The following is a 114,266-nucleotide window of genomic DNA, read 5'->3' on the forward strand; positions in this document are numbered from 1 at the left end:
TTCATTAACAAATGAAATTATATTCTCACCATTCTTTGCCATTATCATCTTTAAATAAGCGGGACAATCTGCTTTGCGATGCCCCTTGTCAAAACAGTGGAAGCACTCATCTGGAGCTGGAGTGCGCTGTTGCTGACGCTGTTGCTGATACTTCTGTGGCATAGGGGCTTTGTCTTTAGCTTTAGATGAAGAAGCAGCTTGGAAAGGCCTTTTCTTGTTATTATGCACAAAATTGACAGACCCACCATTCTGTTTCTTGAGTCTATCTTCCTCTTGTGCACACATTGCAATTGCCTTTTCCATGTTCCACTTCTCTGGCTGTGAGTTATAGTTTACAACGAACGTTGCAAACTCTTTTGGCAGAGAGGCGAACACCAGGTGCACCATAAACTCTTCTTTGAGATCCAAGTCCATTGGTTTGAGCTTGGAGTTCAAAGCACACATCCCCATGATATGATCTCTTATCGTACCGGCATTGCCATAGTACCTTTTTGTGATCAACTGCTCTATGATCTGTGTAGCATAAGTCTTTGAAGAACCAGTAAACTGATTCTTTATCTTTGCAAGGTACTCAGCAGCTGAATCACATTCTCCAATTGAACCCAAAATGTTAGGATCAATTGTGTTCTTTATAACTGCCACACATTTCTTGTTGGCGTTATTCCACTTTGTCTTTTCGAGATCATAAGCCATCTTTAAGGGAGCATAGTCCCTTTGCTTTTTCTGCCACTCAGCATCAGTGTCAGATTCCCCTCTCACTGGAGCCGGTGGCTCAGTGGGCTTTGGAGTGGTGATGATCTCATCCACCTCTCCACAGACGAAAGCAAGATCAACCTTCTTGATCCATTCGCCATAGTTGTCTCCTTTTAAAGTCGGAATGTGACTGATGAATCCCATCAAGTTCATCCCCGCTGAAAATTTCAAAAAATAGTGAGAACATAATAACAATAATTGCATGTAAAATTCCAACGTTGGTCAAAATAGAACATACAACTGTTTATGCAATTAAATCTATATCACCGTTGGGCAGAAATAGAAATAAATGCACAAAAACTATGAAATTACAGTATTGTAATTAACAACGTTGGTCAGAAAATTAACAATACCATAATGCTCAAAAATAATCTTTTAACCATGCTCTTAAACTTTAATTGTCTCGTTGGTTCGAATTAAAGTAAAGAGCAACTGTAATGACTTTTGCAGCGGAAACAAGTAGAAAATTTCTATTTTCAGAAGCAATACTGTGAACTTTTAGCTTTAAACAATATACACGTTGGTGCAAAATTGAATAGAGATCAAATTATAAACAAATTCATGCAAAATACCATTGAAATTGCTTCTGGAAATAGAAAAAAAAAACGACAAAACAGTACACTGATAATTCGGCCCAGCGGCCCGCGGCCTGCTCGGCCGCCTCCTCGTGGGCCCGAGGCCCGACAGCCAACGGCCGGGCCGCCGAATTGGCCCGCCGCGGCTTCCCTCTCGGGCCGATTGTGGCCCATTCGTCGCTCGGCCACCGCCGGCCGTCGGATCAAATCCGACGGTCGTCCGGTCTTTTCGCCTGAACAAAACCGGCGACGCCGGCGTCGTCCCAGCAAACCCTATTCCATTCTTCCCTCTCCCTTCTCTCTCCACGCAACGGCGGCAGCCATGGAGCCAGGGAAAGAAGCGGCGGCGCCGCCGCCGGCCCCCTCGCCGGCGCGCGTGCTCCCCTGTGTGGGAGCACGCCGCCGTCGAGCGGCTTGGCGGTGGTGCCCTTTCGGAGCCCGCGCGTGGAGAAGCTACCCGAGTCCACGAGCGGCGCCTCCGATCTGTGCTGGCGAGCCGGCCTTCTGTTGAGCTCCCGCGCGGTCGGTGACCGGCGGTGGAGCCTGTGGTTAAACCCAGGTAAAGCCCCGCCCCCTTTTTCCTCTTAGGGTTAGGGTTAGGGTTAGGGTTTCGACTTTTCTTTTCTTTTTCGATTTGCATCGATTTGCTTTTTCTGTGTCTTGATTCTTTGATTCGTGACCGAATCTACACTTCCCATCTCGATCTACACTTAGTGTAGGCGTCTGATACCAATGTTAGAGTCTAGAAACAACACTGTGTACGGATCGAGCGGGATTTCTTTCTCTTTTCTATGATCTGAGTTCAAGATAAACCTAGAACTACAACAATAGCGTAGAGAAAAGAGATAGAGGAGCGGAGTAGAGGACCTTCAGAGCCTGCAGTAGAGTTAGATCCGGCCATCACGGGTTCGCTGATGCAGATCCGCTCAAAGGCGGCGACGATTGGAGCAGTGTAGTCGATGCCGGAGCGAACGGCGTCGTGGACGATGGCGGCGATGAAAGCGGCGGAGGTGGGGCTTCCCGCTGCTCCAGCACTCCCCCTAGATTGGCTAGGGTTTAGGATGTGGGAAAAGGGTACTGGCGGCGCGACGAACTTCGTTGTGCGTGCCCCGGCCCCTTCACCCCTTTTATTCTAGCGCTGTGCAGCGGGGGCCCACCAACCATTAAGGGTTGGGCGCCCCCGATCAGGGCGCGGATTAGGGGGCCTAATAGGCCGTTGGGTCTATTAGGAAAGAGATCACTCCAACAAGCGGCACACACGGCGCACACCGAAAAGGTTTGCGGCCGACCTGCAGATCACCGGCCTGGGTTCACCAACCAAAACCCCAGATCGGGTGCGCGGCACGGCACGCTTTGGGCGCCGACCTTTTGCGGTGGCCCAAGCCATGGTAGCCAGTGCAAAGGCATGGCCAGGCCCCCGCACCGGCCGGCGTGGTGCCGCGGTCATCTGCTTTCTGTGTGCCACGTCACAACTTTCTGATAACTTGCAGGGGACCAGCAAAGGATATCTCCCGGGAGTGAGCATAGGACGCTGTTACTGTTAAGCAAGAGCCAAAACTTAACTGACCTGTTGTTGGCTGCTTGCTCAGTTCGTCCTGGACAGAAACCCAGAGCTAGTAAAATGCCATGCCCTCCAAATATTACCACGCTCATCAAACTGTCGGCAACATAGGACCTTCTGAGCTCGAAAAAAGAGAGACTACGAGACTCTCACTGAATCTGTGTAAAATTCACGCCTTGCAAACACATTGTGCTTTCTAGCAAGTCAACAAAGTAAAGCCAAAAGAAGTCGCCAGCAAAGGAAGCCCTAGAACCTACACACGCTCCAACCGCGAGACGCACGCTGCACGCACACGGAGGACGGAGCTAGCCAGTTTAGCTAGCTAGTAGGGCACGGCCACACCCACCGGGATCGGCTCTGCTACCTGGCTAGCTAGCTAGCGATGCCAAAGGCCATCCACTTACGGATCGGCAATGGCGGAAATCATTGGCGGCATTGATGCTGTCCACGGGTTGCCTGCGCGTACGGGAGGGAGCCAGCCACCGGCACGGCGGCACCGGCACCCCTCCTGCCGGAGCTGCTGTCGCCCGACGCGACCGGCCCCGACCGAATCACTCCCCTGGCCTCCCCCTCCCCGGGCGTATCTCCGGAGGCCACGGAGCCGGCGGGGCGCGTTCCCGGGAAGAAGTCAGCGACGCCGCCCCCCATCCGAGCCAGCGTCTCGATCGGTGGTTTCCCATCGAGGAATAATTCCTTTGCCGGCCACCGCAGCAGCGCTAGTGACCTGAGCGGCGCGGGGTCGTGGTGGCTCTGCACCACGGCGACGGCGGCGTTGCTGGTTGCTCGGTGACTCGGTCCGAAAGGCGGTGGGCCGGCGTCGGCTGGCTGGCAGCATGGAATACAAAATCGCTCGATAATCGCGATTATCGGTGAAATTTACCATTACCGATGTTGACTGATATCGGTTTTCAATTGATTTTTCGATGGATTTCGATCCAAATTTCAAAAATTCAAAGAAATTTATAACTAGTGTGGAAAAAATTCTATAAAAAACTAGAGCCTCTCTATAGTCTAGAATGATGTCACATATTAAAAACAACCACTGTTTGCTTAGACAAAAAAATGTTTCCAATACTAAAGCCTGATAATTGATGCAAATCCATCGATAATCAATGCAAATCAGTTGATATTCAACAATTTTGGTTGATTTTCTATTTCCTTTCACCAACTTGACCAAATATGCATGGGGTATTTACTATATTGTTGTATATTATGCTACAAATGGATGGTTATACTAATAATTTGCAATGTAGATTAGTGTTAAATATTAGTGGTGGGAAGAAAGACTTCAATGTTGACTTGTTGTTAAATCAGTTAGGAACTTAGGATACAATAGGCTTCAATGTTGACTATAATATGTATGCTTATACTAAAAAAACTATGTCTAACTGGTTTACATAATTATTATAAAAAAGTGTCATTTATGAAAAATGGATGTTTTAAGTGCCTTTCTGTATGAATTATGGATGTGGTCATATGAGTCTGTTACCAATTTGCATAAAACTTGTGTCAATTTATGCTAATATGGGCAATGTGGTTTGTATGGACTATATACTTTTTTTGTATTTATGTGCAATTTCATTTGGTGTATGCCTATTTGTGTGGTTTGCATAATTATACATAACATGGATATATGTATCTATAGTTTATTCAATTTATGTCCAAAATATATGTACATGTTTATTTCTAATGCAATTCTATCGTAAGCTACGTATGTATGTATAATTTACCTTATAAAATACCATACTTTACAAACCAAATAAAAATACTATAAAAATTTCTATTTTCCATCTGCTAAATACATTTCTCAGCCGAATTTTCGATAAATCGACCGATTTGCATCGATTATCAATGATAAATCATTGATTATCGATATTTGAATTTGACCTTCCTTATCAGTCGATTTTAGCGATATTTCACCGATTTTCAATAGATTATCGATACCGGAGGGCACTGATAAACCATGTATCAGTGATAACGTAAACCCTGGCTGGCAGCTCATCCAGTGGAGACTGTGGAGCAGTGGACGCTGGACAGGACAGCGGGGCTGCCTGATCGTCTCGATACAGCTCCCTTTTCTTCTTGGGACCAAAGGACCAAGGGCTCACCAAGGAGGACCTTGCTTTCGTGGTGATTAGGGTAGGAGATCGAGGGGATCGCGTCACGGTCACGTTCATGTTCACTCCAGAGTCCAGACTCCAGCGAGACCGGCTTATTTCTGCGGTAGATAATGGCGACGCGTCGTCCAGGCCAGGCAGGTCAAAAAGGCCCACGAAGGTTGTTGCTTGTTGCTTCCGCAAGTGAGCGAGAGCTCAGTGGTAGGAGCATTAGCCCGTTTAGGATGGACCTAACCTAAGGAGAACAGCTATATCTCCACTCAGCTCAGCTCCAAAGAAAAGAAAATCGACTGTGTTTACAAAATTTTGGGATTAAAAGGATATCTGGAATTGCCGTGAATCTTGTAGAAATAGAAAGCCAAAGAGAAAAAAAAGGAAAAGAAAGTTTTTTTAGGGGTAAAGGAAAAGAAAGTTGGGCGAGGGAGGAGAAGTCTAAAATCAAATTCTAAAAGGGCTGTGCGGGGTACTTGGGCCGCCTACTTTGTTCTTGGGCTTAACAAGAAACTTCTGTGGCACCTTAGTTAACGGGTTGACTACTTTCAGGCCCAAAGATCGAAGATCAGTGCAGCCGCTGTACTCATTCAGAGTTCACGTACGCGCGGGTTATATGTCGCGCGTGCTACAAATTCAGAATCCATCGCTTGAAGATGGTAGATTCGTTAATGGGCTGATTGATTAATTTATTTGGCCCAATCGCTTGGCTCGGTGCGCCTCTAGTAACTAGTTATATGACACAACATACAAAGTGATTTGACTAGATCAAATAAATTTATAGCAACTCATTACACACGCACTACAAAGTAACTGTTGGAACGTCACGTGCTAGTTGCAGCAGCAATGAGTACTGCATTCATGCAAGGCTAGACTTCTTTTTTTTATTATTCTGATTTGTTACTCTTTTCTTTCCTTTTTTTCTCTTTCTATTTTCTTGATCTTTTATTTTTCTTTGTTTCTTTTTGTTTTCCTAGTCTCAACCTGAATACTGCATGTTGTTTTCTTACTCTTTTCTTTTCCCCTTGCTGTTTTCTTACTATTTTTCTTTTTTCTTTTTGTTTCTAATCTACAAAAGCAGCTGGTTCTTGGGCTTTTTTATCAATATTAACTCAGTTTTCTTTGTAGATTAAATTGTTCGCTCATAAAAACATGTTTTAACTATGTAGCTGTATTTTTTATTTATGTAAAATTATTTTTTTGCATGTAACTAATTTGTTCGTAGTGCCAAATTATTGTTCACTTTATAGATTAAATTGTTCCGTGACGTTAATCGATTTGTTCATCATATTCATTTTCCATTATTTATCCTATACAATCAAATGTTCGCGATGTTTAATATTTTGTTCGTAGTATATTATTATTTGTTCATCATGTTTACTATTTTGTTCATATGAAGTTATCATTTGTTCGTGTTGTTAAAATAATTGTTCCCAGTAGCCAAAACTAATTATTTAGTATTAAAAACTATCGTGCAAATATAGGCAAGTGTGATCTCATTTTGAAGATCTTGTCATAAAAAAAATAATGGTGCAATTGGAATTTAATTTGGATGCACGATTTAAAATTTATAGTTTTTTTTTACAAACTCCCTTTGCATGTGGGTGACATCATGAATTTTGTTCTCACTTCCATGCATGCATGTGGAAAGGAGAAACAGTCTGATAGAGTACCGGTCTAAAATCTCGGTCCAATAGAAAGTGCTCTCTCGAGAGAAAAATTAAACCCGCTTCAGGTGATGATTGGCGTTAATATCGCCTGAAGCGACGTCTAACCGCGCCCTCACGTACGAGTAGTCGGTACCGTCCACCAACTGCTTCCGAATGTGATGTAGATGAAGAAAATGGTGGTGCCTGGAAGAATAGAGTCTGATCGATAAGGACATCAATGGCCAATTTTACACCCTGACTTTCCAACATCCAGACAGGGCAGACGAATTCAACTTCAATCGCATGTGCAAGTAATTCTATGCATAGTCACGCTGTGAAATTTAGAGTTACCTGTGGGACCAGTCAGTACCGCTTGCAGTAACCAGCACCAGAGAGATGACTCTTGTCAAGGAACGTCACTATCCCGACCATTATTCGAACCGTCACCAACCATGAGAAAGAAACCGCTGACGAGTTGGCGACCATGAGTGGCCGAGCTGGGACTCTGCGTTTCTTGCAAAGAAAAAAAAATCGGCGATCGAATAATGGACCCTGCATTTTCCGTCTTGTCCGGTGGAGCGAAGCAAACTGTACAGACAGACTACTGGATTAGCATAGAACCGGTTCTGCTTCTGCTACTTCTCGTTGGGGAGGCCTTCTGAACTCTGAATCAGCTATTTCAGTCCTACAGTTTCTTGAAGGCAACGCGCAGCCCATCAAGCCATGAATGATGAATCTACCCCCTGCATTCTTCCTCCTCGTCACACTTGACTACCTCGTTTCTGCCATGGACGAGACGGTTTTCAGCATAGGAAAAGCATCACGATGAACAGATGTTTTTGCATTTGGGATGTTTCTGTTGGAGGTGGCATGTGGATGGACACCCCTGGAGCATGACCAGGTTGTGCTGCTAGATTGGGTGCTCGAGCACGAACAGAGGAGCAATTCTTGAGACGGTGGATCCACGGCTTTGTTGTGAGTACATTGCAGAGGAGGCGGGCTTGGTTTCTGAAGCTGAGGCTCTCCTATGCTCACAGCCGATGCCTAACTTCACGTGCTGCGGCACGGCAAAAAATGCGGCAAGTCCTGCAGTACCTTGATGGTACCGTGGCAGTCCCAGAGTTGGCAATGACCAATCTGGATTATAGCAGTCTGATGTTTGTGCAGAATGAAGGGTTTGACTCATACGTCATGTTGGATGCATCATCATTAGCGACAAGCATTGGTCCAGGATCTAACTACTACGGAGGACGATGATGTGATCTTGTTCCTGATTTCCTATTGGTTATCGGTTCTGGTCAGTGGAGTTTTCCATTTCTAACGCTTTCTGTATCAATAGGTTAATTTGGACTGAAACGTAATCCCATCCATTGCTTGATATCGTAACATGATTTTGATTCTGAAGCCAATATCTTCCACACTAATGGTAAAATCAGAGCTAATGGTAGAAGGGAAACAAACAGCAACTCTATCTTCATCCGATGAAATCTATTTGAGATGAAAATTGAAACTGACTGTAACATCTGATATTGCGTACTCAGACAGAATCTTAGACAATGATGCCTTGTGCTAATTTCAGTTATGCATTCATTTAGCATGCACCAAAAGCAACAGTATACGTACAAACAAGAACAACACGATGCCCATTGTCCATTGTGTAATGCTTATTGTTTCATCTCCTTGCTCTCTTGCTCAACCATGTAAGCTTTCTTCATTTCTTCCAGGACTGAATCATTCGTGCTGTCAGGCATACAAAACACAGAGTGACTATTAGTGTGAAATGTGGTGTATTTGTCATGCCAATGGTAGTTTAATCAAGGTATGAAATATGAAGCTTCTACAAGAAAATAAAGATAAAAAAGGTGAACATCTTCCAGGATATAGTGATTATTACACCCAGGCCTGGATACACCCCTCCAATTCGACAAAAAAGCAAAGCACATTCAACCCAAGAAATCATTTAATCAAAATCTTTAGTGTGTTCTGTAATTAGTTATGGTCACATGGTCATGGCAATAAGGAACTCAAATTCTGATCACAAACTCAAAATGATTAGCAGCGCAACTTATTTTAGATTCTTCCATTATCGGTCAGAAAATATTATTATGATCGTCAAACAGCAAATACACCATTTATATAGACAGGGATATCACCTACCAGCTACCATTGATCTTGCCTGGTGGTGTTAAATTAAAAGATGTTTAAGTACCAGTTAGCATGAGACCGTGATGTAACCAGTAACAGTATCCAGCAAGTGCCAGAATTCTTAACAGAACTTGCACTGAAGTTGGTTCTAACAAATTACTAGTTGTGGATGATAGAAAATGAATAATCATATCAAAATCCAATTGTGCCTGGCTCCTACTGTTAAGATAACATTTCAGTAACAAATAATAACAAACTAGCATGGTACCAGCTTTAAGTCAAATCAACGTCTTGAACTGCATCATATGAAAGACTACATAGAACATCTTGCAGATAACAACATAAATGTCTAGAATGAAAAACAGGAGAAACTTTTGAACTTGTAAACATTAAATGCGACTGCACTTTTACCTTACACGACAGAATCAAACAAGAACAGGGAAGCCACTTGGATGATTATTCCAAATACATATGGAATAAGTACTTACAACTGATGAAGGCATTCATTCAACTCTTTTGCTTGTTTACGGCATTGCCATACTACAGAAAATGTTCTTCCTCGAGCACACTCAGCATATTTTGAACAATAAAAATCACATTCCTTCAGGGCCTTTTGTTTCATTTTGCTGCGCAAAGCTGAAAACCCAAACGGATATATTTAACTGTTAGAAATGAACATAATGATCTTTACAGGACAATTTCCAAGAAAATAACACAGAACATTCCAGGCCACAATCTAGAAAGTAAAAAATAAAACAGTTAACACTAAAGAGCATCCCCAAGTGGGACATGTTAGTAGGCTACAGGACTTGCTATATCATTAGTTTGGTTAAATAACAGATAGAAGAGAGATATGGGAGGTTGAGTGCTTAATAGAAGCTAGCTAGCTTATACTGGTTTTAATGCAAATTCCAAGTCAGAAGATAGTACTGGTGGGTGGAAGGATAAAGGAAATAAGAATTACTGAATACTTGGTAGCTATAGTGTGCTTGCATTAGAGAGGTTGTATATTAAGTTGCCTATACTCTATAAACAAGACGGCACATACTACAAAAATGTCTTCTACTGGAGATTCCCTAAACAACAATAATTGATTGGACAGTGTCTGTGCGAGGCACATTCTGGCCATGGTGAACAGCAAGCCAATCGGTTAATCTTCATCTTTACACCTTAAAATTCGCTAACAGCTCACCAGTAGAAAATCAGTTAAGCCAATAAGTCGTTTCTTAAAAAACAGTTATCAGTCCATTGGATGTGGAATATGGTTACATACTTCAGAAAGCACGTATTATAAACTCTAGTAGATAAAGGTTTTCACAGTCTATAACACTGATGAGAACTCAAATGCAGTTCCAATCTGCTGTACTAGTAGTTACTAAATATACTGCTTAACAACGAGAGGTAATAGCACCAATTGAGGATCAAAAACCCTGCAAACCCCCGAGGCACGTACAGATACGAACAACTATAGCGTCAGTTCAAGGCAAGCGGCTAGCATAAGACGCTCGTTGCATCATTTCAAGGGTTTGGTTCGAATTTGAATAAGCTGAGCCAGCGGTCTTGATAATTCTAGGCAAATCCTCATCCGCCATGGAACTAATGAGAGCTCTGCGCGCACTTAAGAGGCGCCCAAATCAACAAATCGGAAGCTTAAGAAGCACGGATTGGATGATGCTGGACTCACCTTCCTCGACCTTCTTCTTGACGTGATTCTCCCTGGCCTCCTGGAGGTATCCCATGCCGCCGCCCCGACGGTACGGAATCGGACTGGGGCGGATAGATTGAGCAGTTTGGCGTTAAACCCTAGCGGGAACGCGGACATTGACGGCAACGTTCTCTCTCTCCTCTCCCCTTCTTCCACCGGTGGGTGAAGTTCCCGCACGTGGTGTTTGGGAAACGGGCTAATGGGCTATTGAGCCGCAGGTCGGCGGCCCAGGCAACCAATCAATAGGCCCGGGTGGCTGGATCTGCATGAACAGAATTAAGATCAGAGCCCTTTATTTAAAAAAATTAAGATCAGAGCCCGGCCTGTTGGACAAGGCCGAGCTGAGAAAACTGGAAATGGCCTCTCTCTTCCCAAAAGGAAAAAAAAAGGTTGTGCAGAGCATCACGAACACGTGCCTTGTGGTGATCATCAGGAAGGTCTGAAACTCTGCACTCGTCGTTGTCACGGGGCCTAGGGTGACCTCAGATTTCGGGATCGCTTGTGGCTCCACGCAATCACACGATATTTGTTGGATGGATTCTCACAAGCCACGCCCCGTGGATGAGGACAATTCCACCAATCCGCTCACCAGCAACGACCGGGCCGCGAACCAGTCCTGGCAGGTACGGCTAACCGACGGGCGCGTGCCGCCGCCGAGGCCGACGCTTTTGGCACCCGCCGGTCGTAGACACGTCAGACAAACGAACCGGCCACTGCCAGAGTAGCAAGACCGCTCCACGCGGAGGCGACACAGCATGCACGAAACGGAAAGACCAGGCGCGATCATGCGACCCGCGAGGTCGCGCTCGCGGCGCAGCAAACAGCAGCGTGATCTATCTTAATCATTAGCAGGCTACTACTACTAAAAAAGGATCATTATTAGAAAGGCTGGTGGATCCAAGGTGAAGCAGGGAACGATACCTGTCGCTACTCGCTAGAGCTGTTGAGTTTTTTTTTTCTCGAATGCGCAGGAGGAGTGCGCATCATTGCATTAAGAAAGGGAGAATCATGGAAAGTTGAAGTTTACAACCCGCGATCAACCTCGCGTACAAACACAACTCCGGGTCGGATTACTCGCCTAAGAGACTACCTAGACTCTTGGCGCCAGCTGCTACCCACATGTCGGCGTCGGTTTTAATCTTCCGAAGGAGCTGCTGATGATCCAGTGAGTCGCCGCGGAAGAGACGTGCATTCCGTTCTTTCCAGATGTGCCAAGCTACAGGTGCGAAGAGCTCCTTTCCGGGTGGTTGCCGGAAATTGGAGGCGCGTTTGCTTCCAATGTTCCTGAATACAGATGTCCCCGGATGGCGCAGGTGCGACCCCCGAGCCGATTCAGGATGATCCCCCAGACCTGCACGGTGAACGGACAGGAGACGAAGAGGTGGTGGACTGTTTCCTGTTGGAGATTACAGAGATGGCACGTTGCCGGAGCTGCAAGACCATGCCGTCGTCGTCTGTCTGCTGTCCAGAGGCGCTCCTTGAATGCGAGCCACAGAAAAAGCTTAACCTTTAATGGTGCCCAAGTTTTCCACACTAGGTCGGCACCAGCAAAGGTAGAGGATCCTTGATGCATCATCAAGTACGCTGATTTAAAAGTGAACTGACCATGATCAGTCCAGCGCCAAATGCAACGATCGGGCACGTCTGGCTGCAGGTAAGTGTTCTCCAAACGGTCCCAAATTAGAAGGTAGCTAGCAATGGCTGGGACTGCCGGTGATGTCCCTGGTCCAAGCTCGGTTTGGCATTGCCTGTGCTACGGTTTTGTTTTTTCTTGCCCTTGCCGACACTACGGTGAGGAGGTGAGGAGCAATATCATGAATGGACTGCCCATCCAACCATCGATCGGTCCAGAACTTTGTGCGCATCCCATCGCCAACGCTGATTGTGATGGATGCCCTGAAGAAAGCTTCCGCTTGCGGCTCAACCTGAATCGGTAGCTCTGACCATGCTCTACTCTCATCTGTACGCTGCAGCCAAAGCCATCTTGTTTGCATAGCCCAGGATGATAGCTTGAGGTTTATGACGCCAAGCCCTCCGAAGACAGCGGGTGTGGTGACCACCGGCCAGGCCACGGTGCACTTGCCCCGTATCGATTGCTCCTGACCAACCCATAGGAACTTCCTGCAAATGGCATCTATTTCTGTTCTCACCCATGGTGGCAGTTTATCAGCCATCACAGCATAAATCGATGCTGCCATTAGGGTGGATTTCACCAACACAAGACGACTGCTCTTGCCCATCAGCGACCCTTTCCAAGCGGAAAGTTTGGCCGCCACTTTCTCCACCAGAGGTTGCAAGTGGGCTTTGGGAATTGCCTTTGTACTCAGTGGCAGGCCGAGGTAGCGGATGGGGAAATGCATCACCTGACAGTCCAGGATATGTTGGATGACATCAAGTTCTTGGTCAGCCCCAAAGATTGGTGTGATGGAACACTTGGCCAGGTTGGTTCTCAAGCCGGATGCCTCTCCAAATAAATCCAGTATCTCTTTGATCGCCCATGCTTGCTGATGTGAGGGGTGCATGAATAGGATCACGTCATCGGCGTAGATGCTGCAATGGAATTTGATCGCCCGGTTGCCCAAGGGGGAAAGGACTTGGAGAAGCTGTGAACCAAGGTTATTGGCCGGTAGTCTTTGGCCGTTGCAGCTTCGGGTTTTTGGCAATGAGAACAATGAGGGCGCTTTTCAAACAGCCAAGATTGCTTCTGTTCAAGGTGAGGAAGGCATTAACCGCAAGCATCATGTCATTCTTGATTATCGGCCACGCGGTTTGGTAGAACTTGCCAGTAAATCCGTCTGGTCCTGGCGCCTTGTCCGGTGGGAGGTCCTTAACCACGTTCCAGACTTCTTCCTGTGTGAACGGCATGTCCAGCAGTTCTGAGTTAACGAGTGGGAGCCCCAGAGCTGCAATGTCGATCCCATTTGCTCTCTCCACCTGTGCGCCCATGAGATCACAGAAATAGTTGAACATGATCTGCTCCATGTCATTGTGAAGAATCGCCAGCCGTTCACCATCGATGATCGAGGAGATACGCTTCCGTCTGCACCGTCCTCTTGCAACTAGGTGGAAGTACCTGGTGTTGGCGTCGCCGTCATGCAGGTGGAGCACACGTGCACGTTGACGTGCAATAGTGCGCTCAAGGGAAGCAAGTCCCAAGCATTGTGCCTTGAGTGATTTGCGGATGTCTAGTTCATCGTCAGACAGAACTCTGTGTTCCTGCGCTTGGTCGAGTCGTAGGATGATTTCCCTTGCAGCAAGCAACTGAGTTTTGATGTTGCCAATGTGTTTGGCGGCCCAACTTTATAGCTCCCGGGACGTGCTTCGGAGCATGGCGTCAAGCCGCCTGAACGGGTCACGAACACTTGCAGAGGACACTGCCACCCGCGCTTGACGGCGTCGTCGTAGCCCGCGAACTTGGGCCAGAACACCTCGAAATGGAACCTTGGTTTTGGGCGCAGGGAAGCGTTGGATTGCAGGAAGATGGGGCAATGGTCGGACATCTCGGAAGAGAGCGCCTGAAGGAAGCAGGCAGGGTGTTGCTCTTCCCAGTCAAGCGACGCAAGCGCACGGTCGAGTTTAACGAGCGTCGGGCGATCTCGAGCTGTTGAGTTTGAGTGGCTGGCTTTCTTTATTTATTCCGGTGAAGGCTCTGCTTGTGTAAAGCGACGCGCCGAGCGCATGCATCTGCTCGTCATCTACCACGCCGGCGGCTGCCTGACGCGACGCGGACCCATCCATGCTCATCGTCGTCGTCGTCTTCCCCATCCACATCCGCGGTTCCTGCGGCTGCACCTGAAGGCGATTAGGAAGTTCATTCCTATCCCGCTGAAACCGGGATCCTTCGCAGGATTTTTTTTTTTTTGAAGTAAAGAATCCTTTGCAGGATAGGAAGAGCAATTCGGGCAGAACCAAGCAACTAACAGTACCCACCTGCTGGCGGTATGTAAATTTTTTGAAAGAGGATTTTTCTACATTTGAAGTACTAAATATAAATTAATTATAAAATTAATTACAAAACTCGTCTGTAAATCGCGAGATGAATCTAATGAGCCTAATTAATTCGTCATTGGAGGTGGTTGCTGTAGCATTACTGTAGCGATTTAGCGTCTAATCACGGCCTAATTAGATTCATCTCGCAATTTACAGGCAAATTGTGCAATGCGCAAGTGTTGGAATTTTTTTTTTGGAATTTTGAATTTTACAAACAAAGAGCTAGTGACACTGACACGGCACCACCGGCGCCAGTTTCCTCCAGCTCGGTCGTCTTTGGATCAGGGTTCACCAAACCGTCAGTAACCGGTCCGGTTTGACCGGGGTAACCGGTCCGGACCGGTTCCGGTTTGGTCCGGTATGAAACCGGTCCAAATTCAAAATTTAAATTTGAATTCAAAAAAATGAAAAATTCTAAAAAAATTCCTAAAAATACTTCAAGATGCGACAAATCTAATGGTGTCAAATTTTCTCAAAAATTCATTCATTTAGTATAGTTTGCGGGGATTTGAAGTTAAACAAAAAAAGCGTGCATACAAAAGTATACAAATACAATGTAAAAATAGTATAAAAAAGGGTTGGAAGGTTCATTTAGACTAAAATATGTTATACAAATATTTATTTAGTATACTTTGCGGGCATTTGAATTTAAACCAAAAAAGAAAAAAAAATTGAATTTGACTGTTTCCAGCCAAACCGGCCGGTATACCGGTACGAACCGGTTGAACTGGGAAGTTTGAATTTAAATTTGAATTTGTTCGGTTCCGACCGGTAACCAGCCAAACCAGACCGGTATATCGGAACCGGAGGCCGGCGGTTACCGGTCACCGGTCGGATTTTAAAACCCTGCTCTGGATCCGCAGTGACGGTTTAAGAGGGGCAATTGAATTGGTGCCACGGAAACTGTTCACGACTTCCCCGTCGTCCTTCCAAAATATCAGCTGTTTCCCGCGTAGAGCAGGTAAAGTCGTGCCACTTTTCATACTCCCTCCGTCCCGGTTTAAATGTATTTGGAGAATTTAAAAAATGTCCCAAATAAACGCACGATATGAGGTTCTGGATGTTGCAGCTGGTGGAGCAGGATAAACAGGCCCATTCCTTTTAGAAAACAACTCAGCACCACTCCTATCAATTAAAAAAATCACCGTTTCCTCTCCAATAGGTTCTGGCTTCTTCCGCAGTCTACCTATCAATTAAAAATATTTTTGGTCATTCATATAGAGGTAGAAACATCATTTCCTATCCATACTAAGATTGCACTTCAAATTTTTAGATTGCGCTTAAACTGGCACAGAGGGAGTAACTGTTATGGACTTATGGTCCATTCCCTCACAGAATCTTCGTATTTTTCTCCGTTTCATAAAATCCTCTGATAGGTGACGGGCCGGCTCCCGCGGTGAGCCCAGGCGGCGGCGACGTGTTCCGGACCGAGAAGGGCTCTCCTCGATTCTCGAAGAGTACTGTACGGCGCGCGCTCCTGTCCGCCGAACTCGCCGTGACCAACAAACAAGAGCGGTCTCTTCTCCCTCCCAGACCACCACGCTTGAGAAGATCTCAACCCGGCCGGCCACGAAACGCGACGCTAACACTTTACAGTGTCAAACAAAATCAATTTACCAAACTAACTTCAAAACTCCTGCATTAGGAACCCTCAAGATTCTAATGAAATTTTTGGCCGTGTGATTTGAGAATGATACTGTAGCACCACTATATCTAATCGTCAATTAATTACTATTATTAGATTCGTCACGAGAAATTACACCTATTTCACAAAAAAAAATGCAAATAAACTTCATTGGATAAACACCCATTAATTACTATAGCAGTACTGTAGCGAGGCGGAGCCGGAGCCGGTGGAGCCAGAAAAACGGGCTCCAGCAGCTTCACCTCCTTCGCAGTTCATTTTCGATCTTGAATAACAGTGCTAAATAATAACGCTACAATTTTAATCACTGTAGCATGGAGCTGAGCTGCCCTCGGCGGAGCCCGGCCAATCGGGGCCTGAATGACCGCAGGCGCTCACGGCCCATGATGGGTCATCGACTCATCGTCGTGTCGTCGATGCTTTTGATTGGCCGCGCCATGGCGATGATGTGCGGGGTGCGGCGCCACTCATGAGAAATGGAAACTGCATCCCTGAACCAACGAAAGGCGCTTCGTGATTCGTAAACTACTCCGGCCACGCCACCGTGCGGCCTGCACTCATCGTTGTCACGGGGCAACGGTGACCTCTGATTTCCGGATTGCTTGTAGCACCACTCGATCGATCACACGAGACTGCTGGATGCACTCTCGCAACTAGTGGATGAGGATAAGTCGCACGCCCTGCCTGCTCGACGCTTCCGGCGTTGGCGTGCCGGGGGCCATGCGGCATCAGCGCATGCATCAGAGAGAGACATGACGGTGTAATAGTGTTCTGCCGCTTGCCCACGGATCCCAGTTTGCTTCCAGCAGCAGCAGCAGCAGCAGAGCAGGCCAATCCAATTGGCAATTCCCATCAGAACTGGGATAAGGTTAAACCCTCCCCGATCGGCGATCGCCTTCAGCCGCAGGCAGCATGGACGAGGACGGGTCCCGGGCAAACGGAAGGCTCCGCGCGTCGCTTTTACTCAAGAACCATCACACAGAACAAAGAAACCGCACGATGGGAAGCCTTTTTCCCCGTAGTCTTTTCTGCTGCCCCAGCAACTCAGCCGAGCTCGTTTCAAAAAAAAAAAAAAAAAAAAAAACTCAGCCGAGCTGCGCTCCTCCAGTGACAGGTGTCCGCCCGGGCGTCGCCTTGGATCCATCCACCAGCCACGGTCCTTTTTCACCTGCTAATAATTTGAAAAGATCACGCTGCTGCTTGTCGCGCGACGAGGCCAAGAGCAACCTTGCGTTGCGCATGATCACGTCCCCACTTTTTTCGTCTGATGCTGTGTGTTGCCTTCCGTATGGAGGAGCGGTCTGATTAGCGGCCGGTTTGTTTGACGTTCATGCCTGCTTGGCCGATTTCAAAGCCGTTTTTCGGTGACGGGGACAGGGACGTGCCAGGATTTCTAGATGAGCTCCTGGTCCGTGGACTCGTCTGTACTGGCCTCCAAACCACAATCTGACTGACCGTGGATATGGTATTGAGCTCCCTGCTTCCGTACCGGTCTGCTAACTGTTTAGTTTTTTTTTGTTTGAAAAAAAGAACTGTTTAGATTGTTCACATTTCCCTTTCGATGAACTCGCCGGACAGCTGACGGGCGCCTCCCAATGAACCCAACGCGCGGCGACGTGTTCCAAGCAGAGAGGCCCTCGCGACGCCCTCGTTCTCGCTGTCCTCCCGAGCACTCCACGACCGCACCACAGCCACGCTGACAGCGGCATCAATGGTAAACAAAGAGGACTTCTCCTAATTGACTGACCCCCCCAATTGCAACTATATCAATGGTAAACAAAGAGGACATCTTCGAGAAACTAGAAAAAAAAAATCGAAGCCACTTGCAACTATATCTAAAAAATCGAAGCCACTTGCAACTATATCTCCTTCATCAGACAAATTCCATGAAAGGGAGTTACATTTTCCTTCCCTTCGATGAATTTTCGGTGTTCACTCTGAAAATTTTCATTTAAGTATATGTTCCCAAAGCATGGTTGTTATTCTGATCAGGCTGAGCTGGACCAGAAATCAACCTGTACAAAACTTGGAGCCTACCCAATTCCCAAAAGAAGCATCATTGGCTGCACAGCAGCGCAAGTACAATGTTTGCCCGTCCAGAGCAAACTCCGTCGTTTACAAGCAAGTCAGGTTTCTTCGCCACAGAGCACCGATCCCGCGACCAGTATAAAGAGCGGGGGAAGAAGAAACAGGGCATCACCACTTCGCCGCCACAGCACACCAACCGAACACCACCGTTCGCAGGCAGCAGCCATGGGCCTCTTCGGCAAGAGCACCTCCAAGCAGACCGCCAAGCTCAAGTCCCTGGTCAAGCTCGCCGCCGCGCGCCTCGCCGTCGTCCGCCGCCCGCGCCTCGGCCGCCGCTCCATCGCCCGCAGCGACGTCGGGCAGCTCCTCTCCATCGGCCACCTCGACCGCGCCCTCCTCCGGGTAAGCGCAGCGCGCGCCTCCCTGCTCGCGTGTCGAGTCGCGTGTGTCCTTCTCCTTCATTTCGCCGGTTTGCGGTGGTAGTGACGCGGAGTGTCGTGCGTTCTCGTCGCGCAGGCGGAGCAGGTGATCGAGGAGGACAACATGCTGGAGGCGCTGGACGTCATCGAGCTCTACTGCAAAATCCTCATCGACCAGGCCGCGCAGCTGGAAAAACCCAAGTGTGTGCAAAGTCTCTTCGTGTTCGTGTTCGTTGCTTCGATTCCCCCGTTTCTCGGGTTCCCCGTCTCACACGGAAAGATTGCTATTTTGGTGGAACCCAGGGAATGCAGCGAGGAGATCAAGGAGGCGGCGGCGGGGCTGATGTTCGCCTCCGCGAGGTGCGGCGAGCTGCCGGAGCTGCTGGACGCGCGCGCCATCCTGGGGGACAAGTTCGGCCGGGACTTCGCCGCGGCGGCCAAGGAGGGCGCCCTCGGCGTCGTCGACCCCACGGTAGCTTCAATTTCTTCCAACTACACTCGCTTGGTTTTCAGGTTGTCTCCCCAACTGCATGTGACGGAGTTGGAATTGAGGATTGGTTGTTGCCCTATTCGTTTGTTGCAGTTGGTGCGGAAGTTGTCCGGCGAGAGGGCGAGCTTGGAGCAGAAGAGGAGGTTGGCCAAGGAGATCGCCGCAGAGAACGACATTTTTCTGGAGTTCCCTGAGTACCCAGTAGAGACTCACCAAGTTGGTCGCGCAACCTCACAGACCAACGACCATAGAGAAAGAGAACAATCGAGGAATGCCCCAGCCAGAGAATTTGTCCAGGAGAGTGCGGTCAACAACACGGATCGTCGTGAGGTATGTGCCGTGATCACACTACAGGATCATCAGAAATTCAGTATCTTTATTACGGAATTTGTGATTTTATAAGAATCAATGAGTGACAGGTGCAGCGGACGCAGCAGTCTGTTGTTGATGGCAAGGTGAACCAGACCCTTGCTCAGCTGAGCGTGGATGAGAAGGTGTCGAGGGAATCCAAGAAGTATCTCGACGCCAGGATGGCGGCGGAGGCGGCCTTCGCGTCCGCGTCGTTCGCCGCGATGGCCGCGCGGGCTGCCGTCGAGCTGTCTCGGTCGGAGTCACAGGGGAAGGGATCGAAGGGCGGTGGCTACGACAAGGTGCCCCCGGTGCAGACCACGGCGGCAGCGAAGCAAGGGACGGCACCGCCGTCGTGGAGGCCGCAGAAGTCTCCGTCTCCGTCGCCCTCGTGGAGCGACAGGAGCACGGTGACCTCGGTCGGGTCGGACGCGGCGCATAAGGGGAAGGAGGTCGTGTTCGACCAGAGCAACGAGGAAGTGGAGGACGAAGTGGCGGAGGACGTCGTCTGGCCGCCGCCGCCGCTGCGCCGGCCATCCTACAGGAGGGCGGCCTCCACGGTGGGCACGGGCGTCAGCTCCGGCGCCGGCCCGTGGCACGGGAACGCCGGCGCACGGCCGTTCCAGGACGGCCCGCCCGAGAACAACCACCCACCGCACAGGAGGCGCGCCACGGAGTTCGCCGGCGGGAACGGTCACCTGCACGCTCCCCACGACGCCCTGGGCGGCCAGCGCGGGCAGTACGTGACCCCGCCGTACAGGAGGAACCCGGCGGCCAGCACTGGCAGGAACAGCGACGCCGCCGTCGCCGGCGCGTACGAGAGCTCGGCGTACGTGCACCAGCCGTACGCGAGGGTCGTGTCGGCGCTGGAGCGCAGCAACGAGCACATCGCGCGGCACGAGGAGGTGCGCCGGATCGGCACCGACGCGCGGGTGCTCCAGGAGCGGGTGTACGGCGCCGCGGCGCCGGGGCAGGGGCAGGGGCAGGGGCCGCTGAACCCGGACAGGAGGGCCACCTCGGTGCGCACGCGGAGGTGAGCGCGCTCTGCGGCTGCGGGCATTGCAGGTCGTGGCCGCCCACCCGGAGCTCGTTAGTTCAGAGTTGGGATGGGAGCAGAATTCCCGGCGCAGGAAATCGGGTCCGGTGCTTCGCCGGCAGAGCGGCGGTTTCAGCGGTTTGGTGCGGGATCCGTTGAGATTTCCTGCCTCTGGAAATGGAAACAGAAGTAGTTTTTTTGCTAGAAGTGAAGCATTGTTCAGGGAGCTGAATATGGATACGCATAGCAGGTGATTAGGTGGCCTTTTTGTACAGAGGAAGGATCGAGTGTTGAGTTGTGGTTAACTGAGATTTTTTTCTGTAGAAAGTAAGGGATTTTGTATCGCAGATGTTCTTAAGCTTCAACCTTTTTTGGCTTTTCAAAAAAAAAAGCTTTTCTGCTCCAGCATTGAGAATGGTTGACTGAGAATGCGCCTATGGCGAGGAGCAGGCCAAGGTGATGAGCAAGTCAGTTCAAGTCCGTCGCCCCCCCCCCCCCCCCCCCCCCCCCAGGTTTTGCGACTGGCGAGTGTCGACGCGTTTGCGCCCCCGGCCGTGCATTCAGGCAGCTCAACGCAGAGGCCAGCGCCGGGCGAGGGCCCTGACGTCGCTCGCTCACGCGCCCGCCTGCGTGCGCTTTGGTGCATTCAGTTACTCGCGTGCCCGGCACCACCGTCAAAGGCTCGCAGCGCAGGCCACCCTCCGCGCGCGCAGAGCGGTTCACGCGGTCCACCGCGCGCCGCCGCGCAATCGCCCGATCCCGTCGGATCCGCGCAGGCCGCCGCAACCACCTCACGTTCTGCAGCAATCGGGGTGAACTGGACGCTTGGCAAACGCAATTTACTATACACCCAATCGGGGCAGCCGCCTCGGCTCCTTGCCAAAGCTGGCTACGAGTGGTTGGCTGCGTGAGGTCCATCAGCATTCAGCGGAGACTGAAAAAACATATGTACAGGATACCCCAACGTGGACCACTGCTTTTGTTTATAAGTTTGGATACAACTTTATCTTATATTTTTGGATAAAACTTTGGTTAACTGATGCTATGCGGCACGACTACACAACTAATAGCAAGGAACCAAATGGCAGGGTATTTTGTTGTACAGGGCACACCAATGTGGCCCGCTACTTTTTCCCTTTACTAAAGCACGAAAAAAATCTGGATGGCCCTAGTTTAGTATTCTTCATTATAAAAAGGCATTGGTTTGGCTATTACTAAATGATATTTTTAGTATTCCATATATTTGTTCCTTGGATTAGAATGCTGCGGCAGAGTATCATGTTAAGTGCATATTGTTGGGCTAGAATAAAATATGAGATAGATAATGTGATTATGGGGGAGTTTTCTCATTCCTCTTTCCATATGAAATCATGTAATTGTTCTGTTATGTTGTAGGAAACCTCCTCATGGGGAGCCTTCAAATAACAAGTTTTATGTTGATGTTGACGACAACATGAAGTTAAGTGCATTATAGAATTTGATTAGAGTTCTGGACTCTTCTATGTTTTATGTTGCCATTAAAGATATTGATAAGAAGCCTAATAATGTCAAACGAGAGTTGTATGATCTGGTTGGAAACTCGCTCCTAGCAGTAGAAGATTTGAATTAGTCTCTCATGGTTAACAAGTCGTCAACTGAAGTTGATCCCAAAGGGTCTGTGATGATTGTGTTTGATGGATGGTGTCTAGAGAATGGCATCCCTAATGCAGATTTTGTGGTTTCCCTCTCAGTATATGAAAATAGGGAATCTCTTGTTAACATGGAGTTCTGTGAATTGAGTGCGTCTGTATATATCAAGTAGCATGGAGGTAAGAAACTTCCATTGTTTCATCACTTTGTTCCAAAAATCGCACTCCTATCACTGTAAGCTACAATTGACCATGGTGTGTGTTTTGTGTGTGCAGCATGCACACCCACGTAAGTGGCAATGATTGAAGCTGTAACAGCAGTGGTGGTGGCAGCGGTGGAGATGAAACGGTTGACGTGGCAATTTTGTCAGCTTTGTACATTATCAGTCCTACCCTGCCTCTGTTTCTCCATAGATACTGGGGAAGAAGGAAGATATACTATGCGTGCGTGTGAATGGCTTATTTCCCTCTTAATGTGAGATTAAGAGGTTACTTAGGTGAGGTTGCTTAGGTGAGTTGAAACCATGAATACTGTGGTATAATCCAAGTTAGGGACTTAGGGTCACTTATCTCGGACTCGATATGCCTCCTAGTTGCGTTGATTGGTTTACTGGTGTGACTTGGTTTATTGGTTCGTTTATTGACTTACCCCCTTGTGTGGCCACCTTGGTGTTGCACACGTTTCTAAGAAAACTTGCTTAGTGAATTCATGATGTAAAGAACAAAGCCTGTGTTTGAGATGCCTTTGTTGCTTGCATCAGATCGTGACGTCTGAACTCGAAGTTGAGTGATCGCTGCAACTTACCACAAGAAATGAAAAACCTTAAGCTTGTGTAGTAATTTCGGCATGAGTATACCCAATTGTCTACTGCTGATGGTTGGATTTGTGTCTGGTAAGGTAACCACATGAATTCAAGTGATGCAAGAGATGTGTCAGATTGTCTAGTTTCAGTCCATCACTTGCAATGTTTAGGCATCATTGTCATGTTCAAGAAACGGATGCACATGACAATCCTGCAAATTGCTAAAGCGCCGAATCCTCTAACTGCTAACCAATTATCACGTGACAGCAGAGCAACCAAATAAATGTTGTATATCACCGACACGCTAATGGGATGAATTGTTCATGGAGCTGAATGCCTGAATATGGATACGCATAGCAGGTGATTAGGTGCCCTTTTTGTACAGAGGAAGGGTCGAGTGTTGAGTTGTGGTTAACTGAGCCTTTTTTCTGTAAAAAGTAAGGGATTTTGTATCGCAGATGTTCCTAACGTTGTATTCGTTTGGCTGTGGCTAGTGGCTGGTGCTGATTTGTTATGAGAGAACAATACTGCTGACTGGCTGGTAGCCGGTGCTAATTTAGTATGAGAAAACATTACTTCTGGCTGGTTGGCTGACAAGCTAAACGAACAAATGGTAAGTTTCAACCTTTTTTGGCTTAAAAAAAACACTTTTCTGCTCCAGCTTTGAGAATGGCTGACTGAGAATGCGCCTATGGCGAGGAGTAGGCCAAGTTCATGAGCACGTCAGTTCAAGTCCGTCGCCCCCCAGGTTTTGCGACTGGCGAGTGTCGACGCGTCGCGCTGCCGGCCGCGCATTCAGGCAGCTCGACGCAGAGGCCGCGGCGCCGGGCGAGGACCGTGACGTCGCTCGCTCACGCGCGCGCCTGCGTGCGATTTGGCCCTTTCAGTTACTCGCGCGCGCGCCCGTCACCACCGTCGCAGCGCAGGCCACGTTCGCGCGCGCGCGCGGAGCGGTTCACGCGCTCTCCACCGCGCGCCGCCGCGCCATTGCTTCGCGCGCGATCCCGTCGGATCCGTGCAGGCCGCCCCAGCCACCTCACGTTCTGCAGTCAACTGTCGTCGGGTTTGATGGGATGTGCTCTCCGGTGAACTGGACGCCTGGACCACCCCACTCGGCCCGCCGAGCATCCTGCCGCGTTGGGTTGGTACTTGGGCTTCATCTTTCATATGATAGCCGCTGGGCGCTGGGTCTCTCTCTAGTCTCTACCTGGCACTCGTCAACGTTGCCTGGTTGTCCAACGGCTGCCTGTCTTTTTATGCCACCAAGCTCGCGCCCCAGACGGGCCAGGCACCAAATCGAGCGGACAGCCGAAGGCGGCTGCTGCAACTGCAACTTCCAACCGTCGCAGCGCCCATGAAGGAATCAACTCTGAATCAAAGATGCGCGTTCACCGCGACCCGCAAGTCTGCAACGAAGTGGCTCTCCGTCTCCGATCGGCTCGCCACTTCGTGTCATAGTGTCCCGGCGCTTCCGTTGCCTGGCAAACGCAACTTGCTACACACCCAATCGAGGCAGCAGATGGGTCGAGCACCCCTTAAGAGAGAGAGAGAGGAGATGGGTCGAGCAGCATTCAGCAGCGACTGAATGTAAAATTGCCGGTAGCTAAACTGAATCATAGCAGCAGAAAAATAGGATTATAGTTTAAAGGATAGAGAAAGGAAACATCAGTATTCTAGTACTTCACAGAAAAGGAATCCTATGTACCATACTAAAATTTTGCCGGAAACTTCGGTTACAGCAATTGGACAAAAGTTCTTTCAAAACCGGAGATGCAAATATCTGAAAATCCATTCAGCTAGCAGTAAAAATGAGATGGACAAAGGGACAGCTTGCACATAGCGGAACTACACTGTTTTATGACAGTAAATGTGAATGGACAGGGGTCACCGAACAGCCGAACACATCATACCAAGCTGCTTAGCAACTTTGTCGATTCACTGCCGCCCTAGATCAGCAATCCAGACAGTTTCCCACCTGTGAAATCTTGGCCAAATTCAGTAATAAGGAAATATATAATCTACTAGTTGTCTGGAGGATCGCACTTACTGCACAATCCAATAGCATACAATCAACTACTACATTTACATTCTAGTTAACAGGGTTGGCCAGCAATATTTACACATCGTCAGAGATAAAGGATGGATTGACTTAAATTACATTACATGGTATTACTATGCTATGCTTCCACTTTGACACACATACACACTGCATGCCTTGCCCAGGCAAATGTTGCAAAATCAATCCCCAAGGGACCGCATCCCCTGATAAATCGCGCCAGGACGGAGATCATCCAGGCTTTCAACATTCATATAGCCACCGTACTCCCTGAGGAGTGTCCAGCCACGCCGTGTGAGGAAATCTCGGAAGTCCTCTTCAGTGTAGAATGTCTTGTCTTCTGGGGTCTGCAAGCGGTTTGCATTGCAGAGTTTAATTGTCACCCCTGAAAAAAGAAGATCAAACAATAAATAGACCGCTAGACAGTGGTACTCTACTCAAACTTCACTAAGTGAAAATCCTCTGAAGTGATAAAGCTGTATAGAGCGTCCCATGTCTTTCCAAACACTACAAGTTGGAGAAACCCTGTGAATGACATTATCTTTTCTAACCTTATGTACAACTATGTGTTATAGTATCCATGTGGAGAAAGAGTTCCAAAACAGAACAAGATAAATACCTATATGTATTATGTAGTGATAGACTATTTGAACCTTGACTCATGGTTCAAATCAAATTTGCCACATTTCCCTTGACAAGGCATAAGAACATCACTACACCGATATATTGATCTAGCATGTTATTGAGAAAGTAATGAATCTTATTCTATAGCTGAGAACAGAATTTACAGTTACCATCATCAAGATGTAGTGTGTATGCTCCAATCGGCATATCCCTATCCAAGGTACGAACAACCTCATCTTCATCTTCAAGCCAGAAAGCTCGTCTTGTTCTTAGTCCAAATGCTGATTTGATGGCTTCCTTAATTGCTTCAGAAGTACCATCAATTCCTATTCTTTTAGTGTAATCACCCCAAAAAAGGGCGTACCCAGTGCCGTAGGCTTCCCGCACTGTGGTGTAATCACCCCACTTGACTAAAATGACTCTCCCACCAAAAGTGCCCTGATTATCTCCACCTGTATGGGTATATGCAGAATTCCAAAAAAATCAACAAATTAAATATTACAATCATACTGAACTAACCAATTTTACTTATATATTGAATGCTTTGCAAATTGTTGCTGGAATTCAGTTTTAGTAGAATTTAAGTAACACCTAGCAAATTTTAAGCAACCTGAAGGCTAGAGAATCTTAACATACAAATTAGAAAGATGTTTATCTCTCCAGGTGGTTGATTTATTTTACCCGATGTAACAAACTGTAGAATAGCAGTTAGTGAATAGAAAGGTTGAAGTTCCCACCACCAGACCTGCCAAGAACTAGGCAAGGCCAATGTTTATAGCTCAAACAGCAGCAAGATGGTGGCCAATAAAAGCTGTCCTTTGTTACTACTCTGTCTACAATGTTTATGGTAAAATATACAATTAATGTGGGCACCACTTTCTAATTAAAAAATAATCCAACTGTTGGGGGAATGGCCCAGCCCATATTGTAAATGGATCCCATGTGGCGGCCCAAGGGTCTATGTGTAAATCCTGAACTCATCAGGGGGCCGGGGGCAAATTGCCACCTCCCTCCCCTCCTATATATAGATGACCCAAGGGGTCAGGAGGGCGCTCTCTCCCTCATGAGCATTTTTCACTCACTCTCTTGTTCGCTCCTCTCCCAGCTGTCTTGGTGGAGTCGCTCCCCAACACCAACCACCCCAAACTCTCCCCGATCTCTCTCTACATGGTGCTACATCTTGCTTGCATCAAGCGCCGACGGCACTCGTCCGCAATTCGCACTGCTCGTCTTCTCCCCCAATCCCATGAAATTCATACTTACCGCCAGTCCGCCACTAGGTCTAGTAGTGTGCCAACCGGATCTTGCAAAATCAGGCACTCTCCTCTTCATAGACAGCTCCAGGAAGTGTCTGCTTCTTGCTAAACCCAGCCCCAGATTTGTGATGATAGCCGGTGACGAACTCCCCGCAGCCAAATCAGCTGGCGGTGGCAAGCCTTCACCAAGCGCACCTTCGTCAACTTGTGAAGTTGCTTCTTTGGTGAGGCCGCAGTGGTGGCGTCAGCATCAACCATTGTGTGTGTGTGGAGCGAGGCAGAGAGGAGATAAGGGAGAAGAGTAATTTTTTATTTCTTTTGGTCGCACCAGAAACTTGTGGTTGACCATAAAATTCCTTTTCCCCCACAATGGCTATTGCTCATGCATTTAGTGCTAAAACTCACCATTTTATCACATTGTGGCACCCTCTAGATTGTAGCCAAAACTACGATTTGAAGAACTAAGATTCGATCAAGTTCAGGATTTTTAAAAACTTCTACTTCCATAAGGTTTCTTAGAACAATAGGAAGTTAAATCAGGTTCAACTTGCACACCAAAAGTAAGATAGAAAAAATTACAAATTTCTCAGAAGTGAGAAGTTACAGGCCAGTCATTCAACGGTATTCAATTTAACTTGCAAGTGTGCAGAATAGTACCATTAGTTGAGGTGTCTCTCCAATTCCAAGGGTTCACACCGTTGGTTGCAACTGCATCAGCAGCTGTCAGGGGAAGTGAATGCCTGACATCCTCCAAACGATCATCGATGCTCAGTATCGATCTACCATTTGCTAGAAAACATAAAAGGGTATAGACAAAGTCAACACCAAATTTACATGGTCACTACATGAGATAAATAAATTAAGAGATGGATAGCAATTGTTGTACGTGCAGGATAGCTCAGTACCTTCAACAGGACCAAAGGGAATGTTAGCATCTTCAAAGCCTAGATTGAATGCAGAGGATATTAGACAATAAGGTAACAAAACATACTGCAACCAAAATATCAAATAAAGCAAAAGTCCAAATAGTCGCCTACTAAGCATGGTAAGGAACTGCTATTAACAAAACCAGAGGCTCAGACATTTGAACCACACACCATATAATCCCCAAAGCTAACACATGTAAGCACAAAGCACATCCTAACCCTGCTACACATACAAACATAAGCGAACTCCGAACTCGGAAACAAAATCAATTGCGTATTGCATAGCAGTATTAGTGTTACCAACTTACCACTACGTCTACGTCATATTTTCTCAAACAGCTCGATAGCTTGAGTGGTTTAACTGGCCTTACAATTTACACATCTGTACCGAACTACTAATGATCGGCCAATGAACTATGCAATAGTAATCTTAACTTTAAGAAATTGTACATTAAGGCCTTTGGACAGCTAAAGTTACAGGCGACTTAAGTTACAGAATTAACATTAATACTACTGAACACTAGTGACTGGCGTCACACATTAAAAAACCGTTGCAACAGCATGAATTCACACTGCTATATACCAAAATTATTGACTTGTAACCCCAATCCCAAAGTTCTGAATTGACGAAACCTCAGATGTGGAGTCCAAGACACATGTAGTCATTAATTCATCAAGCAAAGCATAACGCAGACGCGCACCGTTATCTGTCGTGAACTGTAGGTAAGACTCGATCTTGGAGTTGGATGTGGGGGTCTTCCCGGCGCCACTGCCACTGGCAACGCAGCCGCCGCTGCCACTCTCCTTCCCGCGGCGCTTGAGCAGGTCGTCGATCTCCTTGTAGTACGCCATCTTGGCGTTGCCGTTCCCTCCGGCGCCGGAGCCGCCGCCGCCGTTGTGCCTCGCGTGGCTGCGCGCCTTCTTGAACTCCTTCAGAAGGTTGCGCCACTTGTCTGTGCACATGGTAGGGGAGCGGTCGAACCCTTGGTCCCGCATCCGGGCGGAGATGGCCTCCCACAGGTGCTTGTTGGACTTCGAAGTGTTGAAGTGGTCGTCCATCTCGCGGCGCAGCGCGATCAAGCAGAGGGTCTCCTCCCGGACCCACGTCTCCGCGCGCCTCTTCGGCGCCGACCCCGCCGCCGCCGCCGCCGCGGCGCGGGAGGAGTCGTGGCCGCCGTCCTCGCCGCTGCTCTCCGGGAGGAGCAGCGGCGGGGTGGGCGCCGCCGGCGGGCCGGAGAGGAGCATGGCCGCAGCGGCGCGGGGAGGAGGGGGAGGGGGAGGCGCTTGGGGGGGTTTCGCCGGAGTGGCAGTGTGCTGCGAGAAGGTGAACGGTGGTGGGCTGGTGGCGAGGAGGACTGGGTGCAGGCTCGACCGCTCGAGGAGGACGGGCCCCCGACCTGGCAACACGGCCCTTAAGTGCAGGCCCAGTTTAGAATTTGCATCTCGAATTCTAATTACGGCATCTGGAGTTTGTAATTGTAGGTTAAAATAAAGTATCATGAGGATATCATTTTTGAGAGGGTTCTTATTTGCCATCAGAAAACAAATAGTAGTTCCTTATTTACTGCTATGATTTTAAGTTTTTTTAACCCGTTTCTAACTTTCAACATTTACATGTCACTATTGTCGATTCAGCTGGTCATTATCATTGTTTCTGCGTTTAGATATGTCAATTTTATAAGAAAAAATGGCTCGTAGGCGTAGCTGAAAAAATTATTGGGGAGCGCTCTACCAAATACTAAAACCCAAATGTTTGCTCGGGATTACCGTTTGATCGAAATATGTAAAAGTAGAATGATCCAAGCGACAGTAACGTTGAGCTAAGCGCTGAAACACCACACAGACAGCTAAACAACCACGTACCTGAGAAAATAGGATAACTGCTCCATGCCTCCATTGTTGCATGTTACATTTCGTTTCACTGGTACATCTCCTGCACGTTCAGTTTGCTTGACAACCATTAGCTTCGAGCTTGTTGCCCTTCTCCAGTCACGTGGTACAACAAGGACTCATTCTTGGAAACGCAAAATGAGTTTGGTCATACTGAACTGACAGCAAAGACACCAAAATTAGGCTTCCCAAGGCTAGTAGCATCTAGCATGGACATATAAAATCTCTGTCCCCCCAATTCAGATTTTCAGATCAACACAACAAGCAAGTCATCACCACCTTCTTTTCTATTCCCATTCCTGTTCATCAAGCAAAAGCCTGCCCGAAGGCAGCGGTGATCGACATCGACCAACCATGGGCTTCTTGCCTTCTTCCACAGGAAGACCTCAAAGCAGACCTCGAGGGTGAAGAAGCTCCTCAAGCTCGCCACTGCCAATTGCCCCCGCCTTGCTCGCAAGTCGATCTCCCGCGGTGATCGATGTCGGCCAGCTCCTCACGCTCGGCCACCTCCACCGTGCTCTCCTTTCGCGTACGGACCTGTTTAATTGGTGTGTAGGGAGGCAGCGAGGACATTAGGGAGGCGGCAGCAGGGATCATGTTCGCAGCCAGGTGGTGCGGCGACCTGCCAGAGCTGCTGCTCGCGCGCACCATCCTTGAGGCAGCGACTTCGCAGCGGCCGCGAAGGAGGGAACCGGAATCGTCGATCCCATGGTAAGTAATAGCTTCATATCTTGCACATCTCAATGATTTGGCATTGGAAAGATGGATTGCTGAAATTGGCATGGTTGGTTTGCTTTCTCGTTTCAGTTGGTGTGCAAGTTGTATGGTGATAGAACAAACATGGAGCTGAAGAAAAAGGTGACCAAAGAGATCGCCACCTAAAACGATATACTGGTGGATTTCTTGGAGCTCCAGGAAGGGGTGAAGCTAGACGGCAATGGCAATGGATCACACTGTTAAAAATCCCACCGCGAAACGATGTGACTAGAAGGCATGGATGAAAGCTCAAAAGGTTCAGACTTCAGAGCGAAGCTATGGGCCATGGCTATTTTTCCTCATGCAGGACGAGTGCCTTAGCCATTGGAGAGCAGCCAACAGAATTTATGTGACATCTTCTAGCTCTGGTGGACCTGAGCGATGGGCAGCAGAAACCAAACAAAGTGACAGCTTCAGTGTCCACAAGAAGATGAACTTCAGTGCGCCCAGCTCTTCAGAAGCTCAAATGCAACAATTTTTGTACCCGCAAAAAAAACAATTTTTGTGATAAATGAATGGACCGAGCAAGGAGTGATTGAGGATAGGCATAGGCGCATAGCTCGGTTCGGTTTTCGATCCGTATGTATAAAGAAAGGTGTGCAGGATTTTGTTGTGATCATCTCTGTAAAAAGGAAGAAATTTTGTAGGTGTCGTTGAGTTTCAAATATGTTTGTCATGCAAATCTTCAATAAACGAGACATTTGACTAATAATCAGTAGTCCCCAGCTCACACTGTTTTTTAGAAAGACAGGCTCCAAGGCCCTGCCCCATTTTCATTACGAAAACAAAGCAACATTTGCTTGCAGCATTACAGTACTGTGCCATATCCGGCAACGGCAGCTGTGGATGGATATCTATTGTCCAGCAGCAACAGATAGGGCCATACAGCGCAAAACAGGGTAAGCTCAAAACAGAGAGCTCGCACTGTTTATCGTCCTATGGCCGTGGATGCTATTGCCGCTGGTTTCAGGCAAGCACACCGGCAACAATGACGGCACTATCACAACAACCGCATCCCTGGACCCTGGCGAGGGGTCAGCTCGCATGTGATGCAGCTCTTGCTAACTGTAGTTGTCTTTGTCTCTGCTCCCTAGTTATGCAAGCAATGGCATGATGCAAAAAATGTCCATCATTGTAAGGACAAAATAAAAACAAATGGCCGTCATCAAGCTTGACTGGATTAGCGCAGGAGAGAAGGGGAAGATCCCGGGACACCTCTATCTCATTCGACAAAACCATCAAAAGGCATGTCCGGAGGGCAAGATCTAACATTTCCAAAACAAATACTCAAATATCAACGACTCAGATGTAGACAGATTTCCCTCAAAAAAAATGTAGACAGCTCAAATCCAACCGCCATTAGAGGCAAATGAATGAGTAGATTAACATTTGATTCCGGAAAAGACTATAAAAGTAGCAATCCCCCAATCAAGATAAACAATTTCTGTTACAAGATTTATTAGGTAACTTAATCTTGCTTTGTGTAGAGACTACGAGCCTGATTGGTTGGCTTCCAATTGTTGCCATGTCAAAATCAAGGCATACCAATAAAATTCGGCCACCACTTGGTTCATATCTAAAAATTGGCTTTCCGTGACCAAAACCATGGCAAGTTTCTAGAAACTTCTTAAACCTTACAATAGGAAAAGTATCAGTTGTCATATTTTGGCACTAACAAATGCGTACCTGATTCTTTACCCATACATTGGCATACTCTAATTTTGGCATGGTAAAAATTGGAAGCCAACCAATCATGGTCTACATAGCAAAACAATACACTCCTACTCCCTCTGTCCTGAAATGTAAGTCATTCTAGCATTTTACCAGATTCATTGAACATTCTCTGAATCTAGACAAACTGTATGTCCAAATTCATTGAACATTCTATGAATCTGGACACAGTAAAATAATTCCAGGATGACTTACATTTCAGAACGGAGGGAGTACTTCATAAACAAATTTAAGTGTAAATTGAACTATTCCTGAATGGATGCTGTGGAAAGGCCAGCAAATGTGAAACAGAGCATAGCTATGGTACACAGCTTCGGCTTGATTCCTTTTGATTTTGCACAATAAAATTTGTTCGCGTATTTTATTTCAGGCTGTAACCATTGTATCAAAATCAAAACCGATCCGTACCGCACAAATCTTGAAGCCAATGAAACAGACGATAGAGTCCAACTGAAGACAGCAAAACCGAGCTAGTAACAAAAACATCGGACAGTTTACAGATAGCAAGACCATTTCTTTACCTGTGTTCCATTTGTTTCTTTCTGGCAAATATATTGCACGCGTTATTTGCTGTCCCCTATTAACTTTTATTTTTCACGTTTACCTGATTACCTCAATTGCTTTCTTTAGGCATGTGGTGCCAGGAGGCTGTGAACTTGCAAGTGCAAAAGGAGTGCGTTTAAACCGAACCGACAGCCGATACATTAAAATTGGAGTTCCCAGCCAAGAAGAATGGCAGTATAAAACCTTTGCCCCTCCGGCAGATTTCCTCATCAGTCCACGGGCAAGTCATCTTCTTCTTCTTCCCCCGTCCTCTCAACCAAGCAAAGGACCAACAGGACAGCAAAGCTAGGCGTTCACATAGCATAATAACCAAGCCAACGCCCAGGAACAGCCTCCGAACTCCGGCAAGAATCAGTCCACAATGGGCTTCATCCACAGGACCTCCAAGCAGACCGGCAGGGTTAAGAACCTTCTTGGGCTCGCCTTGTCGCGCCTCGCCGTCGCTCGCCGTCCCCGTCTTGCTCGCAAGTCAATTTCTCGCAGCGATGTCGGCCAGCTCCTCGCCCTCGGCCATCTCGACTGCGCTCTCCACCGTGTAAGTTCCAGCCTATATATGAGACCTGATATTGTCACATGAATTGAAGCCCCATACTCTTCAAATCCAGACTCACCGATGCTTGCATTGCATCTCTCTCCGTTTAGGCAGAGCAGGTCATAGAGGAGGACAACATGCTGGAGGCCTTCAACATCATAGAGCAATACTGCAATCGCCTCATCGAGCACGCTAAGCAGTTAGACAAGCCAGAGTATGTACATTCTCTACACCCTAAAATCTGACTTGATCTTGTCCTCATGTTTGGCTCTATTGTTTCCCATCACATTATGGGGTTCATGACTGTTCAATTTGGTGTTTATAGTGAGTGTGGTGATGACATTGGGGAGGCAGCCGCCGGGATCATGTTTGCAGCCGGGTGGTGCGGCGACCTGCCGGAGCTGCTGTTTGCACGCACAATCCTGGCAAACAAGTTTGGAGGGGACTTTGCTATGATGGCAAAAGAGGGCACCGGAGTCGTCGACCCCATGGTAAGTAGAAAAAGATCCTATTCATTCATGGTCGCATCTTATTGGTTTGGAACTGGAAACAGGGATGCTATAGTTGTTTTACACGGTTGGTTTGTGCTGCCCTTGCAGTTGGTCTGGAAGTTGTCTGGCAACAAAAGAAACATGGAACTGAAGAAAAAGGTGGTGAAAGAAATCGCTGCTGAGAACAATATCCAGGTGGATTTTTCTGACTTCCCCGAAATGGTTGAGCAGAATGGCAGTGACAAGGTTCCGCATCAGTCCAACCAAGAAGCTATATTGGGCAGCGGAAACAGAAGATGACACCTTCATCAATGCGCGCAAGAAAATTAACTTTATGAGCATCCAGCTCAGATGCAACAATCTGGGATGAGGCGCTGCGACGTTTAGTTTCCAAACTTACCAAACTACAGATGCGCACATGTTAAATGTGTAAAGTATAAAGCAACTAACAATGTCCAATTAACTGAGCAAGACCTTCCATTTCTTCGGGAACAACAGCAGCCAGTAGCCACGGCCAGTTATATAATGTACATGATACTGCCCCTTTATTATTCTCAAATCCATCAAGTCTCTAAAGACATTGGTCACCTTGCTAATCCATGTTCTTGATTAGTGCCTGTGATAAAATGTGAAAGATCTCAAATTCATGTGTCATTTCGTGTTTCGAAATTCTTTGTGAATATTGTGAATTTCATTTCTTGTGATGTACATGCACTGGATGTCTGATATGAGTGTCCCAAAGAATATTGAGAGGTTCCTCATGCACAAAATCACAAGTGCAACGACAAAAAGAACCATTAATCTATGATACAACACTTCGATGAGATTAGACAGATTGCTACAGTGTGTTTTACAATCAAAGTTAGGAAGAAGAAAGGGAAGCAAAGACTAAAACTAGATCTAGCAAAACAAGTGCACCAGCTAGCAGGGAGGGCAGGCCATCACGGCATGCTTCTTTGCAGGACACAATAAGGCCCAGCAGCCTGTTGCCAGATCTGCAGAAGCTGAGAGACATGAACATGAAAGCCTCCAAGCAACCCAAGGCGGTAATATGGAATAACATGGGGCCTCCACAGCAATGGTTTTCCCCTGCCCAACACTCCTATTGCTCTTTCAAGAAACTAAGGAAGCATGATTACCAGCAACCAAGAGGCTTCTACTCGATACTTCGACAGTGGGCGCTACTTTGTTCAGGCAATCACCACATAACCTAACGCCAGGAACCCAGGACTCCAAAGTAAGGCAGTTGCTACATAGGTAAGGTAATCAAGTGTGACGAAAGAAATAAGTTATGTAGTCTGGTATTGATTTTGTAACTTAGTGTATCTGTTGGGAATTTCACCAAACAGCTGCTGAACACTGAGATTGGCCTCACCGCGATCTTGCCAATTTCACACCGTGCCAACAGTAGTTGCGACCAGTGTGCAAGCAAGGAATCACAGCCAAAGGCCCAAAGCCAGCGCCGGCACAAGAGTACAAGAAACACAACTTACAATCTCTGAAGCAGATTGCTTTGCAGACAATAGCATGCCAAACATATATATGAGATCATGGCAGTAAAATTTAGTAATTTATTGCACAGAAAGCAGCTGTATAATGACAGTCATCTAGCAAACGTGATAACAGGGCAGTTCCAGTTGCATCATCATCACATAAAAGGCACAAATCCGCAAAAGGGGGGACGACGAGGAAGAGAAGAAAAGGGCGCAACACCTCTCTCCCTCGTCCATCACTGCACCTTCAACTCCATCACGCTCTTGGACTTGGGGGTGTAGAGCGAGTACACCACCGCCTGCCGCTTCGCGACCTCGAGCTGCTTCTTCCCCTCCGCGAACGCCGCCGCCGCGGCCGCCGCGTCGGGGAGGGCGCGGTTCTCGCGGAAGGCGTCCGCGGCGCGGCGGCGCGTGTACTCCCGGATGTTGTAGTCGGAGAACTGCTTCGCCGTGCGGAGGAGGGACCGGAAGAGGGACAGCGCCTCTGCCCTCGTCGGGCCCGCCACCGCCGCCATACGTGCGTGCCGAAAGCTTCACGAGACGGGGAGGAGAGCAAGCGGCGGAGAGGCTGGTTGCGGCTGCGGATTGCTATCGGTATTTTTAGCGCATTCGCCCTTGCCTAGAAGTTTATTTAGTACGGGGCCCTTGCCGAGACCACAGGGTAAACGGGCTGGGCCCGTTTCCTGCTGTGGGTGAGGAATCGGTTAGTTTTGGAGTTGGGCCCTTTTAAGGAAGGGCCGGTTTGGGCTGCGTGGTAAAGAGGGTTCGGCCTTCTCTTGTCCAGGAAAGCTATCTATCTTCCAAAAGTTTTTTATCAACATACCTTCTAGTGTTTGAGATTCGTGCAAATAATAATATCCCTTGGATCTACCTCAAACCCTAACCTCTTTTCTCTCCCAACCTTCTCTCCCCACCGCCCGCATCGACGCGCGCCCCGTGTGGTGCCCCGCGCCCGCACCCCGCTCTGCTGCCGCCCACACCCGCCACGCCACCACGTGCAGGAAGCGTCGCCGCCGCCTGCCTCCGCGTGCTGCGCCACCACCGCTCGGGTCGCCGCCGCCGATGAAAAAGCTCCATGATGTTCGCCGTTCAACATTCCAAATTCAACATTTCAATATTTTATGCTTCTAGCTTCAACATTTTATCTGTACAATTTTAACATTTTGATGATTAAATGTTGAACTAGTTTAATAACATATTTAATTCTATTAAAATGTTGAACATATTTACAATAAATAATTAGACATAAATAAACTTTAAACATGAACGTCCTATCTATCTTCGACAACATACATAGCAGCCCCCTCTCTGTCGACGACGGTGGCGGCGGCTGTGCAGCGGCGGCGAGGCGGCGTTTCTGGCGGCGCCGGCCACAAAAGGCTCATCCACCGAGGGTATGATGGCTTCCGAATCGGACGAGGCGAGCGCATCATCTCTCCCTCCCCTTGTGGTATCCGTTTCCTTGGGCTTGGTAAACAATGAGCTTGGTATACCGCTACCTGCCTACCTGTAGGTGGCGCAGTCGGTGTTCGGTGCCGGCGGAGCAACGGAATCGCAAGCGAAGGGGAACCACCAGCCGGCGCCGGCAGAGGCGCTGCAAAACGTCGAGGACGGCGATGCCGGCGAGACGTTGGAAGGCGTCGCCTCCATCGCCTTGCTGCCGTCCGGCGCTATCTCCGGCCATTTCATCCGCCTCCCTGACTCCATCTGCTATGGCCTCCAAGGCACCCGTAATCCTCTATCCCATTCCCCTTACATCTGTTGTTGGTGCTCGAGTGGGATGGAGCAACGCCTTGCAGGAATAGCAGCAGGGGAGGGCGGCGGCTCGTCCGCCAGCAGGGGAGGGCGGCGGCGTCGTCGGCGGACGAGCCGATCCAAACCAGGACCCAGGGGTTCATTTGCAAATATTGGGGAGTTTTATGAAAATATGTGGGGTAATATGAACAATCGCGATACAAAATGAGGGGTGCATTTGAAAAACATCGGGGGCCATATGGAAATAACCAGGGGACTTCTCTTAAAAATTCGGCGCCGCCGACATCGTGGCCGGCGGCGCCACCACGCCGCCGCTGGTGACCTCAGCTTGCGACCTCGCACTTGTCCTGCGGAATCTTCCGGTGAATCCACGATTCCTGTTGGTGGCTCCGGAGGACCCCCTCGCGCCCCGCTGCTGCTCACGGTCACGGCCGTAGCTTCTGGAGATGCTGCAGGCTGTGAAGGCAGTGCTGTCGCGGGTGTGTCGGAGGCTCAGAGCGCGGGGGGGAGGGGGGAAGCAGCGACGGCTGTCCATCCATTGGCTGTGCTGCTCCCGCTTGCTTCTCGTGAGCTGAAGCCACCAAGCACGCTGTGGGGATGCACCTCTGCAGCTTGCATGGCCGGCTCGTCGCCTTGCAGGTCATGTCTGTTGGGGATTGGACCATCGGGAATGCGCCCGGAGGTTAATCCCAGCCTCGAAAACATCTCCTAACCTGTCTGCAGGGCTCCGGTGTTGGGTAACAGACGAAGGGTGCTCGGTGCCAACAAAGACACCGGGGACTGAGAAGCGCACCTTCGGGACCGAAGGTGAGGGCCGAACACCCAGGAGCACAAGCCTGAAGTCCGCAACCTGTGAAGCTTCGAAGGAGTCACCTTCGGGAGACCGAAGGAGACAGTCGGTCGCACCGTCGGCAGGCCGAAGGTGACAAGTGGCTGCTCAGAAGCACAAGCTTAAAGATCAAGACCTTCGCCGCCGATAAGCGAAGGATCACATCTTCGGGCGGCCGAAGGTGACGGCTGATCGCTTGAAGACGGAGCTTACAGGGGGCGACCTCCGAAGTACTCCAAAGGACTCGAAGCCCTTTGGCGGGTGTAGGCGTGCATGTAAAACGTGAATACGTGAGAAGGTCGGGTTTGTACACCTGAATACGTGAGAAGGTCGGAGTTGTGCACCTCTAACCTTGTAATTTTACCCCGAAACCGGTTGTAAGTGAGCTGTAAATGAGTTGGAATGGGGCAATTTAGGAAAACCCGGCCGAAGGCTAGGGGTATAAATAGCCCCCTCTCTCCACAGTGTAAAGGGTTGAATTTTTCTGGTTATTACTGGAGAATTACCTACTTTCATTGTCATTTTCATACTGTTCATGCTCCCTGTTTGGACATCTAAGAAGCTAAGATCCCAACACTGTCGAAAGGAAACACAATATGTTAAAATTTCTTGGTATAATATGGTGTGTTTCGTGGATTTGAGATAGTGTCCTCTTACTTTTACCAGTCGATTTGAGTTGATTGGATTGGAACTCTTTGTTCTTTGTATAAGTTCACCACCTGTGCCTTTGATATTTGCTATATGGAAAAGAAGACAAGTTTGAAGCACATTGTCATTCGAAGATTTAGCTGATTTTATTGTTTTTTCTTTCTCTATTATGTAAGCAATATCTTACGAGAGGGAGTGCAGCCGAGGAGAGGATTACCGCCTTTTAAAACTCACCATCATTGATTTTAAGGTGAGGCATGCCTTATGTATTTTCTCCTCCAAGCATTTTCTTGTACTAATCAACTATCTTTTTTTTCTTTAAAAATATCCCTTTTTATGTTTGGTCTGTCATAGTTGACGTAAAAATAAAATGAAGGAGAGTGTGCAGGAGGAATGGCTTGTCCTTTTTTGAAAGAGGAGAATATGGGATTTGAACCCATACCTCAACTACAAAACTTTTGTGCTCATAGAGTAGCACTAGGTTAAATATGTGCCCTCTCATGAAACTGTAAAGTCTGTGACAGAACCAAAAGAGGTTACCTTTTCTCATTTAACCATGTAGCTATTTCGATAGAGGTTATTTTTTCCTCATGAAACCGTCCATTTTCGTGACAGGTTAACTATGTCCTGAATGATATGATGTTTGTGTGGCTGAGGTTGGCTTTTCTCATAAATCTGTGATGATCATATGGCAGTGCAAGAGAGAGAAGGTGCTCGTGGTGGAATGCAGGGGCCATGATGCTGCTCGATTACAAAACATTGACCATCTGCATGGGTAAATCTTGATCTGATGTATGGATTTCATTAGAGTTCGCAGCTCAGTTTGGTGCTATTGAATTTACCTTTTATCTTTTTGTTGCTCCTACTTGAGGATTACATACATTTCTGTTGATATATAAAAATGGATAACCTATATGGTTTCTTGCCACATTGTCATTTAATGTTTGCTTCTAGAAATTGTTATCTTATTTTTTGTGCTTTATAGGAACATACAACAACTTTCTGGGAGGTACCATATCAATAACAGTTTCACTACATTACTTTTCCTGTCAGTTCTCTTGTAGTGTTTTCATGATGGGGTTACCAAAGGCATGTTTTACCAGACATTCAGAGCAATCTAATCTAGAAAAGAATGTATGTTGGATTGTTGTAAGTCTTCTAATAGACTCTTAGTTAACCTCCAGTATCCAAATCACATAACAAATTTACAGTAAACTCTGACATTGCTGCTGCTGGTGCATGCGGCCCGTTAGCATGTTGCTTGTTGCTACCATCTTTTATTCTTGATGGCAGCGAGGCATGAACAAGCAACTGGATTCTAATGGTCCTGAATTGGGACGCACCACCAGCAATGATATGCAACTTGGGTTGCAGGATATCAGGCATAGATGTCTGGTAGGATATGCACTTTGATAACCCCAGTGCATACACTTAAAGTACACCATGTAAAATGTAACTTGTTGTTAGTGATATTTTATTTAACTATTTCATTGTGACGTGCTATTCAAGCTGCCAAAGCGCTGACTGAAACAAATATCAGGTTTTGTTTTTACCGGTGCAATATCTTTATTTAATTATTTCATTCTGACGTAAGCTGCCAAAGAGCTATGACTGAAACAGAAATCAGGTTTTGTTTTAACTGGTGATAGTTGTGCTACTGCTATAACACTTTTGCACACTTTATAACCGCTCAAGATGGGTTCTCACAGCAATAAGGTTCCTTCTACATAGTGCCACATCAATCAAACATTGAAGCAAGCATCAGCTGCATAATAAACAGATGCTTAAGTCCTTTCTTGAGTTACTACACCTGAACATAGATAAACTCAAGCCCTTATTCTCTTTTCTAGAATCTAACTTGGCAATTTATGAGGTTTTAAGTAGAAAGACACTTCAAACATGTCCTTTCGTACAAGATAAAAATGTTTTTTTTACAACTCCAAACGGTTGCATGGTGATGATGCCTTAATAAAATTACAGTGTGAGCTCTGATGCTTCTGCTATGTTAGTAATCCCACAATTAGTGCTCTAATAATAATATGGTATGTGGTATGTGCCACTTCAACTTTTTACATGCATTTTGCTAAGGCTGATGCCCGTTGTGCTGTGATTGAGTCCTCACTGCTATCAAGATATATGTATCTAGCTGTTATGTGAGTTCCTATTTCCTACAATGATTTCAGTTTTCGTAATCCAAACAATGTACTGTGCAGGTGGGAAGATGACATTGTTGGTTTGGTTGAAAAGGAACATGGAAATCAGAAAGTCTTGCTTTCTTTTGAATGTGAGACGCTGAAGGCTGATAAAGACGCCGAAGATCATATTATCAAATATATGCCAAACCTACGTGGACTGGATGCAGTTGGTAAGCATTCTGACTAGAATTTCTGCATAAATAACTATAAACATTGAGCATGAATACATGAATTCGCCTAGATGTCGCGTGCATATGAGAAATCCGTTGGGATGAGCTGCATTTGTTTGCATGACTAATTAGTAATTCTGCATCACCTTCCCAGTAGCACAAGATTTTTGCTGCTATTGTGGGCTGACTCATGATGTATAGTATTCATTTATTTATTTCACTATTGCACTGCAGTAAATATAGGGAAAATGTGCATCAGCGGCATCAATCTCAAAGAGGACGACGAACCAAAAGGAGAAAACTGATAGCCGAGAGCCATTGTGTGCGAACGGTGTTCGGTGTTCTCCCTTCTAGTGTTGCTTTCCAGAGTCACGGATGAACTACTAGGCACCAGTTAACCCATCAAACGTTTCACACCGCACTGACGCTGGTAATCTGCCAAGTTCATGTCTGAATAGTGAATACCAATGCTCGTAATTTGAATGATGTGGCCGCGGGTCGGATTCAGAATCTTGTCACGCGACGTTGTCTGCTGCTGCCTCGTGTGCAAATCCCGAGGGACTGACTGTACCCTTTGGTTTGGCTGCTTGTGCTGCTGCTGCTGGGCGCATCTCTTGTCCCTGGCGCTACTATTTGTCACGCATTGTACGCATGCATAGCATTTCTTCATTGGCTTGTCTGTTTATGAGAGTGGCGCCATTGTTCCTCACTCCTGTTGCGACCGTGACCGGGGCCGTGAAGCCTCTTCACATTTTCACTGAAGAGGCCCCCCCGGGCTCGTCCTAGTCGCACATGGCTTTCTATGGGACAGCAGGTGCTAGTACTACTACTAGCATATCTGTTAGGATCAGTCACTGTCCTCTCGCCGTTGCGTTGCAGTCTCTGATGTGCAGAAATGTGGTAAAGATGCTTCGATCCTGGTCGTCCGATTGAACTTTCTGTGGTTCAGATCAGCCCGGGTAAAAGCGTTTCTGACGAAGCATGGTCGTGCACTCATCAAGCATTCATGCTCCTCATCGGGAGGGTTGCACGCACATTTGTGATGAGAATATGAGATCATGTGAGGATCCTAGATTGATCATTACCCAAAGAAACCACACGCAGATACTCGTACAGCGACAGTTGAGCAGAAGAAAAAGTGTGTCGTCCGTGGACCGGGGCCCACGCCTAGCCCTGGAACCATGTGGGCCCCGCAAGGGAGTGCATGCCCATGCCCACAGGCCAGCTCCGCTCTTCCGTCCGTCCGGACGTGCTTCCCACTCCGCCAGCACAAAAATGTCACCCGGGTTGCCCCCTGATCTTCCGTCACGTGTCCAGCGTCCCGGATCCAACGGCCCCGGTAGCTTGACCCCGTCCGCCCGCCCGCGTCTCGCTGTGGGAACGAACGGGGAGAGCGCGAGGCGAATCGGACCGTTGCTCTGGCACGTCGGGGCCCGGAGGCCGCGGGGCCCAGGGTGCAGTGAGGCGGGTCGTTAGGCTATGTTATTTCCGCTCGCCCCGTGCCACGGGAGGAATTTCCCCGGAGAAAGTGCGGGCGAGGAGGGACGAGCAAGCCCCATCGGCGAGAGAAAATAGAGCGGGGAGGCCGGGGCGGCAGCGGTGGAGGAGGGGGAGGGGATCGACGGAGGCGCGAGACCGGGGGAGAGGAGGTGCCGCGCGCGCCGACGTGAGAGCTCGGGGGTCGCGTCGAGGCCGCAGGTGAGCCGCATTGCCCGCCTCCGCCTCCGCTCTTCGATCGCTGCGTGCTGTGCATTTCCGGGGGACGGTATGCGACGGAATCCTTCGGTTGGGGGATCGAGGAGGAAATGAGGCAATGGTGTTGCCGCCCGTTGATTTCATCTGGGTTTGGCATGCATTCGTTTTTTGGGGGGCACGCCGCACGCATTTGAGCGCAGGAAGAGCTTTCTCCGCGGTGCTGCATCCGAGAGAGGGTAGCTCATTGCGCCGCTTCAATGATCTACTAGGTTAATTGATCTCGGGTGCAGTGCATGCAGAACGTTGTGGTGTGTAGCTGCGGATGATCCATGGGATTTTCCGTTAGCTCTTGGAATGACGAGATTTCGCTGTGATAATTCTGGCACCACGTACTGTGCCGTGTAAATTTGCTGACTCTTCTATGTTTTGGTGCAAAATTTCCCGGAGGAATTGGGTTCTCAAATCGTTCTAGATTTTAAGAGGAGGTTGATATTGCCTTTTTTTTTTGGGGGGGGGGGGGGGGGGGGGGTTGGAACTCTCTGTCCCGAAGCAAAATGATTTTAGCTGAATTTCAGTCAGCCTGTTGACGGAGGCGAGACATTGCAATGCTTATGAGCGGAATGCTGTTTCAACTTACTGTGCATTTAAAATTATTCTATGAGAAAGAGGGAATATAGACAATTATACAGTTGTTTTTGTGCATATAAGAATCATTTAAAACATCACTGTTTAGACAATTCTACAGTTTTTTTTTGTGCATATAAGAATCATGTAAAACATCACTGTTTTTTTCTCACCCAAACTACTACTATGCAGCCAGGTTCAGTTATTTGCGGGTTTCGTGATGTTGAAACTCCAACTCTTATTAGTCTATCCTTTTAGTATAGTTTTCGACTTTTAAATTCCCCCAAAAAGTAATATAAGTTACTTTAACAAGACTACGAGAGTTCCCATAGCTTGTTAAATATTACTTCCCTTTGTGACTATGCTTATGCTATGTGACACTCCAGGTCCAACTAATGGCTTAAAAACTTAAGCTGATACTTACTGTGGATGCTGAATCCAACTCAGTTAATCTGAAGCTGACCCATGACGACCTAAATAAGCTTTCTTGCTTCAGTTTCCTCTGGTAACCTCCCTATCCCTGTGAAAAACTAGCTTGGGTTCATTATATCACATCACATTTGCTCTTGCTTATCTGATAATTTATGTATTTATATGATATTACACATCCATAGGTTTGGTAGGTCAGGAATTGGGACAACTGGTAGTTCATGCACATATTTTCAATCACTGAGAATGATCATAACTTAGCTAACGTTGTCACTCAAAAGGTTTTCTCAATTTGAACATGAGGAATTGTAGTGTTTGTATGAGGACTCGAACTCCATGAATTTACAGAACTAATTCTAACTGAAAATAATTCCTAAGCATTTTGATTCAAATCCCCCAATCCAACCAGACTTTCCTATTGGAACCTGGTAATATGGCCATGCCAGTTTATTAATTTTCTATTATTCTTGTAGAGAACAAATCTCATGAAATCATCACTAGTAACACTGTAAGCGGCATCTATTTCTTGTTGAAGAACATCAATTCACCGGTGGGACAGAAACCCTGAAGTCTTCGCAAGTGAGCCACCTACAGCAGACAATGTCAGCTTCGGAATCCAGGATTTCTTATCAGCAAGTAAGAGGGCATATGTTTTACTTGCATTCTTAGTCTATTTTCTCTGTGTTCCTGATCATGTTAGTTCATCGATGCGAAGTTTTTATTGGACTTAAACATGTTATTTTTCAGCCACTTTAGTGAGGTTCATTTGGTTTTGTGTTTCGCTTAGAAAAGACGCCAAGGTATTTGCAATACAAGAGAGATGAAGAGCTCATTTTGGTTGATCAATGGGTAATATATGGATCAACTCGCTTGGGCAAAAGGCTATTGTCAGTACCCTGTAGTAGGGATACCCACTTCTACTGCAGCAAGGCAAGGCTCGCGTAGTCATCCATAACTACGCGGTAAAGGGCGGAGCAGCCGGGCCCCATAGGTCAGGCCCTTACCTCATCGGGCCAACGGCCCCGGACCCGCTCCCCGCTCAGGGACGGGTCCGGAGACGCTACGTGTCCCTGAGGAGGGAAGCTCCGAACCGACAGCCGAGGCCTCGGACCCGCCATAGGGGTCCGGGACCTCCCGCGTCCGTCCGGGATCTCCCGCGTCTATCCGGGCCCCTCACGCGCATAGAACCAACGTACCGCCGGGGGGGTCCGGAGCCGCCACATGTCCCGCAGGCGCGGGCGTGGGCATGAGTCTTCCACTGGAAGACTCGCCCTCCCACCGCATTCAATGCGGGTGGTTGAGGCGTGCTCTGCCGCCGCGGCACGCGGGGCAGACCTTGTCAGTCCTCACTGTAGACCGCGTATTACCGAGGTACACAGTGAGGCCGCCTGCGCCGCACCCGCGCAGAGCCCGTCTGCCGCGTTAATTGGATACGACGGCACGACGCTTTTCCATCATGCCGCCTACGCCGCAAGCTACACGATCCGTTTAGCTACGTGGCAGGCGACGCCGCATGCTACGCCAGGCGCCGTTTCGACAAGACAGCGCCTGGACTGGCTGAACGGGGGATTCTAGGAGCAGGCAAGGAAATCCAGGAGTGAGATCTCCCCCGCCTGCAAAGCCATAATGTATGAACAGAACGTTATCTTGTACTACATTGTTGGGCCCACCTGTCGGGGACCTAATGACCATGTACGCGTCTCCCGTGAGATATAAAAGGAAGGCGCTCGCTGTACAGGACAAGCTCTCGAGAGCACACTCAGACTCACACGCTGGACTCAGCTCCAAGCTTCTCCAGACTCAAGCAATACAACAGACAGTGGACATAAGGTATTACGCTCCGGCGGCCCGAACCACTCAAAACCGGCTGTCCATCGTGTTCTTGAGCGAGATCGAACTAATCGCTAGCTAACCCCCGAGTACTCACCCTCTAGGCTTAGCCGGGTGCATTCCGCCACCCGGCTGTGGTTTGCCACACCACGATAGCTATGTTGTTGTTGTTGTTGTAATGGGTAAAATGTCTGTTATGTTATCCTTTTTTTTGTACTGGAATGATACTAATGTTCTTTCTGAAAGGCCCACCAGACTTTTTTTTGTTAACAGTATTTACACATGTAACTACTTATGTAAAAACTTTCACTTTTCCTTATTTCGATCAAATTAAGTTCCAAAAGGTCTTGCATCGTTTGATTGTTGCATTTTCTGAGTATTCACCCTACTTGTTTCATACTCTGACGGGTATCATCTTCACAGCCCCATGAGAGTATAAGTCAGGTCAAGGCCTGCCGATGTGGCCCAGGAGACTCCAATTTTCAGAACACTAATAAATCTGAAGCTGGTGAAAATTCACCAACCACTTGTCCAAACTGTCAGGTTTGTTGTATTTTCATGCATTTTTTTAAAAAAGTTTTTTTAATGAAGCTGTGCTTGGTAGTACATAAAGAAAAGACGCCAAGGTATTCTCATAATGACCTTTACAATGTTCTAGCATGTCCTAGAGCAAGTGTCACACTGTAGCACTATGCATCACTTTTATTTCAGATAACTGTTCCTAGTCATAGTTGCATTTCAGCGAACATGTAATCAATATCGAACCTGTAAAACTGCAACTGCATAGTCACACTATCATCATTTCAAAATGAAGTTTGTGGAAAAGATATTAGTGTTATGAAATTTTCACAATCGAATTCACATATTCTTTTACCGCAGGTTCTTAAGAGTGGGAATTTACTGCTCTCGTCTAAAGGTATATTTTTCCTGATGATACTATCTCATAAATTCTGTTTTAGCATAGCTAGATTAACTTGTGATAAGGTTTTAATATGTCTATGCCATAGGAATGTTATCCATCCAATGAGCTAAATTGGATTAGCATAACATTCCTACTTCTTGATTTATCAATGGTTGAGCTTTCAAGCACAAAAGACAGAGAAACATGTATCGTGAAGTCAGAGCAATATCACAGTGTCATGTGGATCAGAACATTAATTGTGCAGATGAAACCATGGAAAACTATATATTTTTTTGAAATAAAAGGCAGGAGCACTGTCACATCATATAAGAAAAGGAAGCATTCGTACATAATGCGCCGAAACGAACACCACCACCACACAAACAACGCACGCAAACAACGCACCCAACAAAACACTACACCACAAACTGGGAGAGGAAGCGAAAGAAGCCGCCGCGAACTGCGCCGTCGTCGCCAACGCCGTGCCACGACAAGAGCCGCAGCCCGCTGCAAGCCCGAGCAACTACCCGAACTCCTCCACCATGGGACTATCACCCTCAAGCCGCACGAACACGATCGTCGATCCCTCTGCACCAGTGATGCGTCAGCAAAATACTCCCATCGCAGCAACAATGAACACCACTGATCCTGGCTACACTGCGTGGGGGCCTCGCCTCTCCCAACACCTCACACTCCTCTGCCAAGGACTCAGATATCTGAAGCCGCAAAGAGAGCACCACCTCCGCCCAGCTGTCACCGAGCTCACCACTGCACCTTGCCCGCAAGCTCAAGTCCTCCAGCACCCATGAGCCCTATGCACCTTCCTGCCAACACGGACCGTGCGCACATCCTGCAGCACACAGGCGAAACCACCAACCGAACCGCCACCACCACTACCACAAGCCGTTCCGGGTCTCCAGATGCGGCGCCTCCAACAAGGGCACGACGCCAAGGCGCCGCCGTCGCACATCCATAGATGGACAGGGTTTTCACCCTGAGAGCCCCGCACTGCAGAGAACATGGTGCCTCACCATGGTGCCCCAAGCAGGGAAACGACGCTCCAAAGGCGCCGCCACCATGTCCACCGACAACACGTCAGTGAAGGCTTTCGCCCGACTCAGCACCATGCCTGCCGCAACCACATGGCCATGGCAGTAGCCTGCTCCCCGCCGCTTCCACACCGCCTGTACCGGAAGAAGCCCGGCGCAGCCCGAAAGCACCACCTCGGCGCCACCAGCAAGCACCAGCCAGCCCCCCAGCCCCACCACCAAGGTGGCGCCGGACCTGCAACGCCGACGAGCAAAGGAGAAGGGGAGCACCATCCTCACATAGCATAATCCGTCGCCTGTGCACCGCACACCCCCGGCCCCACCATTGCCCGGCCAACATGGCCGGGAGAGGCAGAGACCGGCAGCCCAGCCACAGCCAACGCCATCTCCATGACGCCGGCCGCAGCCGGCACCTCGCGCTCCGCACCGGCCGCAGCCGCCGACCCGCGGCAGCCCCAGCCGTCACCGCTGCTGCCCGTGCTCGCCAAAGCCGCCGCCGTCGTCCAGCGCCGACCGCCGCCCACCCCCACCCACTTCCGGCGGCCCCCGCCGCGCAGCCCCCTAGATCCGGCCAGGGCGGCGCCGGATCTGAGGCCCATGGCCACCGCCGCCGCGGGAGCAGCCCGCGCCGGCAGGCCAAGGCGCCCTCGAGACCTCGCCGCCCGCGCGAGATCCCGCGCGCCACCACGGGGGAAGCCTCGCCGCCGCCCTCCTCAAGGTCCGCGCGGACCTCCGGCGGCCCCTCCGGCAGCGGCGAGGTGGAGGAGGGAGGGGGGAGGAAGAAGCGGCGGCGGCGCGGTTGGCCGCTGGAGCCGCCTACGGGAGGGGGGGGGGGCGGCCCGAGCGGAGAAGAAAAGAGGTGCGCCATTGTCCCCGCGGTGGACTAGCTAGCTGGTTGGATGGACATGGAAAACTATAGAGTAAAGTCTATTTTTGGCCATCCAACTCTTGCCTCGGTTTGGTTTTGGCCATTGAACTCCAAAACCGGGTATCTTCGACCACTCAACTATGAAAACCATTCATTTTTGACCATCGGGCTGTTTTGGTGGGTGGTTTTGCTGACGTGGACGCCACGTGGCAGTGAGGCTCACTTGTCAGTGTTACCCCCTCTCTCTTCTCTCTATCTCCCTCTTTCTCTCTCCTGTTTCGTCTCTCCTCTCCCTCCTCCCTGCTCGCCGCCTCCTTGCTCGCCGCCGCTGCAAACCTCCTCCCTCCTCCCTTCAGACGGCCGGCGGGCGGGCGGCCGGTGGGGCGGCCGGTGGTGGGAGACCGGAGCTAGGGCGGGCGGCTGGCTGGACGGTAGAAGTGGGTCACGGCGGCGCTGGCGGCTCGGCCTCCCCTGCCTCGCGCCCAGTCCGATGGAGGGCGGAGCGGATCCACGCTGCCTGCTCGCCGGAGTCCCAGCACTGGGCCTGGCAGGAGGCTCCCCTGCGCTGCTCGATCTGCTCCGCCGGCGCGCGCGGGGCTCCGCCTCCGCACCGCTCGCTTCCGTCGCCGCACCGCGCCCACGTCAATCTCCGCTGCTCGCCCATGGCCGCCGGGAGGAGGCGCTCGCCCACGCGCGACTAGCGTGGAGCTCGCCTGCCTGTGGAAGCGCGGCTCACTCACCCTCCCGGCCGAAGAACTCCTGTCTTGCCGCCGCCGGTTCCTCCCGTCGGTCAACGAGCCAGGATGACTGGCGGGGAAGCAATGCGGGGTCGTGGTGGAGCTGTCCACCGAAGGAATCGACAGACAATGGCGTGGTGGTGGCGAATTTGGCCGGGAAGGCGACGCGCGACGGCGGAAGCGGAGTGGTGGCGTGGCTTTGTCTGGAGCAGAGCAGAAGGATCCCGGCGGCGGTGCTGATGCCGGCATGGCGAGCGCGTGGATGGGACGGCCCCGCAACGCGCACAGACGGGCCTGGGACCCAATGGTCGCCGGAGCTGCCGGTGAAAGCGCGACAGATGGCGGCGGCCGCTGGAGTCACGGGGTCGGGGGCAGGGGACTCGTGCGCGGGGACCTCGAGCCGCTTGATGGGAGCAGGGAGGGCGGAGAGTGAGGGAGGGGGCGGAGGGCCGCCGGAGGCGCGGAGAGAGAGGAGGGAGGAGACGAGCAGCGGCGGTGAGCAAGGAGGCGGCGAGCAGGGAGGAGTGAGGAGAGAGGAGAGATGAAACAGGAGAGAGAAAGAGGGAGATAGAGAGAATAGAGAGGGGGTAACGCTGACAAGTGGGCCCACTACCACGTGGCGTCCACGTCAGCAAAACCACCCACCAAAACAACCCGATGGTCAAAAATGAATGGTTTTCATAGTTGAGTGGTCGAAGATACCCGGTTTTGGAGTTCAATGGCCAAAACCAAACCGAGGCAAGAGTTGGATGGCCAAAAATAGACTTTACTCAAAACTATATTGTAATTTGCTTTGTTATATTGCAATGCTTTTTAGTTGATAGGTATTACCTGCGGAGTGGACCGTATATAAAATTAGATAATTATTTTGAGTGGCAATCTAAGTTAGAACAGAACATGGTACAAGTCGGTACAACATACGCACTTTTAAAGACATGGCTATAGACATATAATATTTATTTATAATTCCTATAAATCGTATGCTTAAGCATATCGCCATATCGGTACAGGGGCAAAAACAAGCTTTGGTCAAGTTTCAAGTGTTGGTGTTGGGGTGTGTGTCTGTGTGTATGTTGTCTTTGGTCTTTTGTACTTTTTATATGCTCTTCTTAATGAAATGACTTACAGCCCTCTTGCTTATCTGCCAAAAAGAAGATGAACGTTTATAGAATAATTGCTCCATATTGTTTACACCTATACTAATCCCAACACAGTAAAATAACAAAATTTTCCATTTTTACCACATTTAGTGCTCCATTATGTCATGATTACATTTGGCAGTGTCTTTTATCATGAATTTTTACATATTTCTGGTTGCACTATGCTTCCCATTTCATTAAACATGATAACTTACAGGGATAGGCTGGACAGTATGGAAAAAGCGCTGGTTTATACTTACAAGGACATCATTAGTGTTCTTCAGGAGTGATCCTGTAAGATATGTTGCTATAATTCCTTCCATACTGTTCCATTTCCTTCAACTAATAGTCTAATACTGTTCTGTAGAACAGTATATTTTATTGTATCTCTTTGCTTCAGCCACGATGCTATGAATTTTTTTTTAAGTTGTTTGGACAAGAATAAATTTCGTTGTAATGAATCGTACTACAAGATAAAGTGTATTCAGAAAGAAGATAATAGTTGATGAGATACCTTTATCCAGTGAGGTTAGACTCCTTGCTATCTGTTTTATATGATCAACGGTTCAAGTATATCGTCAATTGGATCATACCAGCTAGGGAAGCTACAAACCTGGCTTCCCCTTGTCGTATACCCAGTGGATCCTACCATGTCGATCAGATATTGTTTGATCCCTTCTGTTCTCGATGTTTTTAGCCTTAATGAGCGTGGTATAATTTCCACAAATTCGTTTTGAGGAAGAGTAAGCATATGAACCCAACTCATAGCAACTACCCTTAGGTACTGTTTGGCTGGGCTTTTGCAATGGCTCCAGCTCCAGCTTCTGCAGGAGCCCTACCAAACGTTTTGTATGAGGAGCCGTTTTTTAGTGAAAAACAGAGAAGCTGGAGCCGCTTTGGAGGAGCCACCAAAATGGCTCCAGCTCCTACTTTGGAGCCCCTCATGAGGAGTCCTGCCAAACACCCCTTAACCTTTTCAAAAAGTTTTGAGCAACAATTTGTGTAGCTCATTATCCCCATCAACTTGCTTAGATTAAGTCGGAGCACTATCTAAGGAAAGTTATTTCCACTTGAAGAACTATAACAGATAACCTATAAACTAGCATCCTGATTTGATCTAGTTTATTATATCATTACTCATTAATCACTGTACCTACATAGTGTACAGAAAAAACTGAATGGCTATAATTTGATATAAACTGTGATAGGAAACAAAATGTTAACACTGCTCAAGCATAGTTCCATTTGGCTTGTTGGTGAAGTTTTCTATGTGTTTTGCTTAGTAATTTATTCAAAATTAAATGTCATGGCAATTATCCCCAACTTTTTACTTTACTTGCAGAATGCTCCCCCTCCCAGAGGAAGTGAACCAATTGTTACTCTTGGCGGAATTGACTTGAATAACACTGCAAGGTGTGAATTTAAAATCCGATTAGCTTTAAAAAAAATTATAGCTGATTTTTTACCTCTAAAGCTCCTTCAATAATAGTATCATATAATCTTGAGCAATGTTTCAGTATGATAGTCAAAGAAGAAAGGAAAACTATAACAGTGGTCTTTCCTGATGGTCGCGATGGACGCACTTTCACCCTTAAGGTTGGCTGTGTACTTAATTCAGTTTCTTGGTTATTGTTATGTTGCTTCAAATGGGAGGGTTGGCATTTAGCATTTGCTCAAATTGAAGTTGCAATAGTTAATATGGCTAATGATATTGTCTAGGGATTTAACGGTATTGTTTTTCATCAAACAGGCAGAAACTACAGAAGACCTAAATGAGTGGAGAAGTGCATTAGAGAGTGCTCTGGCTCAGGCACCCAGTGTTGTGAATACAGCTGGACAACATCCAGTTGTCAGCTCTGACATAACAGAACCTGCTGAAACAGCTGTTGAACAATGTAAGCTATGTTTACTCTTATAAAAGTTGCATTTATGGGTTGCTTGTGTGTACTATTAAGTCATACTTTCTAAACCAAAAGGAATCCTGATTTTGTGGCAAATTATAGGCTAATCAAAATTTCAATGGATATATCAATTCCTCATATTTTCTTAACTGAAGTTGATAGCACCTAGCTCCTGTCATTTTCCATTTCTGATAGCTGTAAAAGTATGGTGATACTGTTCCAATTTGGTGATCATCTACCTTCGTGGCTTCATTTTACACGCCCTGAATGTGCAATTTAAAAATTCTGCAAGACATGATTACTTTGTTGTTGTGCTGAAAAATGACTTTTCTGCCAGATAAACACTCTCCAGTTCAATTATCAATTTTGTTTGTGCTAACACTTAGAAACTAGAGATTTTTAGGACACTAAATCAACATGCATGCCTACAGGGACATGGGCAAACATTTGTTGGTCAACATACTGGATGTAGCTTACATTTTTCATTAATATCACTGCGTCCAGCCATCTCAAGAGTTAAATAGAGAAAGGAAGATACCTACAATTGTACAATTCATTTTCCCTGAGTATATAATTTGGGACTCATTGGCCAATATGGGTTACAGCACCAAGCTATTATTTATACAAATAAAACAGCTACATCAAAGATGAAAAATTTTCATCAGGTGTCAGAAAATGTAATATATATGCTAACATAGTGAAACCAGAGACTTCTCTGAGTCTCTCATCACTGAGCTTGAGATTCTGTGCAATGTATGGAACAGTTTTTTTTCCTGTCATTTTTTTCTCACTCTATTCTGGTGGGGAGGGATGGAATCATATAATGGAGTTGGAATACAAATTAACAAATCCGATTTTTTCCATTTCAGCGGACGGTACATCTGTAATTGGCACACCAGCTGAATTTGCACTTGTTGATGCTGATGGCAATACAGCATTCTTGGAGAAGGCTTTAAAATTCATTGAAGATTATGGTAAATGTTTTTCCTTATTTTTATTATTCAATACACAATATTGCCTCAAATTTCGTGCAGTTATAAATTTGCGAAATAAGTATCCTGGCAAACATCAAATAACATTCAAGTACAGTTTTATATATTTACCTTGCTGTTCAATGAGAGTGAAAAAATATACCCTGTTTCTAGGTGTGAAGGTTGAAGGAATCCTCCGTCAGTCTGCTGATGTTGAAGAAGTCAAACGCAGGGTTCGGGATTACGAAAAGGGTGATTTCCTGTAGTCTGACATTTTCCCTTTTAAGTTAGGACAACTAGGTTTGATCGGCTGTCTTGGCCCTCTTTGGATTTACCAAGAGCTTATTATATGTAGTTCTAGTAAGTTATTTTTGTTTTTATAGTAGTACATGTTTTCATGAAGCAAGTCTGGGAGAACTATAAGGTTTGGATATCCTGAGAGTGCTTTATTTGCTCTGGCTTATTTCCTAGCTGGGTTTAAAACCACATTTTTTAATATGAATTTGTAGGAAAGAATGAGTTCTCCCCAGAAGAGGATGCACATGTTATTGGTGACTGTATTAAGGTATTTATTGACAAGCATTTACTATGATCCCACAATAGGAATAAACTGTGGTTTTATTCTTTTTAATAACATTTGTTGGTTCTCATTTGTTGCAGTGCATTCTTCGAGAGATGCCATCTTCTCCAGTTCCGGCACCATGTTGCACTGCCCTGGTTAGAGCTTACCGTAAGATTGTGAAACTTACTTTATTTAATCAGCAATCTATCCAGTATTGAACTTCTGAGCCTAGCTACCTTTCATGGAGTATATACCCAAAAACTAGCTCAGCCTATGCCCCACTAAACTTTGTGTTATGCTATAAACTATAAACTAATCAAAACAAGCGACTATACAGGAACTGACAAGACAAGAAGACTTGATGCTATGAATAGAGTAATATATGAAGTTTTCCCAGAACCAAATCGCCAATTGTTGCAGAGGTTTGTTTCACCTCCAATGGTTTGTTTCAGATCTCTTATCAACCAAACTCTACACCCAAAAAAAAATGTTCATGGTGCCATGGTCCTAATGCTTATGATTTTTTCGATTCTTGAAAATATGTACATGATCTTTTTTTCATATTTAATTTGATTATCAGGTAACTTTAGCATGTACTACAAATTGACAATAGCAAGATCAAAGTCCATGAAACTCATCGCTTTTCTTTTAGGATTCTCAAAATGATGCAGATTGTTGGATCACACAAAGCTGTGAATAGGATGTCTGCATCCGCTTTGGCAGCTTGCATGGCACCACTTCTTCTTCGGCCTCTTCTTCTTGGTGAATGTGAAATTGATAGTGACTTCAGTATGGCTGGGGATGGTTCATTCCAGCTGCTTCAAGCTGCTGCTGCTGCTAACCACGCTCAAGCTATTGTTATTATTATGCTTGAGGAATATGATCAAATATTTGATGTATCTTCTTTACCCTGGACATGGTTTTCTCTACAAGCAAGTTCCATTTGATTGTCATGAATTTTAATCCAACAGTTATGTTTTTAGGATATTGAAGATGGTTCATACTCTTCAGATGCTTATACCGAGTCTGACGTTGACAAGGAATATTCGACAGACAATGACATCCCTGAGGATGATGGTTCCTATGGTTCTGGTGAAGATGATGTTGAAGAAGATTTGAATGATAATACTGAGCCCTCTTCTGGCAGCAGAATTCGAAATACAGATGACCAGGTACTTCATCCAGTCGGTGTTATTGACACAATTCACTAAATCACACTCTTCAAAACTTAGTGGTTAAAGTAGCTTTCTTTTTACTCTTAAAAGTAAAAAAAGGCCTTCCTTTTTCTTGACTGAAGGGATTACTCAAGGCATCTTCTTAAAACTTCTAATTTCATCTTTAGATGAGAAAAAACTTGGCCACAATAACTCAATGTTCTTGGGAGTTACATCGGTAATGACTAAGATTCTAGTGTTAACAATTCATGGAGTCCGAAATAACTATGTCAAGTAAACTTCAAATTTCATCCTTAGATGAGAAAAACCATGGTCACAGTAACTCAATGTTCTTGGGAATTATATCGATATAAGTCTAAGATTCTAATGTGTAACAATTCATGGTCTCTGAAATAACTATGTCAGGCATTTAACACATACATTTTCCTTTCCGACTAAATTCTCTTGTAACTTGTTTGTTATCCTTATAATTTTCTCACCGTCCATAGGTTAATAACAATATCCCTGGCCCTGCGTGTAATGACAACGATAAAGTTGTTCAACCTCCTGTGAAGACCTTGAGAATAGAACATGGTGCGCCATCAGAAGATAGTAATCAAATTTCCTCTCTTCCAAAAGGGGATGATACCTCTCAACTGGAGAGCAACCTTCCATCCCAATCAAAACAAGAATTATGTGAATCAAAGAGATCCATAGATCATATACAAAAACCAAATGCCCATTCATCATCTTCGAGAGCAGAGCTTATGGAGAAAACAAGCAGCTCAACTAATGAAAGCAAATGGAACTCATGGGGGCGTACTTCAGTAAGTTTAAAGTGTTACTCACATAGTTATGTCTATCAGAACTAGTGTATACTATAGTTTGACTGAAACGCTTTATTGACAGGCAAGAAAAGACCTCTCAACAGAGGAGGCAGACTGTTGCAATGATGATGATGAGTAAGTATCCTATCATATGCAATGCCAACTGGACATGCTATGTATTGAAAGAGTTACAGACATCTCTTAAAAGCAGCAAATTCCATTTTGCAAGTTGTTTTGCTACTTCTTCTCAACAATCAAGAACTCATTCGATGATGACCCAAAGAGAATAGCAGGGCTAGCTCAATGTAGTTAGGGTTTAGTAATGGGAAGATACTCTTCCGTTTCTTACTTAGTGGCCCAGTTCTCTTAGTTGTCGTAGTTAAAAGAATGTGATGGTTGGCTGCTATGGACCAAGCTACTTTTTTAGCTACAAAAAGGTTTCTCTACATTCCTTTCCCATATAATTTTGTCCTACTTCTCTCCACTCCCACTTATAGGATGAGTAGTGCATAAAAAACAATTTTTTTTTCAATTCAATTTCATAAATAGAAAATTTTCTTTCTTTCTCTACATTATAGGTTCACCTTCCCTTTTCTTCCCTAAAATTTCTATGTCCTATGAACTTGGTGTACAATTTAGGGGTTCCTGATACTTATTTAGAATATACGTAAAAAAAGGACAGCTGGAAACTTATAAAGATAAAAAATACAATTCTGCTTTTTAGAATTTACATTTGTTTATATTTTGAGTTGCCTTTTCTTATCTAATTCAGCTTCTGAACTAGGGCTCATATTGTGAAGCTTGAAAACAACAAGAGTCATCTCCAATCTAAAATTACAGAGGAGGTACAAGGATCGAACAAAAATCATGCAACACAAGATTCTTCTATGTGAGATAATGCTATGTCTTTTTCAGGTAAGAGAAAATACAGTCCTCCAGGCAAGTCTAGAAAGGCGAAAAGGAGCACTACATGAGCGCCGTGTAGCACTTGAAAAAGAAGTAAGAGCTCAAACTTAAGTTCTGATTCTTTTTTTTCCTGTTCTGGAAAGAGAATATACTCCAGGTACATTGGCTTTGTTTCCCTAAGAGATTATACGAGGCAGGGTTTAAACTTGAATAACTATCGATCAACATAAGATACCGTGCATGAAGGTGAATATTGTTCTACTAGCAATTATGCCTCAAGTACTATCCAAACATCTGAACCAAAGAAGTCTGAGAAATTGCTCCTTACTCCTTGCATTTTAAATGTCAACAGATGCCTGCCACTTTGCTCAAGGTTTGAGCGTGGTGCTCAGTCAGATGAGCTGTTTGGTCTTGTCTATTTGAATGACCAAGACAACTGATACACATTATCGTAACAAATACTTAAACTGATTCTTTTTTTCCCTTTTAAAAGCATGAATACCTTTATTGAAACAAACAATTTCTCGCTGTCAATACTTATGAATCATGTTTTATGTAGTAGGAACATCTTCCTGATAACAACAAACTGAATCAAGTCCTGATTCTATTTGATGTACTAATTATGCAGACAATTCCTTTTACCTCACATTTTATAAAAAAAAAAATCATTCTTGGCAAGGCCCAGTGAAGCATCTTTTTGAGTAACACTGCACGTGCTTTCCTCTTCTTCCTTCCTTCAAATAACTCAAAGTTTTGTCATGCATTGTGGCCAGTACTTCATTGAACATAACTTTGTCATAAACATGTATCCATCCAACAATGGACCATATAGTTTACTATACACTGAAGATGGTATTTATGCCTCTCCCTTGTTTCTTTTTATTCCTTCTTAGTTAAATGATGCGCAGCTTGCCTGTGTGTTCGAGAAAAAGAAAAGAGCAAGAACTTAAACATGTAGATATTTTCATTCCTTTTCCAGTATTTCAGCTGCTTTTGATTCCCCAGCCTTTCCTGTTACATATCTGTTCCCTACCCCTGAGTTCTGTCTCAGTACTCAAAACCATGTTGTACTTATGTGCTTCTGGAATTGTTTTGTTATGCTCGCAATGTTCTGCATTTTTTCTCAGTTCAACATGAATAATTTGCACATTCAACAGGTGGAAAACTTACGAGACCAGCTGCAGAAGGAGAGAAATTTAAGGGCTTCATTGGAGTCCGGGTTAATGAATATGCGAAGAGGACATGTGTCTTTCCCGTCAACGATAGACAGCAAGGTACCCTTCCTGAATCTGGCTATTGCAGTAGATAACTTTTTCACCATTTGAAGCAGTTTTTTTTACTATGTTGATTAAAGACTAAGGCTGATCTTGAGGAAGTTGCTGCCGCTGAAGCTGACATCATGAACTTGAAGCAAAAGGTTTCTGATCTTCGTGGACAATTGAACAACCAGGCCCAACTGAGTTCCACTTCATTATGTGAATCATGCAACAACAAGCGACTTCTAAATGCAGACAAGCTTGTCGAGTAAGGTTTCATTGCCAAGGATAGTACTTTTGCACTGTCTATAATATTTTGCCTCTCTTTAGAACCCTTGGTTGAGGCATGCATAATATAATGTTCAACTAAATTGGCCTCCCTTTCTCCAGAGGCGAACAAAATGCTACCCTTTCTCCAGAGATTAGCTCCTCAGTCAAAGCACCATCAACTGTAATGTCTAATTCTGTACCTGACATGTTCTGGGCTACAAACCAAATGGTTCAAAAGATGTTGATTTCCAAGGATGGCCAAGACAGATCACTTGCCACAAGGTGGAACTTTGCGCAGAACAGGGTTCAAGGTTCAAATACCAATTCAAGTAATAAAACAGAGGTGATCCCAATCTACGCGATAATAAACATTGATTATGCTACTCTTGGTCATCACAACCCCCCCCCCCCACCCACACACACACCGCTCTGTGTTTTGTTAAGCCTACATTAACGATTTATTAAGCTGAAGTTTTAATTCTGCCACTGTATTATCAGGAATCTGGGGTCGCAGCCTCCTCGGCATTAGCCAAGCTGACTAATCGACTCAATTTTTTGAAAGAGAGAAGGGCGCAGCTTGCTAGTGAGATGCAAAACTTAGATCTGGGTCGCCCCCAGGCCCAGGGGCCTACAGCTACAGCTCCTCCGAAAAGAGATTCCAGCTGAGAAGTAAATTTGTGTTACTGCATATTGCTGGCAATGTTTTCGGAAACTTTGATTGGACAAAGGTTCGAGCCCTGCTTTTCTTCTAAGTGCAATGCGGGGAGGCAGTCTGCCTCTTCCGCCTCGTTTTTTTTTAACTTTGATTGGACAAACAACCTAGTTATAGAGTAACATATTCTGGACATCATGCTGGTTACTCGTGTCTTCACCATGATGTTATGGTATATATACCAGTTCTGTAGCAAAATAACTGACGGTCAACCTGGTATGTACTTATTCTCTTCAAATACTCTGGGCCACAGCCCCAGTACAGTTGCCGGGCTGTTGGCCAGTTCGATAGCTTGAGGTACGCGGAGTGGTATCTATTATTCTTGCTGTACCTCGGTTAAACTTATAATCAAGCTTTGTAAGAATACAGTCTGTCTTTATGGACTGTATGAGCTAATAGCAGTTCCAGTTCCAAAAGGAGTATTACATTTCAGAACGGAGGAAGTGTATGGCCTGTATGGCCGCGCAAAAAATGCCTTGTGGCAATTGAGGCCCAGATTCTATTTATTTAAAAGTGGCCTACCGGGCCCGCTGGGCGGCAGCGGAGGCCCGCAAAGAAAGAGACGCTAGGGCGGGCGAGTGCGTGACATCGTCAGAGTGAACGCGTCTCTCCGGGCACGACCTCCCGGCGCCGCCGTACGCCCCTCCCCGGCGCGGCCTCCTCTCGCCGGCTCCTTCGTCGCCTACTCCTCCGCAGCATTAGCGGCGATTAATTAGCGGAGAAGGGCGAGAATGCAGCCGCCGCCGCAGTCGCAGGGAGCAATGGCCACCGGCGCTGCCACCCTCACCGTCCCGTGCTCCATGGGCCGCCGCCCGAAGCGGAGCAGCCAGCGCCGCGGCTCCGGCTCAGCCTCCCTCTCCGTCCGTGCGTCCTCGGACGCAAACAGTAAGCGCTGCGGACCACGCCCCCTTCCCTTTCCCTTTCCCTTTCCCTTTCCCTTCCGGAACTCGAGTCATGGCTTCACGACTGCGTTTCGCTTTGCTAAAATTGCCTCGCCGCAGCGGTGACACTGCTGGACTACGGGGCGGGGAACGTGCGCAGCGTGCGCAATGCCATCCGCCACCTCGGCTTCGGCATCCGCGACGTGCGGAGCCCGGAGGACATCCTCGCCGCCGACCGCCTCGTTTTCCCTGGCGTCGGCGCCTTCGGCTCCGCCATGGACGTCCTCAATAGCACTGGCATGGCCGACGCGCTCCGCGAGTACATCCAAAGGGACCGCCCCTTCCTAGGCATCTGCCTCGGCCTCCAGCTGCTCTTCGACTCCAGCGAGGAGAACGGCCCGGGTAAGCTCCTCTCACTCCGCCAGTCCGTCCCACTTCGTTTGCCGCTTGTTGGCTAAGCTGTGCACTGTGGATGAACAGTAGTTGATTTAGCATTTGATGTCACAGTGAGCGGCCTTGGTGTGATACCGGGCGTGGTCAGGCGATTCGACTCCTCCAAGGGCCTCATAGTTCCTCACATTGGCTGGAACGCTCTTGAGATCACCAAGGACGCACAGCTGCTGCAGGGAGCTGATGGCCACCATGTTTACTTTGTTCACTCCTACCACGCACTGCCTGTAAGGAGCAGCAACTTTTAGATTCTCGTGCTTTGGTGGTGTCATGAGATGTGACTTGTTTTTTCTTTCTACATGCTTAGTCAGATGCTAACAGAGACTGGATTTCATCAATATGCAACTATGGTGACAGCTTCATATCATCCATCTCAATGGGAAACATTCAGGCAGTTCAATTTCACCCAGAAAAGAGCGGAGGTAAATAGTTAGTTTAAATATGAATCTCCAAAGTTTTAACTTACTGGTCATATTAATCATTCTTTTCTTTTTTCTGCAGATACTGGACTTTCTATTTTGAAAAATTTTCTCAGTGCTAACTCTTCAGGAGTAAAGGTAGTGTTTATAGTTTCGAGCAGTCAATTTCTTTTGATTTGATCTTTTTAATTATGTAATATGAAATTCATACATATATTTGTGATGTAGGCCCCAGCACGTAGGAAAGCATCAAAACTTGCAAAGAGAGTGAGTTCCATCTTTCATATTGTTATGTATTTCAATGTGAACCACAGTTTAGATTTCCATCCTTCTTATTCTCTTCAAAATTTTCAGGTGATAGCATGCCTTGATGTTCGGTCAAATGATAATGGGGATCTTGTGGTAACAAAAGGTGATCAGTATGATGTAAGAGATCATACTAGCAGCAAAGAGGTACAAAGCTTTATCCACTGACCTTAAGTGTGGTTAAACTTCTCAAACATCAGGACAAGATCTAAATGGCATTTTCGCTTTAGTCCTAGGTGATACTTTGGCCATAGTTCATTTATATTAAATAAACAATAAATCTGAGATAATTTTATATGATTTGGCTGATACACAGCTTGGTTTGAACATATTTTAATATTTACTCATATTATCATAGGTAAGAAACCTTGGCAAGCCAGTTGATTTAGCAAGTGAATACTACATAGATGGTGCTGATGAGGTAGTTTTCTGCATAATTTTTTTCCATGTTATGATTCAATGTATATAAAGTTATTATCTTATATCATGAATAACATTTCCCTTAGGTCAGCTTCTTGAATATAACTGGTTTCCGTGACTTTCCATTGGGCGATTTGCCAATGCTAGAGGTTTGTTTAGAATCTGAAACCTCCTAATTTTATCTTTTTTTCTTCACACCCTTTTGTCTAGTGTAGTGACATGTAATCTTCTGTAGGTACTGCATTGTGCATCTGAAAAGGTTTTTGTGCCACTTACAGTTGGTGGAGGTATACGAGACTTCACAGATGCAAATGGAAGGTTATTTCTCATGCTCTGTTCTTAAGCAATGGGTATCCAGAAACTTTGTGCTTAGCAACCTAATCTCCTGGCGAGAAAGCCGTAGAATGCGGAGTAAAAAGATTTAAAACAAAGGGTGGTCGCAGATATTGAAATTGATACCTGAATGGCCTGATTTTCTTATTTGAATAGGCCTGTTTCATAAATTTCAAGTTTTTCCACCAATCTTCGTGTGGTGAGGCAGTTTGTCATCTTATTTATCGATTCTTTTCAACTTTGCATGTTTCCTGCTCTTTGTTCTTTACATCCAATGGGTAGCATTTGTTATTTTAGCCAATACTGAAAAGGGCAAAATATGTCCCTTTAACTGTGTACATTTCGTTCTCCTCAGATACTATTCAAGCTTGGAAGTAGCATCAGAATATTTCAGGTCTGGTGCTGACAAAATTTCAATCGGAAGTGATGCTGTTTATGCTGCTGAAGCCTTTTTACAAACTGGTGTATGTATTTTATTTTTCTCTCTCAATGTTCAGCTATTTCCCCATTATATAGTTATTTCTGTGTATCAGGTAAAGACAGGGAAAAGCAGCTTGGAGCAGATTTCTAGAGTATATGGCAACCAGGTTTTCTTTATTTCATAACCTTGTTTTGTTTTATTGCTCAGTTACAAAACATAAACTAAAATTTTGTATCTGGTATTTACATTTCTAGTCAGATTTCACGATATGGTAGAGATTTGCTTCTTGTCACCTTTTTTCCCTGAAGAAGTAACACTGCAAAGTATCACTTTCAAATTTCTGTTCTGTCATACGTATATGACAGTTACATGCATAATTTGGGAAGTCAGTTACATGCATAATTTTGCTATTTGGTGGACAACTTATTTCTATGGAATATAAACACTGAGCCATATATTTCACCATGTATTGAGATAATGGCTGCCTATCAAGGTTCAAAGAACTGCTGTTCGTTTATCACTCGAAGTCAGTAAAACTGTAAAAGGCAATCAAACCAAATTGGAAAGTGGATCCATGAGTAAAGATAGATCACCTTTTCTCGTTCAAGGTCAATTTGACCAAAGGCCAGCAGCAAACATCTGGTTCCTGATGGTTTATCAATTGTGTTGCTTATACATTGTTGACCAATCCAGTAAATTCTACCAATATACCAGTGAATGCCACCTGAACCATCCTCATACTAAATATTTATTAGTATTCTAGCAGAAACGCTGTATAACCTATAATTTGCTCATTGTAATAAAGTATAGTTCTCATTATCAGGCTGTAGTTGTAAGTATTGATCCTCGTCGGGTATATGTCAATAGTCCAGAAGATGTGCCATTTAAAACTGTGAAGGTGTCCAGTAAAGGTACATTCTATCTTTGTTGTAAATCGCCATTTATATGTTGAACAAACGAACATCTCATGTGACTTTCCAGGTCCATCAGGAGAAGAATACGCATGGTACCAGTGTACAGTAAGCCATTCTTTCTTCCTCAACTGTATAGACTGTTTTAAATTTGAGCTCTTTTTGTACTCTTCTTGACCTATCTTTTTGGTCTAGTACTACTAGTAGCTATGATTTATTTTCGAGGCAAAGTCAGGCTAAGGAACTCCACCTGAACATTTTCGTTTCATAGAAAACAAGTTCTACAAGAACTATGATTGAAGGAACATAATTGTCAATTTGCTTCTGTTTCAGGTGAGTGGTGGACGTGATAGCCGACCTATTGGAGCATATGAACTAGCAAAAGCTGTGGAAGAATTGGGTGCTGGAGAAATACTACTTAACTGCATTGATTGTGATGGTATGCTATGGTATTTTTACAAAGATATTAGCTTGTTGTGCTCTGCAATCTGCATACAACCTAGGTGGCGCCTTTCAATATATCTTTATTGTGCCCCTTTACCGATAGCCATTGTGATTTGTTCTTAAGAATTTTGAATGCTTTTTGTTTTTTAGCAGTTTCATTATCGGTTCATTTAGTGCGTTTGAGCCCCTTTTCCAATCCAGAATCAATATGTCACTGAATTTACTATTCACTCATCTCCTCAAGAGTCGCGGGGTTTTTACGTGAGCTCGCCAAGCCTACCACAACCCTCCTTCATCTAGGCTTTGGACCAGCTATATTAAAAGTTTAAAACATCAAAGTGGAGTTGCCCTGTTCTCATGTGTCATGTATAACTTATATTGTATAATTGCAGGCGTGAATTTTATTGACTAAGTTAAGCAAGTGCACTATGACCTTGGAATCTGGGTTGCAATGTGACTGTAAATCAAGAGTGGGGAAAAAAATAGTACCCGTACTATTTAGTTCTCTTAGGTTCGAAATTTGTGGTCAAATTGTTTGCCTGTTTGCTTCAATTTTCATGTGAATTTGTCCTTTTATGGGTTTATGAAGCAAAGATTCCATTGTGGCATCTTCCTTGCAGGCCAGGGCTGTGGATTTGACATAGATTTGGTCAAAATGGTGTCTGATGCTGTGACAATTCCTGTCATTGCAAGCAGTGGTGCAGGTGCTGTTGAACATTTTTCTGAAGTCTTTGCGAAAACAAATGCTTCGGCTGCCCTTGCTGCTGGCATTTTCCATCGGAAAGAGGTATGGGATCCTACTTTCTCTTCCCTGTTGGAATGCTATGCTATAACCTATGAGAGGTTTCTTTCTGTAACTTGCACGTATTTCTATCTCTTATTAGAGAATGATCTCCTATGCTGATTTAGGAATTCTTTTCCTCTAATTTGTATGATTTGCCATTAGTTCAGTATGCTTGTCGGCATGTGTGCTGAGTTAGCAACTTTAGTACATAACATGTTAGAATTACCCCTAAAAAAATAACATGTTAGAATTCTTGCCCATCTTTAATTTGGAAATCAAGCTATGTTTTGTTTTGTTTTTATTACAACTTTATTGCTTTTCTTTCGTGGTTTTTATTGAGTTTCATCTCTAGATTACACTCACCTTACTTGGAACAGTGTCGCATTCTCCTGGAGTAAATTTTTTGTTAGTCGTGCTGTAGTCCCCATTAATCAATTACCATATGCATTCCTTCCGAAGTCAATATTATCTGTTCCTAGGCTTGATACTTGATATGGAGAATTGACTTGTCACAGGTCCCCATACTAGCCGTGAAAGAGCATCTGGTGGATGCTGGTGTGGAGGTCAGGGTGTAGCAGGAAAATCTTTGTTATTGTTGAAAAATTGATGTCTGATTTTGTCTGATGTAGTGACTGCGGCAACTGCTCTCTGTTCTGTTTCTGGAACATGGTGGCAGTGCATAGGCCCCTGATAGGAACTGCAATTTCGTAATAATAAGTTAATAAGGCGATGCTGAACAAGCACCAGTTTCTTTTGCTTGGGTTTCTCTACTTTGCCGGTGCGTCCAAGCTGCCCCCGAGGCTCCGATTGGCGAGAGCGCTGCGCAGGAAGGTCGTGGTCCGGCTCCTCTGAAGTGCCGACTCGTCACAAACTGCCTAGTCAGCCGCATCGTCGTATACTCGTATTCATCTGTTTGTTACGTCCTGGGTCATCACTCATTGGATAAGAATCCAAATAAAAACCTGAACCTATTTCAAATATCCTCCGGAGAGGGACACGCAACCGGTTGCCTATTAAGAATCCAAAATTGATAAGTGTCACCTCCGTTTAATTCAACCCGCTTATACTGTCTTAATTAATTGAATTTGTTTTAAAATCAGTTGCATGATTCTGCTGTAACATCATTAGGGCTCAACGTTGGGACAAGGATAATATGGCGTCATCTTATAGATAACCTCACAGCATCCACGTAATATTGAGATGACTTAAAGATAATATTAATAACGGATCATAACATTTTAGTCATCTGATAATACCCTGCGTCACTTAAATTGTGGGACTGATGAAAACACTATCATTAAAATGAAATAAAGTGCAATTTTTAGTCTTCTATAAATGTGAGTCTGAGTGTATGAGCTCGAAATGCTATATAAATAAAGTGAATGTGCAAGTCTAGAAAGATGTGCATGAAGTATTTCCATGGTAGAAAATAGTTGGAACCCTTGATAAAGATATCTAAGGACGAGGTATCATCTAATGTGTGGTACTAGTATCTACTATTCATCTTGCATATGAGCTCGATTTTATTGTAGCAGGCACTTTTCATTTATTCCCTGGAAACTCCAGCCACTCACACTTATAGAAGCATTGATCAGTGGCTTTCACTGATCACATCCAAATACCATGATTATATCTAAAAGATAATTTTCTAATGATAACCTTACAAGTAATTATCGTGTTTGTATGCATCTTTCCACCATAAGAAGTATGAGTAGCGTACGTAGTCACCACCAATTAAGCAGAACTTGCTTGCACTCTGATCATTTGAAGTATTTTAACTTTGTTGCATAATTGATTCTAGATGCTCCATGTGACTTATAAGGGTTCCACTCTTTCAGGTGATTCTTGCAAGCTCTTTTATAGATGTTGGAAGCTCTTTTATAGGCATTCTCAACAGATCATTTGAAGTGTCTCATCTTTCATTCTTCCTCGTAGAACTTCGCATCATGCCATCTGACCTATCACCCTCGCCACTTGCTGATCAGCTTGGATCACCATGACTTGGTCAGTAGTACCTGGTCTTCTTTTAGATGGAAGTTCAGAGTCACTGCTTGCAGAGACAGCAGTTCCATCATCCATTTTCTGCTTGTCCTCAGCTTTCCATATCAGTACCTGGTACTGACATTGCACACATGCATGAAAATCTAGGTGTTGTGAATTGGCCTTTTTCCCTTGTTAAACTGAGATGTGATCCGGACTTCATTCATTTGAGCAAGCCACGATGGCACAAGAGTGCTATCTGAACTCGTAAAATGCAGCTAAAGAGTCCCCTTTGAAGATAGATCAAGCAATTATGAATGCATGATAGATCACCACCTCTTGCACTGTGTTAGGTGGTTCAAATCCATCTTAATCAGCGGTTGCTTAGCTTCTGTGGATTAAAAAAACAGCACGAATTAAATGACCACGGAATGAATAAATTGCGTAATTCAGATCTAGAATCAGGTAAAAGAGCCCCGTGTTGAACACAGGATTCTAAAGGAAAGATAGGTGCCAGAGGAGTTTATTTCACCCTATCTCGTGTCATCCTGTGGCCTGCATTGCATTTGCAATCAGCTAAAAAGCCTTCCCTACACTAATTTTATATGGAAGGGATTTTCGTTGCAAAACTTAATTATGAAAAACTAATTTTATTTGACAAAATGAATGCACAGACAGAACAGGGGAAGGTTTGTCCAGTACATCAGGATTCGTTTGATTGAGTTCTGTAAGCAGTACCTTCACATCACAAGAGCACAAAATAGTTTCCCCAATTTACTAGACCTTTTTTTAATTATTTTTTTCTGAAATTTCAAATTTATTCTGGATTTGTAATATCAGCTCTTAGCACAGGCGGAAGAAATGGTATGCTAATCCAACAATGTTTAGCTCGATCGACCGAGTAGTGAAGCAACAAATCAGACGCAGATTTGAGCAGCAGAAGGAAACGAAATACACATGTTGGCGCACGAACTGGATGGGACTCCAGCATCAGATGGGGGACATTGCGCTGAAACTGGATGGGACTCCGGCAGACGGCGGCGGATGGTCGGGAGGAGAGGAGAGAACGAGAAGCCAAATGGGCAGTCATTAGAAGGAGCGGGCTTATTTGTAATTTGTAGGATTCTTTCTGCAAACTAGTAAGATGCACGTGGTTTTGAAAACTTTAGTGATTTATGGATTTTTTATACTTATCAGTCTTGCACTAAATAACACTACAACTATTTTAGAAAACTTAAATTGAACTATAATTATTTTCATCCAAGTTTCAATAAATCTAGTAAACAAGTATATGATATTTATAAATAATCTATTATCATTTACCCTTTCCATTTAATTTAACCTTGTGTAAAATATGCTTTTCAAGAATTCATTGTAGTATTGAATATGAATAACTGAGACACATTGATAAATATTCTTTATAGTTGAGCAAATATTGTTTTTCCATTAGAATGTATAATAACTTTTTTACAAAGTGCATGCAATGTTACATTGACCACGTTACATTGACCACGTCCAAAGTACATAAGCATTGGTCGAGCTAGCTATTACTCCGCAACATCTGAAATTTTTACAACATTATCCGTTATTAATAAATAAAGCCACCACCATCAAAGTCGTGCATTGGTTCATGCGAATGTCTGAGTGCTCCATGACCACGCACTCCACCCGCTCTCCAGGTGTCCAGCCCCATTGGCGAAACCAAAAGTCCAAAATGCAGTAAGCTTATGAGTACAAATATACAAATGTTATTACCGCATTTCCTCAAATATAAAAAGATAAAATAAAAGTAAACTAAAATCAGCACACGAATGGAAGCCCAGTTGTAAAGAAAATATTTTCTAAGAAGCTCACTTAAAAGAAAAGATGAAATTCACAATTCTATAGATAAGAAAATGTAAAATTGAGAAATCCAGCTATATAATTAGAAACTAATTGTGAACCAAAAGGCTACATCTTATTAATTCCCTCCTAACATCATAATTCTAACAAACAAAATGCAAATCGAACTTGCTGCCATGAATAAATAGAGAACTTGCTGTTATCAGTTACATTCCTTTCAGCAAAATATGAACCATTGATCAAACCTATAATTGGATTATTATGATGATAGGCCCAACATTTTAAATGGAATTCTATATATGCAGTATAGAAAGAAAAAAGTACTAAATATAAAAGAATATACAGGACATGACATTTAAGAAACCTTTCTGCCCACTCCTCCAAAAGTCCAATGTACAAACCTATGATCTGCCAAAAGAAGAAAAAATAATATTAGAAATAGTAATGTTGATCCTAGCATAACATTTTTTTTCATCTAATTGTTTTTTCACCTAGAAGAAAAATAAGTAATAAGATCTACTTTCCACTCATTGATTGGCAATTATCATTTATTTCAAATTTAGTCAATAAAGATTAATAAAAAACCTCGAGGCATGTATCATCCTCTCCTCCAATGAATTGTGTAGGAAGGTCAGCTAGTCATCCTAGATTGCGATTGGTTTCTCCAAGTACCAGTATTATCATTGCCACCCTAATTTCACTATTTTGATGCATATTTGTTGCTTCTCCCATACAGGCAGGATTGGTCATGGGTCTGCAAAAAAGCTATACCTGTGCATGACTCACAGGAGGCCTGTTGTTGAGCACCACATCATCGAGGGCCTGCCTTCCCAGACACATCACTTTTTGATGAACTGCACATGGAAATAAACAGAGAAAAGTTGAGCAAGAACAATTACTAAAAAGTATCTTGTGGTAGTTGAATAGAGCTCATGTTGCCCTCAATTCTATGCGTTGGTGATGAGTAGACGCAATTCATTTGATGGTTAATTTCATCAGATCATAGACAATTCTTTCAATGAGTAATTTCATTCAGAACCAAACAGTCAAAGTACAATCCTATCGCTCGGTGATTTTTACAAGCTCTTGGCATGCATCGGTTGGAGGTGGTGAGAGGAGTACCTGATTAGACATGATTTATCAGACGACCAAGAAGGATTGATTGCCTATACTGCACCCTGAACATGGCACACGTTTCATCTAGGGAGTCTGCTTTGACCAGGCTTCCCCGTATCCCGCGACGGTAGTGGCAGAGGCAGAGCCGAGCGCACCACGAACCGGTGGTAGTTGCAGGCGCGCGGGTAGTTCTCCAGCTCCTGGGCGCGGTGAATGGGAGGTGTGAGGGAGGAAGCCGGACAAGGCGGGGAGGAGGAGGAGGCCGTGACGGCGGCGGTAGTGGTGGAGGCGAGCGCCATCAAGGGTGGAGCCTCTGCCACAGCGCCGCGGAGCAGCTTGAGCGGCACGGGCTGCCGGGGCTCGCAGCACGAGCGGCATGGTGAGGAGGACGAGGCAACTGAACGAGTGAGCGCACGAACGGTTATGCGGGCGGGTATGCGAGTCGTAGGTGCGAAAATAAATTAGTTTTGGGTGGAAACACGCTCCAACTCGCGGTTTCTAGGGGTCTCTATCCCCTACCACCCCCCTCGGCCTCGACAGACGGACCCAGCGTGAGGGGTATGGCGGGTCCAATTTGAATAAGAAAAATTTTCAATTGTTTTTATCTTTATAGTGTGTATATATATATATAGATAATCGGATCGGATACAAACTAGGGGCTTCATGTAATTTCCAATTCATCAACTCATAGCTCTGGCTCTGCATATTCTTTTCATATATATATATATATATATATATATAGATAATCGGATCGGATACAAACTAGGGGCTTCATGTAATTTCCAATTCATCAACTCATAGCTCTGGCTCTGCATATTCTTTTCATACTCTGCTTCCTCTTGTCTCCTCTTTTTTGACACGAACTATGGCGAACCCCTTAAGGTCAGCCTGAACAAGTGTATTAAGCAAAAAGGTAACGTCTTACAAAGGGAGGGGGGTTGAGAACAGAGTAGGGGTTGGAGATGAGGAGTTTACAACAGAATGACCAGATACAAAAGTAAGTTACATAAGAAGAAGGAAAGAGCTCCAACTCATGATACATAAACTATTGTCAGGAACAGAAGATCTGTTAGCCCAAAGAGCAAGGTCAGTTGAGCAACGCCGCACCAGGTCGTAGTTGGAGACATCCGCTTGGTTGAAAACCTTGGAGTTCCTGCACTTCCATAAATTCCACAGAAAATAGGTGATGATAGTCGAGCGCGTTTTTTGGTTGGGGGGAGTTGGTCCCGGGAGAGGAGCTGTCTAGAGGAGCTCAATGTGAGAAAGGGAAGAGGTAGACACTTCAAGAAGCGCCCAAAAACTTTGGGCCCTAGGACAGTGGAGGAAGAGATGCGAGATGTCTTCAGATGTCCCGTAGAAAAGGCAATGTCCCGAGTTATTAGCATGGCGAGAGTGTAGCCTGAAATTTGTGTTCAGTTTGTGGTGGTGGACCAGCCAAAGGAAGGATCTACAACGTGAGGGAGAAAAATTCCGCCAAATTAAAGGCGCAAACGGATCATCGGGGAGGTGAGAAAACGCGATGGAGTAACTAGCAGCGGTGGTGAAACAGGAGCTGGCGGAGTTTCGGAGGTGTCGGTGGTCAGGTTCTGCAGGGGCAAGCTGGATCGGGTTCATGATGGTAAGGAGGAGGGAAAGTTCAGCCTCAGCGACATAGGAGCGGCGGTTTTGAAGGTGCAGGTTACCTCCTGAGAAGACATCCGCGACCGAGATGTTCAGGCACCAGGAGTGGGAGAGCAAGGCAGGGAAGCACTCCGCTAAGGGACAGTCGCCAAGCCAAAGGTCGTACCAGAAGGAGGTATGATTCCCATTTCCGATTGTAACCGCAGTGGCATCCCGAAATGTTTGTAGGCCCTGAAGGATAGCAGTCCAGGTAGGCGTGTCGCTGCGTCTAGAATCCCCGAGGTCCTGGGAGCCATTCCAACCATATTTTGATTGGAACCAAAATTGTCAGGGGGACGTGGCAGGGACATGGAGTTTAGCGAGGAATTTTTGGAGGAGACAGCGGTTTTGGATATGCAGGTCTTTGATTCCGAGACCCCCTTTGTCCTTGGGGGTAATGACTAGATCCCAAGAGGCTTTACAATGACCCCCAGAACAGGTTAGCATCAATTTGCTCAATAACCCCTTTCGGAAGGAGGAGAGAACACATCGCATAGATTGGAAAACTGGACTGGACCGAGTGAATGAGAACCTCTCTACCGCCTTGGTTTAGGAGCTTGCCACGCCAGCCAGCAAAGTAGGAGTCGAAACGATCAAGGAGAGGCTGAAGATCAGTGGTGCGCAATTTGGTGGCAGTTAGAGGGAGACCAAGGTACGGCTGTGGGAAATGGGAGATAGGGCACCCAAGATCAGGGCCATCAGAAAAGCATCTTCGTGTCGTATGTTCATCGAGATGAACGTGCTTTTGTCAAAGTTGATGTGGAGGCCGGAGAAAGAAGAAAAGCGTTCAAGGATGGTTTTAAGGGATCGGAGCTGCTGGACATCACCCTTCAGGATGATGAGGGTATCATCGGCATATTGAATGACCGGGCACGGGAGGCCAGGGGAGAGGGGGTGGAGGATATCGCTATTGGCCGAAGCTTGGTGAATCAACCTTTGTAAGGTATCGGCAAGGAGAATGAAGAGATAGGGAGAAAGGGGGTCACCTTGGCGGAGCCCTTTCCGGCAAGGGAACCAGCGACCAGGGCGACCGTTGAGGAGGACGGCGGACTGACTAGTGGAGAGAAGAAACTGCATCCTAAGTCTCCAGAGAGGAGGGAAGCCACGGGCTTCAAGAACTGCATCTAAGGCTAGCCAGCTGACTGAGTCAAAAGCTTTACGAAAGTCAAGTTTGAGGACGATGGCAGGAGTTTTACGCTTATGGCAGGTTTGAATTAGGTCAACTGCATAGACAAAATTCTCAGAGATGCTCCGGCCCTTGACAAAGCCGGTCTGGTCTGGGTGCACGAGGTCGGGGATGAAAGGTTGAAGATGAGAAGTAAGGGATTTGGAGATGATTTTGGTGGGAGTGTTCTGGAGTGAGATTGGGCAAAAGTCCTTAGCATGGCAGGCTCCAGTTTTTTTTTTAGGAATGAGAGTAATGTAGGACTTGTTGAAATGGGTGAGGTCGGCCTGGGTGGAGTGGAAGTCAGCGGCTAAAGAGAGGATATTATGCTTCACGAGATCCCAGCAAGACCGATAGAAAGCGGGTCCAAACCTATCAGGACCGGGACTGGCATTGGAGTTCATGCCAAGAATGGCAAGACGAAGTTCAAATTCCTCAAAAGGGTGGACAAGAGAGTCGGCTTGAAAGGAGTCTAGGGAGAACGGGAGAAGGAGGGTAGAGAGGTCGAGGTCCAAGTTGATGGGATCCACCATGCCAAGCAGGTTTGAGAAGAAGCTGAGAAGAATGTGCGCTTTACCAGAATGACTAGTCACCGGGATTCCGTCGTGAGAGAGGGATTTAATTTTATTTCGCTGAAGACGGATGGTAGCACACTGGTGGTGGTAGGCCGTGTTTTCATCACCAAGAATGCACTGCCTGACCTTGCTATGTTGTCGCCAATAGGCCGCGCGCTGCTCACAGAGACGGGAGAGGGAAGATTTTATGAGGGAACGCAAACGGAATTCAAGGAGACTCAGACGCCAGCGTTCTTCCAGGATATCAAGGAAGCTGATTAAGACTGTGCAATTACCAATTAGCACGTCAAGCGGCTTTTGCTTTTTTGCCCAAGCACGGGCCGCACTTCTGATACGCTTAAGCCGGAGACAGAGGAGCGCAGAAGAAGAGGGACCCGGGGGTGACCGATTTGCACGCTGTTCCAGTTAGCAGAGACAAGAGGCGGAAAGGTTGGAGCGGACAGCCAGGATTGTTTAGGCGGAAGATTGCGGGGCGAGGGATGTTCGCAAAGGCACGGAGGGAAAGAGGAACGTGGTCTGACTCATTGCGGCAGAAGGAGGAAAGGGAGGTATCCGTGAGTAAATTGTTCCATTCAGTGTTGAGAAGAGCTCTGTCTAGGCGCACCAGCGTGGGGTTTGCTTGATTATTGGACCAAGTAAAGAGCCGATCTAGAAGAGGGATTTCCAAGAGACCACAGTCGTTGATGAAAGCATTAAACAAGGAACCTTCTCTAATGTTAAAAGTGTCATTTGATTTATCCTCAGCAAACTGAATAAGATTAAAGTCACCCACAATTGCCCATGGACCCGAGGTAGAGGAGGCAATAGAGGACAACTCGTGGAGGAACTCAGGCTTGGAGGGGCTGTCGCACGGACCGTAGACATTGGTAATAGTAAGGGAAAGGTTAGAGGCAGTAGCTTGGAAGCGAGTTGTCAGGGAGAAAACGCCTAGAGAGTGATAAAGAAGATCAAAATCAGAGGCAGCCCAAGCAGTGATAATACCCTCGGAGGTGCCTACTGAAGGAAGATGAACGATGGATCGGAGACTAGGAGGCAGGAGGGATAGTTTCTTGAAATGTGACACCTGCTCAAGTTTCAATTCTTGAAGACAAACGAACGTAGGAGAGCGCGCAGTAAGAATATGTTTGACCGATACCGCGAACATTCCAAAAGAAGACAGAGAAAACATGTTTAGACATGATTAACAATAACCTGCCAAGAAAGGAAGAGAGCATTCATCCAGGCACCCCACCAATAGGGTAGGGAGTAGTAGAAAAAAGAAAAAGTCAGAAGGTGCCTCACATCCCGGTTACAAGGTGGTTGCGCATGGCAAACCTGAACAGAAGGAAACAACAAACTAGCAGGAGATAACCGGGGAAAGAGACAGGCAGGGAGCACAGTCCACTGCCAGGTACAGAAGGTGGATGAAGCCTTTAACATTGGAGTCGTTAGGCCGCGCCAAGCGTGTCCTCATCTGAGAGGTCGGAGGCCGGATCGATGTCGTCCATGGTGGCAAGCTCAGACGCAGGGACTCCACACGCAGAGCCCATGAGGTGGATGTCCGACAGAGAGAAGTGCCCAATCACTGGTGGCAGGACCTCGAGCAGCTCAGAGGGGATGGCATCCGGGAGCTCCGTAGAAGGTGCAGGACCGCCCTCGAGTTTCCTTTTCTTGAGCTGAGCAGCTCTCTCCAGCATGGTCAGGAAGCAGGGAACTTCAGTGGCGGCCAGGCACGAACTCCGGCGAGGCCTATGTCCGGCCAGCAGAGGAAGCGGCTGAGACAGGCCAGGAGCAGGGGTAGAAGGCATGTGCCGCACAGGAGCAGAGGCAAGTGGTCCAGGAGCCACCGGGCCCATCTGGTGGACAACCTTAGGGAGCACAGTGAGGGGGGCAGGATCGGTCTCCTAGGCCCAAGGGAGGTGGCCCAGGTAGGTGTTGGGGTGGATCGGTAGCAGGAGCCCAGGGGAGTTATTGTGAGTGCCACGGCAGATGGTTTGGGTAGAGAGGACGGTGGCATGGCTTGGACCCACAGAAGCGATCTCGTGGAGCAGGCCAATGAAGGCAGATGCGAAGTTGACCATAAAGAGGTTTCGCGGACCTCCAACAGGGGACAGGGGAACCAGAGGAACACGATAAATTCCACGCTCCCCCCTGCTGCCCGAGGCATGGATCTCGATGAAACCTGGGAGCACATGGAAGTCAACAGAGGCCGGACGGAAAAGCTGCGAAGTGGCCTGGACAGAGGGGGTGCCAACAACTGGAAGCGTAGAGGAGATGGGAAGGGGAGCTAGGAGAGGCAGGTGGGGAGCGAGCGAACCCAGTAGTGGCGAGGTTGTCTCGGGGGGGGGGGCAGGGAATCTGTTGGCATCTCCCCCATCAGAATCATTGTCGGGAGCATCGTCCCCATCAGAATCAAGGTCGGAAGGAGGGTCAGGGCCAGCAATGTTCTCCGCATGGAAGATGTGAACCCTGCCAATGGAGCCAGAGCTGTCGTGGTTCTTGAAATGGATGTGGTGGGGGGATGTCAGATAGGTCTTCTGCCTTGACCATGGTAACAACAGCAGAGTAGTCCATACCAGAGAGGCAGATGGGGTCGATGTAGTGGGGGTTGGCAAAAGGGCCGACAGAATGAATAATGTGGTCCCTGTTCCAGTACTCAAGAGGGTAGTCCTCTATGGAGAGGGCAGCAAAGATCTCATGCTCAAAGAGGAAGCGATTATCGGTGTCATCATGGCGCTCGAGGAAGACAGTGTGGTCGAGGAAAGGGAGGGGGCCTCTCTGGATGGTAGCCTCACGGTCGGACGCGTCACCAAAGATAGCCAACTGAGAGTCCCGGGAGGAAGGAGCCAGACGAAAGCGGGGGTTGCGGCCATGGGTCTGGAGGGCACGGCGGACCACATGAGCAGGAGCAGCTGCAGGCGGATCAGTGAAGGCAAAGGCAAGATTGTCATAGTAGTTCATGTGCACAAAAGGCATATAGGAGTCCACATAGTCCGGCCGAAGGAGGGGGGCAAATCCTCCTCGTCGGGTGGGTGATCTGGGGAGGAGGCCAGTAGAACAGAGGTAGAGGAGGTGCGCAAGGAGGCAGAGGAGCTTGGCGTCGAGGGAGGCGTGGAGGAAGAGGAAGAGGTGGAAGAAGGAAAACCGAGGATGGAGCGTGGTGAGGCCGAAGCAGACGAATCTGTAGCAGTCGCGGTAGAAGGCGCCGAGGGGGTTGTCGAGGCCGAGGGAACGGCAATGAAGGACGGGGCAGGCGCGAAGGACGACGACGAGTCCACCTAGCTCCCAGAGGGATGCGCGGTGGAGAGGGAGCCCGTCATTGGCGAACTACTGGGGGGGACAACATGGGAACAAGGTGAATGAGGAGCCGGATTTCTAGGAGGATGAGAAGACAGGGGCAATTTGCAGTACCTTTCGGTGTGACCCAGGCACCAACAGCGCCTACAGTGAACTGGATCCCGGCAGCGATCGATTTTATGGTCAAGAGCCAGGCACCGGAAATAGCGCCGCCAGAGGTCAGTGGGTGGAGGAGGGGAGGAGGGGGAGGTAGGGGGATATCAAGAGGCGGCGAGGCGGCCACTGCGGCAAAAGATAGGGCAAATGTCGGCGGAGCAGAGGCAACGTCGGCAAAAGCAGCCAGAGCTTGGCGCGGAGCGCAAGATGGGCTGGTCGGAGCTTTCCCAGTTGTCTTCACGGCGGAACCAGGCGGGGAGGAATTGGGTGGAGGAGAGTTCGTGGACTTGGCGCAGGGGGAAGGGCCAATCAGACCCAAGGAGAAAGGGCCCGCGAGGCAGAGGCAGGGTGGACGCCTAGGTGCACCAGGTCTAGGGGGAGGGGGATCGAAAGTAGGGGAGCTTATGTCATTGCCCGGAGGAAAGGAGGAGTTCTGTGAGAAAGATGGTTGATCGGGAGAAAAAGCATCGCCGCATCGCGACGGGGAGGAAGGAACGGGTCCCGGGCCCAGGATCGAGGGGAGGGGAGGACGGGAAGTGGGAGGATTCGAATTTTGAACAAAACGGATTGCGTCCTCAAGAACGGGGTGGAAACGGAAAGTCACGCCTCCATGCCGGAGACCGGCGAGGGAGACGATGAACGCCGTGACAGAAGGGGAAGAGACGAGAGAGGTAAGGATTCTAGGCTGAATTTCGCGTAAACGAAGGTGATCGGGACCAAACCCCAACCAAAAACCAAGCGCATCGAGAACAAACACCATAGGAGTGGGGGAAGCAGAGGCAGAGGTTACCGAAATCCAGACGGGAGAGGCGAGGGCGGCGGAGGGCGAGGACGGGGGTACTAGGTCCGCGCACACAGGGGAGTAGAACCTCTCCGGCACCAGGTCGACGAAGAGAGCGCCCGGGTTGGGCCCGCGGTTCGACGCGGTAGCCAGCAGATGCCGCAGCTTGGGGAAGGCCGAGACGCAGAGGAAGCCCGGAGCCGAGGGAGGAGGCAGGGGTGGCTCATCAGCAGGGGAGGCTTTCGAGGAGGAGGGGGGAAGGAGGGCGGAGAGGTGGCGGTCTCCATTGCCAGACCCTCGCGCGTCGGGAGCGAGCGGAGAAGGTGGCCACCGGTGGTGGGGGTGGCCGCCGGGACCGGGGTGGTCACCGGCGCTCAGGCTCGCTCCGCCACTAGATCCCATCTCCTTGCCCACGCACAACTAAATCATAAGATGGTTTGCAACCCTCTTGTCTCCTCTGGTTCAGAATTCAGATCAATTATGAACTGCCTTCACATCACATTTTGGCTTCTCCATGTCAATGTGTCACTAGAGCAGCTATACCCGGTATGGCCAGCTTCTCCACTTGCACTTACGCCAACGTTAACACATGACAAAGAAGGTGAGCGCCAAGAGTTTGGTAGCTCATAGCTCTGCACATTCTTTTCATGCTCTGCTTCCTCCTGTCTCCTCAGGTTCAGAATTCAGATCAACTGTGAACTGCCTTCACATCACAACCTGCAAGACTACATTTGAGACCCTAATCTGATCAACTGTTAACTTTCTTCACATCACAGCCTACAAGACTGCATTTGGAAGCAGGGGACCCTAATCTGAACAGCATCAGGCGACACCTCCCCATTGGCTGCAGTTGACACGGCGGTGAGGATCTATTGGGAGTTTGGGACTAGTCTCCATTGATTTCGAGAGGGGTCGTTCAGATAGCCGAACGGAATATAGGGAAGTGACGATATGAACAATAACTGAATGTTTTTCTGGCAAACGTAATCCCTGAACAAAAATTCACGGGACAACGGTGAAGTTTCTCATTCTAATAAGATCGGGGGCTGAATCATGCCCGTCCGGCCCCTCTGACAAGGTACATGGTGCTCTAACTAAAGAATACTCTCCTCAATCTCCATTGAGGAACCCAACCTGATCTTATCCAGGTCGCCATCATCGCAAAACCTACAGCAAGTAGGGCTGCGCCGCGCCCTAGGTAGGGTAGCCGGGCCGTCTCAAGTTCATGCGCACGTCCACCGAGCCGCGCACCACGGACCGCGGCTTCCCGTCCGCGTCCCGCGGCACCGGCAGCTCCCAGTCCAGCAGCGGCACCGTCTTGCCGAACTCCAGCGTCCCCTCCACCCTCGAGGGCCGCTCCTCCACCTCGCCGCGGCGCCTCCTCTTCCGATCCTCCGCCTCCTCGTCGTCGTCGTCGTCGGCGTCCCCGATCACCAGCGCGTCGAGCAGCAGCACCCGCGCCCTGCAGATCACGGCGGTGTAGACCGAGGTGTGCGGTCCCCCGCGGGTCACCACCACGCCCCTCCTCCGGCGCAGGTCCTGGTCGACGCGCTCCGCGTGGATGTCGAGGGACTCGCGCGTCCAGCCCGACACCACGGGGATCCTGAGCGGCAGGCTCCACCGCTTGATGTCTTTGATGGCTTGAGCCCTGACGTACCTCCTGATGTCCCTCTCGCTGATATCTTCGTCGACGTCTTCCTCATCCAGCTCGTATGGGAGCATCTTCGCCGAGCCGACCACCTTGCCGCAGAAGCTCACGTACACGAAGCAGAACCGCGGCCACGCTGGGCCGGCGTAGCCGCACATCCTCGGGCACGTCAGGATGACCTCCAGCACGCCTTTCCGGCGAGGGGGAAGATCGACCTCACCCATAGGGGCGGACGCTTTGAGACGGCGACTCCGATCGCCGCTGCCGCCGTCTAATACCTTAACGGGTAGACCAAGGTCGCTAAAATAATTCATCTAGGTTTCCAAATATCTCTAACCCTTTTAATTCACGGAAGAAAAGTCGTTGTTAGATATGGCGCAAATGCCCTGTTTAGTTTGCAAATTTGTGCTACAGTAACTTCGAACGTTTGATTCACTAATTAGAAGTATTAAATGTAGATAACTGACCAAACTCATTCCACAACTCCAAGTAAAATCGCGAGACGAATTTAATGAACCTAATTATGTAATGATTAGACAATATCGTGCTACAGTAAACAGTCTCTAATGATAGATTAATTAGATCGAATAGATTCGTCTCGCAATTTTCCGTCCATCTATATAATTAGTTTTATAATTAGTCAATATTTAATACTTCTAATTAGTGTTGTAAAAAACTAAACTAGCCCTAAATAAATTGTCTGCTGAGAAAGAGTGCAAGACAAATTTATAGGAGTCCTCTACCTATATACCCTAATGTAAAGTGCTCTTGACCTCTATACCCCTAAAAGATTGACTCGCACCTCTGTACCCTCGCGCCAAGTTTTGTTTACCCATGTACCCTTCTGGACGGAATGAGCACTAACGGTGGCTAATGGAGTTGGGAAAAGACAATTTTGCCCTTATGTGAAGGAGGTGTTTCCTCTCAAATTTTTTTTAACATATATGCCTTTATAAAAATTGATGTTAACTTGTATGCCCTTGGTTGGGAGTCTTTGAACAGTTGGACCAGTTGGAGGTGCTGGAAGGGAGGCGTGCGCCCGTATAGCATTTTTTGGTTTTTAATTTCAAATATAATGAAAGTAAAAAACTCTGAAGAAAAAAGACAGCGCGCACAAGGGGAGTCCGTGATGGAGTAGCATCTGTGAGAGGGATGAGCTTCTCCTTTTATTGAGCAATATTTTTAAAAAAATTCAAATATAACAACAGTAAGAAGAGCAATGTAAATAAATAAAAATAGCCCACTCAGAAGGTGACTCACTGTTGCCTGAATCTCATCAGTCTGTTTTTTTTTCTGAGCGAGTAGCAGTTTCAATTTACTAGTCATTTTGCACCACTGCTTTCAAACATGATGTATCGCTGTCAGTCTTCAGTCTCAAGTCTCAACCATGCTGCACTTAAACGGAAACTCTGAGCATCCCGGTCTCTCCATCTAGTTGTCAATTTGCAGTACTATGTTTCTGAAGCAACAACTCGCTTCTTCCGAACTTGCCAACAAGTTATTTCGCAAAAAAAAAAAAACTTGCCAACAAGTTAGTGGTCTGGATAAAATTTTCTGCAGTTTCAGTTTAGTATCATATCTTGAGAGAGAGAAAATAGAGTCCTTTAAATGTATATCCGTACGTAAAATGTTTTTGACTTCCATATCCCTAAAAATTTGACTCGCACCTAGTTTTTTTTTATTCATATATCCTTCTGGACGGAATGAGCACTAACGGTGGCTAATGGAATTGGGAAAAGATAATTTTGCCCTTACGTGAAAGAGGTGTTCCCTCTTGAGTTTTTTTAACCTGTATGTCCTTATGAAAATTGATGTTAACTAGTATGCTATTGGGAGTCTTTAAACAGTTGGACCAGTTGGAGGTGCTGGAAGGGAGGCGTCTGCCGTGTAGCATTTTTTTTGTTTTTAATTTCAGATATAATGAAAATAAAAAACTCTGAAAAAAGACATCGCGCACAAGGGGAGTCCGTGATGGAGTAGCATCTGTGAGAGGGATGAGCTTCTCCTCGTATTGAACAATTTTTTTAAAAAAATTCAAATATAACAACAGTAAGAAGAGCAATGTAATTAAAGAAATAAATAAAAATAGCCCCCTCAGAAGATGACTCACTGTCGCCTGAATCTCATCAGTCTGTTTTTTTTTTCTGAACGACTAGTAGTTTCAATCTACTAGTCATTTTGCACCACTGCTATCAAACATGATGTATCGCTGTCAGTCTTCAGTCTCAACCATGCTGAACTTAAACTGAAACTCTGAGCATCCCGGTCTCTCCATCTAGTTGTCAATTTGTAGTACTATGTTTCTGAAGCAACAACTCGCTTCTTCCGAACATGCCAACAAGTTAGTGGTCTGGATAAAATTTTCTGCAGTTTCAATTTAGTATCGTATCTTGAGAGAGAGAGAATACTCTAAAATTTTTCATTGAAACATGCTGTCATTTTTCAGTCAACTATTTTTTCGTATCTGAAACTGAAAAGCTGAAACATTTCATTCTCTGTCAGAAATTGTGCTTGGACATGATCACCTTCCAGGGACGGCGACGCCTGTACACCACACCAGCGAGAGCAGCAGCCACGACCTGCGCGCGGCTAGCCAGCACCGACCCAGCGACACGCCGTTCCCCGCGGCGCACGGCCTGCCGCCACCTCCCGTCCCGCTACTCACGCACGCCGTAGCCGGGCGCGGCTCCCCGTCCAGCGCCGCTCCGACGGCTCCGGCCCTCTTGCCCTACTAGTGCATGAGGCGCGCCATTGGCGCGCGTGTTCATCAAGTGCAAAAGAGGTGTGATTTGTTTGAGCACGAAGGAGGTTGCATAGTACATGAGGAAATAAATTTAAAGCTGAGGATCGTATTCTAGTGGCATGCGCTATTCGTGCAGGTTCAAGTTACTAAGGTACTGGTACGCAGCGACCAGGATATATTGAAGAACCCACCATGGAGCTTCGAGCATGTGGACGACAGTGATGAGTAAATGGGCCATCGGGCAGATGTATTCGTGGCAGGAGTGCAGCGCAAAAAAGTAAGACAATGGGAAAAGTACTGAGTATGGAACAAAAATAGATTCCATCTTGCACTATTCATTTGCATTGTTACACATAGAAGAAGTAACGCTAATTTCTAAATGGTAGAGATGTTGAGAGGCAAAGCATCATGGGCAACCAGATAAGGATTTCTTCAGTAAGTAATACACATTAGTCAGCACTCAGTAGGAAAACATAAAGGTAGAGACAGATCATAAGCAATGAAAATCGTTCATAAAACTTAGTAGGGAAGAACCTAACATGTACATACAGTTCTGCATATCCCTTGAGGCCAATTGCAAGGGCTCTGTCATAACATCGCCGCACAAGCTTGCGTGAAATAAATCTGTTGGTCACCTGCATAATTGGAGTGCTATTGCCATATTAAAAAATATACATGTACATTTTCAGTGGAGATCAAAGTGTAGTGTTGGTAAGCTGAAGTACTACAAGAGCATCATTTGCAGCTTGTTAACTAAGACAATTAGGGAAGGTAATGCGTAAGTGAATGGGCATAGAAGTAACAGTATTTGGAAACTACATGCTTAGTACAGTTGAGATGCAAACCAAAATGCGAATGCACAAAAGAACTATGGTAAAACGAGGGAAAAATAAGGATGCAGCTCTGCTAGATTAATTGACTATCGTCACTTACCAGCAGATCCCAGGGTGAGCAAGTAGATGCACCACCAGCTACAGGGGTGCTCTAACCTTCTTCTCTGAGGTACTTGACCTAAATGGGCAACATACATGACAAAATCGAAATAAGCTTAAGCTATTACATACAGCTGCAGCAAATTTTCCACAGGAAGGGGAAGGGAGGCAGAAACTCAACCCACTACAATATTGGCACCTATGCTTGTCCCAACAGTGAATAGTGGAGCCTCTGGATACTCCTGATGAAGAAAATTAACAACTTCGCGCATATCTTCGGTCCATCCAGCATTATAGAAGCAATCAGACTGCCAACAGAAAAATTAATCCATCCAGCATTATAGAAGCAATCAGGCTGACAACAGAAAAATTAAGTGCAAAACTGGTGTAGCAGTAGGCAGCTAAACTTTAATAGCCACTGATGCTGGTGCTGATTTTTCTGGTGTTAGAACATATATTCAAGGTTTAACTAACTCACAAAAAATCCTTGCTTGGACAGAATCATGCATTATCAAATTAGCATAGTTTTTTCTTTTAGTTAGAGAACTTACTGTTATGGAGATGCCACCCAGAGACCCCTATGATTGCTTACAACCTGTTCAAAGCACCCCTTATCCTGACAAAGAAAAATGGACCAAAAAATTAGAGAGTAAAGGGAAGAAATAGAGAAGACATGTAAAACCTCACAGAGGTCTAGCCAACTAAATGAAATAATCATGTAGTTGTCTGTGTGTGACATTTAAGTCAAAGAAAGTAAATCTGACTCATTTGGCCACTGATAGACATAGCTTTGAAACCAAGATTCCTTAACATGAGAGCAAGGAGCCTAGTAGATTCACAGGTGCACACAAAGATCATGATCATGCTCTCGCCTCTCATTCAGAACATGAAGAAGATAACGGTCCTAAAATTCACGTAACAAAAGGTGGATCAGAGACGAATGATGGAAATAGGTACTCTGCTGTGAAGGTGAACAACATAGAGCAACATAATAGGTTTTGGAAAAGGTATACTGAAAATGATACAACAATGGAGAAGAAAAGAAACAAAAAAGACACTACTTTTTTAAGGACTCAAGCACTGCAAATTGATATAATTGCAGCATAAGTAAACATATTATTTACAGTAGTACGTGGCAACACAAAATATTGAGGTCAAGGATTTAAATGGCATGAACTCAACAAAATCATTTATACAGGAAGGCATCAGCAGTAGCAGGAACACATAGCTCTGCAGGGCTCCAAAAGAAGTAAGGTGCAATATTAACAGAGGGAAAAATGGAAGGGACCTGCCAAATATGATTATGTGTTACGTACACAGACTCATAATACCACTAAAACTGAGTGAAACCTTGTTTCCAGTTCAAATATTTGATCTAACTTAAGCTTACCTAGCAGGCAACGAACTTATTCCCAAGGATGGTAGAACTGCAAAGCACCAATAACACAGCATTAAGAGTATCCATTTTTAATAAACCAATTAGAAAATAATATATATATATATGTGAGGCCTGGCAGTTGTACTATTTTTTTCTGCCATTCTCAAAGTCAGTTTCATGCCTATTATCAGCTATCAGGCATTTTTTTGTTCAAGGAAAGCCATGACCAGCAGCTAAGCAATAGAGAATGACAATTAATGTGTCAACACTTGTAAAGAAAGCTGGAATAAATTTGTTTCCTTTCCACCCATCAAATAAACAATTTCGTTTATCAAAAAACCTGACTACCCGCACACAACATGATGGTCAGAATAAATTGGTCTATTGAAACAGATAACACCAACAGAATAAGATGATGATAAACTTCTGCAAGAAACTTATACTTTAATCACAGTCAAATAGCTTTTTTTGTAAGAAAATGTGTACCGAACTGGTGACGTAGATGAAATGCTAGTGCAGCTGTTAGACACAAACACTGTATCGCCTGAAAACAAATAGTGGTACAAAAAGGAGAAACACAAAAGGTCACATTCTAAAGATGACAGTACCTTCATAGTAGGACCAAATGCTGAATCAGCAACCCTGTTGTTCTCAGATATTATTGGGATGCTCTCCAGAAGTTGCTCCCAATTGTCACGGCACTAAAAAACTCAAAAAGAAGAGGTGAGCATTTGTGAGTTAATATGATGTGATGTGAAACCATGACCAAATCAGCTAGGAAATGGTGAGTGAGATACCAGGAAAAGCTAATTAAACAAGCTTTTATGATGTGCAGATTAGTTCAAGGTGTATACCTGCAGTGGTTCTTTAATTTCGTAGTTAACATAATCCCTAAAATGAAGAACTTCTAAAATGAAGAGTCAAATAGGAGTGTTATGTAGATCCACAGTATAGCTTCTGGTGAAATGTAAGAGAAGTACAGCTCTAGCAGATCTTTGCCGATTTTAAGACTTTGATTTGACTGGATATTACCAGTCGTGGAGGCGTCAAACCCCAGATCTGGGCGACGCAAGGAAGGATAGCAGCCTGGTGGTGGTGTTGCCACTGGACGCAGCGCTGGGATCATCAAGGAAGAGGTCCTCTGGCATGCGGCAGGCTCGGTGCGCGGGGATGATGGCGCCCCCGACGAGCAGTCCGGAGATGATGAGCGAAGCGACGGTGCTGAGGAAGAAGGCTAGCACGGACGCAACGACGAGGCGGAGCAGCGTCTCGCGGTCGGTGAAGGTGCGGCCGAAGAGCACGACGGGCTGGTCGGAGGGGTGGAAGGCGTAGAGGAAGCACCAAGCGGCGAGGATGTCGAGGAGGGCGAGGAGGGAGAAGGGGTGCGCCAGGAGCGAGGCCGTGAGCAAGAAGGCGACGATGGCGGCGTAGTTGACGTGGAAGTAGCCGAGGTTGCGGCGCAGCCGCGAGGTGGCCTCGGAGAGCGAGTCCGGGCGGGAGAAGGCCGAGCGGTCTAGCAGCTCCGTCCACGGCCGCCGGTCCGAGAGCGAGCGCCGCGCCATGTCGGCCAGCCGGCCCACAAAGAGACGGAAGACCACCGCGGCTAGCGGCGCGTCGGAGAGGGCCCGGGACTCGAGCAGGGGCGCCGCCGCAGGAGGACCAAGCTGGAGGCGTGCCGGTGAGGCGAGCTCGGGAGGACGCGGTGGAGGAGCCCGTGCGCGCCTAGGTCGACGAGGCGGACAAGGACGCGGCCGCCGCGCGCGAGGCCCGCCACGGGGGCGAAGCCCTGCTCTGCCGCCCCGCGCGCAGGCCCGCCGTCGGAGGCGGGGCCCTGCTCCGTCGTGGGGTGGGGGTGGGGAGCTGCTACTGCACGCGCCCGCAGGCGACGCTCCGGCCGCGCGCCCGCCGCGCGCCGTAGCCGCATGGAGCTCGAGGCCGCCAGATCTGGCTGGCGCCGCCATGGCCCGAGCAAGAGGCCGCCGGATCTGGCCGACCCCGCCTATCTCGCTGGCTCGCCGGAGGAGGCCACCGGCGCCTGGGAGGTGAGGAGGAAGCTAGAGAGCGGAGGGCGACGCCGTCGGTGGGGAAGCGAAGATATTTACTGGCACAGTAGTATGCGTGTGGGATGACTACAGGCCATCGATTCACCATCCGGCGACGTAAATTTTTTTGACAGACGTGGACAGCCTCCCCGTGCGCGGTGGGAACCAACTTTCATCTATAGAAATAGAAACGACGGGACTACTGGTGCACACGGTGCCCTCCCCTCCTCTGGCGCGCAGCAGGATGGGGAGGGCCCGAGGCTGCTGGCGCAGCCTCCAACGTCAAGATGGCAATGGGTATCTAAAACCCGAGTAACCGACGGTTTTTATCTGATAAGAAGATGGGTATGAAATAAGTTTTCTATCTGTGGACATATTATTGGGCAAAATCTTGTACCCGTCGGGTATGACGGGCACGGGTGCGGATGTATACTACCCATACCCGCCTAGCCGCGGGTGCGTCCAAAAAAAACAATCATCCTAAGAGCAGCCGCAATGTGCATCCGACACAAGTGGTAGGAAGGTGGGACCAGCAGCGGGTGGTAGCAGTGATCCAAACATGCACACAATGTATACCCGGTTTAAGTTGGGCCCCGCAATAAAAAAATCATCAATCCAGGCTCATGTGAGAGCAGACTTCCTGGCATGGGAGCGGACGTGATGTCAGAAACAAATTATCTCCACAATGTATCTTACCCGTTTGAAGCTCTTGCTACGGGTGCCCTAAGTGCCTAACTCATTTTAACCCTTATGGCCAATGAATTTGGCTCAAATCTAATTAATCCCTCCTAGTATATATATTATTGAACTCTCCTTGAAATCCTACTCCATGCTCGCTCCAATTTTAGTTTGAATGAATTATTTTTCATATCGATATGTGATATTTGTATGTACTTCTCGGGTATGTTTTTCGGATACGGGTTACCCGTCGGGTATAAATTACTCGCCGGGTACGGGTATGGAAGCATTTTCCTACCCATGTACGGGTACGGGTAACCCGACGGGTAAAATTTAGTTCTAGCGGGTATGAGTATGGGTAGCCACTACCCGTCGGGTATGTACCCGTTGCCATCTCTACTCCCACGGCTCTGCAACAGGATGAGGCGGGCGCCGTGGCTGCTACCGCGGCCTCCCACGGCGTGCAGCGGCTAGGGCGGCACCCCGCGGCTGCTAGCGCGCCTCCACGCGTCGAGGCACCCGGCGGAGGAATTTCAGAATTTGGGTCTCAATACGCGCGCCTCACTGAATTAGGGACTCAGTTCGCGTGCCTTTTGAAATTTGACACCCTTACTGCGAATTGTTCTATTTCAGATGTTTCTTCCCATTTTCTCTCTTTTCACCCATTTTCCCTTTTCCTTTTCTTTTCCCTTTTCTTTTTCTTTTTCTTTTTCTTTTCCAGCACACATGAAATGACTAAACTACCCCTCCCTCTTATCCTTTGGAATTCATGGGACGGAAGGCTCGCTAGAGGCCAGACCCAGGGCCGGCGCTCTCTATCGCAGCCTCACAGGAAGGAAGGAGAGGCGGCGCCGGCCGCTCCCACCCCCAGCTCTCTCTCATTTGGTCATTTCATGTGTGCTGGAAAAGAAAAAGAAAAGGGAAATGGGTGAAAAGAGAGAAAACGGGAAGAAACATATCAAATAGAACAATTCGCAGCAAGGGTGTCAAATTCCGAAAGGCACGCGAACGAGTCCCTAATTCAGTGAGGCGCGCGTATTGAGACCAAAATTCTGAAATTCCTCCGCCTAGCGTGGCCCTCCGCAGTGGCTTGCGCTGCCTCACGCGCGTGCGGCGGCGAGCGGCCCCAAGCGCGCAGCCCCGAGCACAGCTCCCCGGCGGGGCGGCCCCGCGCGTGGCCGCAGGCGCGGATCCCTGCACTGTTGAAGATGCTGGGCCGGCGGCGGCACCGGACGGTGGCGGTAGGGGGCGCCTCTCTGCTAGGGTTACAGGAGGAGGCAACCGACTGGCTTCTGTGCGTCACGTGAGATAGGGAAAGAAAGGAGCAACCAGTAATGGATGGATAAGGGCAAAATATTCATTTTTATTGGTAGGCCTTAACTGTCAGAGCTTCTCTACCGTTAATTTTTAACAGAACATGGACATAAGAGTATAGGGGTTAACAAAACTTGGCGCGAGGGTATAGAGGTACAAGTCAATTTTTAGGGGTATGGAGGTCTAGAGCACTTTACATAAGGGTATACAGGTAAAGGACTCAATTTATAGTCTTCCTCTCACAATGTAAGAATGAGATATTTTCTATGTAGTAATATAGAATTAGTCAATAAATAAATTTAGAAAATGTTAGAATGTTTAGTAATTCTCTAGAAGGAGGGACACATGTCACCATCCTATGATCCGCCTTGGCCTATAAATAGAGGACCCCCTCCCTTGCCATGTCATCCATGAGTATGGTAGATTAGAAGGGTGAGTGCTAGGATAGTCACAAAGAAAGGGTGTGTTGTGTACTCTTATGTAATACTATTGTGTTATAATAAACAAGTGTTTTGTAAGTGTTAATCTTTCAGTTTCTAAGTACTTAGTGTATAAATTGTGATCTATCGTAAGCAGGCTCAGCCACCCGGGATCACAAAAGTCTGACCTTTATCGTAGGAAGGCTCTGTCTCCTGGAAACCAGTTTTATCTGTTGGTAGGCTCTGCCACCCGGAAGTGATAAAGCGGTTCTTTAAGTAACTACAAATTGAAGGGGCTAACCGACTCTAGAGTGAGTTGGTGTAGATCCTCAGCTTAGTGATTATTAGTGCCACCTCAATTTTCAACATTGTCAAAGAAAAAGATGGAAATAAGATATGCTAGAAAGATACTACTGTTAATAAATATATACCGTGAAAATATATACGTTTTAGAAAACAGAATGGAAAAGATTACATTCTGTCATGGCCGTAGTTCCGATTAAAGATATAGCAAGAATTAGTTGTCAATAGTAATATTTTACACGGTCGGAGTTTGGATCGAAGATATAGCTAAATTAAAGGGAAAAACTTGTGATGATAAAGCATTTTCCAAAGAACATAACTATAAATACATAATTGCATAATGTTTAGCAGACACTGCAACCGGCGTTTTATCCCCTTCTCCTACCTGCTACTTCCAAGCGATGCGACAATGAATGACGAAGCTTCCATGAGATGGCGACTCCGAATCTCCGATCGCCGCTGCCGCCGTCTAATACGGGCGTTGTTGTGTTCTCGTTAACTGAACAGGAACAGGAGTCGGGTAGACCGGAGATCTCTAAAATAATTCAACTGACATGAGATTGCTTCAGAATGACATAATACCAGTTGTACTAACTCAAAAGGATCTAAGACTGAACAGTTCATACTGCAGTTCCGGAAGAAACAAGGAAACCTCACATGAATTATGTTTGCTGAGCCATGAGCATTGAAATGTGATTTGTTCTTATCAATCCAATCCAGCAGTGGCTCCAACCTATGGGCATGCCTATTCCTATGAAAATCAAGGAACTTAAGTTTCTTAATCAGCCTAATCTGATCATCAGTAAGCAACCTCTGACCCTTTCCTTCCAGACCAAGCTCAGCAAGTACTAGTCTCTGATCCTTGGTAATGGTAAGGCAGGTCTGACGTGGACTGTCAGCAGGAACCTCATAAGTCCCCTAGTTTTTCTTCTTTGATTTTTTTGATGAGACCCCTGGCTCCCCTGGTTGCTCCCCTGGTTCTGGTTCCCTTGGTTGAAATTCAGTGTTGTTTGGAGAACAGAATTGCACTTCACCAGCTACACCTAGTTTGGAACATTGTCTGTTGAGTCACAAATATAATCCTCAGGTAACGCAAATAAGACATCTCTAATGTGTTTTTACTCAAGACAAATCTTGTGAAGTCATAAAGCCCCTTGAACATACCAGAATAGGCTATCACAGGCAAAAGATAATCATGAACGTGGAACAACTCATAGGCTTCAGGATCTCTAGTCATCAAATCAAGCAGATGACAAATGTCACGAGGAGGTGTACATGAGTAACCACATGTGAAATGACATAGCGAGTGGACCTGTAATTGCACCTAATATGCTCAGCCAGATCTTCTGGTGAAAGACCTCTCAGAAATGCCACATTTTTGAACTTGACGTTGCCTGTAGAACTGACCATTACATTGCTATCATCAAAGTCTGCAAAGCACACACCATCTTTCCTGTTCCTCCAAATTGCTTTTAGCATATCTTCTTGCTGATCTCACTGGGGACAGTATAAACTGTTGTTCCATCAGTTTCACCTGGCAGAACTAAACAACCATCATTTGTTAGATATGGCGCAAGTAAATAAATTGTAAAAGAAAAATCAAAATAATAAAAGCTAGAAAGATACTATTGTTAATATAATATATACCGTGAAAATATAACAAGTTTTAGAAAATAGAATGAAAAAGATTAGATTCTGCCATGTCCGTAGTTCCGATTAAAGGTATAACAACAATAATTGTTAAGAAATATAAGATTTTCACACGGCCGGAGTTTGGACTGAAGATATAGCTAAATTAAAGAGGAAAAATTGCGATAATAAAGCATTTTCCAAAGACCTATAAATGCATAATTACATAATGTTTAGCAGACAGTGCAACTGGCGTTTTGTCCGCATCGTCATACTCTATTTTGGAACACACAACCATCTGATCTGAGGCTATTCGCATCGTCATACTCTATTTCCATCCTCTAAAAGAAATATTATATTTTGGCCATCGATATTCTCTTCTCTATACAAATTTCCTTTGCACTCTTCATACTCTATTTCTCGTCCTCTATACCAACTACAAGCTATGAAACCCACATGTTAGATTTCTATTATTTTTTTACCCCCACCCCCTCCCTCACTCCCATTCGCTCTGTTCGTTGTTTGGTTTCTCCAACCAGCCAACAGTATTTTCCTCTCACACAGCTCCAGCATCAGCCTCCAGTCACCAGCCAGCCAACAGTATTTTTCTCTCACACCACTCCAGCACCAGCACAGCGAACAGAGTGATTCATGTCGCCGGCGCCTCCCTCCTCCTACCCTCCTCTCCTCCCCTTCCTCTTCGCCTTCCCTCTCCTTCCACGTCGGCTCCTCGCAGCGGCCATGGCAGTCGGATCCGCGCAGGGCATGGCAAAGCTGTGACGGTTGGCCCTCCGCCCCTCTCCTCCTCCCTCCCGCCCGTCCTTCCATTGCAGCGGCGGTGGTAGAGGCCTCCGCCGGTGAGCCGCGGGCGTGCCTCCCCCGCTCCCTCATGCTTGGGCGGCCTCGAGCTCCGCCATGCCGGAGAGGGCGGGGCCTGCTAGATCCGGATCTCCCTTCACCACCCACACCGGTGACATCCCACTCTCTCTCTCTCGGCCGGCGGCCATAGCCCCAGTGGTGGCCCCGCGTGGGTGCTGGTGGTGGCATCAGGCGCCAGTGCAGCGGAGGCAGAGGAGCGGTGAAGGGAGAGGAGGTGATGGCGGGGCCCTCGAGGTGGTTGGAGCAGGCACAGGACGTCGCATCCACGTTGCCGATGGCGGAAGTCCGGCACCGCTTTAGGAATAGCGAAAACGTTTGCTATTCCTATTTTACCGTTCATTTCAGCTGCGGCGTAAAAAGTGCTAAACAAGATAGCATAGCGTTTGGCTTCAGGAGCTAGTGCGGGCAGCCTGAAAACCGTGCGCGACATTAAATGAGAATCTAGCCCGCGTGCCAAGATATGCCCGAAATGGATTCCAAGCATTACTTGCCGAAAAAAAGGGGTGACGAGGAGTTTGGATTCACTCCTGAATGAGAGCATATCCGGAATTCGGCGGCGGCAGATTGCACTAATCGAATGTCGCTGCGGCCAGTAGCCAGATAACGAGAGCGCGCTCGAGCCCCCCCTGCGTGGACGGCCCGGGGAGTTGTATAAGAACACGTCGACAGTGACTCGGGCCACCCTCACACCACCAACCGTAGTCCCTCCCCCCACCCCACCCCGGTGTCCACATGCTCCCCATCCTAGCTTCTTCAATCATCGGGTCGGACGGTGATTTCGCCCTTTTCAGTTGCTTTCAAGATGGACGGCGGCCACGTGTACCCGCTGCCTCTGCCGCCGATGATGGCGCATCCGCACGGGAACTTTGACAGGAACCACCACCAGCATCAGCAACAGCAGCCGCCGCCGCCATCTAACAACTAGGCGGGCAATGACGCCAACTCGCTGCTGGTGTTGGCGACGCTCCTCACTGCGCTCACGTACCATCTCGGAAGTAGCGTCCCCGGCGGGTACTGGCAGGACACGCATCCCGCGGAGGGTGGCAAGCAGCCGCACGCCGCCGGCGACCCCGTCATGCGCGACCTGCACCCCCAGAGGTACTGTGTTCATGCTGGTGAGCTAGATGGGGTTCGCGGGTCGATGTTGATGACTCTGAGCCTGCTGGTGCGGGTGCCAGTGGACTCGTGCCTATAGAATTCCAAATGGGCCGGGCACGATGAGTGGCCCGAAGCACGGCACTAGCCCGTCCCTTGGCATGATCAATCGGGCCGCGGGCTGGCCTGGCACGATGGGGTGTTAGTGCTTGGGCCGTCACCTTGGCCCATAGCGCCAGCCCTAAGCACGACACAATAATGGCCGGCCCGATAGCGGCCCGAGACATTCAATGGCCCAGCAGCCCATCTCCCCTTATCTCTTCCCCTCCCACATCTAAAATCATCAAACCCTAATTTGTACCCTCACTTCTCTCTCCCCACCCCAATTCCCCAGCCGCCCTCCCTCTCCTCCGCACGCACCCCGCCCACCCCTCCCCCCGGCCACAGTGGCGCCGCCCGCCGCGGCCGCCGTCGCCTCCTGCCCCTGTGCGCCCCCTCGGCCGTCGCGGCCTCCGCCACCTCAGGCCACCGCGCTCCACCGGCCGGGCGCCCCCCGCAGCCGCCGCTGGCTCTGGCCCCCGCGCCCCTGGCCCATCGGCCGCGCCGGCCATCGCCGTCCGGGCCGCCCCAGCCCAATGGGCTGGTCGGGCCGCCGTGTCGGCCCGGCCCTATAAAAAGGCCTTAGTGTCGGGTTTGGACCGCCAGTTCAGCACGATGGCCCGAAGGGCCCGGCACTATCAGGCCTGATGGTCTGATAGTGCCGGGCTGCTTTGGGCCGGGCCCCATCAGGCTAGGGATGGGCTATGGCCGGGTGGCCCATTTGGAAGTCTATACTCGCAGCGCGTGCGGTGGTCGTTCGCCATGGCATATGCAAACTCGTGCTCACCTTCAGACTGTCACAGCCCAAGACGCAGATCTGGCTGGACATCCTCATCTAGGCGGTCGTCACCGCCTTCCTCTGGCTCATGATTAGCGTCCGGGGTGAGCACCCGGCGCGCATCGTCCGCCTCCTCTGCGGCGCCGGTGATGTCACGACCCAAAATTTATAAACATGCTTAACAAATAATCAAGAGCATCATCAAGGCATAATGGAGCATCATGTGCATGTGTTGCATGTATTTATTTAATATTTGTGCTTGCTTGAAGTGTATGCTTGTGAAGTAAGTTCAACTTTTGCTATACAACTATGCCCCTAAAATTTTCTGTAAAATACCATATTTTAAATTATGAATTTAAAATATTTTTTTGGAATTTTATCACCTTTTAACCGAGCCATAAAATTCTCGGAAGATTTAAAAACAGCTAATTTGTTTATTTTACTGTGACCAATCTACAAAATTTTTTGAGTTATTCTTGTTGAATTGTGTTCTTGATGATTTTATATTCGTACAGAAATTTTTTCGTGATTTTTAGAGCTCGTAAACATCTTCGTTTTGAATTTTGAATCTCAATCGTTAATTTCTCGCCCGGGCCCACTCGTCAGCGGCGCCCCCCTTCTTCCCCGCTGCTGCTTGTGCCATGGTTGGCCGCCGTGGGCGGTGTCTGCGCGTCGGGGAAAGCCCGTTGGCCACCGTGGCTCGGGGTCACGCGAAATGCCGCTCCTACCCCTCGCCCTCCCCTCGTTTTAAACCCCGAGCTCGGCCCCCTTGCCCAAACCCTAGCCATTCCTCCCCCAAACTCCATTGTTGCCACCACCAGGAGCTCGCCGGTGGCCTCGATCCATCATCTCCGGTGAGCTCCGCTTCAATTCCTCGCAGCTCCGGTCTCCTCTCGACCACCACGACCGATTCCGGCCCTCACCCTTCCTTTCCCCTCCTATTTCAGGATTCCCGGCGGAGCTCCACCGCCATCGCCGCCGATCCTCGTCGCCCCACCTCCTTATCGCTGCTCCCCATGCTGTACCTTGCCGGTGAGCCTCACAGTCCCCGAGAATGCGCCGTGCGCGCACTGCCCCGCCCGTTTTGCTCCGCCCCGCCGCCGTTCGTCGCCGTTCGCCATCGCCGCCGCCGCGCCGTGCGCGCGCACCGGCCGCGCCCACGCCGCAGGTCAAGGCCCCGGCCTTGCCTTGACGCAGGCCTGGGTCCGCCTGGCTCCTGGGGCCCGCTTGTCAGCGCCTAGGAGTGGTGGGTATGGGTGCATCTAGTGTTTTGGATAGCTTTTGTTTATGCAGCAATTTTGTAAAATGCATGTAAATTCGTATATGTCTCCAAAAATTGTGAAACTTCTTTTTCTTGATTCTTGTGCCTCAGATCTACCATGGAAAAATATTTTTTTACATGTTTCTAAGTTGTAGATTTATTTATAATTTAATGTTTTAAAAGTGAATAAAATGCCTAGTTAATTATTCAGTGCTCTAAAAATGTCAAACTAAATTTTTTTAGACTGCATGTAAAATACTCGTTCCAGTAGTGCCACTTGTTTCCATGCACCTTAATTGTTTAGTAGAGTTTTAATGCGTTTTATTGTTCTCTGTTTGAAAGATTGTTTATTTTATATCTATTTTCTGAAAAGTGACAAAATGGTGAAACTAGTTCTGTTAGCTTTGTATTTATGTCTAGTATCTGTGATAATTTTCTGCGATTTGTTAACTAAATTTAGCATGTGTGTTTCGATTTAACTTGTTTAGAATAGCTGAAACATGTAATATTCATAAATAATTATAGAAAAATATTTTCCCTTCAAATCCAACTCTCATGAGTGTTTTTATATGTTCTCTATGTGCTAAATTTATTTCATGATTTATTCTAGCTGTTAGAATTCGTTTGTCAATTCTTGCTTATGGTGTTCTTGTTTAAGTGCTAGATGTGCATGATTGGTGTTGTTTATGTTTGTGTTGTGCATCATCGCATGTTGAACCATTCACTCTTCATGACATATAATTTCATGTGCAATTATAGCATCATTCTAATGCATACATTTCATTCATGCATTATAGTGACCGAGACGCCGGCCGGAGAGCGAACCCGTTGAGCCCGCCAAGTTCGTCGAGCCCGAGCCCGGTGTTGAGTTTCTTGTTGAGCCGGAAGAAAACCAAGGCAAGCAACTAAGCATGATTCCTTGCACCTATTTAAATTGAGTTAATTTAGTTATCTCATTTGGGTATTTATGGGTTATGTATATTATGTTATCTATTGCATTCTTGTTTCTATCTTTATGCATTACCCTTCCTTGAGATTATTTTATCCTTGTCCTTGTCACATGATAGTTAATTGAATACTCAACTTAACTAGATGCTTAGCCATACTTAGAGTATTGTACATATCACTTGGAAGAGAAGAAAAGAATGGTTTAGAGTCATCACACACACTTGGTTACCCATGATCGCACGTGTTCGGTTTAGGCTATGTTGGAAAGGTTGGGTTGGTTATGTTGGAAAGTTGGTTTCGTGGTTTAGGCGGAATGTTGGCCTAGAGAAAGGAGTCTCGGAGGCATAGTCCGCTTGAACCGATTAAGGACTGTCCGTGGATGACATTGGTTTTTAACAAATTTTCGTGCTACCACATATCCTAAATAATGGTATGGATGAGCCAATTACCTTCTTTGACTTGATCATTGATGTGCAGTCCTAGATACGTGGCCAAGGGGCTATGCAGAGAGGCTTAGGGGTGTCCCCGGTGGATCTATATGTTGATAGGTTTCGAGGTGTCCCCGGTGGATCTAAGTTCTCTACGCGTAAGCTAGGTGTGAAGTTCAATGGTTGAGACTTGTTGGGAACGGTTGACGCGAGTACCCCCTTATTCAACTTTGGCCGGTTGGGTGAGTCGCATGATCCTTGCGTCGTGTGGGTAAAGTAGTACACCCTTGCAAGATTTAAATCAATTCGAATTGCCGCGCTCTCGGACATGAGCACGCTCACTATCCCATGAACTCTTTGTAGAAAGTCTCGTTTATGTTGGTAATGGTTTATGGCATCTCTATGTTAAATTATTTTATTATTGTCATAATCAACTAAAACTTTTGATGGGTTGGGCAAGATTAATTAAGTTTGCTAGAGAGCTAGATGATTGGTTAGAGAGCTCATGTTTATGCAATAACAACTTAACCTTAAAGCCTCTTTGAGCCTCTTGCACGATCCTTGATTATATAATTGCGTAAGTCTTGTGAATACCTTTTGTACTCATCTTGCTTTTATTTAAAAACTAAGTTGCAGGTGAGCCAGAAGTTGTGTTCGGTTGATGTGGCCGCAATGGTGCCCTTGAGCAAGACGCCATTGCTTGTTACGCTTTTACCGATTTATCCGTTGCATAGTTTATCTTTCCTGAGAGCATGTGGAAACACTAAATTTTAATTTCATATATCTTTTATGTCATTCGTGAGCCCAAGTTTTGTAATGGAAGCTTGAACCTTTAATTTCAGATTTGAACTATCTTTGTCATGAACTTGTAATCCTTAATGTTGAATTCCTGTAATGGCTAAAATTGCTCATTATGGTTCATTGGTGATGTATCTATTGTAAACGGTACGTGTGTTCAATCTTGGGCATGTGGCAAACACGTGCCGGGACTATTGGATTTGCTTTCGTTTTAAGTGATTTGTATTGGTCAAGCGTCTCTAGATGTGGATTAGCACGTGGCGTGTCAAGAAATGGACACTGCTAGCTCTCATCTTAATGGATTGACCAATAATTTCACCTAAACCGAGTGCAAATTGGGCTGTTCTTACAGGGACAACTAACTCATCCAGTTGCTCCCCTAGGTTGCCGTGATTTAGTTGTACTTTTTCCCCTCTCGACTTCTGATTTAGCGAGGACATGAACATTGCCAATGCCATTGTTAGGCTCTGCCGCTAATTTCTCTGATAGTGAGCTGTAAGGATTGGGGAAAATGGAGGATTTTTCTGTAGAAAAACCAGGATTTTCATGGAAATGGTAGAATGGGAACAAAGAACATGAATGCTAGATCAGTATATGGCTTCTGCTCGTGTAGTTACAACTTCCATTGCAACTCTTTAACTGTCAAACTTTTCAAGTTTCAATCGATTAGGGTGCTAAACTTCTATTACAGTACTTATGACTTCAATCCTGCCTAGCTCCAGGTACTGTAATGGCGCCCGGTTCATGATAATCAATGATAACTGCAGAAGAAGAAATGTATCGTTGATTCTCCTAAGACGATCGTCTCAGGGACTCGGATCAAAGTAGTTAATAATGAAGTTTCAGAGTTTTGTACCAAACAGGCCTCTTTTTTTTTGAGAGAGAGAGAGGAACTGGCCTCTTATCAGATAGTACCCGGCAAAAGATTAGTGGCCCAGGTGCGAAAATCAGCCCTCCATTCTCGGAGGAGGAAGCAGGCCAAGTCCATGCTGCAAAGCGGCCAACAGGCGCGGGCAATATGCAAGTTTCACGTTCAAAGAAAAAAGAAAGATATTTTATTTGAGATTCTGTTTTTTTTAGATAGCATGTTGATTAAACTGAATGTTGAAATGCATATGTACTCCTTTGCAACCAAAAATTGGATGCAACCCGAAGGACTGGAGAATTAGGATTTCTATTCTAGAGAAGCAAACAAAACCTCCCATTGATGATAACCAAAACTGTCTAGTTTCTTTTGTGGTTATAATCCATAAAACCTATATAGTTGATTCTCACTAGAGATTTCACTCAACATGCAGACTGTCCACCTCGGCAATACACTATCACATACAATTAAAACCCACTACACTAGCATTTTGTTATCCACGTCAACATATCATGTCAATCCACTACCACTAATTTATAATAGTTTATTCATAAAAGTAATTAAAATATATGTAATTACTTCATTCAGCCACATCAACATGTGCATCACTATTGTGATCCATAAGGATTTATTACTATTTCTCTATTCTTTGAATCAGCCACATCATCTTCATTATTGTAACCATCCAATCAACTTTGTGCACATCTTATATCCATAAAATGCGTATCTTATTCGTTTCTTTCTTCTCTAACCAACTCAAAATCTATTTTTTTCATCCAATAGATTTCCCATATGGCTTTCAACATAATCTCTACAAATGCACCATTTATACTAGCTTTTCTTTATTAAAAAAATCTATTTTTTTGTTTTAACAAACTCGATCTAAGTACTTATTTGTTTTACTACATGCTCTTCATAGTATTTTATTTAAAGAATTATTTTATTTTGTATTTTAGTTTATTGAAAAGCTCTATCAAATCTCGCCGCAGCGCACGGGAATCACTTAGTTTAGGGATTACTAGAGCCATAACGGAACCGTGTGGGACCAAACATGACGACATGACGTACTGTTAGATGGGTTGGAGAAGGGGAGAAAATGTTGGCCTCGCAGGGACGTCAGCTGAGAAGCGAGAACAGCATGGATGGATGATTCCATGAGGATAAGACATAAGAAGACCCAGCTAGAAGTCATAGTAAACGATGCAGGGTGGGACAGCACGAGTCCACATTGGTCATTGGTCAATCACACGCCAAATCATCCATGATTACACTCGAAACACCGTGTTACGTACTTCAGATTGGACAGCAGGAGTGCAGAAGAATATAAGATAGTACACAAGTGGCAAAAGCGGCTAGTGTAGGGGAGGGGACAAAAAATATTGACTTGACCGAGAGAGACAGAGTGATGCATATCTATGTGCCCTGGATCCTCTGCTCTCTGATCGATAGTGTGCGGTTCAGTTCAACAGGACTCCATTAGCTTCAGCATTCAGGTCAAGTACATCTACCAATAACTTGCTGTTCGTTCGTGTGCCCATGGATCATCAGTACCCGGCCATGTACCCGAGTGCTCCGCCGACCCCGGGCAACATGGAGACGGCCCTCGTCGGCGTCGCAGCGTACCCGCCGGGCCCGGCGCAGGGCCTGCCCGTGCGCCCGCAGCAGCTCGGCGGGGGCGCCCCGACGGACGGGGACAGGAGCGGCTGGGCGGGCAACGACCCCAGCACGCTGCTCGTGGTGGCCACGCTGCTCACGGCGCTCGCCTACCTGCTCGGCCTCAGCATGCCCGGCGGCTACTGGCAGCAGGACACGCCGTCCAGGGACGGCAGGGTGGTGTACCGCGCCGGCGACCCCGTCATGCGCGACCTGCACCGGCCCAGGTACTGGGTGTTCAGGGCGGCGATCTGGGCGGGGGTCGCGAGCTCCATGGTGATGACGCTGAGCTTGCTGGTTCGGATGCCCGTGGGCTCGCGCCATGTGCTGTGGTCGTTCTCGGTGGCCTACTCCAGCCTCGTGCTCACCTTCATCGTGTCGCAGTCCAGGACGCATCTGTCGTTGGACATCCTCATCTGGGTGGCGGTTCTCGCCCTCATCTGGCTCGTCGTCAGCCACCATCCGGAGCGCCGGGCGCGCATCGTCCGGGCGATCTTCTGCTGCAACCGCGACAACTGAAAGAAACCTCTTGCCTGCTTTTGTGTGCCGTTCGTCCCTAGGTAAGCTTGCTTCGGTATTGGTAATGCTAGGCTTTTCTCAGGCAGTGAACCCAATGTAAACTTGTATCCATTTATTATCATACATGAAACTGGATATATTGCTAACTAGAAATAAAAATAGCACTCCGAGCAACTACAAAAGTTGATCTCTAAGAAAATGATCACGATCCTGGTGTTCATTAATTGGACTGACTCTCTCATGCGGTTCACCCGGCCTGACCATAATGCATGATTCATGAATTATGTTATTTTGTACTGGTGATACGATGGTTAATAATTAACTGGCTTAGCTTAGTTGGTGAAATCAGACGAATAACTCTCGGAGCAAGTCGATCATTACCAAGTACCTGTTGGAAATATGCGTTTAAAGATACCAGATTTCAATTTGAGACAAAATATAAATAGCAACACTACTACTATCTCAAGTAGAAAAGAAAACCAATTGAATAAAACGAGCCGAAACATACTCATGTTAAATTCGATTACTCTTACCGATCAGCGCTCCGTCCTCATGAAGAGACGATGCAGTGCAGATTGTAGCAGCGTAGAACGTAGTCGAACAGCTTCGAGCGGTCGTGCAGCTGCGCTGCCCAGAAATCTTATTGCCGTCCCTCTTGCAGGCTTCACGACGGCAAGGGTTCGGAGATACCGCTCACCCTTCTCCTCAGTGCACGCCAAGGGAAGGGTCGGCGAGATCTAATAGCTCGACGACACAGCACAACAGAAAGTGAAAAATGGCAGGAGCAATCCACTTTTTTTTTCACCTGAATGTAGTCCACTTATATAGGCACGGCTGCCCTCAAAGAGCCGTTATCTCTTTGATTACGCCCATAAACGACATTAAAACACATTCAGGATGATCATGACAATTTACTAGGAATTATGGCATTAACCGGGCATTGATTAGCACCTAATCAGTCCACAACGGTTCATATGTGAGAGACATGTCTCGGCCGAGGAGGTCTCGAGCCGCTCGAGGGTACCCTCGAGCGAGGCGGAGATTGAGCGCGCTGCTGGAGGCCTCGGCTCGAGGGTAAGTCGCTATCCTCGAGCGAAGCGGAGATTGAGCGCGCTGCTGGAGGCCTCGACTCGAGCCGCTCGAGGGTAAGTCGCTACCCTCGAGCGAGGCGAAAATCGCTCCGCGGGTTTCCGGAGGCTTTGGTTGGGCCGTACCGCGCGCGTGTGCTTTGGAATTCTACTGAATGGTCTATAAATGGACCAAATTCCAACAGTAACAATCACGAGAAAAGTCGCAAGAGACTTGGCATGCAAGCTGTGCAAAGTAGGCTGCTGCGCAATCGAGTACATTCATAGATCTGTATAGATACATGACATGATTAGATTAGGGGTAAATTAGCACCTTCTTCATTTTGATGAGAACTATAGAATTCCACGGAAATTTTATGTTTTTTTCTTTTCCTTTGTTGCTTGAAACATCTGTTTAGCACAATCCTAGACTCCGTAGTTATTAAAGCTGCTCTGAGATGTATAAATGTTTGATTCAAAAAAATTTTCCTACTTGCAACCTTCTAAGTTTCTAACAAATGTCACTTTAGAAAAAATCCATAGAAAATGACCTTCTTACTACAAAAGAAGGTCAATGACTAACTGCCGAGCTGGTCAGTAAAATGTAAAATGTCGCATAAAGATCATGCGATGCGTTAATGCGCCACAAAGCAGCCAATGATGAACCGGCGGACCGCCGACCTAATGACTTGATGAACATTGGCCAATGCTCCCTGATGATATTTCAATTGTAAAAGGAGAAGATCAGTGCAGTTTATCCAACACTACCACCACGTTGTTTGTTGTTTTAGACTGTTCATAAACTGAGGAAAGTGAAAAGGGTGTCATCTTTTTAGAAAAGGAATCGCAGTACAAGAAATGAAGAAAATAACAGAAAAACCAGCCGCCATGGGCCATGGCAAAAGGAATCATTCTCTGCCCATCTCCCACCAACCTATGAAACCTTGTCCCGTTTACAGCAAAGGTACCTAAGACCAGATGTCAATATCTAGTACTTAATCTCCAGTATACGTGTTCTGTGTGATGGATGCATAGTTGCTGCAATTATAAAAGAACCACAGAAGAGAAGGAGACCGGCGTTCATAGTAAACGGTAAAACCATAGGAAGGCCCTCGAGCATACGCTTTGGTCAATCACACACCAAACAATTCATGATTACGCCAGCACTACACGCATCCTTTAGAGACTATCTGCAATGCTAGGGAGACGTACACACCATTGGTACTTGGTTTATCCAAGCTCAGATCCTCAATTCGATGTTACAAATAAAGTTTGAATATACGGATGTGTCTCTAACAAAAAGTTCTTACAGTCAGTGATTTAACTGCATTTACAGTCGGTTCTTGCACATTCATAATTTCAGTTTTCACAAGATAAATTGCCTATAATTGCGGGTACTAAGCATGTTGGTCTGGCATTATTTGAGGCGCGTGGTAGTTGAACATTTCAGCACACCGTGTTCCGATCCAGTGTTACTTTAGGCTGGGCAGTAGCCAGTAGGAGTGCCGAGTGCACAAGTATACAAGATTCGCAAGTGGCATAAGCTGGGGACAAAAATAGTTGACTTGACCTGGAGCTGGGAAAACGCCGAGAGAGTCGTGTGCGTGTATATATATATGTGTGTGTGGCGTGGATCATTCGTTCACTCCACTCGAAGCCAATAGCAGCGCTTCACTGATCGATAGTGCTCTTGATAAGGACTAATCGATCGCGTTAGCGTGCTCATGGATCATTACCCGCCGCCGCCCGTGTACGCAAGCGCATCGCCCACCCCGGGCAACGGCAACCTGGAGGCGAGCCACGTTGCCGTGTACCCGCCGCCGCCGCCGCCGGCGCTGGCGCGGGGCCTGCCCGTGAGCCACCAGCAGCTCGGCGGGGGCGCTCCGGGCAGGGACAGCTGCGAGGGCCATGACCCGAGCGCGCTGCTCGTGGGGGCCACGCTGATCACGATGCTCGCCTTCCTGCTCGGCACCTTCATCCCCGGCGGCTACTGGCAGCAGGACACGCCGGCGTGGAGCGGCGGCAAGCGGGTGGTCTACCGCGCCGGCGACCCCATCATGCGCGACCTGCACCGGCCGAGGTACTGGGTGTTCCGGGCGGCGAGCTGGGTCGGGGTCGCGAGCTCGATGGTGCTCACGCTGAGCCTGCTCGTGCGGGCGGCCGCGGGCTCGCGCCACGTGCGCTGGTCCTTCGCCGTGGCCTACTCCAGCCTGCTGCTCACCTTCGCGGTGTCGCAGACCAAGACGCACCTGTCGCTGGACATCATCGTCTGGCTCGCCGTCCTCGCCGTCTCCTGGCTCATCACCAGCATCCGTGGGGAGAACCGCGCGCGCATCATCAAGCTGCTCTGCTGCAGCGGCGGCGACAATTGAACAATTTTGAATCTTTTTATGTGGTGAAAATTTTCGTGCAAGCTGTGTGATGTGGATTGAAACTCTATCCTTGCTTGAGCGTTGTACTACATTTATAGATGGATTGGCGTGCTTAGAGCCTTAGATAAGTGTGTAACAAATAAAAAGAGCTCATGGGAATTCTCTGGTTTTGCAATTCCTCGATTCATATACCGAGCACAGCTAGATTTCAGTTATCTAGTGAGTATTATTCACTAGACTGAACCACCTGAAACTGGAATAAGTGACACTTTTAAAGACTCCATACAAGTTGACTCCAAAGTAATGAAAAAGCAAAAGTATGTTTGTTCTGCCAATTTGGAGAGCACCCCCTGGCTTCTCATTTGATTCTTTCGGTCCACAGACCTGATAGGCCTCTTGTTACAGTGTTGGTGCCAAGTGAGAAAATCGGATTGTGAGGACGAGCCCACTGACGCTTACCGGCCTGTTTAGGCGTGTTACTTTAAGGCCTTTTTTGTGTAGGACTGACTCGCCCAGGCCGCAGGGACGTGCAGGCCGACTGCTGCTGACCCGGGTAATCTTTTGGCCTTGTTTGGTTAGCTTGTTTTTCTAGCGTATGTTTCCTAAAAAAAAATATCGCATGCACAGAGTATTAAATAAAATCTATTTGTAAAACCTCTTCAGAGATGGATATAACTTTTCGCAACGAATCTAATGACAGTAATTAATCGATGATTGGCTACAGTGATGCTACAATAATTATCCTCAAATCACGCGGTCAAAGGCTTCATTAGAATCTTCAGGGTTCCTAGCACGGGGTTATAAAGTTGGTTTTGTAAATTGACTTTATTTGACATTGTAATTAGCGGTCAAAGTGTTACTATTTCGGACTAAACCAAACAAGGCCTTTGTTTCTTGAAAAAATAAAAAGGGCCCAATGCCCTTGCCAGATGAGAATCCGTGCTGGGAGCCTGGGACAAGATTGAAGTTGTGCCCGTGAGTTCTTGTCCACTACGCTCCGTACTTGATCACTGGGAACAGTGGGGGATGCCGTGCGGAACTGTGAAGGCTTGTGTGAGAAAGTGAAGAGAACCAGCAACCTTCCCCGGGCAACGCCTTTACGTAGTTTTCCAGCCGGAACAGTGAAAACGAAGTTGTCAACAGCGCCATAGACGAGTGTGTCCTGGTCACTCTTACCGGACCCCAATTTTTATGTTTGGTAGAGATGTTGCTTCTACCATCTAGACCAGCCACAGCAAGAAAATCCTTACAGGTTCCGTGTAGCAAAGGACATTGATTCTAGTATTTAATGGGTACTATATTTTTCAACCAGCACTAGCCATCTTCCACACAAGTCAGTGTTGATCCTAAGTTCCAAACCACTTCGGTACCACATTTTATGTGCTCGACCATTTCACCACGTCACAAAGTATTGACGGTAAACTACTGAATAAATCTTTCTTCGGTATCTCGGTGCTTGGCAATTAGACTTTGGCGACATGGATTGTTGTAGGGTGTTAATTGGTGACATTTGAGTGCACCTTCAATTCTTTTTAATTCAAAATTTTGTATTATTTTTTCAAAATAAGATTATATTTTAGAAAATTAATATAAAACTTTAAACTAAGAACGGTTGAAGGTGCACTTAAGAACCAACAATTAACACCTCTAGGTCGTTGTGATTTGATGGAATCTGGGAGGGAAAAAAAATACATCCCCGGTGGACTCGAGCAGCGCGACGCGGACAGCGACGGCGAGCAAACACGACCGCATCCCACCTCCCCCGGGCTGCCTCCGCTCAGGTCCGGTGCGCGCAGCCGCCTCTTCTGTGCGCGGCCACTACCTTTCTTTGCACACGATCACAGCCAAGCTCCACCAAACCCTCTCCCTCGCCGTAGGCCGTAGCCACCAACGCTGACATTTCCACGGGGAACCACACCATGCAGGGCATCCTGGACCAAAATCACCGGATCCGGGGAACAGCGGGCAGTGCCCCCGTTTGGTAAAATCCGGGAAAAAAAAATTCCAGCACGTCTACGCTTTGCTAGCTTGACAGCTTGTGCTTTGCCTTTTGCTGGAACAGTGTCAGGGCAGGTGCCAGGTCGCGCCCACTGCCTCCCCCGCACCTTTTCCACGAGATCACCAGCGCTCACCAGCAGATGAGGCGAGGAGGCGATGAGCAGAGCAAAGGCTGCACGCTGAGCTACTCTGGACTAGTCTTGACACTGCCTGCAAAGCCAGGTTATGGCTTCTGATCGCGTCTCGTCGTTTTTCTTCTGCCCAGGAAGCATCGCATCGGGTTGGGCGGTTGGCTGCTACAACAAGGATGCTCGTGCTCGGCGCCTCGGCCCCTTGGCTACGCTCTCTGCGATCACGCGTGACGCGTCCCTTTCGCCGGGATCACTGGCCGAGTGACCCCCGCTCCCGCAAGGCAAGTACCTTGCGCTTGCGGCCAGTGAATACGCTCGCTCGGTCCCGGTGCGTGCGTGTGAACGAATTGATTCGGGCTCGGAAAACTCGCGAGGCCCCGCTTGGGGGAGGCGCCACCGCGGCAAGACCGCCACCGGCCGGCCCGCCGGCCGTCCGCAATTTGTTCGACGCAGCGCCATCAGCACATTGAAATGGCGCTGCATACTTCTGCACTTGAAATCTTGAATCTCGAGTGAAAGGTGGCTGTCCTTGTAACTTTGTTTATCTCTAGTCTCGTGTAACGATTTTCTGGTTTCTTTTCTCTTGGTGCGGAATTATTCTGGGCCTCCCTCGCCCAGGGTGACAGTGGGCGAGCAGATCAGTCACCGGATGCTCCACTCGAGCTCGACAACAGCAACAGCGCGGCGCACGCAAGCCACGAAACCACCGGCGACCCTGCCTTCAAAGACTAAAGCCATCGCACTAGTCCCGCCCGTGCATATCTGAAGAAAAGCTAAGCACCCTTGTGGAGGAAAATCGCAGCACCGACCCGCTTTGTAATTCCGGTAAAAATCACCCATCCGCCCCGGGGACGGAAAACGGCATGCCCATTCAGCAAAAGTTGCATGCATCTCCCGTGTGGCCCGCGACACGTACGTCCATTCCGATGGAAGAAAAATTGAAGTGGCAACACGGTACCGAGGGGAGTGTTATCGTAGTTGAGTCGTCTGGCTGCAGGCACCAAGCTGCGGACGCCGAACGGCGAGCGGGTTGTCTTGGTAGAACCGGCCCTAGTTGCGCCCTCCCGGCCAAAAGGCCAAAGGCTAGCCTGGAGAACAGAAGGAAAAGGGCGTGGCGAGCTGACGCCTGTCCCGGTGTCCACGCTCCAGATGACCAGCACCACCAACAGCGCCTGGTCTGGGAGTACAGGTCCCGCTGCACGGGCCAGGGCCGCCGTCGCCGGAAGGGAAAATGATGGTTGCCCGGCTCACGCACGCAAAGGATCGAAGCCGAGATGTACGTAGCCATAGCCAGTTGCCATGCCAGTGGTAGGCCAGTAGCAAGTCTGTAACGTATGCAAGGCAAACTTTTTTTTAGAAAAAGGATTAACAATCCGGCCTCTATGACGAGGCATACACAGCCAAAATAACAAAATTTGCAAAAACTGAAACAAGCACATCAGTCACTAGAAAGACTCAGAACTACTGCAAGCGATAGACATGCTTGCACCCTCCTTTAACTAAATCAAGAGCAACTATCTCAATTAGTCTGCTCAAGCTGGAGAAAGCGTTCTTGGCGTGCTCCTCGCGCTGCAACTGCGCCCAGAAACGAAACCAGTATGTTCCCCTGAAGATGACATGCAAAACCGAGTTAACTTTGATTTTGTTAAAAATAATATTATTGCGACATCTCCAAATCGCCCAGCATACAGCCGCAACCCCCACCCAGATGACACTCCTAATCTTTTTTTAATTAATTAGACAGCCAAGAATTAAACATATGGCGAATTGATCTAGGTGGCGTTAAACCAGTAGCATAAAAGATAATCCTCCAGACCATTCTTGCATAAGGACAGTCCAGGAAAAGATGTTATATAGTCTCATTACTATTACACCCGCAATATTTTTGGCTTTCTGTCTAGTTCTTCTTAGCAAGATTATCTTTAGTTAAAAGTATCCCCTTTGAAGAAACAAAAGAAAAACCTTAATCTTTAGAGGAATCTTTAATTTCCAGATCATCTTATGTCTAAAAGGTGGTTGTCTATCTAATAAGTCTAAAAAGTGGTTGTCTATCTAATAAGTACATATAGAAAGATCAAACGGTAAAAGACTCTGAATTGGTCAAATTCTATCTAAACATATCCGACCCATCCACCAGTTGAACATACACGATCTGAGCTACAAGGTTTTGCCATTCAACCAACTTGATGTCCACTAAAACCCTCCTAAAATATAAATTGAGTGGCCTTGTAGCCAAAACTCTGGCCACATTCGCAAGACAAACTTGATGAAGGGAAGCCTGAAAAGAGCCTCTGCCGATCTTTGCTAGATTCTGTACCGCATCGGATACCGGTAGAGCCTCCGGATAAGTCCGCGCCGTGCCGTGCGGCGGGCCTGACCAGGCCAGGCCAAGCCAAGGCCAGCTAATGCTAGATCCGTTGGTGTACGTATAGCCGTGTGCCCGCGCACGTAACTTGAGCGATAGAATATGGCATGTACTACGCACAACGTGACGACGAGGGGCACGTTTGTAGTTGTAGGCACCCTGGCTAGTAGTAGTACGTAGGCGGCCTCGCACACGAAACCTCGCGCGCGGGCCGTTAGTTGGGAGGCGCCATATCGATCGCATCGTCATCGGCATGGCACGAGCCGCGTCCGATCCGCACCCCCGTCAAGGCCATCACCGCCGGAGACCCGGACCCCCTCCTCGCTCTCGACGGCTCTCCGGGGGCCTCGTGGCTCGTGGGCGCGCGTGGCTTGCGCGGCCACGAAACGAAACAGAAAGGGACCCCGCCGGCGCCGGGGCCGTGCGCTCGCCTGCTGGCTGCTGCTTCCGATCCTGCCCGTGCAGATTGTTCGTCGGTGATGCGATCGCTTCGTGCGTGTACGTGCTGCGATCCCCGGGGATTCCACCGCGCCGACGCCCCCGTGCGCGCCCAAGTCGTCTCGACCCCGTACCCAAGGGGCCAGGGCACGTCGTCATTGCGCTGCTACTTGCCACGCGCGCGTCTTCGTTGGGAGTTGGGACTCGTTCAGGTCGTGGGAGAAGAAAACTGGATCATCGTCGGCGCCGCGCCGGCGAGGGCATCCGGCCGGTGGTTCGAGGCGTCTTCCCGGAACCAGGAGGACCAGCAGCAGCTGACAGGATAGATAGATAGATGGATAGTACTAGTAGGCAGGCCTGCCTGCCATGCCGATGCGGAGTCTGACCAGGATAAGCGTCGGATACGACACGGATGGGTTCTGACCTGCAACTTGACAATCGAAGCACAACTTGATTTAATAATTGATAGATAAACAAGGCCAGTAATCTGCACATGGACGAGCTCACCAGCTAATACGCACCCCGGCAGCACGGTGTTGGGGAGACAGGGAGTAACAAATCAAACACATTTTCTTGGTCATACTCTCCTTCGGCCTGAATCAAGTTGAACACTAGGATCGCGGCGCACGCATCCAGCTCGGCCACGTTTTCATTTTGCCATGTCACCTCCCTGTAAGAAAGGACGCTTATTATTATACACGTTTTTTTTGTCCTTCATTTTGTTTTTTGAAATCTATTTTTGGTACGGTCCTTCAGGCTACACGAAGAGTCAGTAACCAAAGTGCGCAAGATAAAAGAATAATAAAATTGTTACAATTGATTAAGATGGTGCTCGTAAAAAATGTCAGCGTACTTCTCACACTTCCGTTTCGCCTCCGCATCCAAATCTACGGACGAAACCAAGAAAAATCAGACCCTACACTGCGTTATTCACCGGAATGGGTCGGATTAGCGCAGCCAATAAACTTGATTACCCTGTTCCCGCAGGTCACGCGCGGGTCTTCCGCTGGTTGTGGCCGACGTGGCCCGATTCGTGTGGTGCAATGCAGGCGCGGCTTTTCAGGCGACAGCCTCGGACAGACGAAGCGGCGTGGGCGGCGGCTGACGGATGGGACAGTGCAACAGTCGCGCCGCGCCCGCCGGTTACCGTGCCGCAGTTATTGCTGCGTGCGCGCGTGGGAGACTCAGCGGTCATGGGGCCTCAGCCGTCAGCTACAGCAAAATCTATCGCATTCAATGCGGTAGATTCGGGCTGTGGCTGCGGACCCGCCCGTCGCGGTGAATAAAAATGAAGGGGATGGGGTTGTTTTGGGCTCACCTGGCCATTTGCCTTCGTCTCGCTTTGCCTTCTCCGCCTCTCCTGCATCCTGAGCGCACTGCCAAGAGCGAAAGGAGGAAGAGGAAGGAGAGTGAGAGCGCACCTTAACCATCCCGGAGCCTTCATTCCCACATCCCTTCGCGACTCGAAGAGATGTCGGACGTCCAGGAGACATTGCCGTGGGGAAAATCCTCCGCCACCGTGGCGGTTCTGGAGCAGTTGGTCGCCGACCGACTGTTGCCACTGAACCCCAACTCGGGGGCGCCGGCGTGGATCTCCCCGCGGCCAGAGGAGACCGAGCCAAAGCCCCCCAGGGCTACGTCGTGAGTTTCGTGCGTCTTCATGAGCGAGCCTTCGGCGTCCCCGTCTGCAGGTTCATACGGGCATAACTTCAGCCCCAACTCCATCTCGCTGGCGGCGGTCTTCGTCGCCGTCTGCGAGGGGTACCTCGGAATCGAAGCCCATTGGGATCTATGGATCCACCTGTTCCGCGGCAAGCTCTTCGTCGAGAACGCGCGGGGCCAACCGAAGTGGTTCGCGCACGCCGGTGGCCTAACGCTTCACGTGCGCCCGTACCGGAAGAACCTGTACATCCCCAGCAAGATGACGACGAACAACGCCGGGTGGAGTCGAGGGTGGTTCTACCTACGGAACTACAGCGGCATGCTTCCGGCGTTCACCAACAGGGTACTCCGGGAGCGACCACCGAAGTGGGACTGGGGGGGTGTCGCCCCCAGTGCAACAAGCCAAGCTCGGAGTCCTCACCGACGCGCTGGCGTACCTGGCGAAGAAGGGGTTGACGGCGGCGGCCGTCATCGCAAACTTCCACTGGCAGAGGGTGATCCCGCTCATGGAGAGGGCCCTGCCGATCTACAAGCTCACCCCCGGGACCCAGGCTTCGGGCTCGAGGACGGCGGTCGAACTGCTTCCCCGCAACACCGCCGCCCGGAGGGCGAGGTACGCGGTGGCGGAGTTCCCCAACGACCCCGGGGATCTTTGGAGGATCAAGATGCGCCCCGAGCCGGGGTACATTTCTCTGGTGAGTCTCGATTCCGGATTCGTCGTGTGACTTGTGCGGCCCCTTTCCCCGCCCCTGACTTCAACTTGGTTATGTTTGCAGGGGTTTAAGTGCCACCCCTCGAGGCCTCCGGTCCCGGAAGAACGTCAAATCAACCGCCTGCACGCGGAGAAGTTGAAGGGGCGGAAAGACGCGGCTGAGGCGACGGCCGAGAGGAAGAGGAAGAGGCAAGCGAAGCACGACAAGGCATGCAAAATCGCTCGCGCGGAGGGGAAGCCGCGGCCTGCCATGCCCGAGTCCACGGACGAGGAGGAGGAGGACACCTCGGATGCCGAGGGCCACCTTCTGGGGGACGATGGGGCGGCGACGGGTGCGAGCTTGTCGTGGTGCTGCAAACCACAGCCGGGTGGCGGAAGGCACCCGCCCTAGCCCAGAGGGTGTGAACTCGGGGGTTAGCTAGTCTTAGTTCGATCTCACTCAAGAACACGATGAACACAGCAAGATTTAGAGTGGTTCGGGCCGCCGGAGCGTAATGCCCTATGTCCACTATGTGTTGTATTGCCCTCCCACGAGAGTGAGAGAGTTCGCGAGAGCTTGTGTGTCTGGAGAGCTTTTGTCACGCGCAGCGAGCGCCTCCCTTTTATATCTCAAGGGAGGCGCGTACATGGCTGTTGGGTCCCCGACAAGTGGGCCCAACGATATAGTATAAAATAACGTATTGTTCATACATCATGGCGTCGCAGGCAACGGGGATCTCTCTCCTGGAATCCCTTGCCTGCTCCTGGAGTCCCTCGTTCATCATGTCCAGGCGCTGTCTTGTCGGGACGATGCCAGACGTAACAAGTGGCGTCGCTTGCCACGTAGCTGAACGGGCTGTGTAGCTTGCGGCGTAGGCGGCATGATGAAAAAGTGACGTGCCGTCGTATCCATTTAATGCTGCAGACGGGCTCTGCGCGGGTGCGGCACAGGCGGCTGCACTGTGCACCTTGGTAATACGCGGTGCACAGTGAGGCCTGACAAAGGCTGTCTCGCGTGCCGCGGCGATAGAGCACGTCTCAACAACCTGCATTAAATGCGGTGGGTGGGCGAGTCTCCTAGCGGAGGACTCGCACACGAGCCCGCGCCCATGCCTCCGGGACACGTGGCGGCTCCGGACCCCCACGCGGTAAGGGGGGTCCGGATGGACGCAGGAGGTCCCGGACCCCTATGGGGGGGGTCCGAGGCCTCGGCTGTCAGCTCGGAGCTTCCCTTCCTTAGAGACACGTGGCGTCTCCGGACCCATCCCCAGGCAGGGAACGGGTCCGGGGCCGTTGGCCTGGTGAGGAAAGAGCCTGACCCGTGGGGCCTAGCTACTCCGTCCTTTGCACGCAGTTACGGATAACTACGCAGGTCCTGCCTTGCTGCAGTAAGAGTGGGTATCCCTGCTACAGGGTACCGACAGTGGCCCCCGGGCCCACCTTGGGGGAGGTACGAACCCGCAGGTGGGGCCACTACTGCAATTTAGCTCTGCATAGCTTGAAGCTTCTTACTGCAGGGGTCTTGACTGGCTTTGACCATCCATCGGGTTGTTTCCTGCCCCATCACATCGCAACGGCTTATTGACTCATGGCCCCCACGCACAGTGGTTCACCTAGTCACGCACGCGACGCTCGGCATTGTTGCGACCGGAGTAAACGGATCATTTACCACCGGCGCAGTTCCCGAAAAGCTTGGCCACGCCAGCGCTTAATACGCGCACGTCAGCTCAGCTTCCGCCTTGCTCCGCGCGTGCGCGCGGGCGACGGTTCAGATCCCGTCTTTTCGCACCCTTGTTGGTTACCTGCTCACCCCGACAGGTGGGCCTGGGCCCCCATGTCACGGACTGGGCGGTTAACACCAGGCGCGGGCGTCGCTTGGGTTCCGGCGACGGTTCCGGGGTGCGCCGGTTGAGTCAGGCTTTATAATGGGGCGAACCGCATTCCGCGGTTACTTTCCCGCATTCGCCTTCTTCCTTCCAACCTTTGCGCCCCTTTGCCTTCGAGCTTTCCTTGCCCCTTTCTCCCCTACGCAGGCTGCTCCTCACTCCACCGAGAGATGGCATCCCTTGCTCATCCCCGCCGCTTCCAGACCGAGGGAGAGTTGAACATAGTGCGCCGCCTGCTTGGATGGAGTGCTCAGGAGACCGGCTGGGGGGTCCGAGCAGGCTCGATTCCCCTTGGCAACCTCCGTGCCGGGGAGTTTGTGCTATTCACCTCGCACATTTCAACCGGCGTGGGACTGCCGATTTCTTCGTTCTTGCTGCTGCTGCTGGAAGACTTCGGCCTCCAACTTCAGCACCTGACGCCCCACTCCCTCCTCCTGACGTCCATCTTCGTGCACTTGTGCGAGATGTTCGTGGGAGTGCTGCCCTGCGTCATCCTCTTCCGCTACTTCTTCATTCTGGTGAGGTCCGGAAGGAGCAAGGACGAAGTGGGGGGGTACTACTTCCAGATAAGGAGTGACCTGCCGACTCCTTACATTCCCGGCCTCACTGGCGGGAAGTGGGAGGAGTGGCGCAGGGACTGGGTGATCGCCACCACCGAAGCCAACGAGTGCCTGGCCCTGCCGACCGAGGGGCCTGCCTCCGACCGCGCAACCTGGAGGGCCAAGCCATCCCTGCAGCCGGAATACGACTCCGTGCTGGGCAAGATTAGGTCGCTGGTGGAGAGCGGCCTCACCTCATGGCACGTGCTTGGAGATTTCCTGAATCGCCGGATCGCTCCCCTGAAGCAGCGGCCGCGTCCTGCGTGGAACTTCACTGGCCTCAACGACTGCAGCAGGAACCACCGCGGGGAGGGGAGCGACCTGACCCAGGAAGCCTTGGAGGTCCTGGTGCGGAATGTGACGGGAGACGCCTTCATCCCGGAGAACCTGATCCTCCCTCAGAGCATAGTCCCCCTCTGTGAGGACTCCGCGAGGGTGGCGGTGCTGGCTACCCTGCCAACTCTGGACGACGGGGGACTGGCCCCACGCCAGACCGGAGGCGACTCGAACCGCGGGCTCCGGATCCCTGGCGCATCCGGGGATCAAGCTACACTGAGCGCCGCGGGGTCCGGCGCCACCACGAAGGGGAAGCAGGCCGCGGCCAGCAGCGCCGCCACAGCCGGTTCCAGCCAGGCACAGAGCAGCTCCGGTGTGCCGTCGGGGGATGCAGGCCGGCGCAGGCTACTCAGGGGCGACGGGACCCTGGTCTCGGAGCCCGCCGCGAAGCGCCAGAGGACCTCCGAGAGCGCGGGCCAGGGTAGCTCCCGGGCTGCCGGCCCTCGCGGGTCCTCTGGGGCGACTGCACCACCACCATCGCCGCCGAGGAATTCCTCCCGCCAGCGGCAACAGCAGCAGCAGCAGTAGCAGCCGCAGGAGCAGCTGCAGCGGGCGCGGGAGCGGCCACAGCAGCAACAGGTGCAACCCCGAGTCGCGCCCGTGCCGCAGCCACGGGGACAGCAGCAGCAGGAGCAAGCCCGGGTTGCGCCTGCATCGCAGCTGCAGGAGCAGCAGCAGCAGGAGAAGAGGCCGGGCCTCCGAGGACGCTGGGTGCCCGGTACTTCTGGGTTAGTATTATCCCGCTCTATTCCCTTGTGCCAGGTGCTCTGCTTTTTGCTGAAGGCTTCTCCACTTTGTTGCCAGGGGTCGTCGCCCCAGCAGTTCTTCCACCATCGCCGGTTCGTCGGCTGGTACCCAGGCGTCCGCGGCCTCGGCGTCGACGGCAACGGCGATGGCGGGTGCGGGACCCTCAGGTACAGCGACCAATGCCAGCCCGGTGGTGCGCGACGTGATGCTGACAGGCGCGTTATTTCCAGACTCAGTAGCACACAACGCTGCGGCGGCGGAGGCACCTGCGGCAGAGGCAGCAGACACAACAGCGGTGGGAGCGCCGGTGCTGGGTGCAGCCGCGCCCGACGCAGCGACGGTGGAGGCGCCGGTGTTGGGTGTTGCCGTACCCGACGCAGCGATGGCTGAGGCGCATGCGCTGGGGGCAGCCGCGGTGGTTGAGATGTTGGCTCTGGGCGCTGCTGCCCCTGACACTGCGGAAGCGGAGGCGCCAGTGCTGGGCGCAGCCGCACCCGACACGGCGGCAGCAGAGGCGCCGGCGCTGGGCGCAGCCGCACCCGACGCGGCGGCGGCGAAGGCGCCGGTGCTGGGCGCAGCCGCACCCGACACGGCGGCGGCGGAGGCGGCGCCGGTGCTGGGCGCAGCCGCATCCGACGCATCGGCGGCGGAGGCGCCGGTGCTGGGCACAGCCGCACCCGACGCGGCGGCAACGGAGGCGGCGGAGACAAGTGCTGCAGCAGAAGCTCCCACCTCCAGCCCCGGTCCTGTTGCAGAGGAGGAGCTGGAGGTGGTCTTTGGCAGGCGGCTCCTGCAGCTCCAACTCCCGGAGGAGGATGTGACTCCCCTCCCCCAGGTGCTGTTTCAGGTCCGGCAGTCGATCGAGGAGGCAACCTCCTCCGCCGAGGCGGCCTTCCAATGGGAGTGGTCTGCTCTGGAGAGCGAGCGCCAGCGCCTCTCCGACGGGCACACCCGCCTGGAAGCGCACACGAAGGCTGAAGCCTCCCGCGCTGCAGAAACTCGGTCGAAGCTCAAGG

General features: G+C 48.1%; 11 protein-coding genes, 1 long non-coding RNA gene and 2 pseudogenes across 16 annotated transcripts; 9 read left to right on the forward strand and 5 right to left on the reverse strand.

The window, feature by feature from the left end:
- Positions 1-8,093: 8,093 nt before the first annotated feature.
- Positions 8,094-10,722, reverse strand: LOC120692514 (uncharacterized protein DDB_G0275933-like). Its single transcript, XM_039975846.1, has 3 exons — positions 10,476-10,722; positions 9,280-9,427; positions 8,094-8,386 (listed from the first exon to the last, which is right to left on the reverse strand). Exons 1-3 carry the CDS (start codon positions 10,528-10,530, stop codon positions 8,311-8,313), a joined length of 279 nt encoding a protein of 92 aa, XP_039831780.1. The 5' UTR covers positions 10,531-10,722; the 3' UTR covers positions 8,094-8,310.
- A 7,441-nt stretch (positions 10,723-18,163) lies between these two features.
- On the forward strand, positions 18,164-20,803 carry LOC120693467. Its single transcript, XM_039976913.1, has 5 exons — positions 18,164-18,561; positions 18,676-18,779; positions 18,882-19,050; positions 19,162-19,398; positions 19,488-20,803. Exons 1-5 carry the CDS (start codon positions 18,385-18,387, stop codon positions 20,451-20,453), a joined length of 1,653 nt encoding a protein of 550 aa, XP_039832847.1. The 5' UTR covers positions 18,164-18,384; the 3' UTR covers positions 20,454-20,803.
- A 4,056-nt stretch (positions 20,804-24,859) lies between these two features.
- Positions 24,860-29,093, reverse strand: LOC120691687 (trihelix transcription factor GT-1-like). Of its 2 annotated transcripts, XM_039974836.1 has the most exons (6): positions 28,447-29,093; positions 27,725-27,763; positions 27,477-27,608; positions 25,965-26,015; positions 25,734-25,910; positions 24,860-25,324 (listed from the first exon to the last, which is right to left on the reverse strand). In XM_039974836.1, exons 1-6 carry the CDS (start codon positions 28,988-28,990, stop codon positions 25,122-25,124), a joined length of 1,146 nt encoding a protein of 381 aa, XP_039830770.1. In that variant the 5' UTR covers positions 28,991-29,093; the 3' UTR covers positions 24,860-25,121. The 2 variants fall into 2 exon arrangements, with proteins under 2 accessions (XP_039830770.1, XP_039830769.1); XM_039974835.1 differs by having other exon boundaries at positions 25,734-26,015; positions 28,447-29,087.
- An 883-nt stretch (positions 29,094-29,976) lies between these two features.
- LOC120689318 lies at positions 29,977-31,058 on the forward strand (annotated as a pseudogene).
- A 1,830-nt stretch (positions 31,059-32,888) lies between these two features.
- On the forward strand, positions 32,889-34,326 carry LOC120692178. The gene is made up of 4 exons (XM_039975420.1): positions 32,889-33,221; positions 33,329-33,432; positions 33,544-33,709; positions 33,818-34,326. The coding sequence occupies exons 1-4, from the start codon at positions 33,048-33,050 to the stop codon at positions 34,007-34,009; spliced, it is 636 nt and encodes a 211-aa protein (XP_039831354.1). The 5' UTR covers positions 32,889-33,047; the 3' UTR covers positions 34,010-34,326.
- Positions 34,327-35,252: 926 nt separating this feature from the next.
- On the reverse strand, positions 35,253-35,808 carry LOC120692179 (LYR motif-containing protein 4-like). The gene has a single exon (XM_039975421.1). The coding sequence runs from the start codon at positions 35,715-35,717 to the stop codon at positions 35,439-35,441; it is 279 nt and encodes a 92-aa protein (XP_039831355.1). The 5' UTR covers positions 35,718-35,808; the 3' UTR covers positions 35,253-35,438.
- Positions 35,809-36,277: 469 nt separating this feature from the next.
- LOC120689319 lies at positions 36,278-41,468 on the forward strand. The gene is made up of 7 exons (XM_039971614.1): positions 36,278-36,349; positions 36,503-36,622; positions 36,716-36,932; positions 38,611-38,684; positions 39,130-39,209; positions 40,648-40,799; positions 41,034-41,468. Exons 1-7 carry the CDS (start codon positions 36,278-36,280, stop codon positions 41,102-41,104), a joined length of 786 nt encoding a protein of 261 aa, XP_039827548.1. The 3' UTR covers positions 41,105-41,468.
- Positions 41,469-42,316: 848 nt separating this feature from the next.
- LOC120689683 (rho GTPase-activating protein REN1-like) lies at positions 42,317-59,046 on the forward strand. Of its 2 annotated transcripts, none has more exons than XM_039972046.1 (24): positions 42,317-42,497; positions 43,505-43,623; positions 44,021-44,183; positions 45,801-45,920; positions 46,257-46,293; positions 50,289-50,365; positions 51,414-51,484; positions 51,589-51,667; positions 51,822-51,966; positions 52,842-52,946; positions 53,118-53,195; positions 53,453-53,508; positions 53,604-53,673; positions 53,843-53,927; positions 54,158-54,401; positions 54,489-54,677; positions 55,169-55,486; positions 55,569-55,621; positions 56,271-56,331; positions 56,402-56,485; positions 57,550-57,666; positions 57,747-57,916; positions 58,039-58,261; positions 58,417-59,046. In XM_039972046.1, exons 3-24 carry the CDS (start codon positions 44,148-44,150, stop codon positions 58,582-58,584), a joined length of 2,586 nt encoding a protein of 861 aa, XP_039827980.1. In that variant the 5' UTR covers positions 42,317-42,497; positions 43,505-43,623; positions 44,021-44,147; the 3' UTR covers positions 58,585-59,046. The 2 variants fall into 2 exon arrangements, with proteins under 2 accessions (XP_039827980.1, XP_039827981.1); XM_039972047.1 differs by having other exon boundaries at positions 42,339-42,497; positions 44,083-44,183.
- Positions 59,047-59,167: 121 nt separating this feature from the next.
- LOC120689684 (imidazole glycerol phosphate synthase hisHF, chloroplastic-like) lies at positions 59,168-64,754 on the forward strand. 3 transcript variants are annotated; one of them, XM_039972049.1, is made up of 17 exons: positions 59,168-59,515; positions 59,632-59,913; positions 60,019-60,188; positions 60,269-60,383; positions 60,463-60,518; positions 60,609-60,647; positions 60,735-60,833; positions 61,045-61,107; positions 61,193-61,255; positions 61,342-61,424; positions 61,795-61,903; positions 61,973-62,026; positions 62,684-62,771; positions 62,842-62,879; positions 63,105-63,210; positions 63,836-64,002; positions 64,515-64,754. In XM_039972049.1, the coding sequence occupies exons 1-17, from the start codon at positions 59,362-59,364 to the stop codon at positions 64,572-64,574; spliced, it is 1,746 nt and encodes a 581-aa protein (XP_039827983.1). In that variant the 5' UTR covers positions 59,168-59,361; the 3' UTR covers positions 64,575-64,754. The 3 variants fall into 3 exon arrangements, with proteins under 3 accessions (XP_039827983.1, XP_039827984.1, XP_039827982.1); XM_039972050.1 differs by having other exon boundaries at positions 59,180-59,515; positions 62,851-62,879; XM_039972048.1 differs by having other exon boundaries at positions 59,180-59,515; positions 61,795-62,026.
- A 2,629-nt stretch (positions 64,755-67,383) lies between these two features.
- LOC120693450 lies at positions 67,384-69,316 on the reverse strand. The gene is made up of 3 exons (XR_005682991.1): positions 68,944-69,316; positions 68,593-68,675; positions 67,384-68,229 (listed from the first exon to the last, which is right to left on the reverse strand). It is a non-coding gene; the product is annotated as an uncharacterized LOC120693450 (long non-coding RNA).
- Positions 69,317-81,238: 11,922 nt separating this feature from the next.
- Positions 81,239-85,211, reverse strand: LOC120689320 (PRA1 family protein B2-like). The gene is made up of 4 exons (XM_039971615.1): positions 84,283-85,211; positions 82,424-83,951; positions 82,058-82,180; positions 81,239-81,951 (listed from the first exon to the last, which is right to left on the reverse strand). Exon 1 carries the CDS (start codon positions 85,209-85,211, stop codon positions 84,297-84,299), a length of 915 nt encoding a protein of 304 aa, XP_039827549.1. The 3' UTR covers positions 81,239-81,951; positions 82,058-82,180; positions 82,424-83,951; positions 84,283-84,296.
- Positions 85,212-90,731: 5,520 nt separating this feature from the next.
- Positions 90,732-92,658, forward strand: LOC120689321 (annotated as a pseudogene).
- Positions 92,659-98,151: 5,493 nt separating this feature from the next.
- On the forward strand, positions 98,152-99,178 carry LOC120687521. The gene has a single exon (XM_039969536.1). It carries the CDS (start codon positions 98,323-98,325, stop codon positions 98,956-98,958), a length of 636 nt encoding a protein of 211 aa, XP_039825470.1. The 5' UTR covers positions 98,152-98,322; the 3' UTR covers positions 98,959-99,178.
- A 2,484-nt stretch (positions 99,179-101,662) lies between these two features.
- LOC120693300 lies at positions 101,663-102,588 on the forward strand. Its single transcript, XM_039976724.1, has one exon. It carries the CDS (start codon positions 101,750-101,752, stop codon positions 102,395-102,397), a length of 648 nt encoding a protein of 215 aa, XP_039832658.1. The 5' UTR covers positions 101,663-101,749; the 3' UTR covers positions 102,398-102,588.
- Positions 102,589-114,266: the final 11,678 nt, after the last annotated feature.

This window comes from Panicum virgatum, chromosome 9N (genome assembly GCF_016808335.1).
Source record: "Panicum virgatum strain AP13 chromosome 9N, P.virgatum_v5, whole genome shotgun sequence".
Taxonomy (NCBI): domain Eukaryota; kingdom Viridiplantae; phylum Streptophyta; class Magnoliopsida; order Poales; family Poaceae; genus Panicum; species Panicum virgatum.

Bases quoted from the DNA above. Each gene is read 5' to 3' on its own strand.
- LOC120692514 (XM_039975846.1), bottom strand. From the start codon at position 10,530: ATGGGATACCTCCAGGAGGCCAGGGAGAATCACGTCAAGAAGAAGGTC. The intron at 9,428-10,475 runs GTGAGTCCAGCA...TTGGGTTTTCAG, and splicing joins CAAGAAGAAGGTCGAGGAAG to CTTTGCGCAGCAAAATGAAA. The intron at 8,387-9,279 runs GTAAGTACTTAT...TATGCCTGACAG, and splicing joins AATGAATGCCTTCATCAGTT to CACGAATGATTCAGTCCTGG.
- LOC120693467 (XM_039976913.1), top strand. From the start codon at position 18,385: ATGGGCCTCTTCGGCAAGAGCACCTCCAAGCAGACCGCCAAGCTCAAG. The intron at 18,780-18,881 runs GTGTGTGCAAAG...GGTGGAACCCAG, and splicing joins GCGCAGCTGGAAAAACCCAA to GGAATGCAGCGAGGAGATCA. The intron at 19,399-19,487 runs GTATGTGCCGTG...AATGAGTGACAG, and splicing joins ACAACACGGATCGTCGTGAG to GTGCAGCGGACGCAGCAGTC.
- LOC120691687 (XM_039974835.1), bottom strand. From the start codon at position 28,990: ATGCTCCTCTCCGGCCCGCCGGCGGCGCCCACCCCGCCGCTGCTCCTC. The intron at 26,016-27,476 runs GTACTATTCTGC...ATACCCATACAG, and splicing joins GAGAGACACCTCAACTAATG to GTGGAGATAATCAGGGCACT. The intron at 25,325-25,733 runs GTAACTGTAAAT...TTCTTTTTTCAG, and splicing joins CACACTACATCTTGATGATG to GGGTGACAATTAAACTCTGC.
- LOC120692178 (XM_039975420.1), top strand. From the start codon at position 33,048: ATGGGCTTCATCCACAGGACCTCCAAGCAGACCGGCAGGGTTAAGAAC. The intron at 33,222-33,328 runs GTAAGTTCCAGC...CTCTCCGTTTAG, and splicing joins TCGACTGCGCTCTCCACCGT to GCAGAGCAGGTCATAGAGGA. The intron at 33,433-33,543 runs GTATGTACATTC...TGGTGTTTATAG, and splicing joins AAGCAGTTAGACAAGCCAGA to TGAGTGTGGTGATGACATTG.
- LOC120692179 (XM_039975421.1), bottom strand. From the start codon at position 35,717: ATGGCGGCGGTGGCGGGCCCGACGAGGGCAGAGGCGCTGTCCCTCTTC.
- LOC120689319 (XM_039971614.1), top strand. From the start codon at position 36,278: ATGATGTTCGCCGTTCAACATTCCAAATTCAACATTTCAATATTTTAT. The intron at 36,933-38,610 runs GTAATCCTCTAT...CTATTATGTAAG, and splicing joins CTATGGCCTCCAAGGCACCC to CAATATCTTACGAGAGGGAG. The intron at 39,210-40,647 runs GTAAATCTTGAT...TGTACTGTGCAG, and splicing joins AACATTGACCATCTGCATGG to GTGGGAAGATGACATTGTTG.
- LOC120689683 (XM_039972046.1), top strand. From the start codon at position 44,148: ATGTCAGCTTCGGAATCCAGGATTTCTTATCAGCAA. The intron at 51,485-51,588 runs GTGTGAATTTAA...GCAATGTTTCAG, and splicing joins GACTTGAATAACACTGCAAG to TATGATAGTCAAAGAAGAAA. The intron at 53,928-54,157 runs GTTTGTTTCACC...CTTTTCTTTTAG, and splicing joins AATCGCCAATTGTTGCAGAG to GATTCTCAAAATGATGCAGA.
- LOC120689684 (XM_039972048.1), top strand. From the start codon at position 59,362: ATGCAGCCGCCGCCGCAGTCGCAGGGAGCAATGGCCACCGGCGCTGCC. The intron at 62,027-62,683 runs GTTTTCTTTATT...TCTCATTATCAG, and splicing joins CTAGAGTATATGGCAACCAG to GCTGTAGTTGTAAGTATTGA. The intron at 63,211-63,835 runs GTATGCTATGGT...TCTTCCTTGCAG, and splicing joins TAACTGCATTGATTGTGATG to GCCAGGGCTGTGGATTTGAC.
- LOC120689320 (XM_039971615.1), bottom strand. From the start codon at position 85,211: ATGGCGGCGCCAGCCAGATCTGGCGGCCTCGAGCTCCATGCGGCTACG.
- LOC120687521 (XM_039969536.1), top strand. From the start codon at position 98,323: ATGGATCATCAGTACCCGGCCATGTACCCGAGTGCTCCGCCGACCCCG.
- LOC120693300 (XM_039976724.1), top strand. From the start codon at position 101,750: ATGGATCATTACCCGCCGCCGCCCGTGTACGCAAGCGCATCGCCCACC.